General features: G+C 36.5%; 2 protein-coding genes across 2 annotated transcripts; both read right to left on the bottom strand.

Annotated features, from left to right (window-relative positions):
* Window positions 1-25,599: 25,599 nt before the first annotated feature.
* OTOGL (otogelin like) lies at window positions 25,600-114,271 on the bottom strand. The gene is made up of 59 exons (XM_062492510.1): window positions 114,193-114,271; window positions 113,264-113,303; window positions 112,126-112,174; window positions 109,960-110,017; window positions 108,197-108,295; window positions 107,425-107,579; window positions 104,619-104,740; window positions 103,268-103,473; window positions 100,419-100,546; window positions 99,683-99,789; window positions 97,350-97,456; window positions 96,529-96,654; window positions 95,729-95,837; window positions 95,442-95,488; window positions 93,969-94,114; window positions 92,245-92,368; window positions 90,436-90,613; window positions 89,575-89,699; window positions 87,373-87,582; window positions 86,431-86,596; window positions 85,307-85,381; window positions 84,722-84,774; window positions 83,868-84,030; window positions 80,722-80,829; window positions 79,544-79,682; window positions 67,478-67,639; window positions 66,887-67,015; window positions 65,112-65,231; window positions 62,824-62,940; window positions 59,940-60,096; window positions 59,363-59,389; window positions 57,762-57,929; window positions 55,882-56,160; window positions 55,253-55,370; window positions 53,951-54,030; window positions 52,764-53,053; window positions 51,518-51,668; window positions 50,254-51,191; window positions 49,392-49,569; window positions 48,362-48,504; window positions 47,275-47,298; window positions 47,047-47,139; window positions 46,233-46,422; window positions 43,789-44,003; window positions 41,803-41,944; window positions 41,273-41,458; window positions 40,517-40,729; window positions 39,570-39,674; window positions 39,163-39,270; window positions 38,701-38,802; window positions 37,327-37,431; window positions 37,198-37,238; window positions 36,201-36,264; window positions 35,101-35,279; window positions 34,646-34,750; window positions 33,695-33,814; window positions 32,113-32,158; window positions 28,162-28,241; window positions 25,600-25,800 (listed from the first exon to the last, which is right to left on the bottom strand). The coding sequence occupies exons 1-59, from the start codon at window positions 114,269-114,271 to the stop codon at window positions 25,600-25,602; spliced, it is 8,295 nt and encodes a 2,764-aa protein (XP_062348494.1).
* Window positions 114,272-119,464: 5,193 nt separating this feature from the next.
* Window positions 119,465-123,261, bottom strand: RPS16 (ribosomal protein S16). The gene is made up of 6 exons (XM_062491226.1): window positions 123,201-123,261; window positions 123,067-123,122; window positions 122,253-122,354; window positions 121,468-121,564; window positions 119,788-119,835; window positions 119,465-119,659 (listed from the first exon to the last, which is right to left on the bottom strand). Exons 2-6 carry the CDS (start codon window positions 123,112-123,114, stop codon window positions 119,514-119,516), a joined length of 441 nt encoding a protein of 146 aa, XP_062347210.1. The 5' UTR covers window positions 123,115-123,122; window positions 123,201-123,261; the 3' UTR covers window positions 119,465-119,513.
* Between the last annotated feature and the right edge of the window lie 20,918 nt (window positions 123,262-144,179).

Raw genomic sequence — 144,179 nt, 5'->3', positions numbered from 1 at the left:
CTGCAGAGGAGGGCACTGGACAAACACCTCCAACAAACAACACACGTTTCTCAGGCATGGCTCTCCATACCGAGACCAGGCAGGGTTGCAGCTGCCTACACAGTGAGTCCTGTCCTGCCACTAGTCATGTCCTCCAGCAGAAGGGGGATGCTGTTCACATGGCAGTGACCTGAAATCACAGGGGTTAGCTGCTATTCATCTGGGGAGGAATGATCCATTTCCCCTGTGTATATTCTACCAGCACAGTACCTGTTTATACAAAAAAAATCTTGGAAACTGTCACCACCATATTAGAATTACAGCACTGCAAGATGCTAGAAGCAAAGCTATAGATTAAAGATTTACATCTAGTATAAAGAAGTTAAGAAAGTACCTTTTGTGCACTCTTCACTTTACAAACTGCAATATATTGCATAGAAAGTTGGTGAGCAGGGATGATTAATTTTAAATGATTAGTAAAACGATCCCTTTTATGCAGGTGCACCTTACTAAGCAACCAGTCTACGAAGGCCTTTCTCATTAAAGATTAAAAGATAAGCTCATTTATACAGACAAAGCACTGTCTAATGTGGTTGCTTGCTCTAAGAGATGCTGAACAATAACACTGTGACGTAAAGATCAATATTACAGATGACAATTATTTTCCGCAGGGTAGCAAAAATAGCATTATCACATTCAAAAGTGTTTCTCAACTGGTTCAAAACATGAAAAAGATAATTAAATTTGATTTTAAAATTTGTATATATGCTCCAAGCTGCACCAGTAAATAGTATGGGAGGTTAACAGGCTGCTCTTATCCACTGAGATCAGTGCAGTTTTACACTAATGAAGAGAGAATGCCAAGGAAGTATCCTATGGATACTCAGATTTCAGGTTTGGGTAAATATATAATTGAAGCCATGGGAGAGCAGAAGAAAAGGAATTGGGCACTGTAATATTCGGGTAAAAACCACATAGAACATTAAAACAAAGTATTTTGTCTGACAATAGTTCTATGTACCAAAGCATATTCAAGTAAGTTATCTGTGAAAGATTAGACCTAGAAATCCATATTGATTCAAGGCATGTGTTAAAACAGCAGTATTTTAAGTTTTGTTCACCACGTGTCGATACAGTGTTACACAATGCTAAGGATAATACAAGACAGACTGCAAAATCCAGGATATAAAAGAGAGACTGGCTGCATGCCATAGTAAAACATGATCCATGCTATTTAGATGCTATTGTGGAACATTTTGACAGAGAAGTGAAATAATAAATGATGAGAAATTGAAAAAATTGAAATTTATAAAATCACAAAAGATATGGGTATTGTGAACAGGGAGTTACTAGCTATTTCTAATACATCGAGAACCTGAAGAATAACAGTTTTAAAATAAAGAAGCGTGATTTTTTTTAAACAGGGCATAACACAATTTTGAAATATAAATAGCAAAAAGAAATCTGGAATAGCCCCTGTTTTTCTTTATGTATATCCAATTACCCTCAGAAAATCACTAAGCTACTTACTGCCCAAGGCCGGAAGGGTATGGCAGGTATCCAAGGTTTGCAGTTTTGTCAAATAAATGGCTATATTTTAAAAATAACACCATAACTGTTCTGCAATTTTCTAAACAAAACATTAACATTCTTCTGTAAGGAAGGTACTTACTATTTTTCACTTCAGTTAAATTAACTTGCATTAGAAATTTGAAAAGCTAAGAAAAAATATTACATTACTGTTACATTCAATCCTTGACCTGTGATCTTTTTTATTTCACACTAGTTGAAAAATAAGTTTTCGGTAGCTATTAAAAGTATAATTTTAAAATCTTTTCTTTAAATGTTATGTAATGGGAAGTACATATTTATCTGACCTTTTCCAATAGCAGTATTTCCTTCCAATACTTACATGGGTTATAAAAAAAAAAAAAAATTACTACTAGGTTTGAAGCAGGTACAGGATGATAATTGAGTTGAGAAATTACAAAAAGATTTGCACTGGTTTCTTCCTATTCTCATCTCACCTCAAACATATCAAATCCTCCTCTTGGGAGTTTCCAAGAAAAATAGACTGTATTTTCTTCTTGTCCAAACACTTGCAAATCTGATGGTGGATCAGGATCTGAGGATGTAGAATTTAGATTTAAAATAATCTATATTTTTTTAAGGAAATTGACACGTACAGAATATATAGATTTAATTCATTATTTTATAGTTACATCTAGAAAAATATTTCATTTTGTACTTAAAAAGAACTTCAAATAAATGAAAATCACCTCTAATATTAGAAACAGAACCAGAAATAAAGTCAGCCTTTGTCAATCTTTATGGAAAATTCTTATCATCCTAACACTACTGCTGATTTAGTAGTGAGAAAGCCCCACTTAATACAGAGGAAACTTTGCATTTAAAATGCTTTTATATACTTATTCACTTTTGAAGATGTTTAGATTGAAATTAAAAACTTAAAAGGATTCATTCAGTCATTGTTAAGATGCATGGATTTAATAAATAAAAGCTTTTCTTAGAAAACACCTTAGAATTACAAAAACTTCAATTATCTGAAACCATGAAAAGTCATTAATAAACTGAACCTACAGGTGCTAACGTTGAGGACATTAGGGTGACTTCTTTTTAATCCATTGGTTGTCACAATACTGATTAAGAAATCAGTGCCTGGCAGAAGGTGCTCAAATTTGTGCGTTCTACAAAGATTAAAAGAAGAGATTATGTCCTTTGGGATTCTAAAAAAATAATGTATGTTCATATGCAAATTCATTATAGTTTTATGGATATTATTTATACATGATCTGTGTATACATGTTTATATCTTGTGAGTCAAAAAATATTTTGGAACTATAAAGTCTTAAATAATGTGTATTACACTATGGCTCAGAGCAAGTTCCAGTACTAGGAAGTTTTAAAGTACTGAATTAAATATCCAGAGTGGCACACAGGTTCTACTGGTGCTCACCCCAGTGCAGTATTTTGTTTGCTCGTCTTTGCATAAACAGATCATATGAGAATCGTGATTTGATTTAAAAATGCAGTTCTTAAAATACATGGGCATAGTAATGTATCTAAACCATAGTAATATCATCTAAACCATCAAATACATACAACATATAAGTAATGGCGCAGGCTACCTATTTTAAATATCTATGTCAAACAGCTGTTTTGAGTTCATGTCAGTTATTTTTAGAATGTAATCATCATACCTCACACCAGAAGGTAACGTTTTTTTCTCATTGAAGACCTTACTGTTTATTGAAAGAATATATCCATCAAGCATACTTTGGGCTGGTGGCCAGGCAACAGTTATTGATTCAGAGCCTCTGCTACAGTTCAGATATTTGACTGCACTTGGTACTGTGTGACAATAAAACAAAATACATTGATTCAAAAATGCATTTTAAACACATTTCTTTATGACAGGCGTCTCATCACCAGAACGCAATAAAACTCCGCATGAATGATGTCATGTTCTTCCTTATCTCACACAGACTACTACCACTGCAGAAATATGTACAGTGACTTTTGTTATCCAAGAAATCCAGAGCCAAGCTGTTTATTGATCTGCAGTGCTGCTTAGCACAGTTCTGACATCACTGATGTGGAATTCCTCAAAAACGGAACATTTCTCAAGAAAAGAAACGTCAGTATAAGAGATAAAATACTGTGCAGACACCTATGCCCCAACTAGCACAGTATCTTTTATTGAACAGTGGTGAAAAGGACAAGTCTGCAGAAGAAGCAAGAATTGCATAGAGTGATAATTCCTTTCAGCAGCCCCTGAGACTGCAGTTTGCAGCCCAAGGATGTTATGAAACAAATGTGATTTCTATTTCTATGCAGTAAATCTCAGCAGATAATTATTTTATGAATGTCCTTGGTCTCCACTTGAATTATGATCACAGTCATGAGACGAAATACCTGGTGGCAACAAGTTCTGCAATTTATCTACAAATTTAATAAATAATCATCTGCTTTTGCTGCTTCTCTACTTCCTGTTTACTAATTTCAAGTCCTTAGTTCTTGAAAACGAAATGTCAAAGAACCCTGATTTACTTGCTCCATTATTGCCTCTCCGTGATTTGTTCTCTCACAAATGATTTTACAGTGTTCCTGCATCAGTTTTAACTCAGTGGCTCCTTAAATGCAAGACATTACATTATCTGTGATCACATATGCTGAACCTTTTCAATCACATCTACTATGCTTGATTTTTTCACATTAGTGACCTTTTAGAGGAAACTATAACATGCCAGATCTAATAGCCTGAGAGGCTGTGTCAACCAACTAGAAGTACTAGAAGAGAGGAGAACTACAGTCCTGAGACTCAAATGTCCTAACCCAAAGGAAAATTAAATGTAGTAAAGGTCAAATTTACTTGTGATGTGAGGGGACACCAATGAGAATGCATGATAAAACTAACTTAGTTTTGGATATTTAACTGTATTAAAAATCATAGCTGAAAAGAAAAATTAAAGCATTAAAGAGAAGTATAAGAAAACAAATATTTTCTCTAATATTGGTAGCCAGACACTATGCAAATATCAGTTACTGTAAAGCCGTTTGAATCAACATGAAGTTAACATTGGTACCTCATTGTACACAGGAATTGTACTAAGAGTCTCAATGGTCCCTTGAAGTCAAAGAGTAAGAAAGATAACAATGAAAGAGAGCAAGGAGAAAATTACAAAGATGGCTGAATTACTCTGCTTTGTTTGAGAAAAAAATAAAATTTAAGAAAACAAGAGATATGGATGGAATAAAACAAACACTGAATTTGACAACATTGCAGTCTTACCTGTCGCTATTTCTTTTGTCACAAAAATACTGTCTCTGAAACCTTCCTTCTCTGTTCGAATTGCAAAACTGTACAGCTTACCAGGACTAAGGTTGGAAAACGTTGCTGTTTCTTCCTTGACTTTCTGCACCTAGAAAACCAAATACAGCTTTCACAGAACTGCTTACAAAATTCATTGATCGTATATAAAACGCACATCCAACTATTTTAATGGGAAATAAAGCTCTTCATTCAGCCTCTGACTACTTAATGGAAGACTGAAAAACAGCTGCAGTGTATACCCACAGGTAGTGCCCTTCACAGCATACCTTGAAAGCACTTGCACAATTAGCACAGGTAACCTCGTACTGCTCAAAATCTCCATCAGCGCGGTCCCAAGAGACCTGTATTGAAGTGTCAGTGATGTCACCCTCTCGTACATTCAGGGGAGCTGCCAGACCTACAGGTGAACATAAAACACCTCTCTGTTCAATCCCAGGCATTGTTCCATCTAACACTTTCATATATCAAAATTGCTTGTGTTTTGAATCTTAAAACTGCATGAGGCTGAAATTACACTTTTCCCTGAGGACAGAGCTGGCACTCCTAGGTGGGAAAGTTCTCTAGGATGAAGTTAATCCCTCCAATAGCACCACCACAGTGGTCAGAATGCACCTACATTTTGTCAAAAGGTTCAGCAAAACTGTGCAGATCACTCTAGACAAATACACTTTATCCCTTACTAGTATAGTCTTGTTAGGTACAATTCAGATCACATTACAGGAGGATTTCCACTCTTCTCTGTATTTCTTTCTTCTCCATCACAGACATTTCTGCCTGAAATATGCCAAAATTTACACTTTTTCTAAGGGAAGACTGCATCCATATGAGGCATCAGGATTTTTCTTTCTTCCAAATTTTTGAGGTCCCAGAAGAATCAAAACAAGACTATGGTTTGTAAGGCAATTTTCTACTAAATTAAGGAAATGCTGTCAGAAGATGCATGAAACCCCAAGTTTTAATTAAAACTATATTTTAAGGAATATCAGCATTCAAGGCTTGGTTTATTTGGGGACAATGTTTTCTGCCTTGCCCTCATTCTTATTTCTTCCTTACTTCTTTAGATCCTATCTTAACTTTTCTTTTATAGCATTTTTATTCTGAATGAAAATGAGCAGAAAAAGCATTTCAAAATAAAATGATAAAACAGGAAAAGAAAAACTCATGGAAATATAAATATAATAAAAAAATAGGAAAGTAAAACCACAGAATTTCAGCAGGTATTTTCAAATATTTTTAAAGTTTCTATTAAAATTCTGTTTTTAAAGGCCTTGCTAAAAGGTGTCCTATCCACTGCAATTCTCTTAATGTTTTGTGAATGAATTTATTACCTTGGAAAACCTGAACACTTTTATTATTTGCTTAAAGGTGCACCAGGAGGAATAAACTTAATATTTTCAAGGCACAGAAGTAAAGCCATAGATACTCATACACTTGTTTAAAATAAGTGGTCAAAATGTGTCTTGTCTCCCACAAGGACAATAATTTAATACAGCCTAAATTCCTGAAATGCTTGCTAGACATTTTACACACAATATATAAAACACAAATTAGCAAATTTAGAAATTATAAGCAATTCTTATATTTAAAAACCAGCTAGTGTTAGTACAACTCAAATTCTTTACATAAATATATCAAGATTATTTTAATAGCATGTGTTTTTTATTCCACTGATACAAAAATAAAGCTTAAAAGGTTCAAAAATCAAGATTTTATATTGTTCAATTTTATAAGAATACTCACATGTTTTTACACCATTTATATGATAAAAGGAGCTCAATATTTCCCCACTTTTTGTGGAGACACAGAAATCATATTCTCTTCCTGCAGTAAGGTTTTCAATTGTTATTTTACCATCACTTTTTAAAATGAATGTTGCATTAGGTCCTTCTTTACTTGTAACATATATGCCATCAAATACTCCGATATCGGGCATGCGAACAAACAGTACCACAGAATTGCTATAGAGCACATAAGGAACTACAATTTGAACAGGCTTGGGCTCTAGAAGAAAAAAAAATTGCCACATGTTAAAGCAGTTGAAAATAAATTAAGTGAGAACCACACAATGCGTCTGAAGCAACTGCCCTGAGAAATACTCTTGCCGAGTGCAATTCAACAGCTTCCATAGCATGTCATTGCTCAGAAGCAATAAAAAACCTGATCTTTTAACTATTTATTACTGGAATTTCCTTCTCAACCACAACTGCATCAAGGCAGGATAACTGGAAAACTATACAGAAATGTAGATATGGACAGGGAGATAACCATGGAGAATGAGATGCATTTGATTGATACAACATTGACATGTTAAATTTTCTTCCCTTACAGTCGGCTCTGACAGCTGTGAAATATCCCATCTAGAATTTTGCCATCCATGTCATGAATGGAGTGCTAAATCTAATCCTATATAAAAAAAATCTGGAAAAGACTTAAGACTGTTACCCTCCAACATACTGTAATCATTTAGAAAGAAATGACAATGCAGCATTCCATAAATCTATAACCTGACAGCTGCAGCCTTTATATACTATATGTATAAATGAATCCTGCCTACTCCTTTCACATTTGCCAAAAAAAATTATACTGCACCAAAAGCATTTCAACATTTTGGTAAACTAAGAACCTTCAATAAACCTTTCCCTATTGATGGGAAAGATGCTTTGACAAACAATGCAAAACTTTTCAGCTGTGATTACTTCTAATTCTTTCCTAGCAGACTCTCACTAATGGTAGGGCAATTCTTTCCCAGAGGTCCCAGTACAACTATGTATATCCAAAAATCAAAAATCCGTTTCAGCCATTCCAATATTTTCCTATTTCAGTGTAAATCAATGATTCACCCAGCTTCTTCTGCCAGTGGGTACAGGATTTCCAGCTGTGGTCCCCATCACAGTTGTCACTAGTACCAAGATGTTTTCCAAGGCTGTACTGCTTTTGCAAAAATTGTTAACTCTGCTGTTAATAATTAGGATTGGATCTCTACATTTCATATATAAGTTTTGATCCTTGGCTATTTAGCAAATTGACTTGATCTACAAAATGTATTCGGTGGCAGCAACCTAATAAATAGCAATAGTGAAACTGATGTATGTATCTGTAGTTTCTACCATAAATAATGTCTTACTTAAAGTGCATTGAATGGTCTTCAGTTTGCTCATAGTTCCATTTTTCACACTTGCCACTGCTATTTCATAAGTCATTCCAGGAGTTAGGTCATCAATCTTCAATTCTTCTTCATTACTTAATAAAAACTTTTTAGTTTCACCTATGCCTACATTAGGTTTCACTTGAATGTAGGACTTCTGACACTCTTGTGGCAGCTTCCAGTGAAGGATTACACTCTCTTCTTCTACATCCTCTGGGTGAATACAAACAGCTGTGGGTGGACTGACAGCTTGATCAAAGAAAAAGATGTCAGTATAAATCCATACATCAAACTTACTATCACTTTACAACCACTTTCCAGTAATGTCTCTTGGGGTTTTTTCCTTCTAAAATGTCACCATTTTAAACCTACTAGAATTAATTAATTATTTCTTACAAACAATTTGCAGGTGATTGCCTGTTACAGGCAGATTCTATTTTCTGTTTTGTCATAACAAATAAGGACCCCTTTTGCAAGTATATTCCGTTCCACTGGATATACAGAGTAAAAAGATGACAGAGACTGTCCTTGAGAAATCATGGCAATGTTTTAACTTTGCTAAAATTAGAGATACAAACTATAAATCAGAATTTATCAAGGAGAATATCACTTCTTTAGTTCATACTCATACTCTGTAAGTAGTCAAATGAATAAATGAATAAACAAATAAATAAATAAAGGGATTGGTACTTTCACAATTTTGGAAGGTTCTGAAGAGCATCCCAACAGCCACAATCTGACACAGCTTTAAAAATACCTTTGCATCTTGTATTTTCAATTCAAACTCTGTCTAGTGAAATAAAACAACTAGAAAATGGATACATCACCTGTTGTGATTAATATAGGCTTCTCATGGCAGCTTAGAGTTCCTTTCTCTGCTACATTCTGTAAGTATAACTGATACTGATGATAAGGTTTTACATTTGGTATGACTATTGAAGTCTTGCTTTTTTCCACAGGTAACTGTTCCCAGATATTGGTTTCAGTATCCAATATGTTGACCAAGTAGTAATGAAAAGAAACACTGTATGGATGCTGGGGAGGCTTCCATTTTAAATGTATTTCTGAAGATGAAACATACGTAGCCTCCAGCTTCTGGGAGTGCAGGGGCCCTGTTGAATAAGATTAGGAACAGAAATACGATAATAGTTTCTCATGCCTTTCATCCATAACTGTGGGGGGTTTTTGTTGTGTCTTTTTATTTGTTTGTGTGTTTGTTTGTTTTAGAGCCTGAAAACCTAAAAATGCACAGTTACATACAAGTTAAATACCATTAGAGCAAATCTAACAAAGCAGCTTTGATAGTGCATCAGTGACAGTGAATACTGATAAACAGAGAATACAGGAAACAGTGAAATTCAAGGGAAAATATAAAAAAAAAAATGGATATCTGATTATTATTGCTATTTATTTTTGTAACTTACTTGTTTCTACCTTCAGAATTGGACTTAAGCTAGTCTGTGCTCCTTCTGGGCTCCTTGCTGCTAATAAGAAACTATAACGAAGGCCTGGAGACAGCTGCCCAATTTTTGCTTGAGTTGTATTCACAGGCAAGTTCAGAATGTGTGGTTTCCACTGATCAGAATAGTACTTAAGTGTAAGTGCAAAGCCTGACTTAAGCCGCATGTCCATACTGCTCCACACAAATACAGCTTCGGTTGTCTTGACATCATGCACATCAAACATGAAATTTTCTGGAACTAGAGACACTGTAAAAGAACATCAAAAATTTTTAAAAATTGAAAATCATTAAAAATCTTTCCTTTTATATTTTTATCTTTAAATATAAATGCAATCAGAGCAAGTATTTTAAGAATAAATGGAAAAGATTGGAAAAATATAGTTACATTCATATTCACAAATATATGGTAGCTGTACATAGCAGAAAAATCCTGTGAAGAAATAGTCTGGGCCAATGGGATCTCTCTGAAGGGCATAGCAGTCAGTTTGATTTTCTGGTATCATTGACAGAGACGAGATACCATCTTTTAGAAGATAAGGAGATCCGTCTGTCCACAAGAGCTGACCCTCTTCCTAGATTGAAAAAAATAAAAAATAAAATTAAAACCCAGATATTTTTAGATTATATTTACAAATTATTAAGGTTTCCCTCATTGCAAGTGTATGCCTAAATATCCAAAACTTATGTACTTCATTTATGCAATTTAATTATATAGGTCTACTTTTAATAAAGTTTTCAATCTAAAATTCAAGCCCTTCTATTACAAAAAGATTACAAGACAAACATAGTATAATATAATATAAGACATATGAGTATATTTTGTTATTACAAACATGACTTTAAAAATAATCATTAATAAAATAACTTAATAACCTTGTATGGATAAGTTTCTAAAAAGGATATTCACTTAAAATCAGTCAATAATACTCATAAATTAAGTCCAAAAACAAAAATACTTAGCTGATAAAAACTATGGCTAGATTCACAATCAGATAGTGAAATGTTATCTTTCCCCCTCCTCCTGTTTGCTGGTTTCTCAGCTGTTTGGACACTCACTCACACCTCACTCCAGGTTTCTAACCTTTGAGGTACTTTCTGTTTTTCCAGCAGAGTTCTACAAACACTAGGGTGGGACAACGTGACATTTTGGAAGAAAGATGCTTGCAGAATCCACTTACAGCATCTCAAGGCAGAGGCCTCCAGTGGGACACAGGCTTCAATCTGCACTGCACTGACATATTCTAACATCTACAGGGGATTAATAGAAAACCCAGAACATTTAGGCATGGCATTGGGTCACTCTCTGGAGGTAAAAGAGCATAAGTGCTTTCAGACACAGCAAGTCTGTGGTCCTACAGGCTAAGTGAATGCTTTAAGTATTCCAACTGAGAAAAGTAGAATTACCACCATCACTTTAAGACTTCTGCTGTTTATTCTTTTATTAAATATGCTCAGAAGCAGGGAGAGAAAGGAAAAAACTTTTGTTTCATTTCTCTGAGAAAATAATAAATCATGTTGTTGAGAATAAACCTATTTTTTTCAATTAATTTGTTGTGTTGAAAAAATAAAATAAAATATTGTGATATTTTTCACTCCCCAAGACAGCAAAGAACATCTTCAATAGTATGAAAGTCTTGAACTCGTCTTTCAGGAGGACTCGTGCATATAGCCTGCCATTTTAGAAATGCTACACAGATCAATGCCTATCTTTTATTTCTATGCACTGGTCTTTCTAGACAATAGAGTTAATGACAAGCACGGGAAAGAATGGCACAAACCTCTACAATGACAGAAACCTCTGCAGCAAGGCTTGCAAGAGAAAACACAGTAAACAGTCTTTGGCTCCCTTTTGCACTCCCTAACTGAAGAGCTGCACAGAGTGCCAGGACAGACATGAGGGTCTCACCAAAGCACTCCACTCCTTCATGGACTAACCTACATCTCCAGGGTCTCTGTTGCATTCCACAGAGTGATCACCCTCATCTGGAAGGGTTTGAGCTCAGATTCATATCAAAGTAGGGTCAAACAGGGAGAAACTGTGACATATGACAATACATATGCTACAGAACTAATCCTGCTCACAGAGCTGTTGATTTTTATCAGTGTCACAGTGCTTGGCAGTTTTCCTAAAGTTGCTGAAATCTTCTGAGCAGGTTATACCCCAGCCTCTTTTCAGCAAGTACTTCAAGTCCTGGGGTTCTTGGAGAAAAATAAAAATTTTGGAATTTCTTTTTGAAAACAGGGGTTTGACTTCCTATGTTTCAAATACAAAAGAGAAAAGAAAAATAATTGAATCTTCAATTCAAATCTCAGATTTTAAAGAAATCCTGCAACTTGTACTGTATGTCCCATGGTATTTGAACTCATGGGGTAAGTGCAGTTTGGTGCAAGTACAATTTGGAGCTCTCATAAGACAAGAACAGATGACAACAATGTCGTTTCAGATTGAAACATTTTCAGACAGCACTGGAACACACTAATTAAGTACGAATATTTAGGAAAGAAGTTCTTGTAAAACAAGCATTTTATTACTATACTTTGCTATTCTTAAAACATGGTTCCCAACTAGTTAATTTAACTGACTGACTCCCACAAAAATTAAAATGCATTTAATGATTAAACAGTTAAATAAGAGTCAAATTCCAAACTGGCAATCAACTCTTTCCTGTGTAATCAGAGCTTTAAAAAAACAACTTTCTAGTACTCTTTCCAACTTGCAAAAATATAATGCTTCTGACAGCCTCTTACAACTACTACCTTGTTTTTAAAACATCCAGTTGGTTACAAGGAATATCACTACAGTGTAAAACTTACAGCAATTTGAGAAGTGACTTTGGAGTCATATTAACAAAATAATATTACATGTAAAGTGCATATATTCCTGGTGCTTTACTAACCAGGGTGGTTACAATGCTTCTCTATGCTAGACAGATTTGTGTCTTCTCAGTCCGCATGCTATCCCACCCTGACTTGTTTGTGTAGTCTCATTATTTAACAGAGTCTGCTAAAAGGATTTTTTCTATCTCTATGATGTGTGGTGTGACACCACTCCTACTCTTACACATAAAGTGTGCTTTGATTTTGCTATTTTCACAGTAAAATAATTCGAAAATAATTTTGCCAAAAAAAGTACTAAAATTAAATTTCAGGGTGCAGATTTTTTAAAACAAAAACTAATGTCTTTCTCCCAAAATTCTATACTTAGCACAAAATAAGTTTTCACTAAACCAAATCACAGAAGCCTGGGTCCCACATTTCTGGCACAGTGTCTCCATCTTTCCAAGAGCTTTCCCAATACTTTCATCTATGTCTCTAGTTCTTCCCCAACCACACACACCACACTACAATGAATAATTTTGTACCAGCAGATGTGGCATTAAGAATTTCACATCCCAAATACAAGGAACAGGAAATATTTTATAAGAAACACCTTGCTCCATCTATATTGGACAGACTTCACTAAGCTCAACACTCAACATTTCAGACCTGCATCAAAACTGAGAAAGCCAACCCCAGACTTCGATATCCATAGTAACAAGCATGTAGACTGAAATGTGAAATCTGGTAATGCAGCACCACCTACAGACAAAATAATATCCCCGGGAAATAGCATACACACACACACACACAAAAAATTACAGGTTAAGAAACACTACAGGTTTTTTTCCCCAGCTATGGCCTTCTAAATATTTTCAGCATTTCTAAATAGGAAGAAACAACAATTCTTCATCTAATTGCTAATAACTACATAAACAAATGACCAATGTACTGTTTAGTAAGTTTTATTCCAGAGGATTGGCTCCCCTATTTCAAAATCCTCTTGCTTCCATATCTGTAATAAAAAAGATGATAAAATATACTGACCTTTAGGTCATTAAGACCTGTCCATAACATGATTATTCGACTAATTTTCTGGAGATATGATAACACAAACCCATGTTCTTCTTCACTCCCTATGTCAAGAAGATGTGCCCCTTGTGAAGAGGTTTCACAGGTTTGTTGTGCCACCTTCCATGGCTTGCTCTCCTTACCCAGTTGGTAGCAGCTGCTCTGGAATGCCACCCAGCCTTGGGAGCAGGTGCCTGTTGGTGAACAAGGACAGGATTTTAAAGATATACTGTATTATTCATGGAAGTGTTACTCATTTCTTATAATTGCACAGACATTTTGAGGACAATATCATTTAATTAAATCATCATTTCAACCCCCAAAACCTTCAGTGATTATAAACCAACAGTCATTCTGAGTGTTTTAAAAAATCTGATTGATTAAATTAAAAGCTACAACTGCAACCCAGTGAAGAAAAACACACAGAAGTGATCCATAAATATTTTTCATATTCTAGAAAAGAAATTAATTTTTAAGTTTAGTTCCTGATGATTCAATTTTTTTTATTTATAAAAATGAATTTAACATATCATTTGCTTTTAATATATTCTTGAGTCTAGGAAAATAATTATTTCTTTGAATTTGATTGTATACAATACTTTCTTTTGTGTATCTAATTTTAAAGATTCTAAATTGCATTATTAGAGTAGCACATTTAAAGGAATGAGGATACACAACCAAGCCATAATATCCTCAGAATCTTGTCTCCCTCACAGCACTTCCAATAAAACAGCACAGCTAAACTTGTCACTCAAGAATAAAAATCCCATAATTTTGAATGCTTCAGAAAGTGTTCCAAATTCTTACCAAACTAAGGATTTTCTTTGTCTTTTCATTGAAACTACATAGAGAATTCAACCCATACACTCCAATAATTACAAGGTTTAGCTTCATCCTTGTCTTCACTCTATTTTAGACTGCAAAAATGTAGTTAAAATATTTGCACACACAAATTTGTATTCTTGCTCCAAAAATACTAAGAAGTATTAATTAGAAATAATCTTCCTATGCCACTAACATTCAATTTATTTCCTCTTTCTAGAAATAATACCCATACAATTAAAATACATAAAATGGAATATAATACTTTATCATTTACTCTTTATCCTTCTAGAAAATATGCAGTACTCACTTGCATTCACTGTGACTACAAGAAACTCCAATATATACCTGTTTCAGCTTGAATATCCAGTGATTGAGACACATTTACAAAATCGGGATTTAATTGTTCGAACATGAATTTAAATGTATAAATGGTGGCAGGTGTCAGATTTCTCCATATAAAGAATCCACTGGGTCTTTTTATAATCTGAGAAGCACCATCCAGTAAAAGAGAAACTGAAAATTCATTGATCATCATGCTCCAATTAAAAGACACTGTAGTAGCTGTCACAAATGTTTTGATGTCATTTTCTGAAATTCCACCTAGTAGACAATGAAAATAAAATAAATAAAATAATAAATAAATAAATAATAAATACTGCATTTGACACAAAGAAACAATTAACTCAAAGTTTTATTTCATCTTTTTTTTTTTTTTTTTTTGAGAAGGGATGAGGGATAAAGCCAATAGTGAAGGAAATGTAGTCTAACTTAGAAAGTCATGTTTTCCTTTATTTTCATGGTATGTTAGCTTATGTCTGAAGCAAGCAGATATAAATGTGCAGACTTTCAGGAGTGTTTTAACTAGAGAAGTACATACTTTAGTTAACTGATAGATATCAGAAAAGAATATCACTTAACTAATAGCTGTTAAGGGCAGTAACACACTAGCAGCATAACCATTCCCTGTAGCTTGCTGCATGTTCTTTCATCAGTTGATGGCTCCTGCAGTGCTTCCAACTTACTATGATTCTTTTCCCAGCTATGTTGTTTGAATTCAGGTACAAGTCTATACTCCAAAGATACAGAATAGTATGAGCTTGCAATGGGTACAAAGGTAATGCTATAAAATATTTTAATTGACAAAGTTAAATGAGGGAGAAAGCCCCTTCATTCTAGTAACTGGTGAGACTTGTGGTTCCTGAATGTATTTACAGCTATAAACCATTTTTTTATAAATTCAGTGGCTAAACTCATACATTCTTATATGGAAAATCTGTCCCAGTTAGTCACAATGCTAAGATCTTCAAGATCCTTGTTAATCCTTTTTAAGGAAGGACTGTTACAAAGTTGAAACAAGTTGATTTTTTAAATTCATGTAAGACAATGACCCTATGCTATTATGAAATTGAGAGGATTTAAGTAACTTTTTCCATGGTCCTCTTTTATAAATATCTTCTCCTAGAATTACTGTAGTATAGTAAAACCTGTAATATTTAAAAATCTCATGAACTTTTACATCAGTCTCACATTTCAGAATTGTTACACTAACCAAACACATTATATTAAATTATTCTTTTAATACTTCATGGTTGAAAACATACATTAATCAAAGTTTCTAAATACATGAGTAACCTCAGGATCTGAACCCCTACATTTTAATCTTCAGTATTAGACTAACTATAAAGAAACAAAAATATTTTTGTGTTACTTGACTTACGTGTTTTAAATGATTTTACGCTTAAGGTTTGGCCATTTTTCAGGGATTCTATTGTAATGTCATACTTTCTATTTTCCTCAAGCAGAACTGTAATGCTGACCGGTTTCTGCTCAGCTTTGGAAATGTTTCTTACATTCTGCAAGTTAAAAGAATTCCTGAATATAGTGAAAGTAATAAAAATACAGTTTATAAGCTATTTATGAAGTGTTTAGAAGAAGATCTTATACTGCCGCACACCAAAGTTGAGGCTGCAGTTACACTGCAAAATATCCAGTGCATTTGAACCAAAGCCTTATAGAAATCACATTAATAACAAACACCTCCATATTAAAATCCTCGTCTTTAAAGTCCAGGACATCCTGTTCTTAAAAATAAGAACCATGCCTTCCCACTAAGATCTAGGGATAGTCAGTGCATCTCCTGGAAAAGTTAGATTCCTTCATCAAACCACAGTACCTCAAAGAACTTGCATATTCTTAACTTTGAGTGTAAGACTACCCATCCTTATTCAACAAGATACTCAAGGGTCCTTTTGAGTCCCACTGGCTTCAGTAGGACTCTGTAAGAGTACACATAAATGACATGAACAAAAAAATCAATCTATTTTTTCCAAAATTTCCCTTTATTTGCTATTTTACTTTTTTTTTAGGAAAAAAAAAAAGCAACCAAACACACAGTTCTATTAATTACTGCGACCTACAGCTTAAATAACATAGAACAACTTATTGCTTAGATTGATAAAATATACTTTTTGACTAAAAGCATCTGCTTGCTGGTACGTCAGAATATAATAGTCTGGATCCTCTCCTTTGGGCATTTCAGTCCACTCCATCAGAACAATTCTAGCAGGCTTTTTCACTTGGTCACAGTCTACACACTGTGCACCCTGTAACACAAACATACATGAATGCAACTTAGTAGAAAATGCAGCAAACGTATCTCTCACTAAATAATTAAACTCTGTCAATTTTAATAAATTTTACCTAGAGTTTGTCAGCTAGCAATGGTTTTTATATGGACCAATATCACCAGCACTACTGTGTGCCAGCAAGTTCTGCAGGTACAGGTTCCAGTTTTCTTTCTCTCTCCAGAGGATGCAAAAATCATGTCAGCTGACTCAAATATGACAGAAAACTTTCATCATTTTATATTAGAAAGAAGGCCAGAGATTTCACTTGCAATGTTCATGCTGCAACCACAGTTACAGGCAGGAAGGAGACGGAGGTCTCAGTCCTATTCTTACATTACACATTAAAAACTTTAGTGACATCACTTCAAAGTTTTCAATTATTTCAGAATAATAAACAACCACTTTCAAGAGGCAAAGAAAGAATTTATTAAATATCTCCCTAGCAATCTAATTTAGCCATGGCAATGCAAATTTCATTCAGCACTTCAGCTTCTTGCAGAAAGAAGAAGTTCTTAGACAAAAGTCTAAGAACTCATTCTTAGACAAAAGCCTTCTGCATTTTTGACACTACCCTTTTGACAATTTTACCTGCTTTTGAAGGACTTTGGCTTAACACTTCAGAGAAGCAACTTCCTTCACTGAATTTCATTTTGAACAAGAAACCTAAGGGCTGCTTTGATTTAATTTAAGATAAACCTGAATCACATCTAACATTCAGAAGAATTCAGTGCATATGATGTCCATCCCTATCAAAAAATATTTATGAGATACTGCAGTTCTGTCTTTTGTGGTCCATTTTTGCTTTCTTAATGAATTGAGATCACAAATAAATTCCATCTTGGTAATTAACTTAAAATCTAGCTCAAAAAACCAAATCAAAATAAAAATAAAAATCAAACCCCTAGGACACCAAAACAAAAGTTAGGAGTTTTATTATTATATTACTTTGTGTTGACCTGCAAAGCAATCTACCCTGCACAAAAAAAATCCCAAACAAAAACCATAAAAAGCAAAAAACCTCAGTTGTCTATTTTTATTAAGTATAACTTCCTCTGGAATTCAGCATGGCTTGGCTTAACATAATTTCCTTTAACTAATAAATAACTAACATAACTATAAATCAATCAATATCTGTGTTCAGACTTTAGATTATAGATTCTGAAGCATAAACTTTATAAAACTTATAAAGCCTTTAAACTCTATTAATCATTTACAAGAGGGTATATACCACCGCTGGAATAAACTGACACAATGGACTGATAATATTGATGGCATACACAAAAGTGTATAAGGAACATTTTTCCAGGAAAATTTGCAGCTTGTAAATTCGATATAGTGGGTGAATAGCTGGCTTGCATTCCCCAAAAACACAATCTGTCTAGCTCAGACAATTCAAAGGGTAGGAAAATCTGATTTTAAAGGTAAATATGTATATATATCTGGCAATAATTGAATTCATAATTTTTAATCCTTTTCCACCAGCAGCAATTGTGTTTAATTTTACTGTACATAAAAATATCCTGTTTAGACCTAAAAAACAAGAAAGTGTACACCAAAATAGTCACATTCCTATACCTAATGAGAGGGATTTATAATGTTCCTTTTTGTTGCCAGCACCTTTCCATCACTTTTTAGGCCCTTACCTAAAAACTGAAGCAATTTAAAAAGTAAAAACAAAGCTGCTAATTTGACCAAAAAGACCTAAAGTTCAAATCTATCTTCAAGGTAGCTACACAGGAGCCAGGAGGCCTAAACAACAAACAACTTATTGACTTTTGCTATCAACTGTGTCTCAACATAAGACTCAAGAGGCTTCTGAAAAAGAGGTACTTGAGGAGAAATGCAGCAGAGATCGATAAAATTTTAAGTAGCCAAAAGTGTGCAGAGATTGATTTTCATTTTCTCATTAAGTTCAAGCACTGTGATGGACCAAACACAGGTGGTATGCTCCAGATTTAAAGAAGAGGGAAGAAAAGACAGATGCTCACCAAATAAGTAGTTTATCTGACAAGGCTTAAAATGAGTACTAGAAGTTTCAAGGGGCGTCAGAGGAGACCTGTTCATGTTTGCAGAAGTTCAAGTTCATAGAAGAGAATTACAGTGAAGATCACAAATAGCACTGCAAATTCACCCAGTCTCAGGATGTCCTTAAGCTGCAAATGGTGGGAAACTGCCAGTATAGGTGATTTTCTTATGCTATGCTTACAGTCCTTCCCAAGGGTATGCTTTTTGCTGCTGTCAGAGGTATGACAATAAACTCATTAAAACTTTTAATTCATACCTGTCTAAGAGGTGATTTGAAGATGCTGGGATCTCTTACTTCTTCTAGGAAACAACATTAAACCCAAAGCAGCAGGCAATAAAGCAGATTAAAGATCTCAAAAGGGTTTCCAACTATTTAGGTAGAAAGAAAACTGGGAATGTTCAGTACCACTAAATGACAGCTCCCTGAGAACAGGGAGCTAGAACAAAGAGGTATAAAAACAGTCCAAACCACAAACCATCAATTTTCAATATTCACTTTGATTATTTATCCACCCCCAAAATCCATTTTCCTTACCTTAAATAAATATATTAATAAAAGCAGAAGAAGAATTAGTTGATCCATTAGTTGATCTATAGGGAAATAAATGTTATAGTCCAAGTATCTCTTAAGTGCTTGTGTCACCACAGCTTCAAAGCAAGATCACATCAGAATATCCTAAGAAGGGGAAAAAAAACTACTACACACATTTATACTTCACATGGATACAGAGGCAGCCAATGGTACACCCAAGATGTGTGTCTTTGCTCTGGCCCTGCCTCTTCCCCAGTCTGATATCAAGTTTCCTGCGATCCTTTAATTTCAGTGAACTGTGGATGTGCCTGTTTTTCACTAGTCATTTAAAAAACCATCAGTGTGAAAAAAATATATTTAATTTTTATGTGATTACCAGATCAAAATTCATTGCAATCATTTTCTCTTTTCTAGCCAGATGTTCTGTGGTCAGTGTACAAAATAAGCCTGAAAATGTTTTCCTGCAGAAGTACTAAGCATAGCTGCAGAATCATTGGTATGTCTTATGACCTTACAGAGGTTCCACACAAAGTCATCAGTATAAGAAACTATAAATAAAGAACAGACAAGAATTCATAGCAGTAGGACCACTGATCTCTTTCCCAAAGGCTGCTGAACAAGAACTTGGCTCAGAAAAAATATAGTGGGTGACATTTATCTTTGGCCAGATCTGAACCAGTAATTTCAGAGTTGAACTTAGTTCAATTCCCATTCCCCTAACTTTTCCCCAGATAAGATTTTTAGTAAAAAATTAGTTTTCCACTGTGTTCTTTGAAATTAAATCAGTTTAATAAGCTGATAAAATTGTTTACCGATTATAAAATAAATAAAAATCAATGCCATGGTATAGGTGCAATAAAAAAAGAGCAATAAACATATTATATACTTGTATTTTCTCAGGTGCTATCACCACATCATACTTCTGTCTTGTTTTTCAATGGGTTGCTCCTAATTTTTTACTAAAACTTGAGTCCCACTGAACAATTTCACTGAATCGTGAAATAAGGAATAAATTTTTCAACTAAAGCTTTATTTAGAACTTGTAGTAAACGATGCAGGCTTACTCTTACCAGGAAAATACCATTTTTGAGCTTTTATGTCATCCAGACTCAAAGACATTTGTAGTAAAAGAAAAGCTGCTTCAGTGAAACCCATGATCTCAAAACACTGAGTCAATCCCCCTGTCAGAGCAGCAGAGCACATGGCTGTAATCACCTGAATGTTATTTTAGCTATCAATGAAAAAAGTACACTACTTTCTATTCAGTTGTTTTGCAAAGAAGATATGCTCAATTTCTTTTCCAGAGCAATTTGTAATCATCAGGCACAAAGGGAGACTTTATTAACAAAGTGATTTCAAGACACCAGCAGGAGCCCTCTCTGTGTTGACCCCAATAAATTAAGTGTGCATGGTACATTCCATCTTAATCAAAAGAACACTCCCCAAAGCATAAACACATTCCTTTTATTCAGCATTTCTCATGATTGTGACACCACTCACTACTGGTTTTCTCCAGAGTGTGACATCAGTCCAGAAGCAGCTCTTCAAGCTCCCCCATACAAAAACTACTTGTAAAACTAGAAACTACACATATAAGACATTTTTTCAGACTATCTCTTTGAAGCAAAATTCTCAAATCTCTGATCTTACAGAATCGTTTACCACCGATTCCAGTAGATATAGGACCACCTAATTAGTCTATATATAGAATTATTTTTCCAAAGAGGCAAAGATTACAGTTCTTAAATGATCAGTATATGGCTGCCAAGATCTAGTCAATGTGACTTAGTTGCCACAGTCCATTGTCCTTCAGCTCTGAATGTGTCTTTCCCCCCTAAAATCTGGTGACCTGTTAATGGAGAGATATTTATTTAAGTTTCCTTATTCTATAGGCATCTTGTACATTCCACTTGGCATTTAAAGAAAGTTTAAACAAAATTCACTCCACAGTGTTATCCATAAACCATCTTCACCATAACCTTTTTTCAATAAAACCCTTTTTTTCTCTTACATTATTGTGATGAAGTCTACCCCTCAAGATTTTTTATTTACGTGTTGCGAATGTTTTTTGAAAATATATTCCAGAGAATAGTTAGGAGTGTGTAACTGTACAAACTTTCTGTTAATGTTCTGACCTTCATACTTTGTCCTCCATGATGGTTATATTTCTATGGTCACATGTGACACCTCAGTTACTCATTTATGTTTTGTCCCCTAGAACACACTCCTATGGGGTTTTTCCTTTGGACATATACAGGATTACAGCAGCAGCAGCATCTCAAGTTTCTGAAAAAGGTTTCGATGAGACAGAACTTGAAAAAATTAGTTCAAGTTAATGTTTTCCATTGCCACAGCATTCCTGAGTGGTATCCACATGTATATTTGGCAAAAAGTTATTGCACATAGATGAATCTCTATAGCATATGGAAATTGGATTTTCCCTTTAAATTCTTGTAAAAGGCAAGATGGAAGAAAAAGAAATGTAAAGAATTATACTGAATGGATGAATAATAATAAAATAATTATAACAAATAATTGCAGTTGGTGTAAGCTGTGTTTATCAGCAGGGCAGAAATTCAAGAGAAAGAAAAAAAAATACTGTCAGGAAAGATGGATTGTGAAAGAAGAGGGAAAAGGAGCCACATCTGAAACAGAATTTTGTGACTGCTGAAGCACTGTGTACATAGTGACCATTTGTTATCCCAGAGTGGGTTCTGTAAATGCCTCTGCCTCTCAGTATATTATGTAGCCTGTAACTATGTTCAAGCACCAAAACTGAGAGCTGATCCTGCCCTAAAATTTCACCAATATACAGGTGCATGTATTTGGGAAGAGCCTGCCTGCAACGTGGAAATAAATCATGATATGAATTATGTTTTTATTTTTAGTATACAGATTTGGCTAGATAAAAAATGGGAATATTAGCTGCCTGCATAGCTGTAGTCTCAGATTTTATTAATGAAAACACACAGTAAGTGGCCTATACCTAATATTAAAAGCTGTGCTTCAAATTCTAATTGCATACTGGGGCTAGAGTTGGTCTTAACAAATTACCCAGTAAAAAGGCAAAGGAATTATAAGAGCCAAAAATGAATAATATGGCAAAGACTTACCATTTTTTAGAAGCACATTCAGGTACAATCTAATTCTAAGTGTAGACATATTTTTATGTTAGTCCCTAAAATATATGTATAGTTTTATGGCTAAGCCTTTATATTGTGTGAATTCTTTTCAACCACAGGTAGGTGGACAGAACAGTGGAAATGTAGGAAAGAAGGGCCACTGGAAGCAACTACAAATGGGAGAAATGACAAGGCGTGGTGGGACTGCTGCACAAGGTCTCTACTCCATCATGCACAGTTCCTTGCATTTTTCAATGACAGTGTGGGAGTTTCAGGAGCATGCCTTCCCAGCCTTCCTTTTAGGGGAGTAGAAATTATGCAAGCCTTCATTTCAGAGTGGGTAAAAGGGAGGGAACTCTGTGGGTGTTAAAGCTCTTTTGGTCAATAATAAACAGAGTAATTAATTTTGGTATTTAATGAAATAAGGTTTGAGCTGGATCAGCTTTCCAAAGCAGCTCACAAGACACCTGTGCAGACAGAGTAACACAAAATTTGAGGATAGGGCTTGAGGCAGGAATGCAGAGTTGAAGAGACATGAGAAAGCCAAGACAGAACCATAAACTGCATATGTGGTTACATGTAGGTTGCAGACAGAAGAAATGTGTGGAGCAGAACAGTCCTGCCACACTGGAGGCTCATTCAAACCTTCTCTCCACTGGTACAAGGGCCAGTTCATGCTATATAAAACACATCACATTCTGTCAGTGTCACCTTCCTGGAGGCGAAGGGGCTGGGTGGGCTGCCCAGGAAATGGTTCATGGGTTTTAATGGAAGTTTGCTTTCTGGCAAGGCCAAAGCAGCCCAATTGTAAAATGAAAAAGAATCTTAGAGCCACCCTATTCAGCTCCACTGAAGATGTGAGATTTTGCTGTAGGATGACACAGTTCCTACTGATTGTTGCATTTTCAAAAGCAAACTATGTGGGAAAAAATACTTTAATATAATTTATCTTATTGAAGGTTTTCATGAAGTTCATTTTAAACATAACTGATTTATCACTCTGCAAAATAATGTTTATTAAATTATTTTGAATTACAAACACAGTTCTAAATCTTAGAAAAGCAAATGGCTTACATGGCTTATGAAAGGCCACAGCTGTTCAATGAAATGTTGATGATTACACTGAAAAACGCTGTATTTTGAGAGCTTCCTCTTTAAAAAATATTAAATTCATTAAGTACATTTGGGCCAAACTCTCCTAATGCAAGTATAGGATACCTATCTACCTAAAAAAAATCACAAGTATGGTGGGTTCATTTAGAAATTGTCCTTTAATTTGCTGTAAGAGTACACCAACATTACATCTATGACTATGATTTAACTTCTATTTCTTGCCTGCATGAAAAGCTTCTGTGCACAAATTCTAACAGCAGTATCAGAGAATATTTTGGTTCTAGGCCCTGGTATATAACACAACTTGAAATATCTGCCTTACAAATTATAAAAACATGCAGATGAAGCATAGGCTTTCTCAAAGTGTCACTTTATTTTGGTCACTAGTTGATCATTATTTTTTTATAATGGTTAAATATTTTGCTGATATTTTACAATGGATTGCTATTTAATTTTTAAACCAAGTCACTATTCTTAATTATATGGATGAGTAGATGATAAAATGTTCTTGTTAACAATGACAGACTTCTCTATATAAGCTATTTTTCTTTATGAGCCATCAAACTGAATGTACCAAACAATTAAAGATTTGTCACACAAAGTAGAAAAATAGTCTTGGATTTTAAGGCAGTTTTAATTGCTTATGTTTCATTGCAATAACCCATGTGATAAACTGACCTTTTCATAATTAAATTATGACAGCTTGAAATCAAAACTGTCAGAAGATTTTCAAATTTTAGACAAGAATTTCAATTCTGACACAGTTAAAAGGAAAATTGATAAGGAAAATACTGTATAATTTCATTCAGCGAGTTTATAAGCAATCTTCTAAAGAAATCTTCTAAAGACAAGTTTAAGTATGTATCCTTTATTTTTAAAAGCAGGTTATGCAGTATGTTGACTAAAAGGGAAATGATATTCACCTTAAAGTGCTGTATCATGGATATTTACAGCTTGATTTGGCATGAATAACTCACCCAACCCCTACAAAACATTTATTTTACCTGACTATTTTTCCTGGACTCAAAAATTATGATTCAAATAATTCAATAGTCTAAATACCTGTTATTAAAAAAAATTAAAATACGTTGAACAAAATTCTTCAAACTATAAAACAAAGACAAAACCCATTATGAATATTTAAAATGTGCAGTATTTTGGGGTTTTAAAATAAATATATACACATTTAATCTTATTCTATATTAGCAAACAGCCAATTTCTTTCCTGTGTAGAGTGAAAAAATGGATATAAAACGGAAACCTTCATAGCAGAAATGACTTTCAGATATTTTTAAGGCACAACAGTTATAACTCTTCAGCCTTTGCCTAGTCATGCTTCATATTTATAATATACATAAAAATTAAATACATGTCTAAGGTTTCAAGATATTGTGGTTCTGCTATATCCTCTGGAGATTTCCTACAAGTACTTACAGATCATAGTTGTGTTGTTTCTCAGTGATTTACAGAATAAGCAGAATCCAATCATTGACAACAGCTTAATAGACAAGAAGATGGAATTTTGAGCAAGGTAAAAATTGTTATAGTTGAGCCCACTATTTCTAAAATAAATTAATTCTGTCATTTTCAAAATCCTAATATCCTTCTTTCCCATTGAAACATGGGACCGGTGGTGGTTTTCAACAGGATGCCTCTAAGTAAATGAACCACTGAGAAATGGTTTGAGAAATTCTTGAGTTTCATAGGTAGCCATGATCCAAAATTTTAAGACACTGGAAATACTAACCATATTAACTATCTTGTTTCACCACCTCATCAAAAAGCCACTGAGTAGAAAAAAATGATGGATAAACAACACCTTGTTCCAAAGGATTTATGTTTTTCTTTCCATTCCTGCCAATACTTTCAAAGACAATTCGAAGAACAACAAACATCTTTGCTAAATTTGGGAAAAGCTACATTATAATGCATAACTGATGCCTTTTTTAATTTCCCTGCAGAATACTATACCCAACCATGACCAAAAACCTGTCTGGTGAAGGCTAAGTCACGTCCACAGTAATGGTCAGTTCCATTGGCATGAGCAGTCTATAGGCTCTTGAATGACATACATAATTTCAGTGCCATTTCCTGAACAGCGCAAAGGTACGGTCAGGACTCGTGTTCCAATTTCTCGACAACATTTACAGAATCTTAGATGGCTATCAATATTGACATTGAAAATTGTTGCAGACGGGCATTTTCCATCACAAGAAGCCACATTTATCTATGAATAAAATAAAAGAAAATAAGAATAAAGATATCACAATTTTTTTTTATAAAAATATTACATTTCAAAATTCTTTGTGGTTAAAACCTATTTTTAACTTTGAAAAGGACTCTAGTATTAAAAATGATTTTATCTTCTAAAATTAATTCTAAGTTTAGCCACATTTAAAATACTTTTTAAGTAAACTTTTCTTTATTGTTTAATCATGTGTTTTGTTTCAACCTTGTGCCATGGATACCAAAATTGAATCCCCATTTACAAATTAATAACTTTGGAACAGCACAGCTGAATCCATGTCCTTTTCGTGTTCACTGATAAAAAGTTAAATTCTTCTAAATAAAATGAAAAGAAGTTTATCTTTCTTCTTGAAAGAGGAAAAGCATATCCGTTCAAAAGCTTTTCTCTTTTTTATTTATACTGTTTGTGACTGAGGGCTATGTTATCACTCAAAGAAATGTATCCAAAAAGTTGATGCAGTAACAAACCAGCTAGGGAACATACTAACTAGAAACTTGTATGTGCTCTGGGTTTCAGCAGAGCAAAACTTTGTCTCACTGTTACATTATGTGAAAAATTTTCTTAGCTGATATGTTGACAGAAAAAAAAATTCAACTTTTTAATTAAATGTAAGCAAAGTTGAAATGCTGTGAAATCAAGCATGCCTATACTAGGTCTAGTTATCTTTGTCACAGACTTAAATCTGATTTCTTCTGCAGGTGGGCCATATGAGGCTACTCCCTTCCAAGTCTGTGATGAAATGTGCCATACCAACACAAATTAGACTAAAAGATTACTCTTAAAACTTTGAAGTTTCCTGAGATTTGAGAGGAGTAAAGAAAAAGACTTTGTCCTAAGCACCAGAAATCACAGTTATTAATTAATTAAATGTAATCATGTTCAACCTAATCCAAAATTTGACAGCAGTAATCTGGCCAAGAACACATAGGTAGTTCCCAGATAGTCACAACAGATACCACCATTTGATGGGCCAAAATCACATGATGGAAAAAGAGTGCCAGTGGGGGAGCTGGAGAGGAAAGGGAGGGGAGTTCAGGGTATGAGGACATGAAAATCTGGAGGTACTTCTGTGTGAGGAGTAAGGGAATGTGGACTGTGTGCAGGCACCAAGGAAATTTGGAACATGGAGATACTGGGAAAAGGAGGCTCTAATACAGAGAGAGGTGGGATGGTGGTAGGTCTTTGGAAGGTGAGTAGAGAGGGAAGAAAAGATAAAGAGTTTACAACAGAAAGATGAAAAAGAAGGCTTCATTTGTTGTGCCATTCAAGACATGACCTGGCCAACACTCTTGTTGCTCCTCTCTGAACGCTTTAGCTCTGCAGCAATGTAGAAGGACCACAGATGAACAGAGCCCTCTCTCATACTGATGAGAGTATGAATGATTCATGAAAGAAACCAGAATTACTTTGTTTCCTAACCATTGTCTATCCATTTGCCTAAATGTCATAGCTCTTAGCCTTTTGGTCTGCATGAGAGCAGAGACCATCAGAGAACTGGATGAAAGTGCAAGGATCTTTTCACTTGGCTCAAAAAACATATGAGGTTTGACTAAATCTTTCATTTTAATATTCTTTATTTAGTCAATACCATGCTTTATTTTGTTGTATTGGTGTCTCTTACCCTAGATTGTTGAAGTAACTCTGAAGCTCTCCAGACTTATCTCTAACTATGGCAAATTACTCTAACTTCATCTATATAATTATACTACCACATTATCACTCCATCTAAAACTAAATAAATATTTCATGCACTCCTACAATTAAAATTTAAACATGTCATTATTGACCTTCTGTCAGGATGGCTTTTAACTTGTGATGACATTTTGCCTCTTCCCTAATGACTGCTTAGGTTCTCCAACAGAATCTTGCCATAGGCCTTTTGGAAGCCTTGAGATACTTTGTCGATTACTTCCCTTTCAAGTGCTACCAGAAGTACATTTGCTGCTCAGAAATTTCCTGCAGACTACACCAAAACTGAGAAATAAGATGTCTTAAGCAGACCCATAAATAAATGGGATCATGAATTTATGATATGGAAACTCATCCTATGTGTGAGAAAAGACAGCATAAAGGTCTTCAAAGAGGAATACAGCAGTGCTCCATCACATTTTAAGTTGAAATATTTCTGCTTCTCTTTTAGAGCAGGATATTATTTCACATTAAAGAGTTTGGTGCCTTCATTAGTTAAAATAATTATAGTAAGTATTTTTTCATTTGAAGACAGATGTTTCTCCAGGTAAGAGGGCTTAGTCTTTCTGTAATATAAATAACTGGTTTTACTCCACTTCTTAATGCTTGGCTTGGCATGACATAGGTCCAGCATTGAAATTCTATGCTTACCGGGCTTTGACTTATACAGTCATTTTTTCTTATGGTTGTCCTGATTGTCATTTTCTGGCAAATCCTTTCTTCCTTTTTGCCTGATAAAATAGAAAAAACCCATGCTGAATCAATACATCTTCTGTAATGTATTTGCTTCTTTAAAAAATAAAATATTAACATAATTTAAATAGTTATACTTCATTTTCATTAATGCACACACGGAAACTATTACTTACATAATTTTCTTTTTAAATCTAGTATATTAATATATAGTTCCTGTAAATGCCCCAAATAAGCTATATCATTTTTTAAAATATTAAACCATGAATATGTTTTTAAATTGCACATATGGAAAGGAAAATATAAGCAATTAGAAAAAAAATTGAGCAGTTTAAAATATTTTGAACAGAATTAGAATTAATTCTATTTTATTGGGAATGTTGTATGTAAATAGGATTTTGATCTTGCCTTTTACAAAATTCTCAGAACTTAACATTTGAGAAGGTGAAGGTGTGAATGTGATTACAATCTTCATGCTATTTTGCATGCTTAAAAATGAAATATAATTACATTATTTCAATATATTTTTGAGAAATATGTTCTTCAAGGAAACCTTGAAAGAGAAACATGCATTTATTTGCTAAATATGGTGCACTTTTTATCACCAGATCTGAAGCATGTTGCACATGCTGTCAGCATACAGACCTAGGATGAGGGAAATACTGAAGTTTTGTTCAGTTTTGGAGATATTGATAGGACAGCTTGGGGTTTTTTTATTTGAAAAAAATAAAGCTGTATGGTGAAAAGCCATTTTTAACATAGTGAAAATCATAATATAATACTGAAATAATTAAACATATAATTTTTCATGCTTCACTATCTATCAGACCATTATTATTATCTGTGTAATAGCAGTTATTTAGGTCTCCTGCTTGACTACTCATCAAAATGATCTATTAGTTTTGCTGTGTAACCATACTGGACACACACCATATAAAATAATAAGCACTATTCAGTAGTTTCTTGACCTTCCTTCAAGGTTGGGTGTACAGAAAAACAACTCTCCTGTTCCCCAGAAACTTGAGAGCACTTTTATAAGATAAATGATCTCTGAGTAACAAAGATATCCTACAACCACAGTTCCATTAAGTACTGAAAAATTAGGCTGGCTGCAGAGTGCAGCTAGATTTTAGCCTGTGCATTGAAGAATCAAACAGAATTCTGCTACTGAATTAGCAGATCACCGTATGAGCAAAGTTGTTAGACTATAACATCTGGCTTTTCCTTCCTTAGAAACACTTAAAAATTTTCTGTGATGTTTCAATCTGAAAATATTTGCCAGCTTGAGTATGTGTAGACAGTGCAATCTTTGTACTGCTACAAGTCATATAGAGATGTATATCTAACATTTCATCATATGCTGATGTCTTATGAAAGCTCTGCTGCTACACTTCCCTCTCTTCAACCTTCAACTGTAAAGGAGATCTGAATTTCAGTATCAGATGTGCTTTGTTTACTCCTTATTTGAGGAGTTTCTGTGACCTGCCTATCCTAAAAAGCAAATAATTATGAGTGCAACAGTTCTGTAACATTCTGTAATTTCTGGTATAAAAAGTGTATATTGCCACGGGGTTGTGATTGTATATCTTATGTCCCTCTCCCCACCCCTACCCTCAATATTTTTGTAACTGTGTAAAACATATTATTTGTGACAAAGAAGAAATACAGCATAAATCCATATCATCCATAGCAAAGGTGAGACCAGAGAGTAACACACACTCTTGCTCTATTTTAGGGCAAAAAAGATTTTCCATCATTAACTTTAGAGATCTGGGACCAGATTTAGAATTCTTGGTAACAGTATTCAGAATTATGCTTTTTTAAAGTAACATTTCTTATTAAAACTACCCTATACAGTAAGTTCGTGTGATAAAACCAATTTCAACAATGAGCAGCAGGAACAACCATCAGCAGCATATACCAGAAATGGATGAACCTAATTCTGACAGGTGCTGAGCAATGAATCTTAAACATGCTTTAGAAAAACACTGATTTGGGAAACCAGCAGAGGATCAGCATCTCTCAGTATCAGGCCCAGAACCACTAACTGCATGGTAACATCCAATGATCATGACAGTTATGACACATATATCAAGCAGTGCTTATATTATCAAAAAAAAAAAGAAAAAGAAAAATACATTATTAAAAATAATACCTGGTTCACAATTACTACTACCAGTAGGCACTACTGGACTAATGGCAAAGGGTAATAGACCCAATCCAGAACCTGGCAGAATCATTAGGAATAGAAGATTCTCATGAAATAAAAACATTTCTGTATAAATGACACTTCATTAATTCTTACACTGCCAACTGCAATTTTACTTTTAGCAAAATGTGATGAGCTTTCCTGTTAGTCTTCTACAATTTAGAAACTCTGCAGCTGCTTCAAGTCTCACTATAGATGGCCTATACTTCATTACCCTCCTGGTTAACACGAAACTGGAATGCTTACTTTTAAACCAAACTTTTGGAATTAGTCTGTCTATGGCAAGGTAAGAATTAAATGTAGGCACTCACTTTGCATGCATTAAATCAAGCGCTTTCAGAAAAATTATTTGTTCCCATTAAAATCCCAATGTGTTGCAAGCTCTATTTATAAGTATTCATCTTAACTGCTTCACCACAGGGCACATGCTTTTAGTTAAAAATAAAATAAAAATAAAATAGCATATAATTGTATGACCAGTATCTGGGGGTTTTAGCAGCCACCTCAGCAAGTATTTCTGAAGTATAACAATGCCTTTCCTGAGGCCACAGAATATGGCCAAAATTATAAATCATCCTGGTCAACAGAGAACCAGCAGTCAATAATTTTTATGACTAATTTTTTAAACAATGCCAGCCTAATTTTTTTTGGGGGGGGGTGGGTGGGGAGGAAGACTTTTTTTCTCACATAGTTTATCTCATGAGAGAAAGATTATTGATTAGTAAGATCTTAGTACAGTTCTGATGTGCTATTTCTCTGTGGTGATTCTTGATAAAAAAAAACATATTCTTTTGTATTAAAATACCTTTTGTTTTTCATATTTTGGTTGCAATGGAACAATAAATTTTTGCACTTCCCTTTCTAAGAGTCATGTAGCTTGGAAACTTGGTATTGTTCTGCATTTTATAAATACCACTACTTCCCCTTACTTCTCCAAATCATATTCAATACATTGCACTTCAGTTATAAATAAAAACTGTGCAATATATGTTTACAAGTCTGCAACCTGCTATTCAATAATATTAAGTAAAGTTTTGTAAAAAATTCCAAAGATTAATTTGCTTTTACTCTAATTTTGAACATAAAAAAGGCCAAAAATGAGGGTTAAGATTTTCTGGAATGTTGAATATGTCCTTGGTCACACAAACATGATTAGTTTTACAAAACAATGTTATATATATATATACACACATATATCTATCATACTCTACTTTCTCCTCGTTTGGGATTTAAGAAAAAAACATTCCAGTATTTTGGACCTAGAAAATACGTATTAGGGATACAGAATAAATTGATAAGTTTGAAGATGTACTGCAAAATGACATTAACTCAGGAATCACTTTTAAGAGGAAAAATTATTGTCTTTTAAGGTGAAGATCATATAGGGACTATTTGAGAGCCAACTTAATGATAAAGAGAATGTTTTAATTGTTTTAATCAAGACAGTTTTAATCTTCCATCGGTTATATTTGGAGAGATTTGGTTATACTCCAGAACAATAATGTTAAAAATCACCAAGTCAGCAGCCAAATTAAGCAAGATCTTTCAATAAGAGTAGTTAGATAACTACAAGAGTTTTATGTGATCTGTAGGGAGAACTGCATGCTTTTTCCCTCTTTATGTCCCAGCAACTGAGGTTAAAAAATAAGCCCTCCAAAACCAAAGCCAAACTAGCACATATTGCAGGCTTCATCACTTACAGGTCTTGCAGCAGCCATCATTATACGTCTGCACAATTCCTCCATTCTAGGAAAATAAAAGAAGAATATAGCAAAAAAGTCTGGGCCCAATGCAAAGGGAAATTGTATCTTAAGACATTCCACGTTTTAAAGATGTCAAACAAATAAAAATTAGTTCCACTGAAATCAACAGATTTACACAGATATGTATCAGCTGAAGGTTTGTTTTAAAACTTTTTACAGCCTTTGAAACTGGACATGAACTCATCACTGTTAAGTTCGGTCATGTTCAGTTGACATCTGATCTAGTTTCCTCTGAAAAAGTCACTTAATTTCTATAAGCATTTTATATAATCTACTACCATCTATTTCCCCACCATGGAGATTTATTAGGATAGTTTCAAACTATCCAGATCTGCATACCAAGGATACTAGAGAATACAACTCTTAGGATAACAACAGACAGACAAACGACAGGAATTTTCCAGCTTCTATCTTTTAATGCGAGCATGTATTTTTTACCATTGAATACATTGTACCAGAACTTCTTAAAAGAGCACTTAAACTCAGATATTCCTGAATTATCCTGAACTGCCTGTGAGAAAAGCTTTCTTCTCAGCTACTGGGTCAAGACTATGCTCAGCATCCCTCAAAAACAGGTCGGACTGATTCAAAGTTAATTTTAAGGCTCCATGCTTTATATACTCAGCCTAATTGATGGTGTCAAAATGGTTCCAAGCAAGAAATTCAAGCATTAACTCAAAGTAGTACAGGCGTTATATTTAAATAAAATACCTTCTTCAGGACTGGAAGAAATAGGAACTTCTTTAAAAAAATGGAAGAGATAAGTAGGACTGGTACTAAATGTATAATCTGTAGTCAAGGCTGCAGTGGTACTTACCCTTTTTACATATATATTTATTAGTATTTGTAACTCACATTAAATATAGGATACACTGCAAATGAAAAATTGTACAAGTATTATAAAGTTAGAGAATTATTAAATTTGAAATTAAACTGTAAACAAATATGCAATCTTTGTGAAGGATATATGTTCTCCAAATAAGTTTATATGGATATGCCACATTTATATTTTTAAATATATGATATAAGTAGATACCTTGGATATTTTTTATGTTACACGAATTTTAGTTTAAGACATAAGAAAATTTAAGTATACTGCCATCTCCCTAATCTTTGCACAGCTTAAGGAATTTTTAATACAGCTGCTTTTATATGGACCTTTTGATTTATTGATTGGATTTATTTATTGTGTATGTCCTATGAACTTGGCAAAGTACTATTCCAAGATAAAGTAAGACATAGTGATTAGCACTTTATATAGTGGTATGTCAAGCATGATTCCAATTCCACAGTATTTAAAAGCAGTCATCAACAAGACCCAAGCCGAACTTTTACACTCCTCACAGACTCTTTGTCAGTTGGAAAGAAAACAGGAGTATAGGAAATGACTGGAAAATTTCTCATTTACATGTTTTTACTTACCACTTTTGTAATTTAAAGAAAGTGCATGAAGTTTGCTTGCAAGTGTAAGCCAAACTCCAGAGCAATTATTGTCACTTACCTTACCCAAAGTACAAACCTTTGTACACTCAGTGTCATTAAATGGGGGGCAGACAACACTTGACCCCAGTATGATAGCCCCTGCAGCAGTTTTTACACATTTGTAGTTGGTACAGTTGGAGGTCCAGGTGCTTCCTTCCTGAGTATATAAAACAAAGCAATTGTTAGGAAAGCTAAAACACTTCAGCCTTATCTCCAACCTGAAATGTCTATAGAAGTAGTGCCCTCATGCTGTAGCATCTACTGGAGTGGAAAGTCTGCTGCTGACCACCCATAGGTGGCAAGAGGGAAAGACCATCTTCAAAGAACCAGAGGCTACTCCTCCCTGGTCCCATGGCTTTACTCTCCAGCATGCTGTTGAGAATGAGTGTACTCAGATTCTACTGCAGAATGAAAGGACTCAGTGCCAGTTCAATCATTTCTTTTGCTCTGAAATCAATAAGAAGTTTGAACCAAGTCATGGCCACATCTAAATTTCTGTATATGTAGATGCTGGATCACACTATCAAGATCCTGAACCCAAGTGCCTCAATTTGCACTTTTCCCTTCTGTAGTAACCAGCATGAAGAGTGGCCCGGAGAAGAGAGGGACATAGAAGTCCTGATGTAGCTCCTGATGTAAGCTCTCAACACATCTGGATCACAGTACATAATTTAGAGTTACAATTTGAACTCTGCTCTGCAGTTACAACATATCCAGCAAAAATGTAAATGATGACATTTTCATATCTTTGCAGAAAATATTACAAGCAATAAGATATTTATATGTGTGAAATGGCAGGTCTATAGATAAACACACTCATTTCCAATCATACATCATAAATAGTCTCTAAGCATGTAACCGGCACTAAGGAGGTATGAAGCAAGAATGACAGCATGAGTTTACTAAGAAATGCCTGTCAGACTCCTGTCTTTTGTATTATTATAATATTAGTTATAGTTATTTCCTATCTATCTTCAGAGGCACTTACCTCATACACAATCTGTGTTCCATTCTCTGCATGAAAAGAGCAGGACACATTTTGACATGTACCACAACAGGTATGATGACTGAAGGAAGGAATATATACTTGATGCTGGGAAGAAAGGAAAAAGACAAACTAGTACTTTTTAAACCTATATTATATGGAAATTCTTTGATTTCTGAAATTAAAAACACCAAGGAAAACAATAGATGGATGGGTGGGTGGGTGGATGGATGGATGGAGTGATGGATGGATGGACAATTAGACAAATATGTTTCCATAGGCTGCTAGAAATTGTCCCTCAAAATAATTGTGTAGACACAAGATACACATCATCACTGCTAAGTTCTCAAGTTCTTGCTGAGTAAACAGGACTAGCAAAACTCTTCACTAAAACTTTAATCCTAGTTGTGCAGTTGCACTCACAAGTTGCATCATTCTTGTATTTTAAGAGTACTTACAGCTTCACATTGCTGGGAACAGTTCATCATTGTGAAATGCATGGCATTGTAGCCTGTGTTCTGATCTTTTTCTTCTAAACACTGTACAGTGTAACAAAGGTCTCCATCCAAGTACTGAATCACTGACTGTCCAGGATTCAGTACTGTGACCTCTTGGAAGATGCACACATCATCCTTCTCTATACCCAAAAGGAATAAATGTTACCAGAGGGGGGAAAAAAAATCATAGTACAAATTAACAGAACCACTGGTAAGACAAAAGTAGTAGTAGTAGTATTCACTGCAAAAGTTTCTATCTTTTAGACTTGATGTTTGTGGTTTTAATTGCCAAACACGAGTGGGAGGAATGATAATTCAGTTGTAGATATTGCTACAAAATGCAAAACTGCCTAAAACTGATAGTGTTCCTACTATGGAAGTAAAAAAAGCCTGATGTTCTTATTTTAAAGATGTTCTAATATTTAACATTCTGCTATTCTGCACATCACAAAATCTAGCCTCTCTGTCAATTAAACTACAAATATCTGTGATCCAGTAATCTGCTCAGGCTGTTCTGTAAATCCGTGCTTGGTTCTTGGAGGCAGTTTAACCTGGGCTGCTGCCAGGGCTGCAGTGCCCCCATGCACAGTGCAGCTGAAATCTACTCTACATGGGTGGCTGAGCAAGGGAAGGGAGGAGAGCTCTGATCTTATGACTGGCTACCTCTTCCTGTGCTTGCTGAACACCTCTGTTGCTCTGTGTGAGATGTCTCCTTTTGGAAGTGGACTAGGAGCATCTGCCCTGCTCACACTCAGCTACTGTTCACAGCCTGGGTACTACTTGCCTCTCACCAGAGTGACTGTACCTGACTCTGAAAGCATGGGCTACCTGCTTTCTACAGCACTCCCACCCTCTGCCAGAACAGACATGAAGTGTCTTTGTCTATTTGGGTCAGCAGGCAAAGCACCATATTCAGAAAAGCGAGAATCATTGCAAACTGGATAGACACACATCAAATTAAGATAAAAGAGCGTTTACATTTAAGAATTTATAACTGTTTTCTTTGCACAAACTTTTAGCTAAAACCTAAAACACAACAATGAGGAATATGAAAAAGTTACCACAAATGTAGTGAGTGCATCCACAAGCACTGGAAACACTGCTATCTATTTTTTTAACTTCTCCCTGAGTACAGAAAGATAAAAGTTTGCAAATCCATGTTCAATTAAATGTAGTGCAACACAGACAATTTTTCTCTAAAAATGTAAAATATTACTTTCATCACTTCCACCCCTGGTTTCATATAGGGGAAAATTTCAGTATACTCAAGAAACAGTAGTACATTCAGAGTTATTCAGTGTATTTATCTCTTAAAACAGAAAACAGCACTTCATTTTCTGTAGGGGTTCATAAAATAGCAGAGTCAATAAATAGCATTTTTTCCTGAGATACAAAATTATTTCAATAATAAACGTATTAGCAAAAGATTGTCTCCTAGGAATTTTCTTCCAAAAGATAGGTGAAAGCTATTTAATAGAATTTATGTTATGCTATCTTCCCAAAAGGAAAAATGGATAAGGAAAATATGGTCACTAGGGTATTAATGGGAACATTATTGAACATTCACTCACAATTATTTTCTAGAGCACAGTCCCGATTATGACAAACTATATGAGAAGCAAAATATTTATGACTTCTCACATCAGCTAAATTAAATTTAAATAATTTTAATTAAAAGCATAAATGATTAACAAAACAACACATTTCTTCAGATGACACACATAATCATAAAGCTCATACCCCATTAAATATTTTTTTAATGTGTATTATTTGTGTGGAAAGCCTTACTAGCATATTGTTTCATGTAAACACTGAACAGGATTAAATTACAGTTGCTTTTTTTCTTTTTCCACCTTACAACACACAAAGTGAAATTTCTCCAAGGAATGGTTAACAACACTATGAAGACACTTGGAATTACATTCTTGAGCTTGGACTGGAAGGTGATCCCACCCTGTCCCTCTTCACACTTTACAACTAACTGAAACAAAAATTGTAAATGGGAGGTATAAGAGAGTTCAACACCATTACTAACAATATTTAAATGACACCACTTACCAATTTACAGGTCAGCATGGTAGCATTTTCACAACTACATTCTGAGGAGATAAAGAAAACTGTGTTAATCAGTTAGCTAACTGATAGTTTTGGTTAGCAGCTGTGACTAAGGAATAAAGCAGTAATTACCACAGTGCCATTCCGGACAACATTGCCCAAGTATTTTTTCCTTCACAGGTGTCATGCCATCTGTGCAAATCATAGGAGGCTCAGAACAAAGATTTTCATCACAAACTAAATGAGGGGAAAATACATATGAGAATTTACTCAACCTTCCTTCATGTTTCCCAGCCTACATTACTATTGATAAACTATTTTTTAAATGAAACTATTTTATATAAATGTTATTGTGTTTTTTAAGCATCTGAATTATACTTGAAATAAAAAACTAAACAAAGATTTTCAAAAGTGATTTTAGTTGTCTTAGAGCATACTTAAATTTTCAAAGAACATCAAACAGGACTCATTTCATATTCTTCCTACTTCAGAGTTACTAAAGATTATAAACAGTACCAAAGACAACTAAAACCATAATCTTTGGGAAACAGGGACTAGAAATGTACTGTAAAGTGCACTTCTCTAAGATAACAGTGAGCAACTGCCCTCCAGGTATGATGCTAATAAGAAAAGACTGCCTCTCTTATCAGAAGTGGCTCACTGGGATTGTGAAAGAAGGCCACACACTAAGATCTAACTTTCTCCTTGCCAGAATTGGGGGGAAAAAAATACCAAAGGCCTTTGCAGAAAATTTCACCTGGGTAAAAGTAAAAAGAAGGAAAAGAAGGGACCAAAATACAGAAATAACTGAAGTAAAAAATGCTAAACTCCAAAATTAGTGGAAATCAATTTAATTATTTGAAATTATCATGAAAGACTGCAATAGGATGCAAGTTAATCTAAATTAAGCAGTTATACTTGTAGATGTTACTTAAGAACGTATAGCACAGTTTATGTGTTTTATGAATCTATGAAAAGGACTAAGTTACACTGCAATTATTTTTCTTCTGCTTCCTCATTGTTTGAATAGTAGTCAACCCAGCCATATTTGAAACCCTTAGTCTATTTCTTCCCCTAAGAGGTATAAGTGCAAAGAAACTGCCTAAACATTAGTGAATGGTACAACAGAGGAAAAACAACATGGAAGCTGTTTTATTAAATGTGTTTTAATATACAAACAATTGTATATTTATACTCCAAGAATGGGATTCAGTGCCACATTAATATACTGGTATTTAGATCACTGTGAAGAAAACCATATTCTGTCTGGTGAACCAAATAACCTCTCCAGACTCCACTGACTAGGTTTGTTAGACCACCTCTGGGCATACCAAGGGCTTGAATCTATGTTAAATTTGGTACCTCTACACCCTCATTTGAACCTCTTAGTCTATACTTGAAGCCCACCCTAACTGCCAAATCTAAAGAAATCCCTGCACATCCACACACTGTCTGTCGTTTTTACTGAATTTGGTGACATATCAGACTCACAACAGTTACACTCACCACAGTAGTAATGAGGACAGCAGTAGTGTATGGTATTAAGGTCTACAGTGAGAATTTCCCCTTCACTACACAAGGGAACAGGTTCAATACAGGATTCACAAACTAAATTAGAAAAGAAAAAAAAAAAAAAGAAGACGTGTACAAAGTTTTAAATACTAAAATAAGCACATGTGAATTCCATCTAATAGACTATATAACAAGCAATACTATGTTTATCATTCAGATAACAGAACTTTTAAGATTATATGGATATAAAAGCTAAACACAGTTCAAATATTATGTTCAAAATTATGTTGGAAAGATACCTAAACCCAAGAAAATTTATGTTCCAGTCAGCCAGATCTGTGTGAAATCTCACTCCAAGAAACCCTGCCTTGAATTATTTATTTTAAAATTATAGTCTGTTTCTCTAAATACTTGACAATTCCTTAGCTCTCCATAAAAATCTTAGAGGCTTCTTACCACAGAGATGAGAGAAACAACAGGGATCTTCCTGTTTTGCTTCAACAATAAATTGGTCTTCTCTGCAGCTAGGCTGGGAGGCATTAAAGCAAACTGAAGGATCGCATTCTGTAGGATGTGAAACAAGCACTGTTTTAAAAGGAGTCATTGAAACAATATGAAAAAGATAAAGAAAATATATTCTTCATATACTAAGTAAAATAAAATATCCCAAATTGGCTTAAAATCAGAAGTGACACAAAACAAAAGCACAAAAACTATTGGAGAAAACATATATCAATGCCTGGTGCTATTTACAGTGTCCCATTCTGTTAACAATCAAAACAACTTGCAATGCAAATTTTCTTCCAACATATAATACAAGTATGGAAAACTTCCCACTGACTGTGGTTTTGTATTTCCCTTACCACATCGGTACTGTGGACAGCAGGACAAAGGGTGGTAGCCTACCACTAATTTCTCATTGGGTTTGCATGTCGGAATAATGGCATCACACAATGACATGTTACATTCTGTGGGATAAAAAACAATTTTGATGTCTTTAAACAGATGCAAGTGCAAGTCCTACAGTTCAGGCTATTTATACCATTTAATACAGAGGTCCACAAAACAAGAGCAGCCCAAGCCAGCTTAAAGTTCGCTCCATAATATCATGTAGGCCTTTGAGCTCAACCAAAGCAAGAAGTTATATCCCTCTTAAAGCTGGTATTTACTTGCTCTGCTCCCTATGCATGAAGCCATGCACTGATATTCCTTGAGCAAATTGACAATACAGCATTGGCTACAGGCATCTAATAAGCAAAAGCACCTTATCAGCTGGACCATATGTTCTCATTTTCCTTGAAGATGTTATGAAGAACTTAGTATACTTAGCTTAATGTTTTAGGAGCAGTAAGCTTATTATTTTTCTTAACAACCATGGCTAGGCAGAATAGAATATTATTATTCAGTGATCAGCCCCCAAAAACCAGCTTCTGGGAAACAGCAGTATATCAGATGATACTGGTCATCACACCAAAGCACTAGAAAGAAAACCAGGCAATCTCTGATGATGTCCTCAAATATCAAGGTAGTTCTATCACGGAATATATATAAATTTATTATTAAATTCCATGCAAGAGTTAAAAAAAACTAACAGAAGTCTTGTTTAGCTGGTGGACTTCTAAGAAAAAAAAATATTTCCATTAATAATTCTCATAAAGAATAGAAGCCTCAATTGCTGGCCCAACCAGCCACAAATACTTGAAAAAATTTCTAAAAAATGTTACCTCGAATCTAAAGTTTGTCAGTTGCCTGTGAGTGTGAAACAGTTGTTTTTATACTTCTTTTACAGAAAAAAAAGTGTGGTACATACCACAAACTTTCTTGGGACAGCAAGCTCTCTCTTCAATGACATGCAGCAGAACTTCCCCTTCTCTTTCACAGACTGGTGGTGGATCCTCATTGCATTCAGGTTCTACAGCAATAATGCTTCCATTTTCTAAACAGTTGTACATGCAGCACCCTCTCATGGACCCATTCCAGATCTCCCCAGCAGAGCGGGGTTGTCCTTTACTATCTGTACATGCTGGAAGAAAAACCAAAAACATTCTATTCCTTCAACAAGCAGACAGCTCCCATTTCCTGCAAGCAACTATGACTTTCATAAAATTATTGCATAAAATAATATGGCTGCAGAGCATTATGATAAAAGAATGCAAGAAAGGATGATGACCTTAAAAGCCCCTTAAAAGAAGCAAAAAAAAAAAAGCGTCCTTAAAAGGAGCAAAATTTTTTCTATAGGTGAAAATGGGTGATGGCAAGGGAAAGAACCTGCCTATGTTATTCCTTCCTAAGTTCTCAAGGGAGGAAAGCCTGGGAGCTATAGAAGAATGACAATCACTTTTCCACCAACAGAGGAACATCAACACTAGTTCTTAAAGCCAAGTTAACTGAAAGCACAAACTGCTGTAGCTTGAGAAAAAGGTAGGCTCAGTTGAAGGGACCTTTACCAGATTCACATTTCCTGAGGACTGACATAGAGCTTCAGCTTATCTCTTACCATGAATTGTTAATATAACTGTGGTTAATATTATATAACTGCAAAACTACTCTGTCCCACTGAACTTACTACATTTTTCTTCTGATATGCAGAGGTCAGAGTCTGTTCTATGCAGAATGGTGCCTTTTTTACACACACAGTCTTCCCTTAAATAGGAACAGGGAGAATCTTCATAGAACCATTTATTCAAGCATGTCTTTGCTTCACAGGGCTGCACACAAGGCTGGTATTCCTTGCCCTCAGGACAGCTCAATGCTGCAAGGAATAAAAATGAACATTGAGTGCTTCTGTATTCTTTCAGCATTGCATTGACTAAATAGGTGGTAATAACAAGTGAGTTAGCACAGAAAGCACACATTTATATTTTTAACAGTACTTTAAGTAAGCAGCTAATTCAATGGAGATTAAAATTCATTCATGACTACATGGTGTATTCTCATCTTGAGGACTTGTACCCTGATATAGCAATGCTGTGATAAAATGAGATGTTACTTAGAAGAATAATAGAAAGAAATATATTTTAACTTATCACTAAACAATTACTAAAAATCTTCATTGCTAAAGCCACATATGGGTACAGAATATGGCTATCTGCTTACAACAGTAATCAGGTGTCCTCCATTTAATGCAGATGTTGTGCTTGTTGCATAAAGCCACATATGCAGAAAGTGCATCACACTGATAATTCCAAAAATTAGTACTGTTGATCCACATCTTCTCACAAAATTCCTGTGGAGACACCTAGGAACATATTGAAATTGGGAAGTAACAAGTATAAGGACTTCCTATAACTAAAATAAATCAATAATTAAGAGAAATAATACAGCCACAAGGGGAAAAAACACTAGCAGTGTCTAAATTTAAAAATATCTTTTTTTTGTCAGAACACTCACTCTGCAAAACTTAAACTGCCAGAATATTTCATGCTGATCAGTAGACAGAGAATGCAGTCCTAACGAGATTGTCACACTACTTTAAATAACTTTTCAGTACAGCCCTGTCAACTAAAACTGAACAATCTCAGCTAAATATGGTGGCTATATCTTACATACAATCCTGCTGTGAATGAATTACTTACTACTCTGTTTGTGTGTCTGTAGGACCTGATAGCTTATTTTACTGAGCCTAAATGCAGGTGGTGCAACCTATGTTATTTCTGTTGGGGTTGTTTGAATAAATTTGTTACAAGATGTGAAAGTCAGATTTTATTTCATTCTGCCTCTTCACTACAATGCTGCAGCTGAGTTCTCCCTGTGGTTTCAGCAAATCCTCAAGCAGTCTCTCACTTCTGCCAAGAAGTTCATCACACTTATGACTCTGATACCTATCCTTGACCAGCTGCTTCATGCCAGCAAGTGCACTCCATGCTCCATCCACTCTGGCTCTGCCATCATGATGTATATGAAAAAAAACAAATTTCATAATGGATGAACCAATCGCTTGAAGGTCTTGATGATATGTCAGTTTTTGCTATAAACCAGGAAAAGATGCACTATCAGAGTACTCCTGGGAACATATATGCAGTAGGTATTGTCACTACTTAGATTTGCTTAAATTATTATAAAATATGCCAAAACAATTATGCAAAGCATCCTACTACTCACTGGTGCTACTCTATCTTCCTGATTCCAAACTTCTTACCACTGCTCCCTCCCACTAAGTTTCTGTGGCAAATATCTATTAATTTTTGTATATAAAGAAACTGTTTTAGTTCCTTTCTTTCAGAAGAGCTCCCTGCATTTTTTTCAGGAAAGTGAGGAGAGGTCTTAGGAATTTGAAACAAGATCTCAGCTGCGTGCAATGCTTTTAACAACATTTGTCTGTGATGAAAATCAAAGTGTAACACAAAGAGTGGAAAAGCAGAGCAAGAAGAAGTGAATCAGGAATCTGAAAACATCTATCTCTCAGAAAGAAAGGGCCACTTGAGCAATTAATCCTTTTTAATTTTAGTTAAGTCGGGAAAGTTAGACCTCAGAGATTTGGGGATTCCTCATTTCTGTTCTGGAAAGCAGCTGTGCTGCACTACCCACCTCTAGTGGCCTGTAGAGGTCTACTCACCTTTACAGCTGCAGCTACCACTAGATCTCCTTTAGAAAGTACAATTTGTAGAAATTAATTATAATGATTTCTGTAAGAAGTGCTACAAAATTGTCAATGTAATGTTGACGATGTCAAAAAGTTTTAACCGCAAATTTCTTTAGTCCAATAGGTCTGCAACTGCATGAATCACTGTTGTGTTCAGCAAGATCATGAGGCTTTCTGTTCTGGTGATCCATGTCAAGCATTTAATAAAAATAACATCTCTGGAATGTGTTTATCTTGACATGATGATCCAGTGTCTCTTCTTTGAGAAATGCCCATTAAGTAATTTCAAAAAACAGCATAATAGCACAGGGATAAATATGGATATGTGTTTACAGTGGACAACATGACGGGAGTATTAAAGCCACCCATTCCATTGTCAAATATTATTGTCAAAAAATAAGCAAAAACATGAAAAATGTGCATGTATCAGTCACTCTTTTCTTAATTATAAAACTATTATTTTACTTGGTCCTGCAATTTTTTTTGATCCTCATACTCACTTTCTTGTGACAAGGGATGAAAATGCTTCTGTTTAACAGCTCCATACAGTATATGCAGTTGTCTTCAGCACAGTTTCTTACTGGCCTCCTGGTTGTGACATCAAGTGATTTCTCAATTTCCCAACTCTTAATGAACATTTCAATTTCCTCCATATTTGTAATTATGGTCATGTTTTGCATTTTCAGGTCATCACTAGGATCTCCATTACACACCCCTGGAGACAGAGAATCATATTCAAGGTACAAACTAATATGCTATAAACGTTCATTTGGGAAAGAAAAGCACACTTGGTAAGTTGTGATTAACACTGCATCAGGCTGACCTGTGAAACTTACTCGCCTGGGTTTACAAATTAAATCAGCTGTATGTCCACTGGAGTTCCAATTTCTTGCTTGTTATTTTAGTTCTCAGATCAATGGCTTAGTAAAATAAGTAGATCATACAATACAACTCATTGTACCTTTCACAGTTAACTTTGGAGAAAAGATGCCACCAAAATGTGCTGATGAGTGTATCGAATTCACTGACATGGTAATAGATTCTGATCTCATTCTAATGAATGGGAGTAATAGTAGATGGTTTTGAAATTAATTGCTCATCACCAATGATTTCACACTGTACTGAGATTTAACTGAACATTCTAAGTGTGAGAAGTTATGAAAATAAAATTTTTGATGAACAAATTTCTTTATCTAGAGAATATATTGTCCTTACTCCAGTTATTAATACAAAACCACTATAAAAAACAACCTTCCCAGACCCCCAAAATTCACTGTCAACCTGAATTCCTTATCCTATTGGTTCATCTATTAAAACACATGATCTCTTTAAGCACATTAGAAGTGAGTAATACCAAAAGGCTTTAATCTTCATACTAGTTTTACATCTCAGGAACTGATCAGGAAATATTCCTCTCTTGCTCTCACTTTCCATCTGCATTGTTAAGCACACCCTAAGTCCTTGCCCTTGTGTTTTCAGCCCCGGAGTCTGATGCTCTCCAGGGTTCTTTGTTAGAACTGGACTAGCTTGATGTGGCAGATTATAATTCTTTCAGACAGTATGGAGAAATACAGAAGATGGCATTTAAATAAGAAGCATTTTACAGCAGCACCACTTTCCAGTATTCTTAACTCTTCAGCTTCTTGTTGCAGATAACAAACTTCTGGCATCAAAATTTGTAAGGCCATGCTAAGAACTGCAGAATCAACACAGCATTAAAAATAAAGCAAATTTGCCACATAGTCCTACAACTTTTTCTAGTATGAGAGGAAGAGGATTGCAGAATCCCAGACAGGAACAAACAGCTGAAGACAGGAAAGAAGCACTGACGAAAAGTTCAGACTTTACTGCAAAATATCAGTTACTGCAACATTTAAAACTACTTTTGAGTTTGTCTGCATACTCTTCCCCTTTTTATCTTCTCATGACACAAAGAGGAACTACTCTATAATTCTTTCTACATTTGACCTCATCTTGTCCCACTCATTCAGCACGAATAGGGAAGATGGCATGATATTGGGAAAAGATGCAGGGCCAGCCTCTATCTTCTCTCACTAGATTTAGGAGAACTCTCCTTTTGTTCAAGCAGAAGACAGCAATTAATTTTAAAGTCTTGATTTGTTTATACTTAAAAGCATATCAGAATTGCTTTGTTTTCTTTTAAAACTAAAAGTAGTTTAAAAGATTATAAGAAGTTCATTTTCCCTTTCAATATGAAGTAGATTATGTAAAATAAAAAAACACCAGGAAATGAGCATTTATGATAAAATTATAGCAATTTTTAATCACCTGCTTACACATTTCGATATCATCCATACTGGCAAAGTTATAAAAAGTCTTCATGGAAGCTTGAAATATACTACATTTACTATCATTGTAATTCAAGACTGAGATACCTCAGCACAGTTTTTGACCGTAGACCCAGCCTAAAGAGGTCTGAATTCAGATTCTTAATTCACTGTCCTCACAAGACTTGGACCCTTTCCAAGATACAACTTTTGTCAGCATTTTCACAGCAATAAGCTGCCACAGCTAACATTGGACAGTTATTCTTGTCCCCATAATCACTGAAATATACTATCACCATCTGAACTTTTTTAGCAGCCACTTCTTCACTAAAAATTTTCTTTTTCTTTACTTGGCTTCAGCAAAACTCTTAAAACAGGCAGAAATAAGTAATTTTTAAAAAGTTATTTAGATGCAATGTGCTGATCACTATTTGTTCTGCAATGTACTTTACTAGCACACAGTGCTTTCAAACAGAACTATTAATTTATTATTAATTAATTGATAGTATTTCACAGGCCCTCACATAGGATTGTCAGCACAGGTAATGAGGGTCACAACGAGAGTTCTAAGGACAGCTGGTCACAGACACAAAAGGGAGTTGCAAATTCCAATTGGGAAGTTATTCAATAAGAAAAAATTGCCACCATAGCCTCACCACAAAGTCCTTCTGTCTTCCTCGTTGTGTTAGAGTGTAATCCATACTGTATATCTATGATGCCAGTAACATGAGCCCACTTGATGCTAATGCCAGCTGGGGTATTAACAACATACATTGCACCAGTATCCTGAATACTCAGTCCTTCTTTTGAAAATGGTAACGTTTGAATTACAGAATCCATGACTACCTAAAATAAGCCAGACACATTTTAGAGATAAAGCCAGATTGCAATGATGCATTTTATATGTATTTCTATTTTATAACAAAAGACTTTTTTCACAGCCTCTGCCACATATAACAGACACAGTGCTTAAATTAGAGAGCTTCCCACCCATTCCACTTCCAAAAAACTGCAAATGAAGTAGGCATGAGGAAAAAAATTTCTAATTAGGGAAAGAACAAATCTGATTTATCACATATAATATGATGAAACAAAACCTCATTCCAATTACTTAAAGTCATCTGTTCTGACTTGTTACTGACTAGCAAGAAAAGTATCTTAATTATTTATCACTTCTAGGGTTCTAGGGTTTCTGGAAGCATAGTCTCAGGCTTAACTGCTTTTGCGTCTTCATTAATATCTCAAAAGAATTTTGAAGCATCATTTAGGAAAAATGACATTTAAGTGAAGCGTGGTACCTGAAATGTAAATTATTTTGCCTCTAGTATAGCATGAATTATTGGGAAACTGATTTGCACAAGTAATCCCAATCCCATAATCTCTTATTTTAAATCTGATTTATCACATTCTACTACAGAATAGCTCTCCAGCTATTTTTTAAGAGTACGCACACCATTGATATATACTTACTTTTCTTGCTAAACGATTGATAAGTATTTGACAAGTGTGTGTTGTGACATTTAATTTCTTAAAACAGAGCCCTGAAGTGTTTGCAGGTGGCACCTTGAAAGAAAAGTGACAAAAAAATTTAGTTACTATTGTTTTTCTAATTCTGTGCCAGTGGTATTGGAATTTTTGTATTAATTATATTTTTAATATTAATGCATTTTAAAGTCAGCAAAATAAGCAAGTACTTACTAGTTTTCTTATTGAATTTCCACTCTGGAAAACATTAAAAATAAATTAGAAGTGCAATAATAACCAGCAGCATTTTTATTCAGCAAAAATCAGTTACTATTTCCTTTGTCTTTAATGTTCTTCTACAATCTGCTAAATAATTAAACTAATTGAATATATTTATTATAAATAATATAAAATACACACTTTCCAGCTAATATAGTGTATATGCTGAAGGGTCCTTTCATACTATATTTCTTAAAGAACTAAAACTACAGACCTCTAAAGCCCATCAGTGTATGTGTTCTGCACTCCCACCTCTAGACAGCAACCAGGAAATGAGAGAGCAATTTAATAGAAAACATCTAAAACAATGCAGGACTTTTGCCTTTAACAGTCTTAAAGTTTAAGTGTACAGTTGCCCTATGAGAATAAACAAGAGATGGGAAGGAAAGAAGCCTGTTGAAGCCCCTCATCCCTGACTGGTTTATCCACAAATTGAAGATGGACTCAATCCAGTTGCTCAAGGCCTGCATAAACTAGGATTATGGACAATGCAAAGGAAATGCATGTACAGACTCTAAGGATGAGACTGACCTGACCTGAACTGGCAATCTAAAAATAAAGTGGTTGGATCCCCTCTGTAGACAATGCAGAGAGTTAGACAACTACAAAGGACGACTCATCATAAAGTCATTAAAACTTTCCTAAAATAACTACAAAATATATATTTTGTGACTTTTAAAAATATTTTGTTATTTTGATCATATTATAAAGTATAAATTCAAGGTTACAAGAATGTTTCTGTGTGGAGCGCCTGAAAGGAAACATGCATATTAAGAAGTTATGTCATCTCTGACAATTTAAACAGAACCTACATTTTAATTTCCTTATAACACAACAATTAATACTGTTACTACTATAAAATTCCTTTATCTAAACAGCATTATTAAGCATGCTTCTTGAAAATTAAATTACTTGGCCTTTTTGACTGAGTGTGGCTTTTATGTATAAGTTTTAATTGACATATTTTTGCATAATTTCAAACCTATAACACAAAAATATTCAAGGAACAATTGTAATTATTGCATAAATGCAAGAACCTTACCTGATTAGCAGGACATTTTTCAATATGAGCAACAATAATTTCTCCTGGTAGCTTGACTAAAACATAGGAAGCCATATTACAGAGGGCTATGTTATTTCCATCAAACGTAATAACACTCAGTTCAGACAGTACAGAACACTGACCTAAAAAAGAACTGCCATTTAATGAGGTTACCACAAAACTGAACACAGGGCATTTCTAAAAACTTTCAGTTCTAGCATTATTTGCTTTTGCATATATACTCATAGATAGATAGATAGATAGATAGATAGATAGATAGATAGATAGATAGATAGATAGATAGATAGACCTTGTTCTCCAGAGACTATATTGAACCACGAGCTGAACTAAGTGTTTAGGTTACTCAGCAGAAATACCTTAACCTGATTCTGTGTGCCCAGGGAAGGGGAGAATGTTTAAATTAAGGTTTTGCAGGCAGTGAATCTGCACAATATATGCATAAATATATACATATATTTGAGATACTGAGAAGGGACATTAGTGTCTTATCTTGAAAAAAAGACAAAGTGCAATATTGGTTTCATTGATGCTGCAAGGTTTTAAGTATGACCTCTCTTTAGCCTTTTTGTTCCCTTGGCAGGCTCATCCGCCAGTTTCTGCGGTTTCTAAGCATGAATAAAAACTGTAATTAGAGCTAAATGAAATATGAGGGTTCTGCCATTCAGAATAGTTAGTATTTAATTTATTTTTATTCATAAAATGTTGAAATCTTAACATTTCTACTGATAAAAATTCTGAAAAGCCTCAGCTAAAAAATATTGGTGTTCATGCTGCAGATGTAATTTCAATGTTTTCATTCAAAAAATACTTTTTTTTTATTCTCCAGGATGTCAATTCAAAGGTACCAAAATATTTAGTACATTTAATTCGTCTTAGCTGATGAATAGCTCTTTTTAATTCATTCCAGTATTTAACCTCATATTCCCATTGTAATAACCCTTTTAATTTATTACTTGATATTTACAGATAAAGGCTCCATATTTTATTTAAAAATAAAAGAGTGACTTACAGGGACATTCCCATTCTGGACAACAGCTATCAGTGTTAACTTGAACAGGCATTCCTCTAAAACCACAGTCAGGCTTCTGCACATCCTTGGGGCAGTTCCTTGAAAGATTGTATAACATCCAACTCGTATTAACACACACATACTGGCTGCATTTGTCAACAGGTTCAAGGTATCTTGGCTGTCACATAGGGAAAAAACAACCAGAGTCAACTTTAACTTCATTGACTTTATGAAGTCCAAGTGACTACTTGTTCATCTCCCAGCTCTGAGAGAGAATCAGCACATCTACCTGCCCCTCATCAGTTATTTCAGAATGACTTCCATTTGTGTTGTTGCAACCAGTGACAATGATGCATGTCCACTCACCTACACCCTTCCTGTTTTATTCAGTTTTGATGGAATACCCTATGTAAAGCATTATGCATGGAGGATGCATGTTATAATTAGTTGTAATCCAAAACATTTTAAGAAACACAAAATAATGCGTTTCCATTTTAAACCCTATGACACAGAAACAAATGTAAAAAGGAAAAGCCAGGGTTGGATTATGCAGTAACATCAAAATTCCAAGGATTATGGATTTTTCTGCACCTCAGAAATATATTTAGATATCTAGAAAACTCACATAGATTTAAAGCTTTTTTTTTTTCAGAGCAATACATCCAAGTGGCAGAATAAACCAGGGCAGTGTAACAGCAGCAACAAAATTATCCTCTAAAAATAACTGAGAATTTTAAAACAAGTAAATTAAATAGAAAATAGGAACAATTTTAAATCTCTGATATTAAGTAAGAAGAGTAACAGGATGGATTGAAAAGTAACATATATTTTAACATACAGGAGAAGGTAAGACTGATCATACCACACACTCAGAAGATGCAGATATCAGTGCATGCATCATCGTGCCAAAGTAAGCCTTGTCAGCTACAGCCGTCGTTCCTGAAGAGGAAGACAGAGCCATTTCACCACTAGAATGAGATAAATCTATTACAGCTCTGCTTTGCTCTGTGCCCTCTGTTACACCAAAATAAGGTGTAATGGATTTCTGTGTTGGGATTTTGGACCTATCTGATGTTGTTACATCCAGTACTCCAGAAATAGAGATATTTTTGACTGAGGTTGTATTTCTTAAAAATAGCAGACTCTGAACTGCAGTTACTGGCAAATAAGGTGGGGAAGATTTGTCAGTTGTGGTTGTCTCTGTCTTGGTAGCATTTTTTTGCTCATGTGAAGTCCGACCATCTTCTGAAATATCCAGAGTTTTTTCAAATAAAGTTGTGGTTTTAACTTCTGATCCTATATATGAGGTACTCTTAATCTGTGATAATAGACTTGTAGTACCAGTTGTTTTCATTATATTAATCTTTGGAGTTTCTCTAGTGCTCTGTGAAACTTGAGTTACTGCAGTTGTAAATAAAGATTTGTGTGTTTCTGTGGTGGTAGGAACTGAAGCTGAAGCTACATAAAAATCCAAACTGACAACAAAGGAATCAGCGGTTTTTGTAGTAATCCTAGAGGCTAGGGTAGTGCCTGAAGTAACTAATAAACTGGCCGAAGAACTAGGTAGCATTTTTGCAAAAATATAAGGTGCTTTGAAGGATGTAGCATTCACTGTTGTGTTCGTGATCACTGGTGTAGTGGATTGAGTGATGATTCCAGCTGGTATGTCTGATATTGTTCCATCTTCTTCTGAAGAACTTACCGAAGAACTCTGTTTTCCTAGAGAAACATTAGAGATATGAGTGATCTGAGGCGGAGGTGAAGGCATAGAGGGCTGGCTTTTTAAAGTGATTTCAGAGGCTGTAAGCATTAGTGAAGAAGGCATTACAATGGATGTTTTTAGTGCTGCTGAAAAGTTAGTAGAGAGATTAATTTTTAAAGTGAATTTTAAAAAATTCACAGAAGTTGCAGGGTCCATAATTGGAATTTTTGAAGTTCCTTGTGTATCTGAAGATGAAACTGATGCTTGGTAGCACTTACATTTTATATCAGTGATGATATGCTTTCGACTATGGGAATCAATGAAGAACATGTAGTCTGAGATGTCACATAAGATGGTACTGATGTTAATAGTAAGGTTGTAAATAATGACCTTGTAAAAGAAGGATCTTTGGAAATGAAAGTACCTGAACTTTGAGCCACAGGGTCAATTTTCAGTTCTGTATCTGAACTTTTTGGGTACTCTGTAAGTTCTGAAGTGGTTATTGATGTAGCATTTAGAGGTAATGCCAACGTCCTGAGAGGGAAGGCTGTAGACATAATGGATTTCATTGGCATCTTAGAAATGGATAACAATGAAAAGAAATCAGTGTGCATTATATGCTTATTTTCTGTTGAGGCTTTACTTACTGCAGACCTTTCAAAGATTGCTGAATTTACTAGAGTGGAAGCACCAGAAGGTACTGTATAAAGACTTTTGGAGGCAGCAATGGCACCTGCCATAGCTTTGGGCTTCAGGGAGTGAAACAGAGAATGCACTGGTGTAGGTACTCTGCATGCTGCAGAAGGACTTGAAGAAGTGTTTTTAGGGATTTGAGAAAATACTTGAGGTGAAGATACAGTAATTATTGGCAGAGCAGCAGAAATACTGCCCTTTTTAATGGAGATGTATGCTCAGGAACAGTAATTAACATTTACACTGAAGATGAAAATGGCTTTGGAGAAAAACTGGTTGAAGAACTAGCACTTAATGGCATCAAAGAAGTTTTAGACAATGTTTTTGCTGTTTTGAAATATGAAACTGATTAATTGAGGAACACTTGTCTCAGAACTAGAAAATCTAGTAGTTATAGGAATTTGAGGAGCAGTTGAAATAAGTGCAGAAATGAGAGCTGGGTAACCTAATGGCAGTTTGACTAATGCCAGACCTAGTTCTAGCAGACAAAGTAGATATAGAAGAAGTAGATGTGCTTAGTGTCAATCATGGACCAAGAAGAAATACAGGTCTTGTGAAAGTTTCTCTGTCAGCCCACAAAGCAGACAAAGACACTTCAGAGTGTATTTCTTCTCCCTTAGAATGACTGTCTGAAGGACTCTTACTCTTCCCAATCCCTGCAGGCAGCTCAGAAGAGGCAAAAGATACCCTGGAGGATAAAGTTGTTAGTGCTGAGGAAAGTCAAACTGTTCCTAGCTGAGATGTTTTGAGTGAAAAGGGAACTACCACTAGGGAAATGGGTGTTAATAATGCAGAATTTGTTGGAATAGGACTTGCACTGAGCAGGGTTGTTGGAGTTGTTATTGCAATGAGTAAATTAAAGATGCATTAGAGAAGGCAGCACGTTATGTGACTGATGAGGCTTGAAGAAGATGTGGAAAATCTGTTGAAGGGACGGGTTTGGAAAGGACAGTAGGGCTGACTGTGCTGTGAAGTACATCAGAAGGCTCCACTGTACTTGGTAATGAAAATGTTGAATAGGTGGCTTCACTAGATGCTTCCAATGAATAAAAGTCTGTAATGGACTGTAACGACACATTCATTCCCCTTGAAGCTGTGTTTGCATTCATGGTTATTTCGTCTGTCACACTGATGAAAGTTGATTTATTCCCTGAAGTAACAAATACAGGAGGTGTCTGAGGAAATCTCTCCGTGGTAGGACCCATGTGAGAGATTAATAGTGAAGGTTTCAGTCCAGTTTCTGGTTCTGTGGGTGTCACAGGTATGCCTAAAAGGAAAAATGTGTGTTTAACTGTCTTTTAAGAGTTATGAGTAAAGAAAAATAGCAAATCTATCTCTAATCAAATCCCATTTAAATATTAGCAAATTAGTTCTTGCCAATAGCTCCAGGTCATCTGATGACTTTGAGGAACTCAGCAGACTCAAAATGATTTCTAATTTTCTCTGTAAATGAAGTAGTTAGTTTTTTTATTATTGGTGAAAACCTTTATTTTTCAGGGCAATTTTGAAGTAACAAAGCAATTCCATAGAAAATTCAGTAAATACAAAATAGTAAAATATTTTAAATAAGTACAATACATCCTTGGAAGATGGTATACTAGATAACTTTGTACTAGCAAATATCAAGCATAATTCATTTAATTCAAAATTTGTACAATAAAATAAGATGTATTAAAATTAAATTTTAATGTTAAAACAATACTTTATCCCACAAAATAAGCAAATAATGTGATATCTTTACACACCAGAAATTACAAAATAAATTAAAAGAATTCGTTAGTGCTGTGTCATCCTCTGAAAAGACTGAACTTTTTTGCCCCAGCTATATTTCTTTCATTTGCGATCTCTCCCCCTTACAGATGTGTGATACACCAGCATTATATATCAAATATAGTTACTCTGAGTATAGCATAGCCACAAAAGATTATATGTATAACCCAGTATTAGAGAAATATGAGAATTCAACTCAAAATACAACTTGCTTGAATGCAGAACCTATATTTTGGATGACTGGGAATGGAGTTTATGTCTCATAGAGACAATCTTCAACAAAAAGTTGTTCTAAGAAAGCATTTAATTTTAAAAAATTTACATTTGATTAATCCTTTCCTGACATCTCTGGAGTAATTTATAAGAGTAGATCAACATAATAAAGAATACTTACAGTCTTCTGGATAAACACATCTCAGTGTGACCTCATCAAGGATCATGTTTTTGGGACAGTATGGCATGCATCCTTCAACCCTTTAAAATATTGCATAGTCAATTCTAGAGCCGCAATAGAAGTATATGTTAATTTTAAATTATTTTACGTTGTCTAAACAAACCATTAGAATGACTTATCAGAGTTCTAAGAACTTTCCAATGAAGTTATGATCATACCATTTTGAGGCATTTCAAGGTCAAAAAGTTATTGAGCAGCTTAATTCTATTTCTAAACTATTAGTAATTATTTGCATAGACTGATGAACGTAATAGCTTTGGAACATTCTGCTTCCACAACCAGGTGGAAGTTTAGATCCCTAAGCAGAAAGGTTTTTCACAGAATGATGAACTTGTCTACATGACTTTTGTTTTATCCAGATATGTTCATTTGAGATAGTAAAATATTCAGATTGACTCCATAAAGCCTTTTCTTGTGTTTTTTCAACACAGAAGAATGCAGACAAATCACTATATTCCCACGTTTTTTTCATTCCGGGAGGACTTGTCAATAAGAAAATTATGACATTAACAACCAGTGCTCCCATAAGGAAAAAGCTAAGAGTACCAACAGAGAAAAGTAGTCATCAGTATTACTAATCATAAATTGCATATGTCTAGGGAGTCTGAAATCCAAAATATCCTTCCTTTTACACTACACTGTGCCTTAAGCTTTTAGGCATTTTTCTTTTTAGTTTACTGTGGTTTCATAGAGACCAGGAGAGAACCACGGAGACAGGCAATCTGTTTATTAAATTCCAAGCTAACATCACCCCTCTGAAATCCCTCCCTTCACGCCAATGGGCATCTCCCAGTATAAAGTTCCCTCTTCTTACAGGAGAGGGCGTATTCCTCCCTTACTATTCCTATCATTTTTGATCTCTCTGACATAAACACCAGAAAGATGCAGTTGTTTTAGCATCATGGTGTGCTTGTTTAGGATGTAACTACAAATCCATAGAAGGAAATAGTCTTCATTTAAATAGCTTTCTACTTAACCACTACCAGAAGCTAATCCTCTGGGCTAAATACAAACCCTCTTATTCTTGTGTTGGAAAGTGAATATAAATGGGAATACAAACTGTGGGAAATGAGAGGCTTGGTACAAATGTTTTCATATGACTTGCTTTTCATAAGAATGATATTGAAATCTGGATAGTAAAACTAAATGGATATTGCAGCAGCAGTAATTTTCAGAAAGTATGTGGTATTCTTATTACAAAAAAAACCAATACAGTAGAAAAATTAGATAAATTTTACTTACAGAGGAAGAAATTTACATGCTATTCCTTCAGGATCACTACATGTCTTAAAACAAGGATTAGCACAAGATTCATATCGCCATTCACACATCCTTCTGTAAGGCACAGAAGCACTGAGTTCTGAGAAAGAAAGAAAGAAAGAAAGAAAGAAAGAAAGAAAGAAAGAAAGAAAGAAAGAAAGAAAGAAAGAAAGAAAGAGTTTTTATTGATTCTATAGTCAATAAACAATAAATTTACAGCTATTTATTTTTACAATATATTCTGTTTCAAAACCTAAAATATCAATTAAACATAGGGAAGATATTGTTGGTTGCAGATGCAGTACAATTACCCAATTTGTTTAAAATAATAAATATCTGTAGATTACTAATGAGATAATAACACACATTGTTTTGTGACATGTGACTTTCATTTTGAAAGAGGAAGCCAATGAAAATGTAGTTCAAAGATTATGTCACCATTTTATCTGTAAAAGTTAGAAAATAATAGCATTTTGAGATGGAATAGAAGAAAAAGAAATTAAAAATGGAATAAAATATTTGTTACTATCCCTGATGAAATACAAGAAAGAAAGTGCTCTGAAGGCAAGCAGAAAAAGAATGTATATCCTTGGAGATTATGCAAAAGGTACCTTCAATCCTAAAGCTGCTGAAATGTTTGAATTCTTCTGAATCATCATACTTTTCCAATTTAACACTGGATGAGGTGAGAATGATGAAGAAGCCTTTTTTACTATGCAGCTCAAAGGCACTGAGCCCTGGACTCCAGAGACCCTGGTGGTGGAAGAAGGTGGCTCTTCTCTGAAAGGAGGCACTTGCCTGCCACTGCTCCAACCCAACGGTTTCATTGTCATGTACATACAGAAAGTAGTTGGGTCTTTCAGCAGATTCAAGTGAAACAAGAGACAGAGCTTCCACAGAAGAAAAAAAATTAAATGGTGAGATTTGCACAGAAAACAACTTATAATTGAGATTAAATCCTACATGTTGGCTGTTAAGTATCTCCTTTTAAAAACCTGCTTTTCACAAAAAAAAAAAAAAAAAAAAAAAAAAAAAAGTTTTATGTTGCACATAAAAGAGTTAGAAATGCAGTGCAGGGACTAAAAGAGACTTCAAATGACCATATAATCCAGAACCACCAGGAAACTTATCAGTTAGACCAAAATTGCATTCAGCCTACTGCTACTAACCTTCAAAAATTATTCCTAGGCAGTCTCAGACTGGAACTTGCATATCTTGGGAGTTTTTCTCAAGTTTATACAACTGTTCAGCTTAGCAGTGCCAAAATTTCACTAGTAATTAATATCACACTGCAAGAGCATTGAGGTCAGGCTTTTTTTATATGCAGTCATGACCAAAAATACAGTAAGAAAATCTATGGCCAAATAAGAGACTTGACCTCTACTTGCCCATGCCAGAAATCAAAAGTGAAAAAATTCTCAGAAAATGGAAGAATTTATAGGAAGACTGACTTCATTCTTGATTTTCAACTTGAATACAGTCTTGAATTTCTTTCATTTAGAGGAATACTATCTCATCCCTCATTTCCATTTGGAAGTCATCTGTGTACTGCACAGATAAAATGAATTATTTACTTCCACTTTACATGGGGATTTGACAAGATTGAATTAATTCTTCTGTTGTATGTATTTTTTGTTTCAAAATCACATATAAAAACCTAATTTTCCCATGGTAAAAAGTATTCAAATGTTTGTAAACATAGTTTGAATTTTTTCTGTGGACAAAGCCCTTCTTTAAGTTGATTTTTGAGGGTTTGTGATTTTTTTCAATGAATTAAATTATTTGAGAAAGCAATGAAAAAATCTTTCTTGATTTAATTGGCACAATTTTCACATAGGTGAAGAAAGAAAAAAGATACAGAAGGAGAAATACTTAAGCGTTTATTTTTGTTTTAGAGTTTGGGTAAGTCTCTGATAAGTAAAACATAGACCTCAGGATTAGCTGTTCCCTAAGAAACTACCTTCTACATTGCTCAGAGATGCTGCTTATTGACAATGCAGAAATAGGCTGATCATTCTGAGTTGCACATTTTCTAGGTCAGGAAAAACAACAAATAAGGTGAAAACATAAAGTAGACCAAATTTTACTGGAGATAAAAATATCCTGCATTGACCTTCAGTGTTGATATTTGCTAGATGCTTGTGTAAGATTCACCAGCCATTCCAGTTATACAAGCTAATTGGATTTTTTTTCACAGAGTTCTGTTGACTTGCATTTTGTAATATTTCTAAAAGATATTTTATATTATTATATTATTATTATATATTAAATATATAATTTTTGAAAAGTCAACTTTAAAGCTGGAAGTGAGGTTTTCTAGTATTAAAAAAAAAAAAAAAATTTAATCCCTCCTTCACTTTGAAATTGGCCACTTATTCCAATAACTAAAAATTTCTAGACTATTACAGAAGATTTAGAAGATGCAGCAAAAATCATTCATGTAATTTGAGATATATATCTCACCATTAGCAAAACTGCTGAGAACACTTACATAAATCTTTATCTTTGAAAAGACCTGGAGTTATCATGAAACTGAAAATCACATTTCCATGTGCTCCAGTTCTAGGCAGGGGAAATATCCTTCTGCTGGATACATTAGCCCCTATAATCATGTCATTCACTCCAAAACTTGCCAAAATATAGGGTCCTTCACCAAGACCTAAGTGAAGAAAAATCAAATAGAACAAGAAAAAAATTCATCACATAATATACAAAAGTTTTAATTTTCCACTTGGTTCCACTTGGAATTGGAAACATGCATAACACTGTCCTTGACTTTAACCTTGGCAGGCAGCTAAGCACCATGCACCTGGTCACTCACGCCACTCCTCACAAAAGAATAAGAGGGGAAGAACTGAAAAAAACTCATGGGTGGAGATAAAGGCAGTATGGTTTGGTTTGAGTTTCTTTTATAGAGAAATAAGGAAAAATAAAAGGAAAGCAAAGAAAACAATTGCAAGAAAAGTGATGAAAAAGCCAAAATTCTTTGCTATCAGCTGACCAACATCGAGATGAACCCTAAGCAGTGTCACTCCTAGAAAACTTCCCCTCCAATTTCTATTGCTGAACTCAATATCGCATGTTCTCCAACATCCCTTTTGTCAGCTGGGGTCAGCTGTCCCAACTCTGTCCCCTTTAATTTCCCGTGCAGCCCCAGCTTGCTTACTGGTGGATGAGTATGGAACTGGGAAAGGCTTTGATCTGTGTAAGCAGTAGCTAAAACACTACTGTCATCACAGATACAAAATATATTATTAAAGGAATGTTAACTGTATGAAGAAAATAAGCCAAAACCAGTAACCAGTACTCCTTCCTACTTTTTCATAGAATCATAGAATAATTAATGTAAAAAAATACCTTTAAGACCACTGTCATGATATTCAATATTAAAGCCATGTCCTCAAACCTTTCTGAGTAAAACAAAATTCCCTATTACAAAGTAGTCAGCTATACCTAGCAAGATCTACAGACTACCATAGTAGGCCAGACAGGTGGAGGAGAAAAAAAATCATCTCTGTAATGATCCTCATTATAGGATGCACATCATCTTAGTCATCAAAAAGATACATTATAAGTCAGATTCATATCATTACAACTAGTCAAGCTTCCCTTTTCAGTATCTATTTCTCCCTATAAAGCGTGTATACAGTATCCAAATATAAGAAGGGATGACACAGGAATCCTTTCTGTTAAATGAATACCACTCTCATCCTAAGATACTGTTCTTTTTACAGCACAGTATTGTGAGACTTGTGTATAAAATCCCACAGCCTATCACATCATAGTCCAAATGTTGTAGGTCTCAGCTCTGATATTTATAGTACAAACACAAGGAAGTATCCTTCTAGAGCTTCTCCCTGACTGCTACTGTACACTGTAGGATGATGGATCAATCCACATCCCCCTCCCCCCCAAAGCATTATGAAGTTATTAATGGAGGCATTAAGGATTACTAGGGTCACTCAACACAGCTGGGCCACTAACCTTCATTCATTAAAAATAAAAACAATGTTAAAATTACATATATCAAGTCAAAGAAAAAGCCCATAAATTAACCATGGTTTTATAATGAGAATAGCAAATAGTACATACCTTGGTTGTAATGTTCACAGTCATAAGCTAAAAGAAAAAGAAAACAAGCATACTATTATTGTTGTTATTTTTATTATTGTTGTTGTTGTTGTTATTATTGTTACTATTACTACAAAGTAACAAAATAATCCATTCATATCTTCATACTTAAAATGTAAAGCTTGCTTTCAGGAGAGGAAATTTAATGTCCCACAAGGTATTTCAGTCAGCAATTTTATTTTCTTAGATTTTTGTTCAGTGACAGCAGACCTGACGCAGGAGAATTGTTCTACAGCTCAGAACCCTTCTTGCTGTCAACAAAGGTAATATACTGGGTCTCTTTGCAGCCCTACACAGAAAATTGGACATTCACCAGTGCCTTTCCCACAGTCTCTGCACTAACACACCCTGAGCATAGCCAGCCCTTTTCAGCAAGACCTTGGATTTGGGGGTATAAGGATGACACAGCTAACACAGAGACAGCCTGGGAGATGTGAACTATGTTTATTATCCACCTGCTTCTGTCATATTTGTATAATTGGGCAGAAAAAAGTCAGACATGCCTGTGAGAGGAGCTCTGACCAGCCCAGGTACATACCACAGAGTGAAGGAGATCGCCAGTGAATCGCTGCTCCTTGCTGGCAGCACTTGTGGGCATAAGCTGCAATACTGGTACACAAACAGTCACAGTCCCCACCAAGATTGCAGTTGCATGTGTCTGTGTGACAATTTCTGATAAAAGAAGTCACATCAATCTGGGGTGGGAAATAAGAAAACATGGTGACTTAATTGTATGAACTGTACAAATTCCAGTTGCAGCAGAAGTTTTACTTCTGGTCTGACTGAAACAATGAAACACAAAAATAATATTTTTCAAATTTTGGGCATATCCTACAAAAATGTACACTTCAAATGGTTAGCTTATAATTAAGTTAAAGGCGAAAAGAAAAATGCAAACAGTGATTACCAACATGCTTGTCCACACGCTGCTCATCGATTTTAAAGAGTTATTGAAGCTGGCAATTCTGCTTTTATAAGGCAAATACTGCCATCTGTAGTCATCCTGTCAGTTTTGCATGAACAACAAAATCAGAGCTCTGATTTTAATACCAAGTTATTAAAGTAATAATTTGTAGAGGGGGGTTTTCCCAGGACAAGAAAGCTTAAGACCACTGGTGAAAATATATTTCTACACTTATTAAGATTTTAATATAATTTGCCCACAAAACTTCATTAGATAAGAAACACACATTCTATAAAATCCTATCACAATATTTCATGGTTTCACATGATACACTATTTCTTGAGTTTAAATATTTTTATTTTTTTTTCTGGTAATTTTTAGCAACATTTCCAAAACAGTGTTCTTACTCAAAACATGAAATGTTTAAAGCAATGCTTCTCTTCAGTTTAGTCTCTGGTCTAGCTCAGTTTTAAAGCACTCAAATGGCACATGTCAAATTACAGAAACACCACCACAGTAACAAAGCAGTACTTATCTAACATGAAGACAGCTTCTCAGCTGGCAGTCGCTAGAAGCTGGCTGGGGCTGGATCAAGGGCAAAGAGATGTTATTGTGCTTTCAGTCTTTTTCTTGTTTTGAAAACAGGGATAACACTGGGGACATGGGGGACACGTGGGGGGACATGAGAACTAGCTCTATTGAAAGTGGCAGTAGTAGCTTTGTAGGAATCATCAAACAGGAAACTGGGTCCAGAAATCTCAACCTGTCTCTCCTGACTGCAGAACAGCATCTCTCCATGGGTCAGCTGCATCCTGCTCTTGTGATAAACTGGGAGCCTTGGGCCAAAGTTCCTGCAGAGTTCAGGAATTAAGAGGAGGAACCTTTTTTCTCCAAGTGTTCAGACCCTGTTGAATTCAGTGCTTATCCAGGCAATTGCAATCCATCAGCTGCGGCCAGCCAGAGACACAAGATTTTGTCTCCCTGCAAACTGTATTGCAGCCTGAGTTGAACTGCAATGCCACCTGTCCAACAGACAGGAGCTTGCCTGCTTGCACTGCAGGATCTTCCACCCACATAGCAGGAGCAACAACAAGCACATCTGAAACTCCCATCTATGTTTTCTGTTCTTTCCATGCCTCCAATGTCAGTGTCTGCTCAGGCTTTTTTTTCTTGGCACCCTGTTCCCCACTCAGCTGCACACGTCCTTGACAGGTCACTTTACTTTTGCAGGAGCTGTACTTTCACATGCTGGTTAATAGGCTCTAAAAACCCATGAAAGATGTTTGCTTTACAGACTCTCCCATACAGAATAGATACATAGGTGTGGAAATAATTGACTACTAATTAAATTACATGTTTTGCACCTGGCACAGATTTTTTTAACATAATTGTGCTAAGGTTTTGGCATAATATTTGCAAATTCTAATCACAATATGGATAAGATATAGAAAATGAATGCTCAAGAGAAAAGATCTAAGTTGTTATTTAATACAGTTGCTTAAAAACTCTCAAAGTTCCATTTTTATTTATTATTTGCCACTTTGAAAATACACTCATCACTATGTTCTCAGGCACATGCTCAAAAAATTCTTTACATAGTAACTTAAGTCAACATTAATAAATCTCTAGGATTAAGCTACTGAAACCTCCTTCACAGGCAAATTCCTAACCATGTTGATATTCAGTTCCAGTCCGGATAGTCAGGAGGTTCTGCTGAGACAGCTAACGCTATCATTTACTACTAATAATCATGAAGAAATTAAAAGACAGATGAAATGTAGTGATTCTTGCTTGCTCAGGTGTAAAGAAGCACCTAAATACCATTGGGAAGCTAAAATTAGAAATAGGGAAAAATGTATAAAGCATGTCTTGCAATGATAATGGGTGGATTAAAATGGAATAAAAGATTATCACATAAAATAGTGTTGTCCCCATCTCATCTAGACTGAACTTAAGGACATTCTTCTAACTCAGGTCTCAGGCTCAGCCAGGTATTGGGAAAGGATACAAAACTTCAGAGTTTTGATAAAACCAGATGATAAGCTGTCAAACAACTAAAAATACTGATAGCTCTGAAGCTGAAATCTTGCTGCCTCATATTTCTTTCTATATAGAGCAGGAACATATTTCTTTCTATATAGAACAGTTAACAAAATAAAACCATTTGAACTAAGCCATAGGTGCATTACACATACACTTATTTTAGAATCCCTCAATTTATACAAATTTACAGTTTATAAAATTTAGCTACCTATATAGATAAAAGGTATAAATAAAACCTAAAGAGAATAGAAACCTGATTTTCAGTCGACTAACTCACATCTACCACTTTTATGTTTAGATTCCAGTCTTGAAAATAACAAGAAGCTCTGCATAAATATAGCCCACCCACACAGAGATATTAGCAGGGCTTTACTCTGTATCCTCACATTCAGACTGAGGGTATTGGCAAGAAGACATTAATTACTGGAAATTTATTATTTTCATGACAGCAATCTTGGATATTTAATAAACTTACCACATTGCGACAAGGTGCAAAAAGATCACTGTATAAAATGGAACATTCCTTTTTGGCATAAGGGAACTTGCTCTGATGTACTTCACATGGTCTCAGTGTTTCATTTGGGCTCTTGCACTTGAAAGCAAGCAAAAAACCCACAAATATTTAATAGGTAGGTGTGTTTATCACAGACTCAGGTACACCATAATATCATTCATATATACTTAATATTTGCATAATCAGAAAATAAAAAATTTAAATGCTATCTTCTTCATCTTCTTTCCTTGATTTGTTTTTATAAGTGAAAACATTTGCACAAAAAAAGAATCTTTTTGTTTTGTTCTAAAGCACTAAAATGTTCCTGCTGTCTCTGCTCAGTGCATAAAGGCCAAAATGTTTTCTTTGTGACACATTATAATCATTACCAGAGCAACCAACTGTAACATCACAAACAAATACGTGGTCCAAATCCATCCTGGGTGGTTTTCACTGACTTTAAATGGAGTCATACTACAGATGGCTTTAGCCCTGTAAGTTCAAATAAAGAAGCAGTGGTAGGAAGGGAGCAACTCATTAAAAAATAGAGTCAAAGATCATCATGATAACTCAAAAGTGCATGAGGTACAAGTACATCACTTATAGGATCTTGTCAAAAAGAAAATTAAAAAAAAAAACCAAAGAAATATAGGAAAGGGACACTCAGCTCAGAGAACATGAGCTCACCTGAAACCATGCTGTCTTGGTGCAGCAGGGAAGGTGGGTGTAATGCACCGGGAGGGTGTGACAATGAATGCATGGACATCATCAGGGTGTCTCACAGCAGCTTCAGCTGCAGTGCAGTCACCCACGCATGCTGCCCTCCTGTGCAGGTGCTCAGACACTGCTGCGAGGATACAGGCTGACACTTCCAGGAAGGAGAAGCCCTGGAAGCATCTCACACTTCACAGTGCTAATACAAGCACGTTTCCCAGTAGCAGAGCTGGGTTCTTGGCCTCCAGCTACCAAATACTCCCTTACAGTCTTTAGATTTTTCAGAATTGTTGACCAGGATACATCTGAAAAAATCCCCAAGGCCTACAGCAGGGGCAGATGAAGTGTCCAGTCCGTCTGAGCACAGACAACCAGCAAAACCAAGGCTGAACTTAGATGCTGAGCACTCTGGCAGACATAGAGATCAGGAGATTACATGAGATTTTACAGATACAGTATCTCCACGAAAAAGTAAGGTGCAAGTCTGAGATGCATAACCAGAAATTATAATATCTCACAGGTCAATGTGCTATGTATATATTACACCTTCTTAAGAGAGCCACTGGATCAATAAATTGAAAAAGAAAAATCCACAAACTTCATACAAACACAATTGTTTATGTACAACCTTCTAGATGAGCAGTAGAACTCTAAACATTTTCCTTGCTTGCTTATGAAATCTAAATATTTTATGTAGAATAAAATATATTCAAAGGGAGATATTGAGGCAGAGAAGCCTCCAAATCTTTATTCCAAAACATACTTCCATGAGGTGAGACATATTTAACCAATCTCCTGCTGTGTCCAGGAGAGAACAGATTAAAAACTGGTCCTGACTGACATCCAAAGGGAGTGCGTTACAAATCATGATTTTTCAGTAGGTCCACAAGGCTATAAAACTTTACATCTTCTCAGCACAAATGAATGAAATACCTATTCTTGTATGTTATAAACCAGAGGTGCAGTCATCCACTCCCTATAGCATCCTCCTACCTTCCCCTCAGAAACCAAGGTTCCACACTTGGTTCTGCCTGTTGCTGTTCTGAGCTTTTTCTGCCCATCCCTTCACCATCTCTGCTTTGTCAGTTTACTCTGTTTACAAAGTGCCACTGAAATAAATCTTAATTTTATTTTCAGTGTTCAGAAAGAAACTCTTCCAGGGCTCTTTTTTCCAGCATTCTGTTTACTTCCAGTGTCCTGATACCTCCAGCCCCAAAGAAATTACAATTATTTTTAAAATTGGGATGGATTAAATATACCAGAAACAGTGTACCTACCTTTGTAGAACACTGAAATGCAGACAGCTATAATTGTCATACACAGGGGAAAACCTATCCTTCCCTAAAGAGATTGTCTGGTTTCATTTAAATTTGATATCTGTTTGCCATGACGTAAGACATTATTAGCACATTTCACATATACAGACAAAAAAATTTAAGTGCATTCCTATAGAGTGACTTTAGAAAATACCTGTACATCATGTGCTTACTATATGTTCATTTAAAAATTAAAATTATAATTTTTTTCTCTATATTTTTATTGGACATGGGACTTACCTGTCCTAATACCCAGCTGTCTCCAAACACCTGTGCATTTCTCACCTCCATGTTGTTTGATGTAGTCAGATCATTTGAAGTATATTTGTCAAAATTTCCACACAAGCCTGCCAGCTTGCCCTGAAAGAGAAAAAAATATTTTTCATAAATTCACAGTTGATAATTGGCACAAATGACATACAAGGCATAAAAAAATTTACAGGTGAAGGTAAATCTGACTTATCCTTTGAAAATATCTGACACTCTGCTATGCCTGCAGTTCCATATTGTAAATATCTTTTAACAGAAATCAATGGTTTTCTTCTTATTTTCCAGAACTTCTTCTTACTGCCTGCCTGTGAAAACGGACTGGAATCTAGTAATATATTCTTCTGAAAGTTCAGTAGTTATTCCAGTCCAAAAGTAAAATGTTCAGGTGAATTACCACATGATTGTGAAGCCTGACTAGCTGTTGTCATTAAAACTTGCTGCCTCTAATTTTAGTTCACAATAACTAGAACATTTGTAATAGCAATTATAAAAGAGACAGCTGCCACTTTCTTTTCGTGAGCATATGCTGAAGATGGGAATAATTGTTTACACTCATACATATATAAATATATAGGAAAATAGGCATTCCTGCCCAACAATAAAAAGTAGAGTTGGATTTTTAGGGTGTTGTGGTTCACACTAATGAGTTCTTTATTCTTAAGATCTGCTGCAGACATCTTACTGAACTGGAGCCTCCGGAAGAAACAGTTATTGGAAACAGAAAGAACTGGAAGTATTTTTGTTCCCAAATGCCACCTGTAGAACTCAGGTCCCTGCTAGCTTACTCAAAAACAGAAGAATTTTTTTTTCTCTTTGTGTATTAATGGCTGATAAATAAATTTGCAGGTGAATTAAGTATTTTACAGATATTTGAACAGAAGCCTACAATAATTTTGCTTCAAAACTACATTAGATGGTCATTATAGCTTTGACTTACACTTGAAAAAATCTGATACTGTATTCTACACTAGAATGCTTTCTTTTCTTTTGCTGAATGAGCCTCATCTTAATACATGTGTTCATGTTTGAAATAAAGAGAAATGGAATTCTGAGTTGTACTGATATGGTTACTCTGCCAGCACCCAAAGACTGAGTTGCAGAGCCACCAGGGTAGATAATGATATAGGAATGGAAAAGAGAAAAGCAACTGGCAAAAGAAGGGAGCCTTGAATTCTTGCCTGCATCATGACTGAATCCTGTCACGATATATGCATTAGGTTTAAATGTAACTTTTTGTCCAGATCTTTTTCTGTATTTTGTCATTTTAAATTAAACCCAAGATGTGACTCCATCTGTTCTTCTCAGAAACCTCAGCCAGGTTGCAGTTCCATCATCAGTCTAATGCAATCTGTACTACAAACTTGCCATCTTCCATGTCATTGGGCATTGAAGCTTGTTTTCCATTGGCTTTAGACAATGAAAACATGAAGTGAACCAGGTAACTCAATAACTACCCCTTCTTTCCAGCCCCCAAAGTGTCTTTGAGTCAGAGCTGAATCACTGCATATCTCCAAGGCTGCAATGTATCGAGCAACAGAGTAAGCATACATGTAGAAACCATTGGTTCTCTTCAGAAGTTACATCTCTTTTTACCTGGGAAATGCTAGCAGCTGAACACCACAACAAACAACTATATCACTGGGAAAGCCAGTCTTGAAGAAAAGACTATCATCATTATTCAATAAAAGATCACATTAGCAATATAGAGAATCTACACAAAATCTCAGGTTTATATTTCAGCTCACCTTCCATCGAGGTCCAACTTTAACATGCATCATTGTCTTCTTATCCCAGAGAATTGTAATGTCCTGTTCTGGAAAGTGTATCACAGTATAATATCCAGCCTTCCAGAGCTGATAGTTAGATTTGTTTTCCTGTGCCCCTAGGGTCTTCTGACACAAATGAATATTTATTAAGATCTACTAAAGTAAAGCTACCAAGGTATACAGCCAGATAACAGCAAAGAGTACATTGAAGAGTATTTTAGCATATAGCTGAATCAATAATATTGGTAGAACTGATGTTTAATACTTTGATATTTTGTCTTTTCGGTCTTTCAAGTTTGCTTCATACTTTAGCTTCTCTTTCAAAACCAACTGGGAACAAACTCATAAATCCCAATATGTTTCAACTCCTGGAGATTTTTGGGCAATCTTATTTGTATGACAAATGGAACTTGAAAAAAAAAACAATGGGGGGATAAAACATTTATCTTGGGACCTGCTGCTTTATACAGGCCTAAACACTTGTACTATATTAACCCAGACTGAGAGATGTTTTCCAAAAACACACTCCTTTAGAGCTGTAAATTTGCAGAGCTTATCTTAAAGGGCAACCCAAAAAAAAGAAAGAGAAGAACTAACCTGCTTCTCAGAAGGTTCACTAAAATAAATCTCAGTGTCTCCAACAGTGATGAAAACATTCTTTGAGCAAACAATATCATTGTCAAAGCACTTTCTGTTCTGAGCAATTATAGATATATTTGAGTTATCTGTGCTCTGCAACATTAAGAAGAAATCATTTTACTTATATATTCAATTGCATTTCACTCCTGCAGATTTATTCTATGGTTACCATCAGAAAAAAAATAAAAATTGGATACTTTAGAATTTACACACATTTGAAATTAAATTTAAGCAAGCTACCAAATCAGGAAATGCATTTTTAAATTCAAAGCCGAACCTACAAACTTTGGAGTTAAAACATGAAGAGCCATTATGTTCAGCTGTGACTCTTTTTTGCAGAAGACTTCACAAACTCAGAGGATCAGGCTGCCCCTAAAACAAGGGCTTGGTTTAGACTTTTAAAATAGGCTTATACTTGGAATCCAATATTTATGGCACAGTGTGGTTGTCGAAATTGAGACATGCTATAAAAAGAGCTATATTTTTAAAACCAAGGTACACAAGATCAAGCTGTTTTTTTATTTTTAAAACCAAGAAACCTACCATCTGTCAGTAGTAGATAGAACAGTTTCTGTGCCACCACATATCAAAATTCACAAAACCATGAGTCATATTCAATGTTATTACAGGGGGTAAAGATTTCTGCCAGCATTTTTGTTTGTAGGGTGGTGTTATTCTAACATTTAGAAGATTTGAATACTTTGTTGTCCTGATTTAGTGGTGTTTTAGTATTTTAAACTCAAATGTACTGCCTTTCCAATCACACACCTTTTTGCTCTACAGTCCATTCATTAATTTTGCATTCTTGGCACAGAAAATTAGCTTTTCACAGAAAATCAACATGTCTGTTTATTCACCTAGAGCTTCTGTGGTTCTTCTGTATCCTGAGGGAAACACATGCACCTTGTAATTCCCCATATTAAGATTTTTACTCTAACAAAGGAGGCGAACTGTCTTTTCAGAGTTGCTAACACTACCACAAACAAAACCAAAATGTTGAGTTATTCCTATTATTTCCTATTTTAATTTGTTTTCCTGTTCATTTCTGTACTTTGCAAATCAACAAGCAGCCATAACTATAGAAATTAGTTGAGAAATTTCATAACATTAATGTAAGCTAATAATACTGTTTCTGAATCGGGTTCAATTTTTGATCAAATTCAGTCCTGCAGTCATCAGAAAAGTGAGACAGACATGAAATAAAAATCTCAAAAGTGGCAAGCAGCACTCACTGACTAATTTAGTCTTACATGGTACATTTGGGTAGTGCTGGGAACAATAAGTTTCTCTTTTTGCTCCCACCCTCTTTTGAGCATAGACTCTGAGATTATGAATTGATGAAACTAATTGCAGGTGCTAATGGGCATGGTGTGCAAGATGGAAATGGTGGTTCTCAGCATCTCCCCAGTCCTGGGAATTACTCTTGGGTCCCAGCAATGCTTTTGAAGAGCTCCACTTGGCCAAAACAGGGGGCATCCCTCACCTCATTTTCTGCCCACAGCATGTCTCCCCAGAGCTTCATTCTTTCCTGTGGCCAATGTACCAGTGCCTTTGTCAGTCTACCCCCAAAAGTTGCTGGCTACTTACTTGCCTGTCTCACATTTGCACCCTTATTTATTCTGTGCTCATTAGAATTCAAGAATTAAAAAAATTAAAAAATAAAAAACAAACAAACAAAAAAAGAAAAAAACAGTATTTTTTCCTCATCACTGAGAAATACTGCATGCAGAAAACATAGGTGCTATAGGAAACCATTTCTGTAATTTATCTTAATAAAAGTCTGACTGACCAAACTCTTTAAAGAACACTTTCAGTCTAAAATCAAAAACAAGCCCAACCCCAGATGATGGAAAGCATAGAGGTATTTTATTTGCCACACAGAGGAGGTGCTACCATTTTGCTTCCCTCAGTCTAGCATGGCTCACAAGCCAGAGGATGCTACTACCTGGCATAGAAAACATTCTACAGCAAGCGAGTGCTTGTGAATGCAATGAACACAGAAGCTGTGGGAGACTGCTTGCAAGCTCTGTGTTACCCTAATGCCAGGGCTTAGGAAACAGATGGTATTTGACAGCAGTTAGCTTGGAAGGCAACAGTTACAGTGGGAAAAGTTATTCACTAACTTCTTAGTGGCAAGGGGGGTAGGAAATCAGATCTCCTTGATTTAGCAAGGGAACTCAGTTTAAAAGTATCAAAAGCTTCAAGGTAAAGCAAAGTTCATATATTCCATTCTTCTGTAAAGTTGTTTTAGTTTGCACTCAAAATAAAATTGGTCATTACCTTATTGGGAAATACACTACGTTTTAATTAAACCAGGCCTGCTGCTGGAGTGAGTACAATTATTCCCCTCCAAGTCAGATAACAGCTCAGAGCATTTTTTGATTTATTGGATGTGGTGTGGTAAATGAAAAAGTAGACAATCTCATTAGTTTGGTAGATAGGACACAAGCTGATGCATTCTGTGCTGGCCAACTGAAAAGTGAGAAAGGGAGTTACCTCCCCACCACGGCTGAGTGCAGAGAAGGACTTTGCTTGCAGTCTCTGGGTCTATTTGATGCCTAGGACATTGTGGGCTCTTTTCATTGCACGGTTCATTCCTCTTCAGTTAGCTTAGTCTCAGCAAAAAGGGACACTCTGAGTTAATAGGGAAGCAATGTCTTCCCTGTAAGAAAAGAAATTAAGACCTTGATTTCAAATAAGGATAGTTAAATCAGGCTAATTATCCTGCAGTAAAAATACACCTTTTTTGGCAATGAAGACAAGTCCTTGAGGCAGCAGTGGGTAGCTATATTAGCTATGCTGATTGAAGCTGCTGCCTGTGCCTTCTGACAGTCCAGGCCAATCCCTTCAGCTGAACATCATCAACATACTCAAGTCAGAAGTTTTTGGGTATGGCTGGGATTTGAGCCAAGGGCACAAACTGAGTTATATTTCAAGTTCACTCTGCAGTACAGAGAAGCCTGGAGCCAGGAAGTGTTTTGCTGACCAAAGCCAGAACAGGGAGTCCTGAAGACATGTGAAGTACTTCCCTACTTGTAGGACTGAATGATGGGGTTAAATTACTAGAAGCTATGCAGGATGGATATGCAGAAAGATATGCTGTGGTAATAGCTCAGCAGAGTTATGAGTAAACCAGACATTTAAGAAAAAGGACTTTGCATTAAATCCTGAATCTTCTGTACTTTATTTTTCTAATTAAATCTTAGAACTAAACCAAATCATAAAAATATTGTTATGAATCATGTCTCTTATGGCTCTAAGATTTCACAAAATTATTTGCTTTACATACATACTCTTGCCATTCTCTCCATATAGCTCAATAGACACCTTTCCAAGCCCTACAATACTAGACAAATTCAAACTTGAATGACAGTTCTATCACAGTCTTCAAATTATTCTGTAGCTGCTGCACATGCAGCAATCAATCTTTCAATAAAGAAGAAATAAAGCACAATTGAAATTTAGCACTTAACTATTGCCAATGCAAAAGAAAAAACTATTAAGATAAAGTGAGGATCATCTTCTGATGTTTATATAAGACAGGGAGGTCTTAGGCAAATCTCAAGAGTTCTTAGGGAATGTGATGGTGTAAATGATAATGATCAAGTTCAGTCTCTCCAATCTGCACTGAATCCACACAAATATGAAAACAAACTTTTTTCACTACCACTAGAAGAAATGTCTGAGTAGACATTAGGAGCAGGTCTAATGAATAACAAGGTGGGGTGTTTTTTTTTTTGTTGTTTTGCTTTTTTTTTCTGCACAGCCTCTTTCCAAGGCAGAGTCACTCTTTACCTTTTTAGGTAAAATGCACCCAGCAGGGGATGTACTACAGTTCATCATGTGAAACCTACTTAGGCTGACAGAAACTAGAAATAAAATGGTTTTCCCACTGCAAGAGTATCTTCCCACGTAAATTACCATATCCAGCCTGTTCCAACTTAATATCAGTTTCTTTGTGATAACATGGAGTTGCCAAGCAACAGAAAAGACAGAGTCACAGCTCTGGGCAATCAGTCAAAAGCTCATTGTCAGTCCCTCTTCTCAGGACATTCTTATTCTAGACTTTACTGCACTTTTTTTCCATATTTCTTCCTAGTCAAAAAAGCAAAGCACTGCTTTCCTTTTTCTGGTTGTGTGTTAGTTTTGGGGGGTTTTTTTTAGCAGTTCTTAGGAATGCTAGAGCTTATTTTTGTTCAAAACTTTCTATTTCAATATCCTGTTAGAAATTTTCTGTCCCTTTTAACCAATAACAATGCTGTGTAGTGCTCTTACATCGTCAAAATGCAGCCTAGGAGAAGACAATTTAATTGGCTGTATTCATTTATTTGAAAGTTTCATTAAAATCTCTCTAACTGTTCAGTGTAAAGAATCATTCTTTTACATTCTCAGTACCTTCATTTACCCATTACTTTTGGTTTGTTCCATACAAAATTGCAAACTAGGGTGGTCATAAAGGCATCTAAGGATATCCTGGAATTGGAATAGAGATATATTACGCCTATCTTCCTTTTGCTTTAATTATGTTTCAGATGTTTTCATATATAGCCACAAAAAGAAACACAAAAACCTCTAAAAATACTGGAAAAAATACACAATAGTTCAAAAAGTAGAAATTGCTTTCTCCTTCCTATGTATTTTCAGAGAGATTCCTTAGTTCTGTTTAGATCTAATATTTCAGGAGATTATATGGAAAGTCAGAACTAGCTTGGTTGTGGTTTATTGGCTCTGAGTTTCTTCTGAAGGAACTTAACATTTGAAACTATTAATTCTAGTGAGCTTGATCTAGGAGAAGTAAAACATCTTAGCCCAGGTTTAGTGGCCATTTGGGCATAAATGTATAAGTTATTTTGGAGAGCAGACAAATGCCTTAGCATCTAATTTGTTCTTGCTCTGTTAGTTTCCTGTCCCATTTTACTACGGACTTGACCTCCAGATAATCAGTGAAAACACATTAATTATGCAAAAGTCATTTTAATTTACACTAAGAAGCATCTCTTACTGAAAGGCTTCCTTTGTTTTGGTGTTGCACAGTCCATGTAACTTTATTTGATCCCTGTTTTTGCATCCTCTACTAATTTATATCAGGAAATGTTCTTCCCCACAGCTCTTAAAACAATTGAGCAATATTGCTTGGAGTCAACAGATGGCACTGAAACACGCTGTCTCAATTTGCTAAGAAATCCACATGCAAGTTGGGAAAAAATATGGGAAAGATTGTGGGTGATCCTCTTATATGAGAGAGAAAAGGAGAGGAAAGGAATAGTAACTTAGCACTTTTTTTTTTCCCACCAATGTTATGTACTTTTATACAATTATTTAAAAAATAAGCAAAAAACCCATTTAGGAACTAAAAACCTGAGAGCCAAAGGCTTATGCAAATGCATATTAATTTTCCTTTCCTTCACATCGTTTACATGGCTGCAGATTATTTTTACTCAAAGTATGGCAAAGAAGCTTGCAGTACACTTGTATGATAAAAGATATTTCTAGCTTTGAATCACAGTTGAGTAGAAATGGAGGAGAGCAACACGACTGAGCAAATTCACTGACGATAATTCAAGAAGAGTGAGATTATTCCAGCTACTGAGTTATCCTTAAACAACTTCCAGATGTTTGCTAATGCATCCATGATAATTCCTTCCTATTTCTTTAATAGTGATTTCTGAAAAGGATACATCTCGGGCAGAATAAATTCTCAAAAACTCAAAAAATATGTACAAAAAGTATGTATATATCTGTGTGTATATATATACAAGCAACAGGAAAAAACATATAATTGTATAATTTTTTTTTATACATAAGGCTTTTTTCTAGCAGACTTTACTGCAATATAGATCTGTTAGGTGCTCTGACAGTTTGTCAACAATAAATTCCAAATATTTTTTTTAAGTCTAATAATAATGAAAATACATAACAGTGAATGTTTCACTTTATCTACTCTAAATAGAACCTTGTTCTTATTCAATGTTTCTTAATTTTAGAAACACTAGAGAGAAATCACTATTTTTTTTTGTATTTTAAGAAGATTTTGTATATTAAAAAGTTTGAGAAAAAATAATTTAAAGCAGATTTCCTTTTGTTTCATTTACTTAACTTTGCCTGCTTGTGTACCAGATTTAGCTTTTGCATAGGTCATATTACTGCAATCCCTTCCTAATGAAAAATGAGACCTTCTGAAGACTGAAGACTTGGGAACATTTGAATATTTGTTTTCAAGTGACACATTCTGTAATATGAATTATTCTGAATTGCAAATCAGCAGCACAGTTGGTGGTGTAAATTTTAATATCTAAGCATTTATTTATATGCATTTACATGAGACCTGTTAGCATTGTTTTCTTAATAAGTGCATGATAAATGTTAATATTTTATTGTTGGTTGTAATGATAAAGTGCAACAGGAAAATAAAGGACAAGAGCCCCAGCAAATTGTTGCAGAAGCTGGAAAGCTGAGACTTGCATAAAGTTTTTATGTTTTGCAATATAAGAAATTGAAAGTGTGTTCATTTGCACTGCTGAAGTTTATTTTTTATATATTCACAGAAGAAAAAAACTAAAAAACCAAAACTCATATCCTGACCTAAATCAGAGTAAATTTAATTCACAGTTCTCATAATTCACAAATACCCAGAGTCTGAGGCCATGAACTAAGCAGCACCTGCAGGTGACTGGCCCAAGCAACCCACCCTGAAATTCAAGCACAGAGAAGGGCTGCTGCTACTGCTGCACAAACAGCTCTGAAACAGCAGCACATCCTGCTGGGTTTTGCTCATCTTCTACTGCACTGTATCATCACCAGTCCACAAAGCTGTACCCACCAGAGGCCCTCAAACTCAGGCAGCCATTCTTACAATGAACTGCCTTTTCAGGCAACGTAAAACATTCTGGAGTCCGTATAGCCTAAGGGCTTTTGGATGATGAACATTAACCCTAAATCAGAAATTCAAGGCAAAAGGTCACTAAACACCAAAGTCCTCAGAAAGGGTATGCAACTTCTGAATCACACTATGCACACACCACCTCCAAATTGCCATTCTCATCATAAGAAACTTTCCCGCACGCCTCTCCTGGAAGCCCTCCATGCTAATCTGTATGAATTGAAAGAAATCTTTCCTTTGTTGGAAAATAAAAGTGATTCATTCACTGCATAATTTAATGGTCTGGAGAATCAGGTGGTGGAGGCAGAAAGGCATGTAGAGGTAATTGAGTCTGAAATCATTGATCTGAAGAAAATTGAACCAGAGCATAAATCCATTGCCAACTGTAATCATATCTTCTGCTCACAGAAGGAATAGAACAAATAGAAAAACTGGTACAGCTGAAGACAGGATGGAACAGGATGTCCCCCAGAGGGAGCTTGCTATTGACCCTTACAGGACCTCCAGAGACCCAGAAAAAAGAGGGCATCCAGAAAGATTTCCTCTGAAATCATGGGACTGATGAAAAGCAAATTCCTGGTATTCTTTGCAACGAGAGCAGGGCAAATTAATCACTGTAAATAGTTTTTTTTCACTGAAATGTAGTCTCTTTCTTTTTTGGACATAAATTTTCATACAACACATCATTATTTCTACATGATTACTGCTGCTATAAATTATTTGACAAGTGGTTTAGGTGGAAATATTTTGGTACATCATTTACTCATGAAACTACATGCTGGAATGTGGCTTGAGGATTAGATATGTTAATAAAAAATTTGAAGGCACTCTGATTGAAACCCCATGTACAGTTTTATTCTCTGAAAAAAATGAAAATTACTTTTAAAGTCTGGTGTCCAATATTTCAAACATTTTTAATTTTAAATTCAACATTATTTACTTTCCCATTAAAATCTCCAGAATCTATTAGAAGAAACTATCTGTCTTAACTATGAATAGTCAGCTTGACAATGTTGATTAACCATGAACCTGCAGCTTTAATCCTCTATAGGGTGACAGCAAGAAGAATGTATTTATTTTACAAATAGGCTATGAGAGAGACCATGACAAATACTTAATTCTACAGATTTGTCAATTTCATGGATCTACAGTCTGGCTACATGGCACAAATGATGTTGAAAAAGAGTTGCACAAAAAATTACAGATATTCAATAAGGGAGAATAGGATAAATTCTACTTCTGATGCCTCAGATGTGTCAAACAAGTAATTGGAAAATCGTTGCTTTCTGTGTGATTGCTCCAGCTGATGACCAGTCATCATCTAAAAAATTTACCACACAAATATATTAGCAAATAATGGTTAAAAGATTATCAGTGCATCAAACAGCCTATGTATTAAGCACTCTAATAGAAGTATAATTTACTAACAGCTCTGAACTTGCTTCAAGTTACAAAAGATGGGGAATGCAACAAAAGCGTCCCCTGGCTGTATTCCCCAAAGCAGTGCAGCTATCTAGCTCTGGGGACTGCTCATCCATAGGAGAATCATTTGGGCAACTATAGTGGTGGTTCCTGAGATGACGTTATGTTTTGTTAAGTGAACTTAATGAATGGGCTCTTATGTAATGTCTGCTGACCCAAAAGAGCTACATCTGCGCTTCTAATTGTCATAATGATTTGATTGTACGATCAAATGACTCAAAATGGTGGTTGCTTTCATAATCCTCCAACTTTGGCTTTAAAAGAGTTTTCATAATTGCACAAAAAAAGCCTAAAAAGGTGACTTTAAAATGCTCATATCCCCAATGGCAGGTGAAAAGAAGTGTTAATAATGCTACCACATACTTTGAACTTAAGACTAATATATTAAATAGGAATACTTGAAGATGTCTTAGTTATGCTGACCTTAATCTTTCAGGATATAGGAACAAAACCAGTCCATCCCTTTCTGTGCTTTAGGACCTTCTTGACAACCGAGGGTTAGTGGAAATACTTCAGTGGGGGTTTTGGGGTGTGTTTTAAAAGGCAGATAAGCACTGCAACAGAGCTCCCTCTCATCTGAGAATATTCTGATGGGTACTTTATCCCTCTGAACTCCTGCTTGAAATCTGCCCCAAAGCAGAGAAAATATTTTTTTCTGAGAAATGCTACAAATAACTTTTTGGGGAATACTTTTTTCTTAGAAAAAATTCTCCTCTGTTTCAAAGAAGAGAACATGTCTAAGGGGCTCCAAGTGCACTGACCCTACAAGCCTTAATAAAACTGCTGAGCTGCAGGACTGAAAACAATCACAGAAATAAAAAAGCTCAACACTTTCCATAGAAAGACATCCATTTTACCATGAGAGCAGAAATCTATGAAACAGGTAAGTGGAAGAAACAGACTGTAACTAGTAAAAAGTTTGCCAGAAAAATAACCCCATGTTTTTGGAGAAAGAATGTAGCATCATCAAAGACAGTAAAATAAGACTAGCAAGAAAGTGGAAAAAAATAGATATTTAAATATTTTCAAGTGAGAAACTGTTTGACTTTAAGTTTATCATTCATATTTAAATTAGCAACGTGTTTACATGTTCTACACTGATAAATGAGTTGGTCTGCTAGTATTTCCTTTTTTAACCTTTGAAATGACAGATTTTAAAATGTTAAAAATAAATATTGATATCTTCTCTGTGAATGTCATTTATCTATACAGGGACTTCCTAAAAGTCAAGTTATCATTTCATGAGACCTTACTGCCTTAATATTCTTAATTACTGATCTAAATACTTTCTGTCATTTTCTGCCCAATGGACAAATCTGTTGAACTAGTTATAAAGGGCTTTTTCATGCACTTACAGTCACCTTAAACAAAAAGGCCTGACAGGAGACACTGATGTTGAAAACAAGGAAGTTTCATAATTGGCTGAAAGCTTATACCTGATGTTTCTCCCAGAAGAGCACAAGAGCTCGTTATTAAAAACATAATAATGGTAAGGATGAGTTCTTTGTTTGGTACAGTGGAATATGATGACAAATTAAAGAGTTGTTCAAACAGATCAGATTTAGGAAGGCCAACAGCCAAATCAAACAGTGAGGGCTGGTAACATCGATGGGAACAGCACATTATCCTGCCTCTGGGAATGATGGATTCAGATTATACTTCTTGGACTTAGTTCTATATCTCAGAAGAGCTCATATGCCAACAAATTGATTGCAACTGTAACTTCCCTTATTGCCCTGCTACAGTACCTTTAGGGTACTTCTTATAGTAGTCAAACAAAGCAGTCCATTGCTTACAGGAAAAAGATTAAAGGATAAAAGATAAAAAATAAAAGAGAAAGGACTAACTTATTACAGTTTTGTATATACAATACTACAACCAGTTTAGCTGCTTTAATTTCAGTAGTCTGATGAGCGTTTCATGTTATCCATAAAAAACAGCCTTGCAACAGCGCTGCAAACTAGCAGTATTTGGTTATCCTAGCATCTTCCATTCCTCTGATTCCAGGGTTGCACATCACATAGTTCATCAGTTCTGTATTTTAGTTCCCTCAAACTCCAGGGCATCTGCCATTCAATCCCATCCTTTATTTTCATTTTCTTTTCTTTTTTTCCCTTAAAATTCTCTAAATATTTCCCAGTCAGAAATCAGCCCACAGTTACATCTTCTGTGCCAGACAAGATTATGCAGTGCCTAATATGTACTAAAGAGTCCTTTAATATAGGTCATGAAAGCTTTTCTTAAAGAAAGAAAAATTGTGAACAAATTAGGCTGTACTTTCTCACATTAGCTAGTGTTTGGGGAAAAAAAATATATTTGAAAAGCTGAAAAAACTCTGAGAAGCCTGAAAAGCAGATTTGTGCAGTCAACATTTTCATTATTTGTGTCATATTGACCTGAACAAGGACCCATTGGCAGTGTGCCATGTGTCTTAATTATCTGGCTGCCAACTTTATTCTTGGATGCCAAATGTTCCCCATGGTTTGATTCCAGATGGGTTCTTTCTTACATAGTAGAGTGACAGGTGATATTTGATTGTAAATGCCAAACATTCCAGTAGCATACTGAAGTTTGAAAAAGGAGCATAGATTTGTCATACAAACCTATCTGAATGAATGGCACAAGAATTAAGAAATTACAACCTACCTTTCCACATCATCATACAGGCAAGATGATTTTACAGGTAAAGTAACCCCTAATTCTTGCATCTTAAAGGAGGAAGGCTTGCAAAAAGGTTCAAATATCTCTAAGAGCTCTTTTATCATATATGATACGTGCCAGGAATTTGGTATGAGGTATTACTGTATTTTTCAAATCTCTCTTTTTTCTTTTTAAGTGCACACAAAAAATCTGGAACTAATGTATGTTATTTCACAGCTGTGAACACTCTACTAAAGCACACTTGAAATAAACTATTTGCAGTAGTCTTTGTTGAGAAACAGCTTTATTCTTAAGATTAGACAGTCAGGAAAATTAGTATTCTTCTAAACATATTACTGTAACTGAGAACACAGAGACTTAATCTTAAAATAGCAGTAATTGTAATAAACAATAGTGGTTTTAGAAAGAGACTATATTTTTAAATGTCAGTAATGGTATTTTTAAACAAAAAGCTAGCAACCTACTCTAAATATGTGGTATGAGGAACGTTAGCATGTAGCTGCCAGACAATCTCAATGAATTATTTCACTGTTGAATTATGAAATCATTGTGTTTGATATTATTACATGCATACAATCCAGATCTGATGCAGATCATGTTCAAGAATTCCAAGCAGCCTGAGCTCAACACTAACCCTAGGCCAAGCAGGGTTTACAGATAATTGTTAAATAAATCTATGGATTATGCCTAGCTTTAACAGTTTCTATAGTGTTATTCTTTGCTCATTGTGACAAAAGCATGGTTAAGGTAGAACAGAAAACATTGATTTTTCTTCTTCTCTAAACCATAGTGATATGCAAGAGCACACCCACATACCATTTTCATAGAGATGAGCACAAGATGTCATGTACAGGTTCTTGTTACACATCGGGTCTACAACTACTCACCTAATGTTTGTTTCTATAGATCAACTCCAGACATTCAAAATACTTGTTTTCTTAGGACACAAGAAAACATATGACCAACTTACTTACCTTTAGCAGGTAAGTTTGGCAGTCACTGACATAATCATACTCCAGTCCATCAAAGGTGTAATAATGTCGGTCTCCATAAATGGTGCACACAGCAGGGCAGGGGTAACTGGTGCAGTTGAAAACGCCTCTCCGACAAACACTGCAAGGAAAACCAACCACCAGTATCTCCTCATAATGGCAGTCACTTGCTGTATATTTTCAATAAAATGCTTTCTTGTGTTCTTTATTTCAAATCATAGAGAAATTCATGAATGGAATAAAATTCTCATACCTTGAATCAGAGAGCTATACTGTGAATTGCTTCTGAAGATATTGGTGATGCCATGGCAAGAAAGTATTGAATATTTTGCCATTAGCCCATATGTACAAGAAAAATGCATTAAAAATAAATGCAAAATCTCAATTTTGCAGGGTTTATGCAAATATTTTGATCACTGCCTCCAGTACAGATAAGTCACAATGTCACAACATGCTCATTCTTAAGACATTAGTAGTCTATTTTTTCTAAATTTTCATAAGGTTTGCAAATTTTCAAAGGAAAATACCCTCAGCTGCTACCTGTGTGATTTCAGGGTATCAGACAAATATGGAATGAGTTTAAGAAATTTATTCTGATATTTTGCAAGATTACTTTTCCTGTGAGCTACATTCAGTGGCTTACACAGATTTGTATAAAATTAGTACCAGCATCCTCTATTTTTTGCTTGTGTAAGTGTAAATCTTCAGTTGATTTCCCAGTGTGTCTTTTAACTGATTAAAAGCTGCCATGTCATTTTTTTAATCATTAAATATACACTTAATTGAATATAGATATTTTGGCTAGAAAATTAGCATATCTCTCTTTTTCTCCTTTGTTGTCTTTCTATTATATTCTGTTCTGCAAGATGCCACATGTATTCATTTCAGAGACTAGCAAATATGTGTGGAATTAAACATTGTTCTTCACTATTTTTTAACATGGATATCTTCAGCTTCCTTTTCAGATCTGAAAAGGCAGTCACCTCTAAGTCTTCCTGTTTATTCAAGTCTATCAGTAAGCCTAATAAAAGATATATCCTGTAACTATCTATAAACAAGCATATATATTTTTGATTTTCAAAGTACTCAACACATTTTCTGCATCAGTTTCATTTTGGGTCTAGATTCAGATAACTTGAAAGTATGCAAAATGAACTCACCAGGTGTAACATGGAGTAGCTATCACTTCTCCTGACAGAAATTCTCTGTCTTTCCAGGTGCATGGACAACTGTCAGGAATATAACATTTCCCCCTGTGCTCAGCCATCCTTCAAAATAAAAGAATTATTAAGATGAAAGAATAAATCTAAAAGAAGATCAGTGCAGCAGAATGTGCAGTGTATTGTGGAAACTCCAAGGGCAGCCAGTCTTCCATCCAGCCAAGTTTCATGAGCAAAAGCTGTCCAAATCAAACAATCTCCACTGTGCACAGCTGAAGACCTCACCAAGCTCACAGCTGCAGCTCTCCTTCTGTCTAGAAAGGGGTATGTTGGTGTGGGCTGCAGTTCCCATGCAGGAGCGTAGGTAGTGTAAACATTCCTCTCTGAAAACTCCAGAGCATCTGGGTACCATGCGAGGGGCTGAGGCTGCGGCCAGACTGCCCTTCCCTCTCAGCTGCTCTCTTGTCCTGCTGGGAAAGCAGCTGGACTGGATTGTCAGCTCCTCTGCACAGACAGCACCTGTCCTGTTCTGAGTGCAGAGCAGTGAACTGCCCTATGGCACCTGCTGCACAGTTTATGAAGAGCAGTGGTGGAGGTTACTTGCCTACACAAGGAAAGCTGAAACATCTAACGAGATTAAGACAAAACAGGTATTTAATGCAAAAAGTGTCAAATCTGATTAGATCAATAAGCAACCCAGATGTATGGTCAACCATGTTTGAGATCTCATTTACACCTATTTAGTAATTTAAACTTTGTTAACAAAAATGTTACTGATATTCACAGGGCTGTTCTTTAGGAGAGAAATTCCTGGAGTTGTAGTGCAACACGTGGCTTGAAGTACAATCTAGAGATTGTTTCACTGGAAGTGAAACTGGAAGTGAAAGGAATACAGTTTTGTTTTCTTCACCCCATTACTAGTTCATTAAACAGTAATCAGGTCTAAGTAAAATAGTCAAGTGTTCAGAAAATTTCTTAAGGACAGGAGAATGCCAGAACAAATGGCTTGGAAAAGTACTTAGTCTCCGTCAATAGAAGCTAAGTGACACCCAAGAATAACATCGGTATTGCTGGTGCTGCCTAGGGGCAGATTAATTTAGCCCCATGAAGTCCCTTTCCACACTACTTGATGTTTCTGCAACTCAGTTAACCTCAAATCTCCAGCTCAGTGTAAGGGTGACTTTCAGTCTGTCTTTGGGTATCTTTGAATTTACTGTCATCCTCAGCTCATTTCCTCATGAAAATTTGGGCTCTCACATTATTCAACTTCTAAAATATATCAGACTTCCAGCATTTCTAATTCTTCATCACCTCTTCAACTACTGACTGAAAGAACAATAAGCTGTTGTGCAAGAGCTTTAACAGAAAATGTAAACCATTTTTACTTTAGGAAGACCATTTCTTTGCATAATGGAGTCCATAATTTCATGGTTTTCCACAGGAAAGGGTTTCAATACCATGCACAAGCTGCTCTACTTTACAAGCACCATAAATACCCAGGATTCTTGAATAAGGTTCCGGTCTCCACGGGAATTCAGGATTCCACCCCAAAAGCTCAGGTCATTCAGTCAAACAAAGGGTAGTGGTAGAAATAAGGTTGGAAAGGAGATCCAGAAAGAAGAATGGCAACTTAAGGGAATTTTTAAAAACTACATTACAGTAAAATGTCTCACAACAAGTTTTTAATAACTTCTCCATTTAATAGCAGGAGATATATGTTTAACATTTTCTTGCATTAAAAAGAGACCTTTTGAAACCAAGTTTTAGGATAATACAGCTGTCCCCTTCCTACTTAAAAGTCATACTTGCTTTTTGGAACCATGAGGTTCAAAGGGAAAATTAAGTACAAATTAACAACGAGGGCACTACTAAATGCACTAAGTGTTATACACTTACTTTTCAACTTAATTGAAAAAAGAGTGTTTATTCTCTTATGTAATAAAAATAATTCATGTTTTACTCTATTATTTGATAGAAACTTAGTGTTTTGCTTCTCTGTACTCCTGTTATATTTCAGAAAATAATCAAGTAATACTCAATTTGAAAATGTATGACTGTGAGAGCAAGGCTTTAGCTCTGAAAATTTCTTCTAATTTTCAAATGAACTTTCAAGTCAATACTGGTAGTTTAATTTCATGCAAGTATCATGGTGATGTTAGTCTATTACTAATTTATTACTTTCACAGATTCATGCACTTTTTGTGCTAAAAATAATGGTTTATTCCCAGAAAACTAATGGTCCTGAAAGCTAAATTCTCAGTTGAGGAAGAGTTTTAGGGGACTACAGAATACCAGGCAAGAACTAGTGAAATCTTAAATAGCCAAGCCTGAAATCTATACCTTCCCCTTACTCATCTGTAAAAATCATAGGGTGCTGGAAGGGAAATGGTTACAGTCTCATTTATACTCTGATCTGTGCACAACTGATTCACTGTCAGGAGACCACTGGCTGCACACACAGTGAAATAAAATGGAAAGTTGAGAAAAAAAGGGAGCACTCCACCTGAGATGAGCAGCAATTACAGCAATTTGCACAGCATTTTTGACACCTCAATCTGAAAGTGCACACAGGAAACATCAGGGGAGGGAATGGAAACAAATGGAGGGAGTGTGATTGATCCTGACACAAACTATAATAGAAGTTTTTAGATTTTATACTTGGATTTGACCCCTGCCAAGCTCAGCAGACTATTTCTGGGCACCAAATCCAAATACATGAGCTAAGAAAACAAAAAAAGGACAAAGAAAATGAAGGGAAATAGGGCAGAAACCAGTCCATACACCTGCCCTCCCAGCCCCAGACTGGACATTGACATTGTAACCTGAGCAATAAGCAGGAGCACAATGGTTTACATCAAAATCTTTGTCATGTTTGCTTTTACATTGAAATAAACTATACTGTGCAAGTGGTGGAAGCCATCTCCTATCCAGACAGTCCCAAATACCAGCCAATGGGAATGGTAGTAAGCTGGATATCTGATGGCCTTTTAGCTGTTACTGCGCATCTGCAACAATTTTCAGAACAATGGTTTCAAAATTAGAAGTGTGATACCACTGGAATTCAAAAAGAAAAAAAATATTTGCAGAGTTGAACCGTGGAAAATATGCATTTGGCTTGTGCTCCAGGTTGTTCCATCAAAGCTTACCCAGGGGGGCAAATGCAGCCACTTGCACAGGGTGGTGAGGGGACACAGGAGAAGTTCATGGCAAGGTTTGCACAAGAGATCCCACAATTCACACCTGCTGCTGGTAACCCAGGCACAGGAAATCTGCAGTCATAGTAGATTTTTCCTTCAGGGCATATGTGAACTTCAAATACAAAATGAAGGGTAAGTAAGATCAACTGTTCTTTTACATTAAAGGTTTTCTATTGGTTTTTGTTTACAATCCACTTACATGGATAAAAAGGGAGGTTACATCACAGTTCATATAAGAATGTAACAAGAATAACAGTCTATAACATAATCTATATTACATATAAAATTATTATTACATCCCAATGTAAAAAACCAATAATTTTAAGCATTGGGATGTATGCATCCTGGATCTCACACACAGTCCATTCTTAATGATGGAGCCATTATACCTTAGGCAGAAAAAACCCTTAGAAATGGAATACATTTCAAGGTACTTCTAAATGCATTTAAAATGCATTAAAAATTTACTTTATAGAAATCAAGATCTTAAAGCTTCCTAAACATGGAGAGGGAGCCTTATTATAGGTATTCCCATGAGAACATATTGACCTAGATTTCACATGCAATTATTTATTTCTTTTAATTTCCCAAGTGACTGAGCAGTACAATTTGTGCTACAGAAAGAGAAGGAAAAAACCCGAAGAAAATTTGTGCTCCTAATCTCCTATTTTTGGAGGATAAATATGGTGTGATATAAAGTATCTTGTAATTTAAATTCATATGAGGAGAAAACCAAATTACTATTCATTATCAAATTCTCATTGTGCAACTTATTTTTTATATGGGAAAAGACTGTAAAATACCTATGTTTTCTGTAGTGGCTTCAATACATTTCACTGTTCCATTCAAACATTGACTAGAAAAGAAAGGAAACCCATGTTTATTCAGGGGAAAATGTTTTGTAGCCACCATGTTAAAAAACATTAGACAATTCAACCTAATTTAAACAACAGAAATTAAGAGGAGAAAGAGGATTAAAATCCAAAAGCATTCATTCTGCTCAATATTTTGTTGGTATTTTCTAATTCCTGATCTGTAGAGAGGACCTAAATTCATGGTTAACATACTATTTAATTTCCCAACTTCCACTGAAATAAAAAAGAGCAGAGTATGTCAACCCCTGTGAGAATGGAGAGCCAGGTTATTTAGGATGCATGTGGTATAACACAAAACCATATCCACTATGGCGTGCAGAATTTTCCAGGTATTTTGTTAAAATAAAAAGGCACATAATCCAATTTATACTAGGCTCCCTTTTACTAAGTGTGCAAAAAAAGAGAATCTTGATACAATAAACTTTTCAATCTACATGAGAAAAATTCTCAAAACACTTAAAGTAGTGTCCAAACTGTGATACACAAAGATAAAACTTTTTCACTCAAACATACCAGGAGCCTGTTGGCGTAGAAAGGATTTCTCCAGGCTGGAGGGCTTTGCCTTTGTAATGACAATGACAGCCAGATCTGTTAAAAAATATTCATGCATTTAGGTAGAAAAGCAAGATGAAATGGAATTTAAGGCACTCTATTTATCAAGCTATTAGGATACGCAGGACTTGTCATAACATTAACTTAATTCATTGACTCAATCCTTATATGTACAATACTCTTTGAAAGACAAAAACTTAAAGATGGCACTCAGACTGTATTGAATTCAGTGGCTAAATTCTTATCATCTTCAACAAAGCCAGGATTTTCCTCAATCTCTATTTTTTGTTTGCTGTTTCTGTGCATTATCCTAATAGAAACGACCTTTTCTTCTCAGTTATGGGAGTAGAATGAAGACCTGCAGTTCCCTTTCAAAGTATTATTAAAATCTTTGATAGAGTAATTATCATAGCAAAATCCATTAAGTCTGTGATAAGAGCCAGATGGGCTAGAAGTAGCAGCAGCAGAATTACCTAGAAACCATGAAAAAAATATGTGAATAAGAAGTTAGTTCACAGTCTTGAGTAGTTTAAAACAGTCTTTATCCCTACAGTATGAACTTCACTGATCTTTTCAAAATATATGTTGCAATGAACAGAAATAAACTCTGTAACTACCCATGGTGGTAAGCTGTAAAATTTTGGGTATGCAATATACAAAATCTATTTCTTCTTATTGACAATTTCCTCCCATTTAATTGAAGAGGCCTGCATTGAGACAGAAAAAAAGACACTTCTAGCCACTCTTCCTTCGTTTATGGATTGTTGCTTTATAGATTCCTTCTCACTTCTTTTTAAGTGCTAAAAACAAGGTATTCACATGAACATGCTATCCCACGAATTTAAAAAGTTTCACTACCCTTTTCTAAAGCAGTTTGACACATCTGTAAAATGAAGCAGATGTATGTACACACAGTTAGAGATAAGACCTCCCTATTCATTAGTAAGGAAGAATATTAAATTTTCATATATTGTTTGTTATCTTCTCTAGGCAGTCTACATCTTGAGGGAAACAGTAGAAAAGCTTCTTTAAATCTTACTGGAAAGAGGAAAATGTACCCATACATATATTTTTTTATTACTTACATTGATACACAAAAGTTGACTGACTCTTCAAAATATTTCCCATCAGGACAATTACATCCTTCTGCACAGTCATCAGCACAGATATTTGCCATAGAAAGTGAAGCACAGGAATGTTTACAAAAAGAAGAGCACTGATGATAAAGCATACCACTGTGACACATCACAGCTGGAGGAAAGAGAAGGAGAAAGAAGGGAGAACAGCATACTCTTAAAATGTGGAAAATAGAAAACAAAGCAGTGTATCATGGAGGCTCAAAAAATCAAAGCAGCCTCCTTTTGCACTGGGTTTAGTTGAAAGGCATGAGAAAAACATGTTTTATCAAATTCTTAAGTTAGAAATATTTAGATTAAGGTGGGCTTGTGTTAAAATAAGTCTTTGACTGTAATCATCTGTTTCGTAAACAGTAGCTTCTTTCTATTCTGTCTATATGTTAAATTGGGCATCTATCTAGTAATTCAGGCTTCCAAGAGAGGAGGAATGGTCCAGCTAAGGCTGAGGCATTGCTATGTGGCTTTGAAACAGAAATACAGGAGTTGGACTTCAATAATCCTTGTGGTTCCCTTCAAATTCACAATACTCTAAGATTCTGTGAAATTCTTTGTTTTAAATCCCTGGCTACTTTATCCAAATAAAGTACCAGCTATGGGCTTCCATATGACTTAGGGCTTCCTAAGTCATTCCATTTCTCTCTGTGGAGAGAGAATTCCATTTCTTTCTGTGACCAGTAGAAAGGACAGACACTCCCTGCGAGGTAGCTCAGCGACCCCAGCTCAGATGCCTAATGCAAAGGCTGTTATCATTCTCCTCAGTACATCATTACACCATGGCGCAATTCTAGGTTCCAGGAAAAACACGTCAACCCCTGTATTTTGTGGAGTGAATGAAATTTGTGAAGTCTTACACATTTCAAAAAGATATTCCATTATGGTAATGTTACTCACCACAATAAGAAACATGAGATCTGAAGTCAATTATGACACCGTGCTTGCCACAGACATAAGCATAGTGTGCCAAAGCATTGCACAAGCAGCTGCTTCCACATTTGCACGCATCGAAGCGGCAGAGCTGGTAGTACAACCCTGGACTGATGTAGGCATGGCAGGGAGCAAAAACGTCTTGGTTGATGATATCACAGTGAGATGCATACCCAGCTAAGAGAAGGTGACATTGTTTTACCCAGATCCATTTTAATATAACAGTTAGTCAAATGAATAGCATGGAATATTAAAACCAAACATAGGCAGCTGTGCAAAAACACTTGGCTACAATGTCTTTCTGTAACATTCTATGGTTTAAAATTGATACTACAAGCAACTCTCTCAACAGCAAATTCCTCTTAAGATAAAAATAACTGTACTAAAACAGTTATGCCTTCCTCTTATAGCACAGGAAATTTAAATTTCAAAATAATACATTTTAAAATAATAGTTAAAAGAGTTCCCCAAAGCTTGGAATATAGTTTTCCTACTTGACATTCCTTTAGCTTTAACATTGACAATGGCCATGTACTTCCTGGCATGTGGCCTCAGGAAGTATCACAAAACAGAGCTTGAGGGCATGCAAATCCCAAGCTGCTATACAACTTCCAGCAGGAACAAACCCTCCTCTGGCCCTCCGGCCACTGAAGCAGACTACCACTACTTGTGGTGGAATAGCTAAGGAACAATAATCCACATCCACTATGTGACATGGATTGTATTTAAGCCACTTTTGCTGCTAAAAGAATGCACCCGCCTTCAACCTCCGTGTTCATTTCCACATACACACATTGACAGAAGAATTTTACATTTTATGGATTCTCTCAATAAATTAGATTCAAGGACTGAACTTGACTCAGTTGAAATTTAACCTGACAAAATAAGTAACCAAAAAAAAAATCTTTTATTTCATTTTTAGTTTAACCAGGTCAATATCATCTCAGACCTGGAAAAGATACCTGTGCTTGTAACATGGTGTGTATCACTTCACTGACCACTGCTTTTTCACAGTGATTATTTGAGGATCATAGGAAAATTTGGGATGGAAAGGACCCTGAGGAATTCATGCAGTCCACCCTCCTGCTCTAAGAAGCTCACATTTATGTCATATTCCACCTTCACTGAGCTAGCATGGAACTGAGGGTGAGGCATGAAGACTCTGAGATGATCTGGCTGTCTTTAGAAGACAGACAACAATGAAGACATTAAAACTCCTAGAATGCCCCACATTGTTAGAGATTTATTGTTATTCTAGCTTGCTTCAACAGGCTTTAAATATGGATAAATCCCACATTCTAAGTGAGTTCTGATATCTGAAATACTAAAAATATTAGACTACATTCTGTCAGAATTGGCAAATACAGTCTACCCATTGTCTTCATTAATTGAAAAGAACAGCAATGCAAGAAGGAGACAGGGAAAGTTCAACATAAACCATAGGCATGCTAACCAGCCAAAACTAAATCTTTGCTCAGGAATTTGAACAAATTCAAGGCTCCCAGATTGTCTACATCAGTTTTTGCCAGTGAACATAGATAGAGGATAAAGAAATTTTTAATGCAATAAGCATGGAGAAGCCAGAGACAGGACTTCTGATCTCAATGCTGTCTCCTGTATTTTCTTTAACAATCTACAAACATGCATCAACTCTTTCCTCTCAACTGGCATAATTTACAGGACCACAGATAGCTAAAAATCTGCATGTATAGTAGACAGCAGAATTTAGTACTCAGAGCCAGTACACCCAGCACTAAACGACCAACTAGCTTTTATTTATCAAGTACTTACTTCATTTTACATATTAAATGTATGGGAGAATGAAGAAGAAGAAGAAGGAGAATGGAGAAGGGAGAAGGAGAAAGAAGAAGGGAGAAGGGAGAAGGGAGAAGGGAGAAGGGAGAAGGGAGAAGGGAGAAGGGAGAAGGCAGAAGGGAGAAGGGAGAAGGAGAAGGAGAAGGGAGAAGGAGAAGGAGAAGGAGAAGGAGAAGGAGAAGGAGAAGGAGAAGGAGAAGGAGAAGGAGAAGGAGAAGGAGAAGGAGAAGGAGACGAAAGGTGCATATCAAAACCTACAGCTGAAATGTATGTGCAACTTTTTCACAGAGAAAAGAAAAACTGTCCAATAGTAGTAAGATACAGCTAAGTCCAGACTCCCATGTGAGAACATACCATTTTGCTGATTCACATTGCAGGGATCAACCACAGGAATATTGATGGGCATGGAGCAAGCTGAGGAAACCTTCCATGCATTGGCATGAAGTTGTGGGGTCCCTTCTATCATCCCTGCTGGAGATCTGAAAAGAAAAAAATATCAATACTGCAAGCATCCTGCTGACCTTAGGGTCTACATGGGTGAAGATGCAAGGTCATTAAAAGGCTAAGATGTATATTCACTTTGAACAGTCAACGTGCCAGAAGAATTTTAATCTCTGCGATATAAAAGAAGAAAGAGCATATGAAACTTTTTCCTCAATATTTAATTCATGTGAAAATGTTCCTACACTCCAAGTCGGCTGTGCAGACAAGTTTTGTGACATTATAGGTTGAGGAATTTTGGAGGAAATAAGGTTAAAAATAAGGAAAGTGTGCCCTTCTAATTAAAACATTCCTGTGGTTAAGAATTACATTTTTTTACATCAAAACTTGATGTGGAGAGGAAAATCAAGTAGTAGTGTCAACCATGTGAGGATGATACAAGTAGTATCACTCACTCTTTTTCTCAGTACTCATATATTTGCACTGAAAATAAGGGAGCAAAAAGAAAGGGGAAAGTGCATTCAAATAATTTCATCATCTAGTAACTTCTACAAATAATATGGTAGCTTTCTATAAATACTTATCTAAACAACTTAGAATGCCTAAGTTTTTGACTTTCATATTTCTAAAAGCGACTACCATTTAAATTAAGACATATTGGTTAGTTCAATTAAGTTTGAGCATGTTAATGAAATTAAATAATCAGATTATTATGTTCAACAAAACTTTTCACTTGTTATTAAACATTTTATAAATGTAAAATATGCAACTTACAGAAAATCATCTCTTAAATTTCCATTGTATGTTCCACATAGTCCTAATGTTCTTCTCTTCCATCTGACATCAACTTGAACATAAATCCTCTCTCCATCTTTAGCAAATAGTATCTTCAAACCAAAACTAGTTTTCAGTTGAACAAAGAAAGAAGATATATTCTGAATTTCAATAGCCCCTGAACATAGCAAAAGAAGAATAAAAACAAAGTCACTGAAATCCAACTTCCAGGTTGTACTGGTTAATGAATTAAACAAGAAAAAAATGTGAAAACTCAGAAATAAAACAAAAACTATGCATGACTTCACCATCAGCCAAATATCCTCACCTATTCTCCATCTGAGCTTATTTCCAGTAACAACACAAATCAGGAATTCCAGCTACTGTCAATAGTAAAAAAATCTCACTCCTTTCTGCACCTGTGAGTTATCTAGAAACCATCCTCGCATCTCTCTTTATTTTTTTTTTTATTTTTATTTTAGAAGAAAGCAATGCCACTGCAAGCCACTGGCAATGATGCCAGACAAGAAACTTGTTGTTTCTTAGTTTCCAATGATATTATAAGACTAAGCAACAGCTGTCTGTAAAGTGTATTGAATCTTTATATAGAAGGTTCTCTCTTACCACTATTGACATGACATCAGTACAGCTCCTTCCTTGGACTGTACGTGAACTGAGTCCCTATCAAATTCCCAGCTTTCCTTCCCAGCAAATCCATTATGTGAGGAAATGGAAATTTCACAGTCACAGAATTCATTTGCTACACATTGTTGTGCTACTTGGAACTGAAGGACTAAAGTAGATCTACCTTCATAAGGAGTCTCTACACAAGCACACATACACAGACTCAGGTGCATAAACCAAGAGAGGAAGATAAAATCCTTAAAGATGTCCTTAAGGGATCAGACTTACTAGATACACACAATTATGAAGAATGTGACACCAAAATATTTTTCATAGATTATATTTGATGCAGACTGTGAAAAGAGACAAGTGAATAGGGACTAACTCAAAAGAAATAAAATTAATCAAATTATGAAGCAGACCTGTCAACACAGAGTATAACTGAGCTAGGAAACTCATCACCATAAGAAGTTGCAAAATCCAAAAGTAGTACTGTGACTGGACAAATTCAATGAAGAAAAGACATAACTGCAATCATGAGCACAGAACTCCCTAAACTCGGTTTTGCTGAAGGCTGGGTAAGAACTTTACTCTTACTTTACTCTTTTAGAAAGAGACTAAAATTCCAGTAACTGGTTACTGTAAATTTCAAATTTAAATTTTAAATTTAGCAATATAATTTCTACCTTCTGTGCTTAATTTCATAACATACTTTTAAGGCTGGTTTATTTTATTATCCTTTCCAAATACGTGAAGTAACCTGTCTGAAATCACAACATAAGTCAGCAGTGAAATCAATATAGATCCCATGGGGCACATGGATTCTATTCCATTCTATTTAGTCTAAAAAGCTTCAAACAAGCTAGACCTTAGCATCAGTGTCTCTTCACCTCCTTTCTTTCTCTTACCTCTCTCCCCCTAAACACAAACAAAATGAGTGGAATTTCTAGGTACTCTGTAAGATAAGAAATGCAAAGAAATAAGGGCATAATGAAGAACTGTTTCACAGATTATAAAAGTAAATTTCTATAATTATTTCTAATGTTCTAACAAGTGATTGCATGCTTTTTATAAGTTATGTTTAAATAAATTTCTTTTTCATAGACTAATATTATTTAAAAGTGTTGGAGGATATAAGAGACAGCATATCAACTCTGATAATATTCTTCTCCATGCACCTCTTACCATTGAGATTAAAAACTTGGTTAGGGACAGTTTGGACTTGACCATATCTTGTGAGAGTTACTTGTTTCCTCACATCATCTTCAAGAACTAGTGTTACAGACTCAATGCAGGCATGGTCAAAGTTCTAAGTGGAAACAAGTTTTACCATCAGAAACAAGAAATTACATTAAAATTACCATGAAAAACAGACTCAAAGAAAGAGGGGGGTGTGGGGGGAAGCATATAGAAAAGAAATATCAAACCTGTCATCAGGTAAATCAATTGTAAACTATTGCTCAAAGCATTAAACTAAGCACTCAAAATAGTGTTTACAATATAATAAAATACTGCTTATGCATAGTCTCCATATCCTAACAGAATGCATTTTAGCTATTATGGCAGTCTTATACTAAGTGCACAGAGGTCCCCAGGTACTGATACTGGCTTCAAACTTCCACATTTGAATGGCCACTCTGGGTACTGCTCGCTGTTGGGTTAACCATTGGTAGAGCAAGAGTCTGACCCTATCTAAATCAAGCTGCTGCAACCAGAGCACAAATGCAGCAATGCAGGAAAAAGAAACTTTGGCACACATGAAATGTAGTGAGGATATCTGATTACAGACAAAAATGACATAAATTCTCCAGTATTATATTACAATAATTTATAAATATTTGACTATTGAAAAATTGTGACCTATAAACTATGTCACACACATCATTTTAGTGTGCAATTCAGGCAGACTTTATGAACCCAATTACAGGACAAAAGCCAACACAGAACTAGCTCAAACCAAGCATCTTATGCTCCCCAGGGACCCCTCTGTTTTCATCCAGAAACTTTTCAAGGTTCCTAGAGTTGTACAAAGGGTTATTACCAGTGGCAACCTTGTTTCTCAGTGGCTACTTAACCAACCAATTCATGCATGAGGCTACCTGAAATGCAGAAACAGCTGTCTCAATGCCTATACAGAAGGAGGTGCTTACAAGAAAGGCTGAGAGGCCCCAGCTCATAATCAAGCTTTTGAAGGGAGGATATGAGACAGTCCCAGAGTAGTGCATTGCTCCCTTATGAGGTGTTCAAACATCCCAGTCCTCAGCACATGGTCAGCTGTGAGTCAGTCTCAAAGCTCCTTTCTCCTGAGAACTTAGCATCTTTAAATCCACTCTCACAGGTAAGTACTCTCTATAAGCACCTTTATTCCTAAAGCCTGTTGTTGAATGTCTACCAAAATATTTTCAAACAAGTATGTGTGATGCCTAGAGTTATAAATGATTTTCTAAAAGGCATTGTTCCAGCAAATTAAATATGTTATAACACAACAAATAAAAATCTAAAGCTACAAAAAAAACCCCAAAACAAAACAAAATAAAAACAACAAAAAAACTCCCCCAAAACTCCCCATTGCCTAAATAGTGATGTATTAAACCTACAGTGCTGCCAACAACAGCTTTTCCAAAGCCTAACATCTGTTGGTAGCATAACTAAAGGTATTTATACAACTTTTATGTGCATAAATGAATAACTCTTTAGACTTGATCCCTCTAAACTTGCAATAACTTTCACAAACGGCAATACAACATGTAGCAACACAAACAATTACCAAAAAAAACCCCTGTAAGATGGTTTCAGTTTATGTTTTCTATTTCACATAACCAAGTAGTTATAAAAAATCAGAAATCAGAAGATTTCCTGAAATATGGATAGACCTGACCGTTTCAACATTTAAAAAAAATGTGGCTTACCTGTTCACAAGGTGCTTTTTGTAAAGTGATTGTGAATTTGCTTTTTCCAGTGCCTTTTACCAAAATGTACTGGCAAATCCCAAGAAAGGTAAAATGACGTCCATCAAATGTTGTGAAATGAGAGCTGCCTATGATGGAGCACTCAGCTTGAGAGAAAAAGTATAAAGAATGTTCACTTGCCTAAGAATGCATCATTACTCTGCAAATTATTTAAGAGAGGAAAAAAAAGAAACTTTCTTCTGATTTCTAGGTATATAACCCAGGGTAACTTTAATTTATCTAACAATAATGGCATTTAGAAACAAATAATGGTAGAAACATCTATTTCCAACAAACATCATCTCATAAAAAACATATCCATGTTCAGTATATTTTGGTTCTAACTAGGTGAGATGCCTATGACTAAAATATAAAAGAATTTTCTCTTTATTACAATTCAGAAGTATCCTAGAATTTTTTTAACCTTTTTTGCATTACTCACTATGAAAGAGGACAAGCCTCTTTCTCCATCTTTCGAGGTATTATGGAATTTCTTGTTACCACAGGTATGAAGGGGATGCAGGTGTCATCAGGGCACATATTTTTTGGGTTTCTTCCAGTTCAAATCACGAATGCGCTGCTGAATCAAGACTCCAGCTCATCCCCACTTACTGCACTTTTATTGGGGTAACATCAGAGCACATGAACTAGATTCATTTTGGCTGAAGGAGGTGCTCTGTGGGAGCACATCTAACCTGCTCCCACTACTAACAGCAATTCAGTCCCTAGGACCAGACCAAAGTAGTCATAATGAACCCCCCATATGCACACACAACACCCACAAGACATAGAGAGCGGTTCTCGATGGCAATTGTTTTACAGTACAGATCCACGCTGTCAAGCCTTGCTTAGCAACTGTTAAACCTTATTATCTCATTCAAAGAGGGCTCCTTAATTTGTTAAAAAATATCTCTTTCACAAGATTCATTATGTAATCTTGTCTGAGGTACAGAACTATCAAAGGAATTTCACCACCTGCCTGTTGACTGTTCCTCTGTGTAACTCATTACAGAGACATGCTATCTTTAAAGATAAAGATCATTATTCAAACATGAACTGCTATTGCAAGAGAGAAAATCCAGCCCACAGCATCTGAATGATGGTTTTCTTATTACTTACAATAAAGTTGCACCTATAAGTGAGGAGATCCTTATACCTGGCCTAGGTACTCCACAGGCAGTAAAAATATGCCATCTGTGGCAAATAACACTGAGCATAAGCAAGAGGTAGAGGAAGCAAGTGGGAAAAGGCAGTATGATCAGGCAAATAAGAGCTTCATTCCAGCTGTCCCACAGCTACTGTCAATATCCACCTGCTTAATCTTTCTTTCTAAATTGGTGGCCAAAAGCCTTGGATCATACATGGTTCTGTTGTCTTCAGAAAAGTTTATCATTTTTGTTATGAAGTGAGGGAAGAGTAATGAAATATAATTACCTGGACAATCATGATCAGTGCAGTTCCAAATGCCACCAACACAAACACTAAAAAGAAAAATCACAAAACAGAGAAATAGTGTCCTGATCTTTAGCAAAAGAAGTAGCTTTGACTTAATTAATATGCCTTGAATTCACACAGAATAGCCTATATATTTTAATGATACATAGGCCTCAGACTGTAAGACATAGACACTAACTATTATTTAAAATTTAATTGTGATTATGATGTTAAACTAACTATGGAGAGTAGTCCTAGAGAGATTAAACATGCAGGCTTTCTCATACCAGTTGCTACATTCTTGTTCAATTTTTGAGCCTACGGGGAAAGCAGTTCCATGATAAATACAAGGACAATTTGACAAAGAGATACAAGTTCCATTTTCCATAATGAGACCTATTGGGAAAGAAATAAATGAGATATAAAACAAATTAATGAATCCCAGATCAGTGCTGTTCCTCCATCTGACTCAAATATTCCAAACTGCCAGAAGGTGATGTCATCAGTCTTAAACAAGGACCAGCAAAAACAGTTGCCCAGTGAGTGCAGAGAGCTCAGAGCTCAGCTCCCTAACCAGACACTGTCACTCTGAATTGTCACTTTATCGAAAGTGTCTGCCTTAAGCATGTAAAGACTCAAAAATCAAAATATTCTGAAATCTCATTATGTTACTCTGTCTAGAACTAGGACGGTTCATAGTACAGTCAATAATTTGTGTCCAGTACAGGTCTCAGAAACTTTGGTTTCTTGTACAGAGCATGACACATTCTGTTTAAGCAAAATTTCTATAGATTTGTGAACAATTAGAATGAAGTGGACTAAATCTGTGCAATATCTTATTGTAGGAAGCACTAGTAACAGCTCCAGGTTTTAACTGATACTGCATGCTGAGACAACTTTGTATTCTAGATAAATGTTTATCACACAATAAAGGGCAGAATCACTATGATAATAACAACAGCTAGGGCAGAATTTACAATATGCATCATTTTCAGGCTTTAACTTTAACCACAGTCTATTTAGACATCATTATGATGTTGGATATTAGCTTTACACATATTTTTGAAATAACATTGACAATATTTACCATCTGGACAGTAACAGCCATCTAAACAGTGAAGATTACTACCAAGACAATCTTTTTCAAATGTGCAAGTTGGTGGACAACAACTGATACAGTCACGGTGAACAAAGGTGTCTTCACATTTCTCAGCTAAAAAAAAAAACAAAACCATGGTATATTGAATATAAGTGCAATTTCTCTTTCCATGCTAGAAAACCCATTTCTGTCAGATAAACATTGTGTAGCTCTCCTAGTATAGATAGATAATCAGATCAAGTAAAATGGATGTTTTGGAGGAGTTTTAACTGATGAACTATGGTGAAGCTCTTGTCAAAAATTTAAGTTTTTCTTTAGGAAATCCTTATATTATCTCTCCAAAATAAGTTATAACTTCTGTGGCAGGGAAATGTGTGTCATATAAGTAGTTCTAAGCCTTGTGCATGAGAATGAGCTGCAATTGATGGGTGGTTGTGATAATAAGGATGACTTGGATTAATTGTGTTTACAGGGCCAGTAGAGGCTGAAAGATCTCCTGGGACAAAGAGCAACAACAGATCTCCATAGATGTTTGCTCTTTGTCCTAGAATATGATCAGCACACATGATGTTTTAAGAAATCCACAGAAACATGAATTTTGTATGGATCTAAATCATAGCACAGTGGAATTAAAATATTCCTCTAGCAAGTCATTGACTTCATTGCTTGTCAGCAAGAATGAAACTGGCAGATCAGCTTGAGTATCAGGTTTGAGTTCTACAACGAAAAATGTTGTCAAGATGTAATATTTGAACTGATACATGGGTTATCTCAAAGGTCACATAGTATGCTTTATTATAGAGTCTTACTACAGGCAGGAAAGTCATCCCTCCAGTCCCGCACTGGGGACCCAGCGTGAGAGCATGCTCTAGCGTACTCTGTCACTGCCCTGCAGTATGTTTCATCATCGTCCACTCTGAAATGATAAAACAAGACAATAATCAAGGAATACAAATCCCATATAAAAATTTCTGCCCTGTGACACAGCACAGGATATTTCACACATAGCTGACGCCACTCAATCATGAAGGCACAAAGGGAAAATACAAAAAGGAATGACTTATACTGAATAAACTGTTGTGGTTTTATCATTCGATCTCACAAAAAGTTATTTCATTTTAATATTACAACAGTGAATAAAACCACTAATCTATTATTTTTAAAAAGAGCTGCTTGAAATGAAAGAGAAACAGGTCCTTTTATTGAAGGCAACGGACAACTCAACAGTCTCAAGATTCCCATCTCAGGCCTCTCCCTTCTACATGATGTAGAAACTCTAACCTACACTGATAAAAGACACTCTGGTTCAAATGAGAACTTCAAGTCTTCACTTGCCTTGAACTTAGGTGAGAAGAACCTTATTAATGGACATCTGACCTGCTGAAGTTCTGAGAGACAGAAGTATTATTCACTGAATACCGTGGACAGGCTCAGGGATTTATAGCACAGCCTTGGGCAAAGACAAGGTTTCTGCCTTAGCGTATACAGAAGCAGCTAAAAAAATACAGTGTATTTTTACCAGAATCCACTAAAAAAGACATTCATTAATGTTTAGGCAAGTTCAAATTTTATTCATATATAAATCACATACAGTGAAATATCACCAAACTTTTGTTACTATGAAAGTTGAACAACTCACAACATTCACTGTGGAATATTTGATGCCAAAATAAACTAATCATAACATGACATTTCTATTATAAGCATGTTTATGACAGATCAACTGAGTTTGCCTCTCAGCACATAGGATCATGCTTCTGAAATTAATCGTCTTAAGAATATGTTATATTATTTTTGTATTCTGCTTTCAACACATCTATTATCAAATCAAACACCACTATACTCTTTGTTACAGTGATCAGAGTCTCTCCAACTCTCCCTATCTAATCCAATTAAATGGGTCTTAATAGAAAGAATACTTGGCCTATACTATGGCCACACAAAAATCCTTCATAAACTGACACTAAGCCACAAGAAGAGAGGTCTCTTTTATAAACAAAATAAGCCTAAATTAATGAATTTCTGAGATACAGAAGTTTCCAGGTTTTTAGCAATCACAAAATTCACATCAACACACATCAGATTGTTCACAAAAAATGCAACCCTCCTTAACATCACAGCACTGATTCAATATCCTACTTGAAAAAAATGGTTTTCATTATTCTTCAAAAGTGACAGTAAATTCCTGAGTTACACAGAGACCATACAGAAGCAACTCATCTCTTTTCTGAGCAACACCACTGTTTGCCTGCAAACACAAATTCTTCCATCTTGACTCTGTAGTAAATCAGAAAAATAAATATTCAACAAAAATTGAACTAACAAGCTGTAATGGATTATACTGAGTGATCCTTATGCTTAGTCGTGATCCTTTCTGTGTGTTTTTGATTAAACTGATGATGGTCTGAGAATTATATACTCTGGAAAAAACCCTCCTATTTCTGATAATTGCTTCTTAATTTGAAAACCTTACTAAAAAGAAAGTGTTACATTGCTCAATTATCTCTTCAGTTACTGGAGTACAAGTTTAACTTGAATGACTAGAACTATTCAGGAGTCTAGAGAGCTAAGAGAAGAATACCAGGTTGCCTACAATGCCAAGCAGTTGAGGGGGGTCTGATTCACACCAAAGCAAATGAGTTGAATTCCTTTTGGCAGCTCTGAATTTATGCAAATGGCACCGCTTTGTAAAAATTTTACTAATTTGAATTACAGTGCTTACTCGTAAGAAACCAGCTGTGTCTGACAAATGGCCCAGCTCCTCCAGTATTGCTGAGATTTCTTTCTAGCATCATCTCCATGTAGTTCTGTTTCAGGGCCTCCAGACACAAGTTTAATGGGTTTTTTTGTGATTAGCAACTCATATTTTGTAATGAGTGATTCTCCGTTAATTTATCTTCCACTTATTTGTCTAGTGTTTCCTTGAATCTATGTAAGCCCTTACCAAAAGAAATATCCCTCATCAGGCTGGTTCTGTGCCCCTTGTCCCCACTCAAATCACCCCCTGAGAAACTCTGTCTCTTTCATTTTGAACTTGGTTCTTCCCAACTTCCCTCAATGTTTTTTCGTTCTGGTCCCACAAAAAAGACTGAGCATTCATTTCATGTGTCAAGTTCTAATAGTCAAGAATTCCAGTACTTACCTGCAAAGATCATTCATACAGCTTGAAATATAAGAATATGGATCTATACTTTCATGACAGCTGAGAAAAGGAAACTGAAGGAATATTTGGCACTTGAAGAATATGTCCTGTGCATTAAAGAGAATCAGTAAATGGAAGTTAGCCAATACTTTCTGAACAGGCATCATTCTCTTTAGCTTTGTTTCCCTAGTCTAAGGTCCTTTGTATCCCCATTAAAATTTGAGCATGGTGCTGTCTTAATTTACTATTATATCTCTCTCATTATTCTTCCTAAAATTTGTCCTCTGTGCCTAGGCCTGCTTGACCACATGCTGATCCTAAACCACCTGGGATGAAAAAGTGTGAAATGACAAAGTATTTTGTGTCAATGCAGTAGTCGACCTGCAACTATTTCTGCAGTATTTCACAATCACTAAAATAATGAGGTGTAAGATGCCAGCTGGAAACTGAACTCAAGTTTAATGCAGTAATGAAGAGCTCTGCCAACAGACTGGTGCCACTTGGCACATCTAAGCTGAGCCTTTGTACTTTTAAGCTAAACCTATGAAGAACTTCAGGCACTCCCTAGCAACAGCCCTGATCTGAATCTTTCCCAAAGCATCAATGTATTTAAGGCCTTTTCAACACTGTGTGTACTGTTAGATTCTTGTACCATCAGTAGGCAGTGAAGATTAAGAAAAAAACATACATACATATGCATGTATCTATGCTTATACATAAAATATAATTAATTTACCTCAGTGGATTCTGCATTGGCTGAGCAAGGACTGGAAAAATCTGAGGCAGTAGGGATACAAGCTATATCACCTGGGGCTTGCAGAGCCCAGCTATTTGCAAATTCAGCAATGTCTTCTGTATATTCACCTACTGCATAAAAACATTGGGAGGGCAACAATAGAAGAAATTGTCAACACGAACACATAACACAGCTTTGAAAATTTTAGTCATTTTTCAATGTGTGCATGACCTCAACTACAGATGATTTCAGAGTACGAATCATAAAGAAGATCCTTTAATTTAAGTTGTATTTTATACTACATTTAAATAAAAATATTGAAAAAATACATGAGAAGGTGTTGGCTTGGGTTATTTTAAGCGCAATCACTGATCATCTTATAACAAATATACAAATAATGACAAATGTAAGGCATTGAATACTGAAGAAAAAAATACATTTCTTTGAAGCAATTTAAGTCTTTCATCATGTTTCTCAAAGGTCAGTTAGTGCTATTATCTCCCTCCTTTTTCCTTATTGCAGAAAAGCCCTACAATACACACTCACAAGATGCACTCACAGCTCTCGTCACAGCATGAGCATGGGAGAATTAATGAACGAGATGCCTGACTGGAAGTCATGGCAACAGGCTTAGATACACGAACATACAGGAATGTTGGCAGTAAGAAACAGACACAAGATTCCCATATACTTGCAGAAAGAACTAAATATTGCATTTTCTCTACATTCTTAATTAGGTTTAAAAGGGTATATTGCCTCCACTTAAAAAAAGTGATGGTAATTGTCCATGCTGTGGTTATCTATATCTACACATGGCTAGGAGATGTGATATTGAAATGAAATCAGCTAGAGAGTTGTTGTGTTTGTTTTTTTTTTTCACAGAGCTGTACTATAGAAAACTTAATCTAATTTCTAGCACAAGAGGTACAAAGTTGAATACTGCAACGTGGAAAGCCACAAAGCACACTAATGAGATTTATATACTTGGATGTCCAAAAAAATGATTGTAAGAGCCTAAGCATCAGTCTGTTTTACTTAAGAGTGATGGAGACTTAAAACATTTCTTCCTCTCTGACAGAATAGTTCTTTATGCAGAAAACTCTTATGAAACATAAAAGGCTGGGGCTTGATCTAGAGGTGAACCTGTTGATACAATTCTGCTTCACAAAAACATTAAAAATACTTTATGTACATTTTGACATGGCTTCAAAAAGCCTTCTAAGTTTTTAAAAATACCACAAAATAAAATCATGGTCCTTGAAACAGTTCTGTACACAGATACAGTCTTGCATATTAAAGCAATACAAAGATGGCATTAAAGGTAAAGATAAGGAAACAGAAAATGAGTTTGTTTTTAAACTACTTTGAAATGGAATATTATATGCCTCTCAGTAGCTTATTTATTTAAGCATTACAAATAATGAGCATTTGGACTCTGGAAGACTCAACATAGATGTAAGAGCTACCTTTAAGTGCTTTAAGAGGTACTCAGGGAAGTAGCTTAGCTGGGAGAGAGAAATCATTAGATCAAAAGATTGATAAGATTTAGAAATTCTTAGACAAATGTTGCAGCTTGGAAAGGATCTGAATTAGCAATCCATTCTTGTGAAGACCTCAGAATTTCATGCTTTGTATTTGCAGAGTCAAGGCACCATGTTATACAACTGGTTTAAGATTAAAGTGATTAATTTGGCTCTCAGCTGCACTGCAATGCTGCTATCATTTCTGATAAAGAAAAATGCTAGATTAAATGATCATGGTGAAAAAATTTAGCTCCAAAAATGAAGAGAGGTAGGAGCTGGAAATCTTTCATAACAGATAATACATCTAAAGATACTGAAATAACTGAATTTTAGAAATCACATGAATTCATTATTTCCTCCAAATATTATTTTTTCACTATTATTACACATCAGCAGACTAAATTGGTTATTAAACATACTGTACTCTGGTATGCAGAAGTTACTGCACAAAACTTACTGGTCTCATGGCAAAAAAGCTATGAAAAATTTATACTCAAGCAGATTTTTAAAGACTCTGCAAAGATAGGTACAGTGAGTACTCATTCCCTAAGAAAGATTAAAAGTTCCATGACCAACTGTAAAAAGCAGGGAAAAAAGTTACTGTGGGATACCTTTTGTGACTTAAGAACATGCAGAGCCATGGAACTAGATTCTCTCAGCAGTTAATGGTAACAGTAAGATAGTATTATTTTGTTTGTATAAGGGGGAGAGAAAAATCATCTTATTTTCAAACTTGTTCACGTCCTTTTTTTTTTCACGTTAGTTGTAAGTAGAACAAATGTCTCCATGGAGTATTCCCTACCTAGGCTACAGAATACAAGTTTAAAAACTCATCTCTGCCTCAGACACAGCACAAAGAAACTCCTCATGCTAGAGGGTAGTCAGAGACCTGGAGTCCACCATACCAACAAGGAGATACAAGGAACTCCCAGGAAACAGCTTGAAAATTTACCTATTTCAACTAGGATTTTTATGATGTTGCTATAAAAGAATGACTCAAGATGGTGCTCTTCCCTCCATCTTTAAACACAGAGAAAAACATAAACATTTGTATATGTATTTATTGTCCAAAGGTATTTTCATCAGCTTGGATAAACATACCCCTACTGCCCTGCGGAACAAGAGGCTGAAATGCACAAATAAATACTTTCTTGAACTTTTCCTGTTGCATCTTTAATGATGAGAAGTAAAAATAGAGCAGATATACTGTTTTTTTGAAATGACTGAAACAGGACTGACTTTTTACAGCATTATATTTATACAGCATTGTATTTAAAGTGAACATGGAAACTGTTCACACAAAGTAAGGGTAAGCTATTTACTTACTATTCTGAAGTATCAAGTCATCATATTTATTCCCATTAAAATTTCCACAAAGGCCACAAGGTTTCCCCTTATGATCTTCTGTCAGCTTAATATAAATACCAGAGTTTCCATCCCAAGCAAGAGAAAAGCCAAAGGTCGTCTTCACCAGAATATAGTCAGCCAGTCTCTCAATGAAAGCATTTCCAACTGTCTGAGGCAATATTAATCTGAAAAAAATAAAGTCTACATCAAATATCTCAGATGAGATCAGGTTCATGCTAGAGAAATACCACATAAAACATCACCTCCTAAATCAACACTTTTTCCTGGGTGTACACAGTCATTCCATTCAATTCTTCATCATGTTTCTACTATCTTATGTTTACTTCTATATATCAACCATCAAAAATGAGTGTTTTCTGTTGTGTGCACCTATCAGTTGTACCAATTACAGGCTTGAAAGAATAATGCATCTTTACTTTCAAAGCTTGACACATCGCATTGAGGAATACTTGAGTTCATGAGCAGGCTGCATTGGGTAAGGAGCTGTGTGGTGCTATGATCACCAGGGCACTGGGTCATCATTGGGTTCAACATCTTCAAACGGAGGAACTTGCAGTACAGAAAACACCACTGACAAAAAAGTTGTAACTCTTCCTCCTTTGGTGAAAGACCACTGGACAAAAATAAGCATATATCTAATCCTAGTCTTCCAAAGATGCTTCTGTTGGATTGAACGGTATCGCTGTAGCTACCATTATCAGATACTAAAGGCATTATAAAGGGGATGGCAAAAGCACCTCAACAACGTCCTTAAAATTTTGACCAGTAAAATATATCAGTAAAATATATTTATGATAACTTTGGGTGCATCTTTTTACTTACAAAAAGAAAGGTAAATTTGGAGGTTTGATATTTTGTGGAGTTTTTGCCCCAAAGGGTCTTAAGATCTTTGTTTTAACCAACTCAGACTCATCTAGAAGGAGATCATGTCTTGTATTAGCTATAGCTACCAAGAATAAATAATGAATGCCTTGTTCAAAATGCTATCAGGATGCACCAGGGACTAGCAGGGACTGCCTGACACAGACTTTGTCTGTAAAAAGAAGGAATGAATAATTGTTAGGTTATAACTGAGAAGTTGAACACAATAAATGCAGGGAGTGTATTCTATCCCCACTCAGATACTATATAAGTACTGTTACAGCTGCTCACACTAGAGCACTATAAGCCCCAATACATAACAGCCAGGGATGAATAAAGGTACAGGTCAAATAAGAACAAATTAATTTATCTGGATTGTGTAAGAAGCATCAGTTTCCATATTATATTTTTGCAATAAAATATTAAAACTCACCATTGGAATACTTACCTGATTCCATTTTTTCTTACTTCATGTCCTGAAATAATTATTTCCTCCTGGTTTGAAAAAAATAAGCTGATGGACCGATGACAAGTATATACTGAACCATAACAGTGAGGACTGTTATGAACCTTTGAGGGGAAAAATAGACACACAGGAAGAATAAATGCTTGTCCTCAATATTTCTGCACCATTTTCATTAAATTCATATATGATATTTTACGTATCTATGCTCTAGTTCCTGAGGGTGCTTTGCAAATAAATACCTAGAATATTGCAAAGTCACAATTACAATGATATGCAAAACTCAAAGTTCATGCTATAAATACTACTGAGAAATGCAGCAATTGTTTCATAGTGCACAGCATCACAGGCCAGTGGTCTAAATACTGGGTGAAAGAGTCAGGTATTTTATGTTGACAAACTTCAGAGACACTGTAGTGAGCTAGCTCATAGAGGCCAAACTGGGAACTTGTTACTTGCACTGAAGAAACACCCCTATTTCTCTGTTTCTAGAGATCAGATCTATAAAACAGGATTACAAACCAATGCAGAACCTCAGTGTAACAGCAGCGTTCTCCCTGCCGGCTGAGACTGGTACTAGCTGAACCACAGCGTGCCCTCCTGAGCCACTCAGGATTTCTTGAGATTTTGAAGTGCTCCCACAGATTACAGCAGGAATCTAAGTTACACGGATATGTTAAAATCAATTTTTCACTGGCTTTCCAGCCCTGCTAATGGAGAAGGGGAGATTTTCTGAAGTGTGCTTTTTCTCCATTATATATATAATAATATTATATATAGCATAATGAGCCAGGGTGTTGGCTTAGTTGTATATCAACTTGAATATTACCTTGCTTGATTACGGCACTCTCAGGACTAGAAACTGTGGGTTTGTGCTTGAGCAAAACTTACAGTTTTCATTAATCTTGGAGGGAATGAGCCACCGAAACCTGTAGGATGCCCTATAGTGCTCCAAAAGTCTATGAGCTCATTTTAGACACCACTGAAGAGAGAGGGGAATGTGGTTTGAATCTTAGATGCCTATCATTACACAGATTAAAATATAGACAGAGTTTAGATAACTCTAATATCACTTACGTTACTGTGTGTGCCATCATTCTATGAGAAGGATGGGAACTTCATTACCAGTTTAATTGACAGTGCTATGAAGGTAAATAAACTTGAAATTGGGAACATTTTACCAACACAGTGATGGATGCTGTAAATGTAACTGTTTTGAAGAAAATATCTGTGAGTAAACATATACACTGCTCATGAATACTTGAATTAATCTTCCTTGACTGACACTAAATCTGTAAGCAAAAACCATTTACTGTTTCTTTGGGTGAAATAAACTAGACCAGGAAAACCATTAGGAGTTTTTTAATGTATAAAGATAATAATAATTAAAGACAGCATAAAAGTTATTTGTTCTGGCAGGTGGCTTCTACATAAACCCGCCCCAAGGCAGAAACACAATAAAGGAAAATCAAAATAATTCTTATGTGTTCTTCTCCTTTTGAGGGGTAGATTATTAAAGCCAGAAGGACCATAAGGTTAGGATTTGGCAAGGTTTTTTGTCTCTCCATTGCCCAGACTGTCTACAGTCTCACATTACTTATGACTTTGCTGAGTAAGCATTTTCAGTTTTTAGTAAAACATGTCATTTGTTCCAGCAATTGAATAGAACCTTCTCTCTTTCCAGAGCCACTGGAATCCACTGACATATTCATTCCAGATTTTACTATAATCCCGGACTTCACTACAGCACTTTTTGAAAACCTTTAAGAGGTCACAGCTACATGTAGAATCCAAATAATTAAAATGAAATTGCAAAAGGCAGATATGACAGTGTTTCTCTGTAACTTGATTAGGTAGAAATAGCAGTTTTAATGGTAGATTTATCTTCACTGAGTACTGTTATCTGAGGGAAGGTCACCTGTTTATAAATGAAAGAGTCCTCAGAGCAGAAATCAGCATCTAGATCTGCCCTCATGCCTACGACCACTGTATGCACATGGACTCAAAATGAGTACCCCTCTTGTCCCTTCTTCCCTGACTAATCAACACAAAATCCCAACCACTGTGAATAGGTGAGATAATGATCTTGTATCCTCTCTTCACACTAACCACCATCCTGACAAATAGAGCATCTCTCATCAAAGACAGTATAGGTTTGAATTATCCCTGACCCACAGTCATTAACCATGGATATTTACCAATTCGAAGAAATTACTAAAAAGAGTGCCTTCCATACATAGGTCAAGATGAAAGCTTTTGAGCTGTTAATCTTCTGTGCATGACACAGAGATAATCCGAAATTAGAATGCAAATCCTTAGAGGGGACAAGATGGGGACCAAATGCCATTGGCCAGGGAGGCAGATCCTCAGAGCGTGCCAATAGCTGTGAATTAGGTCCTAGCACATTTGTGTTCCTCACTGTTAGACACTTTACTGAGCAACGCAATATTTTTTTACAACCTGATACCTGAAGTTTATTAAAGTTTCTGGGGTCTGGTTTAAGACCCACTTTTGCTCCCAGAAGGGAGAGAGCAGAAATCCCATTTAGGATTGGAGGAGTACAAAATACTATTTTTAATATACTGACTCTTTTGATTATAATTTCATCAGTATTTTGAGTTACTGCACATAGGTTTAGGCTTTTCCAGAAGTTTTCCACATTTCCACAGTTTTATATTTAAGTAATTAATGCCCAGTTTGGTATATTTATTGTCTCTATACTTATTTTACTTACTTATTTACTTTTATATTTACTTACATACTTATTTCTAGTGTACGTTAACATACTTACCCAAACAGTATACTGGGGTTCCGGAGTACTGCAATCTTTTGCAAATATATAGGAGCAATTTCCTGGGAAGTAGTAGTAGATGCCATCAAATGTTTCAAAATTATACTGTCCCCATGATTTGCAAATCCCATCTCGGTCCTTACCAGTATTAGGTACTGAAGAGAACACACTGAGTTTACAAGAAGCATTGTCATCAGAAATTAGCAAGTATAAAAGATAAACTTATGTCTTCAACTTTAAATAAAATCAGCACTCTTTTAATCTTAAGTCTGCAGTTTCAGCCATATGCAATCATCATTAAGTTTTTATTTGCTTCAGTGGAGACATTCTAATTACAAGTAGAGGCAAGGGATTTAGATATTCTGCACATCCTGGAAGACAATTGATCCCTACACACAGCAGATTCCAGAAGCTAGCGTATTTAAATAGTGGGTAATTTAATTTGCAATAAGCCACTGCTTGCTAAAAGAAATACAGTGGGATTTTGGTTATTCAGCTAACTTAAAAAAAAAAAATGCCTGGCTACTGATTTACTAGACAATGGTCTATCTGTTATGGTATCTATACGTCATTACAGCCCAAGTGCTAAAATGTAGGCATTTCTGACATTGTTTTCTAATGCATATAATTTTAAACCTGCTAGCTACTGGCCAAATGAGAGTACTGCTACAGAATAATCACAAATATGCCAGTAATAGCATTTTTTTTCAAAATCTGTATCCTAAATCTCCCTGAAAGTTGACAATAAACTATTTTGGCCCAAAAAACTTACCAATTTGACACCTGCTTCCTTGAGCCTGAAATAACTGACAGTCACAATCACCTGCCTCTGTGCAGGCTGCTCCATTAAGGCACTCCTGAGGACATGAACCTGTAAGCAAGCATTCCAGCCCTTTAAAATATAGAGTATTTTGCAAACAGGCTGAGAGATCCCAGTTAAATCTTTTTATTGTTAAATCATGAGCTGCTGTATTATCTGAGAAAATTAACCAACATCTATCTCCATTTTTAACATTTGCTTAATTTTATCCTTCACGTTCCTTGGTTAAAAGAGAAGCAAGGTTCTCGTTTGGTTTGAGACTTAAAAACTAACAAAGGAGCAAAAGGTCAACCTCCTCCAAGCAAACAAAAGGTCAAGTTCCCATGTAAAGCAATCAAATTCCAGTCTTGCTGCTCTCAAAATATACATGACACAGATCATTCTAACTCACTAAATTCAGCATAATTTATATATATATATTCAGCTTCTTCCACCTAAAAATTACTGCAAAGGGTGCATTCAGTTTATGAACAGGCCAGAATACATATTTTAGAGAGTATAAACCAGTCCTAAATAGCCTTCTCCACATGCTAACAAAAAGTCAGCTAAAAGGTTTTCTGCTTCAGAGGTGACTGGAGTCAGAGACTTTAGATTCCATGGGAATGGCTTGTTTTATGCTATAATTAGTATTTTTTTTCCAAAAGCAGTTACATTAAATGGTTTTATAGTCTGTTTGAAAGCTAAGACCTCCTTGTCATTTACTAATCAGTCACTGAGGTGGGTCTAAATCATCATTCCCCAAAACTTCACGGTTTTTGCAGATAGTTGCTTGCCTTCTTGGAATAGGATTAAAACTCTGCATCCATACAAAATCTCCCAACATTGCTGATGGAGATTAAAAAAACATTGCAAAAGGCAGGAAGTAAATTAAATAAACAGGCCCTTCCATTCCCAATGAGGCACAGCAAAGCTGCTAGTGACATTAAATAGTAAAAAAAAAAAAAAAAGGGACCTTCACAGTAAAGCTACACAGAAGCTACCAGTGGTTAGGAATATCATCTGTCATTGTGAAAATTCCTTTCCATGCTTAGTTTGAATTTTTTCCATTTAAGAACTGCTTTCCAAATATACACAGATACACTGAAAATACCAGCAAAGCAAAAACTATTGTTTCTATAACAGCACTAAAGAGGAAATCTCTTGCTGCTTTTAGAATTTTGAGTAGTAAAATAGTATATATTCATTTACATTGAAAAATGCAAAAGAAGGCAGCTGCCCAGGCATTTTCCAAGAAGGATACCAAAATTCCAACTGAAGTTCCATACAGTGAACTTTTCTGTAAAACAATTTCTGTAACTTGACCCTGCTTTACATCTTTGTCCAATGCTTAAATCCCTACAGAAGTAGCTTCATGTTCATTGCCTTTCCCTTTGCACAATCAGTTATAAGCTTCTCTGACATATTTACATCCTCTGACAAAGCCAGAAAAAAAAGTGGCAGAAACGAAAAATTGTAGTAGAACTAAACTTTTAAAAAAAACCTCAAAAAATTGGCTTCATTAGCTGTTCAGACTTGATTGTAGGGCCTTGTTTCGAAAGCACAATTTCAACAGGTTATTTTTTCCGTATTTAACATGGATAAAATGAGAAAATGAGAAGGACAGAATTTTGTCGGGGCCTTGAAGAAGAGGGCTTCCACAGCCCATGGTAACACAGAGGAGGGAGGCAGCATTTTCAGGGGTCTCTCCTCCTGCAGGTGAGGAACACAGGACTGACCTCCTGGGGTACTCCACATCAGGGCCCCATGATGGTGCAACTGAGAGGCAGATTGAACCTGACAGAGAAACATAAAACAAAATCAGGGTGTTTGTGGTTTACAGATTAATTGATAGAAACCTGAGGTCTTGCATTCAAACACTGGGTTCGGACTTTCAATACAGAAGAGTAATTTGCATCTCAGCCAGTGCATGGCACAGTCATGGGTGCAGCTGGAGAGATCAGCAGCCTGGGAAGGAGAAGCACAGTGACTTTTGAGGAGACTGGGGAAAGACACAGCAGCTATGTAAGATCACTACTGGCTTCTCATCCATGCCCTCCAGGTCTGGTGAATCCAAGATTCCACAAGGGAAATTTTGCATTTACATTTGGAAGAAAAAGGAAGGGGAGGAAGTCCAATCTGCCCTTTTCCCTTCATTCAAATACCCATAGCTGAAGAGCTCCCTCGATTGCTTCCACTCCCCTGACTCATGCTCCATGCTGCACCTCCATCATCCCACTAATGGCCAGCCTAGCTGCGATGGATTCTGTGTTCTCCTTGAAATCCTTCAGAATTGCATTTTGGTTCATCCCAAACAAAAGAGAAAGCAGATCTGCCTGACCTGCTTCCCATTTAGGAACAGGGAGTCCCACACTATGAGGAAGCCCTGCATCTGGCCCAGCACTCTGATACTGCAGCTTGCCACATCGCATTTTCCCTTCCAAGAACTGATCTCATTCCAGACTGAATGTACTCTGGGGCCTTTGCCCTCACCAGTCTGACTGGAAAGTTTACCAGGATGAAGTGCTGAGTACTTAAATATTTCCCACTTACATTTATTCATGGCCAGTTTAAATCCCTTCCTTTATAAATCTGGTCCTTTTTGCTTAAATAGCTCTTCTTCCCTTTTATTTTTTTTTTAATTTATTTCTTATCTGATGTTCTATGAAAAAAGTTACCTTTCTGTAGCCCCCACAGACTTAAATGCCAGCCTTCAGGTGCACAACCAAGTGAAGAAATTTCTTTAGACTTTGCTTGTAAGCTAATTTAATCCCTTCTGACTCCTCTCACTCTCCACATCTCGAGTTTGAACTGATGATCTCAAATTAACAACAATGTGCAATGAACATTTTAGGGTTAATCTTGCCAATGCCTCTTACAGTTCCCTTTTCCAAACAGAAATATGTTGTGGGATGCTTCCAAGTAGTACAATCTGTTTAAAATCAACCTGAAATAGATTTCATTGGATCACCACCTGGAAGGCCCCCCTGCACCAAAATTATTCCTGGTGCCCATGGTGCATTGCAAACTGCAGAGGGTCCCTTCCTTCCCTGCACAACAAGACCCATTTCCACATTTCCTGATAGCAGCTCCAAGCCATCCGCCTCAGAAAAGCGCTTTTGGCCTTTGTGCCATTTCACTGAGCGTCCTTGGCGCAACAGCACTTCCCTGCTGAGGGCCCTCCAAGGACACCTCTGGCCCTGCTTCTCTCAGAGGCCTGATTCCCCTCAGAGCAGTGCTTCACACCGGCTGCCTTCAGTAGCTGAGGCACACAGATCTCAAAGGGTCTTGGTGAAAATCACCCCTGGTTTGGCTGCAGGCCCCCTGAAACACCCTGAGGTGGGACCACCTCTGGCTTCTTGCCAACCCCTTCCAAGGGGTTATAACCCTTGGATGGGCTCCACAGCCCAAGTGTGTAAAAGCAGGGGAGCAAGATTCCTCCATTTAGGATTGAATTTCAGCACAACGTTGCTGGGACGCTGCACTGAGGCAGTGTGGGCCCAGGGCGATGGGAACCAGGGCTGGGTCAGAGCCGCCAGGGCACCATGTCCAGGAGGGAGCCTTGCCAGTGGTGCCACCATCGTGCCTCTCACAAACACAAACGGCTTTCCAGGCTCCACTCACCCCCGCAAAAGACAGAGACGCCCCGGGTTAAATTCCCTTGGTGTGTGTCAGTCGGCTCGGCAGGGTAGGTCACCCACTGGGTGCTTTGCTGAGGGAGAACGAAGGTGTTAGGCCACGGATCGGATGGGGTGAGTAGGTGGGGAGTAGCTGCTCCTCCTCACTGTCCTCCTGTTACTGCAGCCCATCTCCCCACAAAGGGTCATTTGTAAGGATGGCAAAGGCCCAGAGAAGAAAAGGGAGGAGGGTTTCCCCACCCTCCTGCTTTAGGAGGTATAACCTACCTCGAGTGTTACAAGATCTCTTTTCTGTCGAGTTGCATTAGAGTCATTTCTGGAAGAAAACAAAAAGGATGTTGTATTATCAAAGGTCCCTGGAGCAACCTGAATAAGCAAATCCCCAGAGAGAAGTGTTTCTCTCTGATTACCATCACTTTATCAAAGAGGTCTTTCTTGGGTTAACATTTAAAAAGGTGATTCATTCTTCCTTTTTTTTTTTTGCCAGTGTCTCATTTTACAGAACTGGGCGGCACTCCAGTCTCTGCTTGGACAGGGAGGTACCTGAATCTTCTGGGAGACATAAAAAGGCAAAACAGACTTACACAACAGGATACAAAATTGTAAACCAGCTTCACATTTACTTCATGCTGCGCGTCAGTGGCTACAAGTTCCCCAGAGTGTTGCTTGAATATACTCTGATGGTACTTTTGATAGCAAGAGATGACTCTCCAGCTGGACCCAACTTCAATTTGTGATTAAGTTTAGAAACAAGGCCATCAAACTATAAAACACACTAAATTCTATCAACACTCCATGATGGCATGTCATTTGACATGCCTGTGTGTCCACTAGATGTATTAGAAGTCTTAAGACACACAAAGCTACATCCAACTTGATGCTTCCATTGAAATTGATGGCATAGATCCCATTTAATTCAATGGGATCAGGAACATTGCCTAGTTTGGATTTTGTTTGGATTTCAGCTTCTATGTGAAAATTTGTATTGAAAATGTTTATTTTGAGGCTGTGTAGCACTTACATCTCTGTGCTTCAAATAGCAGCTAGGATTTTATCATGCAGTTAAAACTGTAGATGGATACTCATTTAATGTATTTTTCCAGTCACGAAATCATGATCTCATGCTGTTTTCATTCCATTATTCCTCTAAGCTTTCTTGAGACCATACAAGTATCATTTTTCATAAGGATCTCCATTTTTCAAACAGAGGACCCATGTCCATTATGTAAATACTTGGAAAAGAGCTGTAAACACTCTGAAAGTGTGTTCTACATCCAATCTACATGTAGATGACGCTTTACACATTTAATTCAATGCTGCATTTTACTTTCTAATTTGCACTGCATTGCACTTACTCGTTCTTGTTCTCTTTGTAGCATTTGACAAATAAGGAATAAAACCTTACCTCAAAGTTCTTCTCAAAAGAGGAAGCTTGCAATAAGATCCTGTAGATTTAAAAAGTCAAAAAAAGTCATGAAGTTAAACATTTTTTTTCTACACCATCACTCTGCCCTTGGCAAGCAATGTCAAGTTTAAAACAACACTGTTGAATTTTAGGGTTTAACAATACTAAGTTTTCCAGGGCACCTTTGTACAAACTCTGTATCCAAAGAATGGAGCACCATATGCACTCCTTCCTAAGAATTTGATTCTCTCACACAGTTTTCACATGCAGGCTTTCATGGTTGTAGTTTCTGGTACATGCTACCATGAAGAAGTGAAAAGTGCTTTAGAGGCTCAGAACGAAATAATAGAACAGGTAAAATAGAACAGGTACTCAAGAGCTTTCCAGAACCAAACCTCCAGGGTTATAGTACTTTTCTGACTGTTGCTTGTAAGACTCAATTGTAAATAATTTTAAACTAGTCCATTCTTAAAACAAGCCAGCAAATAAAACCAAACAAAACCACAAAAAACTTTTTATATTACATTAAAAATCTTTATCATTGAAGCAAGGAAACTGTCTGTAAGTTCCATTTACATTACATAGAAAATAAGATAATTTCTATAACTAGAAGAGCAATTATTTACTATAGCAATCTAAAAATGTTTAAACAAACTGCAGGTGCACTCTGTTGAAACCAAAACTTGCCTTGCTGAAAATAATTAAATGCTACTCATCTGACAATAATAGCAAGAAAGGCAAAAAACATATATTTTAATTTCTATACCTGTGAGAAAGAATGGTGATCTATACTGTTTAAATTGCATTTACAAATTCCAACAAGGCCAAAAAATATAATGATAGAAAAAGAACTAGCTGTAACATTAAAATATTTAGAAAAATACTTATAAAAATTAGTATTACTACAAAAAATGTAATAAATTTCTTACCTTGAAAAGTGGATAGCAGTGAATGAAGCAAGAATATACTCCATGGTATCATTAAACTGAGCTTTCCTACAATATTCATTTCAGTGTAAGTTATAAAAAGGAAAATTATCCAAATTAATGGCTTTGATTATATGGCATCTTACAACTATGTATTTCTACAGTGTGCTTAAATCCTTTAGAGTTTAGATAATTGGACTCATCACTTAGAATAATGCAATGCAAAAGAGGAAAAGAGCAGGAGACATCAAGCTTGGTAGCTACACACAGCTTCAGGAGTTTTGCGAGTGTTACATACACCTTCCTGGCTGCATGTCCCTCATTAGCAATGCATGGGAGCTCCTCAGCACAGTCTGTATTGGTTACACTTCCACCAGACCTGTGACTATTACTCCCCTGTTGAATTGAATCGGCCCTTTATAACATAGCAGACAATGACAGAAATGCTGCCATGTCATGGTGGTTTGAGAGATCCTTCTGTCGTCACACACCTTTGTGTGCTTTGAGGCTTGAGCTGAGGGCTATTCTCTGCTCCTTAGTACAGCAAAATATTTTTGCAACACCCTGAAATAATACCACTGTATAAATTATAACGACATGGCTTTACATATTAACATATTAATGATTTTTCTCTGTTCTGAAAGGAGAGAGATTAACTCCTATTAAGTAATATATCTGACTTTTTAGGAATATTCTGGATGCCTTTCTGGGTATAGTTTGCCTATAGCACAAAAGAAGGCTTCTGAGAGGATAATTATATTTTGGTTTTAATAAATCATGTTATGAAAACTTCATGTTAAGAAAAAAAGGAGAAAGAAGTCAACAGGGCCAAAGGATTTAATTTCTAACGTTCATTAAAATAAAAAACCATAATTTTACCAAAATTAAAAATTATCATGTTTTAAAATAAAAGTCTCTTATCTGCTTTGCCATAATGTAAACAGAATAATTGAAAAGGACAGCTATAAAGACACATATAATGCTATTTGAAATTGCTGCTGCTCATTTCATTTTGCAAAGCCTATCTTTTGCCTACCCTCTATTCTTCCTAGGAGGTGCTTTGTGATAACCTCTGAGCATGTGACAGAAGGTATAGTTGGACCCAAACAAAAATTTAGAAGTTGATGGCCTCACTTGGGTAAAAAGTTCTCCCATCCTTTGTTCTAGCCCTTTCTCTTTCCTGCTCCCCAGATGGACAAGAGAAAGCAAATGAAAACTCAGCCTCTCCAAGCATGGACAAGGACGAAACCCTAGGTCCACACAACAGCCAACAGCACTGGTGAAGGTTTGGGAACACTCATGGCACAAGGGTACTTATTACAAACTGATGCATAACACGACACTCTGTGTAGAGCATTTAAAAACTATTTTTATTACTGTTGAATCTGAGAAGCTGACATTCCCGTAGCTGCATTTCAAGAGAGTTTTCTGCTTTGTTCTTACCTCTGACTTGCGATGGGCTGCTCCCCCCTGGATTGGCTGTTTGTCTGCAGATGGACTGCATCTCTCAGCTCAGTTGCACCTGCAATATATGATCCAAAACTACTCCACACCACAAACAGAAGCAAAAGAAGTGAATTCCTAGGCCATATGGGCACATTGATATAGTCATGCACAGACTTTTAACTCTTATGTGAGAACTTACAGAAAATAGATTTTCGCTATCTCATAAACCTACTCTCAAGACTGCTCTTGAGATGAAACCAAGCATTACATCTTCCAAATTCCATCACCAGTCTCTCTGTTACCCTACTGTCAAGATAAGCCTGTTTTAGAAACTGTTGGAAACTCAAGCTCCTTTGAGAAATCTGTTCTGGGATTCCTCCCTTTCTAAAGACTGTATTTCTCATCATGCTTCACATGCAGTTACACGACTAAATTAATGTAATATTAATAGAAATGAACTCTTTTGGTTTAACAGTTTTTTTAAAAAGCTATACAGAATAGCTTTTTTATGAGTTTTGTTTTGTTTTAAGTTTTTTTAAAATAATTTTTCGATAGCGGAATTGGTATATGTAGTATTTCACAGTTGTTTAACTTCTAATATTTGAAAATAGGCCAAACCTTATTAGATGCAAAGGAAATTTGTAAGAGTTGAAGCAATAGGTTTCATAAAGTTTAGACATCTCAGCCCAAGGCAAGGTAGGAAACAGCAAATTCCCAAGCAGATTATGGAGTCAGCTAAGGAAAAAGAATTATTCAGCCAAGTACTCTGAGTTGTAACTTAGAGGACTATGTTAACAGAGAGATTTAAAAAATCAATCCAAATTCTATCATGGTAACAACACATATTATCTACACAAGTGTTAGAATACTCCCAGACTGGCACCTCTGAAAAACATGCACTAGAAAAATAATTGCTTTTGTAAGAAAACACTTGTCCACACTTTAAAAATGTCAGTGTTACATTTAAAAGTTACAGATTTTTCTTCAAAAACAAAATTTAAACATTTCAGTGGTAATATATTTGTACACTGAAGTAAAAATAAATTTTCTCCAAATTTTTCTCAGTTTGAGAAGACTTGAATTTATATACAGGTCACAATGTTCATCAGGATTATAAACAATGGATAAGGAAATAACTGTCTTCCATGCCATGGGCACACGCTTACCCTGGTTTGAAAGTGTATCCATTGTCATTGTTAACAAAACATGGTGTTTTTAATGAAGAATTCAAGTGAGGCCACATTTTTTTTGTGCACAGATGATCTTCCTGAGGATTAGCATTGGTGAAACTAATGACAGAGCTGGATGATGTGAGGTTAGGGGCATTTCCTCTTTTCTGAGAACCATCTCCCCAGCTGCTCAAGACCCTTCCTAACGGTTTAAAGATCAAACTCTTACTATTTCTCTGAGGATGTGCTTCTCAGGCCAGAGTGAATGCTCAATGACAAGCACTTGATTGCCATCCCTGCGGAATCAGGACATGAGGAAAGGAGACATTTTTATAAACGCTTTCAAACCCTACAGTGTTTTCCGTTTCCCAATGAAGTTAAGCCCTCTAGTGGGTGATCAGTAAGCAACCTCTCAGAATAAAAATCTTCAGCCAACCAGGCAGACAGCAGCCCAATTATACAAACATTTCTCTTTCAGAAAGCATGTGGGAGTAACCTCACTCTGCAGGATTAACGGGGCATTTTTATAGGACCAGAGTTCAGTTCAGAAAGCATTTTTATTGTGTTAAGAGTCTTCTGGTTAAAGAAATGACTGCAGATATCATCTCTGAATGATAGTAGCAATGCAAGTTTTATTTTCAGCCTTTCCACAAAAGAAGAGCAAAACAATAATCCCCAATTGCTACAAGCTGATATGTGAACAGAAAAACATCAATCAGGCTTCCTCATAACTGTGAAATCCACCCCTAAGGTTACTGACATCAGGTATTCCATCTCCCCCTGCCTCATTAAGTTTCACACAACTTTGCATCATCTCTTTTCCCCTCCATCCCACAGAGCTAACAGCCAGACAAGAATCAGTTCTGGACAAGTCACAGCATAGGATATGCATGTGCCAACTGGCAGGCCAGGAAGCATTTCCTAAGCAATGAGTGTGCCATTGCTTTTAAGTCACACAGCCAAAATAGAGACTTTCTTTTCCTTCAGCTGAAGCTAATTAACAGAAGACACATGTTTTCATGAAACTCATAGAAATTCAAACAGTCAAACTCAAAGTTAGGTCTGCATAGCATCTTTTCCTTGGAAAACCAAGTCAGGAGGCTGAGCACAGCAGTTTTCAGCAGCCCAAGAGCTTGGAGTGCAGGACAAGAGAACTGAGGAAAGCACACCATGCATCCTGTCAGAGACAGGAGTCTAGGGTGGAGCACTCCATTGGCCTCGTGTAGAACCAAATAATCCTGGTATGTAAATTAGTGATAGAACATACAACAGTCCACTTTGCTTCAACAGCAGCATGCGAGTTTGAATATGAGCATTGCACTTCAAATCATGGAATGCAGTTATTTTGTGGCAGAAACTGATTGCTAAAATGGGGAGATGGATGCAGAATTCCTTTTTTAGAAGGAATTTGTTTGCTACACATTTAACTCTTGAGTGAGTATAACTTTAATACTCTTCTACTGAAAAATCAGAGACCTCATGACACATGCTTAACATCAATAAAAACCTGCAAGCACGTTTTATTAGAGCAAAAGGGTGGATTTTAGTATTCGTTCCAATTCCCCAACACACAAGGGAACCTGGTTTAACTTTGTTTTGACTGAGAACACTGAAAAACATCTCCCATTAAGCAAGTAACATGCTAAGAGAAAGCTCTTACAAACAAAATCCTCAAGCACCAAGGTGCTATGACAATTCCAGTACTGCCATACAAGCATACCAAGACATTAAAACACCAGGCTTTGAGAGCAATAGAGCAGTAGCTAGGCTCTCAGTGTCTTTGTTTCCAGCATTTCTTCCAGTTCCACTCCAAACTGGTTTATGAACACAGCAAACAGCTCAGGGCTGCACTCACACCAGTTGGATCAGCTCTTATCCACAGCCCCACTCCATTACTTGCATCTCTTCCAAAGGACAGAATCAGTCTTTGTAATACTCTTGTTGGCCCGTCTCACGTTTACTCAGAATTTACTTTATGTACCTGGGTAAATGGACAGGAACTGAAACTTTTCATACATCTAACATGCACATCCTGTGGCCAAATTTTTGAACGCTACTTTTCAACTCACTTTTTTCACCCTTTCTTCCTCCAAGGCTTTCAAATTGTCTAACCTAGCTCATAACATAAGCACTTACTTCTCTGGGTTTCTACTGTGTGAACAAGTGGTTAAAGGACTAATCACTCAGACCTCATGTTAAAACACAAAATCTTTGATTTATTTTTACAAAATACTGTATTTAAGTATTTAAAGTTTCCTACATTTAGATGTACTAGTCCAGGACACTGTCTCTGCTGGTAATGCAAGAATTCAACACACCCCCTTTTCCCCTGCTCCTGTAATTACTTTGGTGTTGATGTTAACTACCAGAAAGGTAAAGATTGAAATTGTCCACAAACCACTGTGTTGTTGCACGTGCCTGCAAAATTCAGTATGTGAACCTTCTTTATGTTTGGATAACCAGACATTCCTCAACAGAAGAAAGCTTTTCTTTCCTCCTAAAATCTTACCCACCTACCCAGAATTACTATGAAAGGATAAAAAAAGAACTGCCATTAACCCTCAGATTCTACTGCAATACAAATCCCTTTGTGTATCAATCTCAACACACAGTGAAAAAAATCAATTTACCCACCCAAGAAAAGGCAATTTAGAAACATGAAAATTATCAAATTCTGTTTATTGACTGTCACATGACTAGAGATCAATTTTAACGGTAAGACTTCTGGTAGCGTGCACGAGCACCAGGCCCTCCAAATTTCTTGGATTCGCAACGGCGAGGATCTGCAACAAGCAGAGTCCTATCATACTGGATGAGAATATCCTTGATCTCTTTCTTGGAAGCTTCATCAACATCTGTTTAAAAAAAAAATATTCATTTAAGCAGTTTCACATGGAACAAATCTGTATTAATATTTTTTGCAATACAACAACCAAAAGCCATACTTTCATTTAAAGCTAATAAAACACTCAAAGTTACTTACATTTTTGATAGTAAGCCACCAAAGCTTTGGAAATAGCTTGACGGATAGCTGTTAAAAAAAAGATAAAATATCAGTAGGGATTGCAAATCTATTTAAAATTTAAACATAAAGGGCCAGTTATCTGAGAAATGTGGTACTCTGTTTGCTGCCAAATTGTCCTTTCTCTCCTTAACAACCCCTCCCACATACTCCATGTGACCCTTACTTTGGCAAATCTTAAGAAACCTGTGCCAAGAGGCCACCCACAGCTCATTTGTCGATTTGACAGCTGCCAGCTAGCCAAGAAAGGGCTGTCTGATCACCTTCTCTCCCAAGTACTAATGTAGGTTCATCTTCTATCTACAAGCAGTCAACTTGCAAAATCTTTAGAAACACAGCTCTCTGAAATGTCTGTACTTTGAGAACTACAAAGACAAACTAGATTGTGCGTTGAAAGACTAAGGAGGCAAAAGGGACAACAGGATGGCTGGAGTGCTAGAACATGGCAATACAAAAAAAACAGCACAGTAACAGTAATCAGAACTCACACCGGGAGAATGGGAAAAACAGGGTGTTGGCTCTTTCAAGGTGTTACACTTATCTATGGAGATACTAACATCAGGATTTTGATGAAAATATGAATGTGGTGAAATACAAATGGTATTGAGTTTGGGCCTGAAATTTGCCTCTGCTTTTTATGCAGCCTCAACTCCACTAACTACATTCAAATTAAGATTAGAATAAATCTATCTTTTGTAAAGATGAACTCATTTCAACAGCTAATGCAAATATATTCCCAGCCTTCTCTGCAAGGGCAAAACTGCCTAGCTTTGCTCATGCCAGAAAGATGCTTCTGAACAACGTGGAAACATGGAAATATACAACTAAGGATGCAATTTCTATTTCTAAACCCCTCCTAAAATACTTGTGCTCAGCTGCATTTGAACTATCCTGTAACTACACAATGTAAAGGTAGTTCCCGTGCAGTTCGTCAAAACTTCATTTTGCTTCACTCAGCTTATTCTGTTACAGCTTTGCACATAAAATGTTATCAATATGCTCTTATGAAAAACTACATTTGCACAGTGGAGAAAGAACACTTTGGCAAGTCACTATTCCAAACTTAAGCCTCTTAAATACAGGGCTGCATTGGGTCTGGCTGAGGCGATTTTCTTGCGACAGTTCTCCATCTAGTTTGTGCAGTGGATAAGCAGTACATGCACAGCATCAAGGAAGGCTGTGCCTACAACGCATCTCCATTACATCTCCATCCTACAACGCATCTACAACCACCATTAGGCTGGAAGTTGGCAAGATTTTGGAGGAAGCTTAGCCAGGACAGCTGATAACCAAATCGACCAGAGGAGGTATTCCATACCAGAGGATGTCTGCTCAGCAGCAAAAGCAAAGAGCAACTTCTATAGAGGCTCCACTTCCTGGGAAGTGGCTGAACATTGCCTGCTGGTGGAAGCCTTTTGATATTCTTTGCTTCAGTGCACAGGCTTTGCTTTTGCTTTATTAATCTGCAGTCATCTTGACCCACAAAGTTTTTCCACCTTATTTTTTCCCTCTCCCCATAAAGATTGGGAGAGGAGTGATATAGCAGCTTGGTGGGCACTGGGCAGCTAGACAGTGTGAACTCACCACAGTGGCTTTACCCATTCCAGCCCACACCAGAAATCCCACCAAAAATTTCCTTACCATAGATTTGTGCTACGTGGCCACCACCCTTCACACGGACTCTGATGTCAACACCAGCAAACCGTTCCTTCCCCAGGAGGAGGACAGGTTCAAGCAGCTAGGAAATGAAACACAAAGAAAATCCATTTGTAATGAGGGCCAGAGCTTGTAGTAGCTTTATCAAATGTGATGCCATTGAATCTTCCAAAAAATGGAGCCTTGACTTTAAAAGCACACACCCAGGTCAAGTACACCTCCTGCAAAGTTCTTTGACATCTACTGGTGCTGTCACAAGACACATTTACTGAAGCTTCAAATACCTTAACAGCAAAGCACACATACATGGGAATTAAGAACAAGATAACAGTTTAACTAGAATGCCATAGTTACATACAAAAAATAAGTCAAGTTCATTAAAACTGAGGACCTGAAGTAATTTGTAGGTAGTTTTCCACACTATTTATTATACCTTAGAGTTATCTAGACAATTTCAGATTCTGACAGCATTGTTCAGCAGCTGTTGTATAAAGTTCTAAATAACCTTTTTAAAATGAGGGCTTTAAGTCACCTATTCCTGGGTTTAGAAAGTGTATAGGAAGTGCAGAAAATACTTCATATTAAATGAAATCTGTTAAGCAAAACCCCCCATCACAGAAGTGCAGTATACTGAATTTTTATAACAGCACCTGCATTTTAGGTTAGCAACCAAAAATTTCGTGCTTGCAGTAGGACAAACCACTTGTCTCCAGTGCGAAGCAATTACATGTAGAAAGGGAAAGCAGGGCAGAGGCCAGGTGGATACTTACTTTATACTGCAGAGTTCTGGGCTCAATCATTTCCAGAGGTCTTCCATTAACTTTAATGAGGCCATTCCCTCTCTTGCAGTGGGCAACAGCCGTTGCAGTTTTCTAAACATCCAAATGTGTATTAACATAGCGTTTCATTTTTACACAAGCAGCAGGAACTTGAATTACATTTTAACAATCGAGCAGCCTTAGTCTTATGCCCCAGACTAACATAGTGCACTGAACAAAATAACTCCCTCTATACCTCCAGGTATAACCACAGCATTAAAACATAATCTAAATAGAAGTTTCAGTGCTCGATTTACAGTTACAATATTGAGTTCTACACAAGGGAAAGACCCCTCCGTTCTACAATACCGTAGTTTTGTGGCTAGTTTTCTTTTTACAGATTGGCATCGTGAATTATTCCAGACGCTGCATTCCATCCAACAGTACAAACTTTACCTTCCCACCACCAGCTCACAATGGCCTTCGGATATCGGTAGTGCTAAGTCAGGCCGCTGCGGACTGGGGCGATAGCGGCGGCCACTCCCGAAAATTCCGGTGAGAGGCCACCCCGACCCACTCCAGAGGGGAGCAAACCCTTCCCCACATCTCCACAGCGCCCCAGGCACACGGCGTGCTTCAGCAGCCACGGAGCGAACACGTGGCTGCCCGGCGGGGCTCACCCCGCCGGCCCTCCCGCGGCCAAGTCCCGCCGCACGGCCCCGGCGAGAAGCTGCGGCCGAGACACTTCGAGCGCGAACGGCCCAAAGGCGCGGCCCAGCCCGGCATGGAGGAGCAGATGGTGCAAGCCGCCATGCCCGCGCCTCACCTTTCGTCCGAAGACCTGGACGCTCTGCAGGGGACCCTTTGCCGGCATGGCTGTTCCTGCAAGAGAGAGGGAGCGGCGTGAGCGCGGGCGAGCGGGGGGGCGGGCGGGCGCGGCCGGAGGGCCTCGAAACTCACCCGGCGGTGGCGGCGGCTCCGCGAAAAGGCCGTATGGGGCTTCCTGGCCTCGGATCAGGGGCGCCGCGCCGCAAAGCACAACGCCACCACTTCCGGCAGCGCGACAGAGAGCACGGCCGCCTCCGCCGCGCCTGGCGCGCTTTGCGGCAGCGCGGGCCGCGCCGCCGGCCCCGCCTCGAGCAGAGCCCGGCCCGAGCCCGGGCAGGGCTGCGGGAAGGGCTGGGGGGCGGCGCGGGGCCTGGGCGACCTGCCCGGGGCTGCTGCTGCCACTGCCGGCACCGCTGCGCCCTTTGTGGGGTCCCAGTCACAGAGCAGAACCTAGGTGCGCCTCTGCTGTAAAGAGAACAAAATGATGCCGTGCCCGAAACACTGACGGTCGCTCTTTGAACCTCCTTGAGATGCAACAATGCAAACTCTATAGCTTTTATAATTTTAAACTCTGGTACGCTGGAGAAGATGAAGCATTAAACCCTATATTCGCTTCTAGCGCTGTACACTGACACATTGAGGCAATGCCTTACACCCGCTCAAGTGCTCAGTGATGTTTATATTTAAGATCAACTCGAGTTTTCTTTAGATTTAGTGCCCTCGGGGAACCCCCATCAAATTTATCTTCTGTCCTCGTTTTCTTTCTTGTTTAATATCTGTCATAAAGCATGGAATTTAAACAACTTTCAGACTGAAAATATTTTACTTCTAATGCAGTAGTATTTAGTATGCAAAATTTTCTAGGAGGACAAAGGGAGAATCTGTTGATGAAGTGAGGTCACGCTTCTTAGATATTTGAAATTATAGAGATTTAAATAGCTGTGATGAATTAGAAAGTTGACTGCTCAAATGAAACAATCAGTTCCTTTGTCTTTGTACAGGATTTTAAATACTGAACATTAGTCATCAGTCATGTGAGGATTTAAACAAGCACTTAGCTTTATGCAATTTGAGTGATTAGTTCTGTTCAAGTGAATAGGACTGTGCAGAACGTGTAAGATTTAGCACATCTCAAACCCTCAATTGTACAAAGCTTTAACATGTGATCCAAAAAGTGGTTTATTTTTTTTAATGCTGTTTCCTAAGCAGCAGTGTGTAGGCAGTCAGACGTGTCTATCATCCAGTCTTTCCCTGTCATCAGAGGAAGGGGAATGGTCACCTTGTTCACCAGTTTCAGTTAGCTCTTGAAGATGAGTGGAGATTCCAGAACCGATTTGGGTTTTACATATTTGGTGAAAATAGGTGGTTCAGCATGAGATCTTTGACTTGCGCAATGAAAATACCTGCAGAAGCTGAAATACTAAGATATTATGAAACCTTTATTTAGGTGAAAAAGAAAAAATGTAATACCCAATTAACCCAGATAGACAAAAAGGTTCGGCTAAGTCTTAGGATCAACCCAAAGGTGAGCCGTTAGTAATTCAGTTTTGTTGGGTGACCAGGGAACTTTTAAAGAAGAAGAAAGCAACTCTAAATCTGTTTCCTGTGTGGGCATTATCTAAGGTCTGCTACTGGAGACCTGTGTTTTAATATAAAGTATACCATTGAATAGGTATTTTTAAAATGTATAAAACCTACATTTTAGGAGTATGCTTTCTTAGGTCTTTTAAAGTTCATCCTCATTTGGGTGTTCATCTGCTGCTTGCTCTTCCTGGAACTCAAAACAATCATTCTAGAGGAGCTTGTGTGAAAACCAAGGATTATGCATACATACATGTATCTTTCTGCCTTCTATTAGCAAAAGAAGACAATAACCAACATACGTTGGTTACCAAAATACATGTTTGCCTGGAAGATAAGGTTGAAGGCTTTGTCCTGCTTGTTCCCTTTGCTTTCTAGTACAAAAACATGAATAAGTGCTAAGAGGTTGTAGGCTGTAGCATTGTAAAAGTTAATTGGAACATGAATAGCACAAAAAACAAGCAAAACAAGAAAAGGGGAACAAAAAACCACCAAACCTCCCCCCCCTCCAAAAATAAAAAAAGCCAGAATGGAAAATAAACCCCTCAGGTAAGATGCTATGCTATATTTTTTTTGTAAAAGTCCCAGCACTAACAATATCCCTATTTATTTTTAGTGAACACAGAGTACTTTAAAATATTAATGTATCTCAGATTTCAAAAGGAACACATGGTAAGAATCTCCAAGCGCCACCTACAAACTCTGGTGTTCACTTCCTTTTTGTTTGTGAAATAATTGCACCTGTGAAATGTAAGGCATTTGTTTGGTGCCCTTTTTTTTTTTATTAACCTGATTTTGCACCAAAGAAATGAGGACTTCTTTAGAGAATAATCAGGCCCAGAAAAATTAAGGCATGTTTGCTAGTAAAGCTTACTGAGCAGAATGAGCATCTCATTAAAAAGCTGACATGTTTGTACTCATCTATATATAAGGCATTTATTAGATATATATTAGATATAGGGCATTATTTTACAGTCATTCTGCATTCTACTAACAGATGATGTGTTGTGTATCCTTGTAGGAACAAGATTCTCACAACTACTACATCTTCTGCATGGGCATTTAGTGAGGCTTTAAGGGATTGAGAGTCTCACTACCTGACTCCTCCACTGGGGCTGCGCTGACCTCATTGCAGGCTGTGATATAAGGTGATGCTGTGACCTGCTCACTTCCCACAGACCAGCCACATGCAGTGCTGCTCTCTCAGTTTTCTGGAAACAGCGAGGGTATGGCAGCAGGATGTAGCACTGTAAGGAATGTCTCTGACAACATCTCCAGTTGTTTATTCACTTTGTGACAGAAGGACAAACCTTGTGTATATAACATGGCTCCACAGGGAGGAGGGCTGGAAGGGAATGGCAGGAGGTGGACAAAGGTGAGCTGAGCAGAGCCAGTCAGTTGGGCTAAGGAGAGCAACACTGAATTCTTCTTTGGAAATTTGCCGATGTGGAGCCTATGGAAGACTGCAGTACAAAACCTGTGTGTCAGACCACTGCCCAGCAAGACTGTCAGGCTGATGCAGTGCAATAAATTTTAAATTTATGCATATTTGCTACTTGAACGCTCACAATTTATTTGGCAACACAGGAGTCAAATATATTGAAGATTTTTGTGACTTACGTGCTTGCTTGGGTTTGGTTTTTTTTCTGGGATTTTATGTATTTTGGAATTTAAAACAGCAAGTAACTGGACTTCCATGTGAAATCATGATGTTAGTTCTCCACTCAGATCTTGTCATGTTTGAAATCAAATTCACGTGTAAGTTCAGCAGGTAAACATTCAAAGAGGACAGCATTTTAGCTTCTGCTTAGTATGGAATTATGTAGCTGCCAAGAGTGTAAGGCAACAGAGAGTCAAGGTCAACATGTTAAAAAGGACAGCTGTAATGTGACTAAATTTCCTCCTGTTTAAAAAGAAGAGAAAATGCTCTCAGTGAAAAATCATGGGAGAAATAGTGAGATAATACATCTTCCTCATGTATTATCTGAAACATTAATAGAAAGGTAAGAGCTATGGCAGAATACAATCAATTACTTCTACATATATTTTCATAGGAAATAAAATTACTGTGAAAGTAAAGGAACATTCAGGGGAAAAACAAAGAAACATTCTTATATACAGTCCATAATCAAAATTCACTTTCAAAAAGATCCACACCTACCAAAATGTCCCAATCAGCAACTGATTGTACTTTGTAGGATTTTGTGTGTTTTTTTAGCAGAGTGGATAATTTTAACCAGGGAACAGATTTTTTCAGATTCCAGCATGACAAACAAAGCAAATTCGCTGAAGTTTTTTTTGTGTTGTTTTACTTCAGACAGCAAAATTGTCTCTTCAGAAGGCAATGTTGGTTTTGTACAGTTTTGTACCTTTTGAAAATTAGTGATTCCTTCACAAGGAAGTATGAAGTATTTCAGGAAAGAAGATACTGACATTCCTTTCTGATGGCAGATTTTATAATCTGAAAGGTCTGGGATACCAGAATATAGTTCTCATATTACAGTTTGCAACTGATGCATGTTTGCTGATAAAGTGTAATTAGCTAATGGATCCCATTATTTGTGAGGCTTGCTTTTCACAGATCGTATTCATCCAGGCAGCAGCTGAAGAGTTTTCTAAACTCAATTAGTGCAAGAATGCTGTGGCAAATGGAAAAATGTTTGATGCGTGCCAGAAAACAAATCTTCCCAGCTCTTGGAAATATGCTCTGAAAACAAATATGGATCACACAAGATTTTCATAGTAATAAATACTATTTCCTAAAAATATATTTAAAATCTAAAGCAAAAATTTTGGTTTAATTATCCTTCTCAAATGATGCTCTCTAGCATAAGCTCGGGAACATAAGGTTATGGGTTATCCTGATTGGTGTGAATACTAACTTTCATTTGCAGGTTTAACATGTTAATGTCACATTGAGACAGAAAACATGAGGCAGTTTGTAATGTAGAAACTGACACAGTGATGGGCTCATTCATGCTGAAATTCAATGCATGTAAATAATTAGCAATGCAATAGTTTATTTAGAACCAGGCTTAGCTTTGCTACTTGGAAAAAATCACAATTGATGATTGTCTTGACTTTCATTTTGAATGAATAGGCTAGCTTTTTCAGGACAATAAACAAGAGAAATACAAAGCCCATCTTGTATCTAAACATAGAGACAAAGATTAAAGGCTCATTGTTTCAGCTCTGTTACCTGGATTGTTGCTGAAATATGGAAAAAGTTGTGACTTAAATTTGCAACATGCATCCTATTTACAATGGCTGAAAGTTTGTATAATCAGTTAACATGCTAACTTTCCAGATAGAAAGTTATGACTCATTTTAGAATCTTTCTGTATATTAAAGGCTAAAATTTAGTGATCTAGGTTTTAGACTTGGAATATACGGTCAATCCCTCTTGCACCATACAAGGCTTTAGTGAAATCTATTGATAGCAAATTAGAATTACTTAAAACTCTTCTCTGCATTCACAGAAGTTTCTTTTAAGTATGTGTGCGTGAGCTCACACACCAACACTTTTATTTGTCAACAGGAATCAAAGCTGCAAGAAGCTGACCTGGCAACAACCCAGAACCCCCAAGCTACACTAATAAGCAAAGAAGTAAATAGAATCATGTACATGAAACAATTTGGTTTTTTTAGAACAGAACGGCATCTCCAAGCTTCCTGCTGTATTTTGCTGCCCCTGGAGGCTGCTTCTCAGTTTAGTTCCCATTTTTAGAAACTAAACACAGCAGGGTCCAGTGGGATCCAGCTGCCCTCTCTCAACTCTTCTGCAGAAAGAGAAGTCCTGGGTCTTAACTTCTGCAGGGCTATTTGGATCCTTTCTACTTTCTTATATTAAAGAAGTATGAGAAGAGTGGCTGTGTAAATGGACACCTATTTCACACTTAAAATACCAGCTTTTTGCTCCAGTTGGCTTAAATACATTCTGATTGATAATACAGTTTTGCGCTCCATGATCCAAAGGTCTACACTTCTCTTTAAATCACACATTTGATGTATCACATACAGAAAATTGATGACTTCTAGTAGATAAGAAGGTGCAATCATTGTTATTGGCTGCAGAAAAAGACTTAAATATGCACACACTTACTTTGCTGAAACATCAGTCATGGTTTAAAGCAGAGAGAGATAGGCTTCTGTGAAGTTATATTAATATCTACTGAGGTAATTTCTATTTCTGATTTTGAATGTTTGTTTTTTCAAGTGAAACATTTTCCATTGCCTGTGGTAAGAGAGCAGATTAGGCAGAAGTATCAGAGCTCGTGAACTGCTGTGTACTTAGTGACCTACCAGAGAACTGAGACATTTTCTTCAGAAACTGGAGCAGTTGAACTCTAAAGGAGAATGAACCCTTTTGGCAAGGCTTTGTAAGGGCTCTGGATGGAAAATCCTGTGTTTATGAAACAGAGAGAGCAAACAACTGTTCAGCTTGTAGAATTAAGAGAAAATAATAACACATTTTATTCACACAGTGCTGAGCACAGCTATGTCATCTGGACCCTGCATGCTGTCAGGAATCATGGAATTGTCAAACACAGCAGAGTACCTGTCTGGTGTGGGATTGACAAAGTGATTGTTACTTATTTCTAGCTGTCACTTTTGTGACAATGCGTTGTTACATGTTAATAGTTGATGCATTTTAAAGTAATCTATCCACCTTCACCTAGCCCTTTGTTCAGGGGCCGCACAGAAGAAGCCGTTGAGTCTGGTATCTCCAAATTACTCTTCTGTAGTTCATTCCTCCACTGTTCCCAAGAGAACATAGCCCATAATATCTACACACTAGGAGATCTGCACAGTTCACAGAAACACAAACACATGCAGTATTACAACACACGTATTAAAGTGACTTTTTTTACAAGATCAAAAACAGATAGAAAAAATGAAGGGCTGTGGGAAAGCTTTTTCTGAATAAAAATGTCTGTGGAGGCTTGATCGTATGTGGGCCTGTGAATAACACTCAGGAGACTATAAACTTTAGACAAACCAGATGGTTAGACAGCAAACCAGATGCTTTTATTTATGAAGACAAAGTTCACATTTTGTAAGGTGCTTTGTTCTGCTAGAGAAGGTTTCACACACAAAGTAAAATAATTATATATGTGCCGTATGATGATGGACTGGAACATTCATACAAAGTCTCATCCAGTAGTCCATTGTTCTTTCAGTACCTGAAGGAACAACCTGAAGTTGTGTCAAGGGAGGTTTAGGTTGGATATTAGGAGAAGGTTTTTCACCCCGAGGGTGGTTGGGCACTGGAACAGGTTGTCCAGGGCAGTGGCAAAGTCAACTATCCCTGGAGGTATTTAGAAGAGGTGTAGATGTCATACTTGGGAAGTGTTTTAGTGTTGGATTTGGCAGTATTGGGTTTATAGTTGGACCCGATGATCTTAAAGGTCCTTTCTGATATAAATGATTCTGTGATTTTATGGTTGGTGCCTCTGGTTTTACACGTGAAGGACACTGTTAATGCAAGCTTGCAAAGTCTTGTCAAATGAAGGAGTTTGGAGAGTAAGGTTAGTATAGAAATACAAACTTTGGTGATTTTATACCACACAAAAATAAGTGGTTTGATTTGAAATGAATGCCAGATTGCAAAAATGTTTAAAATGAACATGAGATTTAGATGCCTAAATCTCAGAGGAATACAAAACCTCTGTGTTTAGCTAACTAAGGAGCCTGAGTTCTGTTTGCAGAATGACATGGATTCATAGTTTATATCTAACTGAAAGTTAGTTAGATTAAGCTTTTAAAAGTACCTCTACCTATTGTAATTAGGACTTCTGATTATTATAATATGAAATCTTTGGAACATTTATTTTCCATCTAGCATGCTATCTAGTCTCTATCAAGGGGAATAAACCTTTCTATTCTACCACTTCCATTATTTTGAGGGGTTTGAAAGGAAACAGGTTGAGTATCTCACAGACACACCAAGGTTGTGCTTGGGATAAATACATCAGGGTATTAAGGGTTTAAAAAATATATTCAATTGGATTTAAAGATGCTCTGAACTGTTATTCTTAGTTAAGCACTTTTCCTTTTTTTTTGCTTTTTAAAGACTGGGGTTAAAAGCTCTTCAAGTCTGTTTATTATGCATTCTGGACTCAGTTGCTAGTTGTTTATTTTAAGATTTAAAGTATTTTGGAAAAAAGATCCCATATAATCTCTACTATGTAATTCCATTTCATGGTCAGCAGCATTTTAGATAGGTAAACCACAAACGTGGCTTCACAATCTTCTGTCATCCCAAAATCTGTTAAATGGTAATTGTATTTTTTGCCTCTTCATATTGAGCTGATAGAAATACTTTTTTTATCCATAGACAGCATCCAGTTTCAAATCTGTTGATACTCAATTTGAAAGTACTTGGTGTTTATACCATTTTTACTAAAATAATAGAAAACTTGAAATTTTCTGTATTGTATTAATTTTTGAAATGTCATTCATACAGTTCATATGTAACAGAAATAATAGTAATAGTGTTTTAATAAAATACTAAAATGCGATACAGCAATTTGTCATTTTGAATAAAATATTCTGCAGTTATTTGTATGTCATGATCTTGATAGATATTTGCCTTTCAACAGCACAGAATTCAAACCATCATTTGTGCAAAAAGAAAAAGAGACCCATCTCTGTGGGATCTCAGGCTGTGCATTGCTGCAATTTTCTCTATGCAGTGATCAAATCCTCTGAATACAAAGACTTAAACAAACTAACCTATAGTTGTGACTGATCATGCAGAGTCCTTGCCTTCAGCATCAGGAGCTGCAGTTTTAATTTAACAATTTCATTCAGTGCCTTTATTGATTGCTCACAATGAGGCCATTTGGAAACCGTAGCAACAGCAATCTTGCTTTATATAGAGCAGTGTCAGTGCAGACTTGCCTGCTTAGGGCTTGAAATGCACATTTTTTCTAAATTCTTCATATTGCTGTTAATTTCTGCAAGTTTGGATTTCAAATTTGTTGGCATATATCCCTGAGTAATGGTGTGACAACTGTTCAATAGGCAGCTCTGGTCCAAACCAACATAACACTACTCTAAAGAATGTATGCAGTTATTCTTTCCCAAACATCCAAACCACTTCATGGGATGTTCTGTAAAATTAATCTCAAAATGCATTTTCTTTCATCTATTCCTGCATTAACTCTCCAGAGGAAAGGCTGGGCAGAAGGTTTCACTCAAGCTACACTATAAGAACCAATTGATGATTTCACATGTGACCCTTGCATAACAATCTAGTGATCAGACCTCCAGTTGCTCTAATCTGGTCTAGATTTGAAATCTGTTCACTTAAAGTGACATTTGCAGCTTCTGTAATCTCTTTGGAGTTCTGTAGAATGCTTTCTACTGAAGGCTTCCTCAAACACAACTGAAAACCATAGTCGATCTATTCAAATGTTTTCCACTCCAAATATGTATTCCTTCCATCTCTTCTATCCTTGCTACTTCTCTCCTTACCCTTTATCCTTTTGCCTCTCTTTGCTTTGTCAGAGGGTTGTGACAAGCAGCCTGGAACAGACTCTGCTGATGTAAATGTGTGTGGGTGACAGGAGATGGGGAGGGCAAAGCTGGCTAGAGTACAGCCCAACGTAGCTGCGAGTGTCCTTGTAGTATGGAGAGCGGGAACAGACCAGGTTGGCATTAATGCCAGCTGCCATGGGGGTGAATGCTAATGTACCCATAGCTTATCCATCAACCCCAAGCAAGCACCACCAAGCAAGACCTGCACCTCAAACATAGTGGACAAGCTATAGTGAAGTGTGTTTGCACTAACTCAAATTGTCACTACTTACCTATACTAAAGAACAATTAGAAATCAGATGATTTGTATTACTGTCATCGACTCAAAAATAATTCTTGAAAAAAAATATTGCTATAAACTTAGACATGGATCCCAAAACCAATGCTTTTCAATGTGAGTTTGTCAGGGAGCAGGAGGACTGGGGTATCTCCTTGAGGTGGGAAGAGTCAGCAGCTGACTCACCAAATGGGGCACCATCCGATGGGGTCTGAGCTGGGGGCTGGTGTTATTGTCTATTTCACAATTTTATATTATTTTGGTTTTCCAAGCATGGTTTACATTTTGATTTGTTTATTTCTGAAAATCCTGCAAGCCCTGCACAACACCCACTTACCAAAAGAAATACTTACTGGCTTGAACTGTTGACAATTTAATTCAAAAATATTGTGGGTTGATTAACTCCTTTTGAGCTACAGCCCCTTTGAACTGTTCCATGGTTCCTTCAGCAGCTGTAGTTGTTTGAGCAGCACTGCTCTAGCCAATAGTTTATATTGTCAGCAAACTGCTTTGTTAATTAAAAAAAAAAATTATTAACCTGGAAGTAAGCAGGATCTTTCTTGAACATTAAACCACTTTTACTGAGATGCCTTCTGGCATTAAGATAACCAAAGAATTTATTTGTGGAGAAACTGTCTCTAGAGGCCTCCACCACCCCGAAGTGTTTGCTGTCCTTCTCTCCTTAGGCACATGCATCCGGTGTCACCCACAACCAAGAGGCTTGAAAAGAAACAGGAACCCACCACTGGTGGGTGGGGAGAAAAGCTGTGGGGCTGCCAAAGGGAGCTGGTAAAGGACAAGTAGATGATAAGAACCGGTCTGAGCCCTCACCTACAGCTGCCTTCACTGAATTCCACTCCCCAAGACAGTTTAGAGTCCTCCATTTGTAAACTGTCATGGACACTTATGTGCTTTATTTTCCTTTTCCTGTGCTTGTCCACAGGTTGTTTCTGCTGTCCCAGGAGAGTGGAAGGAAGCCCCAGCTGCTGTGTTTCCCCTCCATCTTGCAGCCCCAACAGAACCCTGGCTGTGCCAGCTTGACTTGCACACTGGGGGCTCCCTCTGCCATCCTGTAAAGAGGTCGGGGTGGGGGCAGGATTAGGGTTCTTGCTTGTAACTTGCTCTACAACACTGAAACATGTGCCTTCCTGTACGTGTTTTTAGGATACTTTGTATCCTACATGTTTTAGGATACTTTAGCCCATGTATTGAATGTTTTTCTCACAGACACACACAGATATGTGTGTCTTGGTTTTGACACAGTAATTATCCAGCTTCACTAGTTTGCTCAATCTGCTTTGTGGCACTCCAGGAACACAGAACAACCGTAAAGCCTGCTTAATTGAGCAATTAAACTTTATGACCACTCTGCATCCCTGAAGCAGTAAAAGGCAGAGTCCACTGGGAAATCTTGCTTATCATTTGGAAAAACTGAGGAAGCACAAACCTCCTCAAACCAGCCCTTACCCCATGCAGAGGCACTGAGCATCACCTCTGGTCCAGCAGGGCTGCATTGACAGCAGGGTGTCCAGAGGACAGGCGTGTGCAGAGGTTAGGCAGAGTTTACCTCTGCAAAAATGCAGGCATTGTCCTTTCTTTAAAATGTGCTTTTCCTTGTCTATAATGGAAGTCCACTGAAGATAGTGGTGCGTCTTGAGATGTAAAAATTTCACCTTGGTCTCATTAAACCCTTGGACTATGAATGAGCAGAAGACCTGAAATTTGTGATGGTGTTTATAGGATCAAATCTTACTTTTCAGGAGCACCGCTGATGAAAAATTTTGTCTTTAATTCTAGAGACCCATCTGGAAGAGTAAATACTGCTAGCGGTCTCATCACCATTCTAATAGTCTTTCTTGGAGAGTGTTGCAGTCATTCTTTTCTATACAGAAACAACAGAAGTAGTCCAAGCACAGGAGGCAGGACCAGGAGCATTGCTGATCCCGGTATGTGCTCTGAGTCTATTCCTGACATGCTGGTTGACCTTGAATCAAAGTCCCAGATCTGAGCACTACCTCCTTTGGGAGAGCTCAGGTCTGGGTCTGAAGCTTGCATTTTAGACCTAATTCTTCAAATGCTTTCTCTAACTATTTAGTTGAAACAGTTCTTCCAGAAGCAGGTTGTTAAATATTCCAGGAAGGGGTTAAGTGGGTCTGGCTGTTTGTTTCCCTCAGGAAATGGGAGCTATGTTCTACAGAAGGAAGGAACGTGGGCTGTGCATGGTTCTGAACTTCTCACACAAAGTCTCAAGATTAAATACACAGAGATTGTAACTGGAATATGAAGTAATTGCTAATATGTTTGTCAGCAAAAAACATATCTAGGATGAAGAGCTTCTTATTCTTATGCAGGAAGATTTAGTTTAAGATTATGTAAGTAAAGCACCCACACAAAACCTGCTATTTGTTTTTCTCATTCCATTCACATTAAAAAATATACTTGTTATATTATAAAAGACTTGCTTTGCACTTACTCTTAGGAGTGCAAGTAGCTGGAATTGTCCCTTTTAAATTTTGTGGCTGCTTAGTTACCACAGCTTCTTGCTATCCAAAAAGACTCACTCTGTCAGGGCTGCAAGATGGGGAGAGATAAACACAAGGAGCAATTGTGGCTTCCTGCCACCAGCCCTGCTCAGAAAGCAAGAAAGCAGTAGCAGATGAACTGTTGCTGCGGCAGCGGTGGGAAGCTGTGGCCTCAAAGGAATAGGGGAGAGAAAACCCAACCAAATATCCTGAGAGCAGGATAAATAATGTCAAATAATGTACTCTCTTCTAGTCCTAATTTGCTTAGTCAATAGTTTTATGGCAACTGTTAGTCAGCCAGGAAATAGTCCTTGTAGATATGCTTAGAAAGTATCAGGTTTGAGATAGTGCAGTGGGATATTTTATATGCAAGACTTACAACAAATTTGGTGCAGCCAAATTAAAAATTGTGTGATACGGTAATTTGTGAGCAGCAATTGTTGCATGAGTTTTGCATAAATGTTACTGTCAGGTGTTGAGTTTTGTTACCTGACCATGTATTTTCCTTGTTTGTTCAGTTATGGAAACTGTGAGTAGAAAGGAACAAAGAAAATTAGCTGATGGGAGAGAAAACAAGAGAAGTGTGAAAAAAATCCTAAATAAAGTTGAAGGTCAAGAGCTCCAAAAAATAGGCAAGATCCAAAACAGATCTCATCCATGAAGAGATCTCAAGCAAACCAGACTTTTCATTCCCTCTAGTGGGATGCGGAGCGGGCAGTTTTCCTAGCACAAACTGCAGGACTCGTTTCTGCTGTCGTAGGGCTTTGTAACAGGAGTTTAATCAGACACACTTTTGCAGAGGGAGGGAAAGAACAGCATTTGTTTGTTGTTTCTTTAACTTTCAGCAAGGTTGCATGGGGTGCAGCTAAGGAGCTGAGCAGCAGGAGCTGAGCCCAGCCGTGTTTCACACCAAAGGCAGGTTACACAATGCTGTGGGTGGCAGACTATTTCTGGGAGCCCCGCTCCACTACAGACTTTGCTTGCATCACTTCCTGAAATAGAGATTGACTGATGCGATATATTCTTACTTTTATTTGTTGATTTTGTGGTTATTTTTTCCTCAAGTCACACTTTATGCTTGCGTGCTGTTTGCAGAGTTGCATTTTGAAGAGAAGATCATAAAGGCTCAAATCAAGGTGCACTGTATTTTAACATGAGTTGTCCCTGATTCCTCGTTTGTTTTTTTTTTTTCTGTTCTTCTGGCATCTCAGAATGGAAACTCTGCCAAAGCACTGAATAAAAAGGGAGCTATATTCTCTGTCACATTAGTCATAATTTTAATTCACTTTACTTTGGGCTGTCCTCAATTGTGCTTTCTTAATGTGCTACAGATTTTGGAGTTGACAGTGGGTAAATGTGAGGAGCCAAGAGCTGGTCAGCATGCAGCTAGGGTTTCAACTCTCAGGAAAGTGTAGGAGGTAGTTTAGAAGTTAAGTTGTTTTGTTGGTTTTTTTTTTTTTTTTTTTTTTTTTGTTTTGTTTTGTTTTTTCCATGGGAAAAAAGATACCTCTTCTCTGTCCCTTGTGCATGGGAGAAATGTGAAAGAAGGGAGGTCTGGAGATTTCCTGCTTTCATACTTAGCAAACCCATGACAGCCACTGTCAGTGTCCTACCCTTTAGCCTACTATTTACTAGTCTCTGTGTATTTTTGATGAAATTATTAACGGAAGGGAATCTAAATATAGTATATTGCACACTCAAATTCAGTATCTACCAGGACTAGAGAGGAATGCAACTCTAGGATATAGTGTTTTATTATGTTTGGTGTTTCTGCATAACATTATTTAATCAAAAGCCATTTGTTTAATCAAATTAGTCTTGATTATGTTTTTCACTATTAATGTGGACTAGGCAACAAGTTCAGCTTTGAGAATTAGAGAATTATTCTTTCTTGTGCTACAGCAAGGAAGGGTATGGGATGACTAAGTAGACATGGTTCACTCAAAACAGCTCATCAGCTGCGTGGTATCAGTGCTCTTAAGTGTTATGAAAATACAAATGTGCTCTTTCTGTAGTGGTTTCAATCAATATATTTAACTCCTTATTTTCAAATCATGTATAGCTAATGAAGCATCTCAGAATACTATTTCCAACAATAGGAAACAAAAAATAGAAATTAACTCTTCCTCCCATATAAACTGCACTTGGATTATCCTGTTTAATAGGCAGCTTTGGACCTACACTCTGTGATTTTATCCCACCTGTTTTTCTTTGCTCTTTTGAACTTTTAAGTCCAAAGTCTGCAGCTGATTAATTCTGCATTAAAAAAAGGAATTAATCTATTTGTTCCCAGTTTTCTCTCTACTAATTTCATTTAATTCATCGACTTTATTGTAAGAAATAATTCTATTCACCTTTTTGATCTCAACTGAGGTTTTCTTGTAGGTCCCCAGCATATCTTTTTCACATGCATCTTTCAAATTTGAAAAATTTGATGTATATCAAATGTTACCACACAGGTGCTGGCTAGTATCTGTTGCTTACTTCTAGGATATTCCTACCACTGTTCACAGTACTCACATTTGGATTGTGGTGGCAGAGTCATAAATTTTTATTTAATTTGGCTTTTGATCATTTCAGTCATTTCTAGCTGAATATCTGCTAGATATTTTTTAGATTACCTTTAGAGATACATGCATCTCCTTGTGTCCTAAATTGGACAGCTGTCTTACAGAAATAGATTTGTATTGCACACTGATGACCAGGTCCCAAATCTTAAAATTCCTGCCCTGAAATGAGTATGCATTCAGAGGATGGAATAGTGACCTTCAGTGTAGGAGACAGTGGATCATTAATAGTCTTTCCGGCAGCAAAAACCCCATTGTACAAAGTTAACCTGCTCTGAGTTTTGTGCTCCTCTGCTTAATAATGTGCCATTTTCACAAAGGCTATGAGACATCGTAAAACATAGCTGGCAGGCTATGATATGTATTAAGTATAACTTTAAAATTACTTATTATCGCCTCTTAAACTGCCTTTGAGGCATAATATTTAAATGCTTAGCTTAACATAGTGAAAATTCCAGGTCTATAACAGTCATACTAATCTGCATTCTGTTTTATAATGCTTGTGGTCCTCATTGTCCCCTACTGGACTTACTGCCTATAAAATGAAACTCTAAATGAGCAGCACCTGGGAAGGTCAAAGAATGACTCTTTGAAAACCCTTGTTCAAATATACCAAGAAGCAGGGAGAAGCTGCTGTAGCACTAGCAGAGGAATTTGTAAGAGGTAAGGAAGACTGGCTACAGCCATATTAGGGCTGTGGAAAAGGCATGATTTTGCTTTTTCAGTATATTTTGTATCTGAAAGGTCTTGATTCTATGTTTTATATTCTTCTGCAGATTAGATACCTATTTAGACTGAAAAGGGGTTTTGTTCCTACCTTAGCTCTTTGTCTATAGTGCACAATAATGGCTGCTAAAGAAAAACAGATTTCTTGCTGCTCTGCTCTGTAATTGTTGATGAAATCTTTCTTATTCCAATTAAAATGAAAAATCATGGGGCCATGGCAAATTTCCCATGTTTTAATAGAGCCTTGCTGAGACAGTTGTGTTTGGTTTGTTGTGTTGTGCGGGGGTTTGTTACTCAATACCTCTCAGTTTAAGTGAAAGCTCCTTTTGTCCCGGAACAGGAGCTGGAATGCCAACACACAGCACTGTTGTGTCCCACAGGAATAGGTGCTGGGCTGCTCAGCCCCCAGCTTCCCTCTGCTTTAAATCAACACCTGTTGAAATAAGCACACCTCTCTGACATGCTTCATCATTCTGCAATTTCTGAATAACTCCCTTATCAACCTGTCACTTCGCCTTTTAAAAATGCCATGTCTTTTTCCAATAATAGAAGAATCATTTTGTACAGCATGCCAGGACCATAGTCTTCCTTATCTTTGCTGAGAATGGTGCAAGTTTCATCTGCAAAGTGCTGCCAAAAATAAACAAACAAAAGTCTGAAAATATTTACAGCACATCCTGCCACGGCACATCCACAGATGCAAACAGTTTATGGCATATTAGAAATAACTTTTGCTTCCACTCAGTGTTGAGATGTCAAGTATCTTCCTTTCATGAAAATACTGATGTAGTCTCATTTTCATCCAATTAGTCATTATGAAAGATGTGCTTTTGCACTTAAAAATATTCACCCAAATTTTGCTTGCTTCTGGAGATGTTAGTTCATGTTTTGATTGTAATTCCTTTTCAGCCAAGAAAACAAAGAGCAGAAGACAAAATTACTACTCTGTCTTCTCTTTTAAATGTCTTTTGTGGTTTTCTGCCTTGCCCATGAACTGAGAAAAATAAATTAGACATACTATCCACTACTTCCTGGATTGTGTTTCATCTTTCCCTCGATCTGAACTATGCTTGTACAGGTTTGTTTACAACAATAGTTCAGTATTTAGTTGATTATAATAATTTTTAATTTGTTCATTAAGCTTTTAAAGCAGTGGAAAGACAGTGAAGCTAAATAAAGCTAATGCTAAAACACTATTATTTGTGGTTAAGGGGAATATTTTAGATAGTCTGCATTTTGCAAAATACCTGCATGTGATCATTAATAATGGGGATTTTAAGAACACTCTCTGCTTCTTACAAAACAAATAAAATAAAACATGGGAATCTTAAGCATAATAATATTATGGTTATAAACAATAAAAATATTCCTCCTGATTTTGGTTATTGAGATTTAACCTAAAACGTTGAACATCACATTTTGCTCCATACTTGCAGTTGTAGCTAAACTCCTCCAATGAGTACAAGAATTTCTCTTGGTTACATTGCAATATGGATGAGATCCTTTAGAACTAAATTATTCTGCAGTTTTGGAGAATCAAATGAAACTATAAACAACTTCTTTAAAAGCTGTCTACATTTTTCATGTTTCAAACAGATTGCTCAATTACACTGCAAGACCTGAGAGGTGTGTTTATCTTCATTTGAGTATATTTTATCAGAGGAGACTTTTTTTTTAAATAAAAGAAATTTTTTCTGACCTCTTCATATGCTAACATATCCAAGAGGATCAGTTTTAGCACAAAAAACAAGAGATGTGAAGGGTTTTTTATTTCTGGATGGTTTTACATTTCTGCATTCAAAGTACAGGAGTGGTAATGAAGTACTTTAACTGCTTGGGAAAATAATAAATGAGAATTAACTCTTCAATGATTTTAGAGGTCATGATGGGGACAGCGTGGGCTATTCCTGAAGTTTTGGAGTTCCCTATTTTCTGTAAAGAGAAAGAGTGTAAGGCTATAGATACTCAAAGTAAGCAGATTTCACCAGCCTCAGAGGGTGATGGGTAAAGTCAGAGGGAAACAAACAAGTTGGGAGACCAGAGGATGGGAGTGCAAGCTACTCTTGTAGAAGGCTCTGTTACCCACCTGGGTTCAGGAGAACACTGAAAACATGAGCAGGGCTGCAACAGCAAGAGAGAAAAAGCACTGTTAAGGAGGGAGCAGCAGAAAGGCTGTGCCTGCAAGGAGTAACAGGAAATCCTTCTGTAATTGCACTAATGGCAAGAGGAAGGCTGAGAAAGCTTTGGTCTGCTGCACTGAGGGGAGGAAAGACCTAAACAGATGATGCTGAAAAGGCTAAAGTGTTTAATGCCTTTTTGCTGGAGAACCCTCTGCAGAGGACATCTGCTACCAGATGCCTGGCACAAATTAACCAAATGACAGAGGACTAGGGTAAAACAAATACGAGCACTTAAGAAAGTTTAAGATTTCCAAATCAGCTAGTGAGAATGTTTCCCAATAAATTCCATCCTGAACCTTTAGGCACAATAAGCCTAGATCTGCTATGGGGGATTACCTCATTTAAATGTACCAAATAAAAACTTGGCACCCATTTTTAACAACTTCTTTATTTTAGGTGTCCCTGGCCCCTTCCCAGGGCTCCCTCCGTGCTGCCCACAAGCCAGTATGCCATTTCAACCCCCTGGGACTACCAGTTCCTGCTCCAGTGACACTGCAGCCAGTCTCCTGTTCCTCACAGCCCTGCCCTGCAGGAATACTTAAGATTAAAAACGTATTAACATGTGGTCTCACTCTCTTTTCACTGAATATGTGTAAATAAGGAAGGGAAATGTCCACTGACCCCTGTAACAATGCAGATTTAATCTGTTCTCTTGCATGCTCCTTTCCAAAATATCTGTATCTGCCACGTGTTCCCTCTACATCCTGACTTCCATGCAAAATGACTTTGTTTTTCTAGCATGTCACTTCAATAAAGATATTTGCTCTGCACATATCTGCAATGCTTGTTCTTCTCTTAGAAACTGGAAGTATTCTGCACCTGACAAGTTGCATAATGTGGCTTGGTGAAAGAGAAATATGGTCTCTAAGTGCTTAGTGTAACCCTTTCTTCTTACCAGCAACTTTTCTCTCTGCAGTTTCCTTTTACAGGGTGAGTTGGAAGTTCCTTTTGAGTAGTGTACGTTTTATCTGTGGTTGGACATGAAATAACTTCACACACTGTACTGGAGGGAACATATTGTTCTAATATCACAGGCACAGCTGCTTGGGCAGAGGAGACTATTAACAATGAGGCACCCTGATAAAATAAGTAGATACCTGCAAAAAAATGTTGCTACCTCATTAGAGATACCCTATCTTGCAGCACAGCTCTGTTTGAGAACCCGTTTGGCTAGTGAAATATGAAATGAAAGGACAAACACGCAGGTGATCCTTTTTAATCAGTTTAATTAAAAAGGAAGGTTAGTACTTTTACTTCCTTTCCTTTTAATCAAGCAAAAATTATAATGTAATATTTGTACCACAGGTCGCCAAAATAGTAGGAAAAGCCCTCTGCACAGTTTTATCAGCTTAATCTTTTTTCTTCTGAATGTCATTTGGCATTTGTGCTCAGAACTCATATGGACAAAAATCCTTAGAAAAATATCCACTGCCAGATCAGCTGGCTGTGTCCTAAACTCTCTTTCCACTTTTAGCTTTGTATTGCCAATGAAAGATACCCAAACAAGACTGTTCACTGGGGGAAAGCTTGATTACAGGAGTGCCATTTGCTGTGACAGTGAAGAGGGAACTGTGATTTGTTTGGGTTTTTTAATGGAAAAGTACTGATCCCTCATTAAATGCTGTTCTTGTTTAGCAGAGGTGACTACAGTGGCGACTGTAGAAGAACCACTGCGATCTCAGTTTTCTGTTACCCCCGAGGCAGGGAAGAAGCCACTAGTACCAGTTCAGCTGCTTCCCAAATTCTCTGAGTCTGAAGCTGAGTAAGAAGCACAAGCTGGAAGGATCATGGATATTTATATTTCTTTAGCTGTTCTGAAAGGACTTTTCTTGCTTCCTTAGCACGCTTGTTTCATATGAATTTTGAATGGCAGTCTTTCCTGATGCAGATTGTTGCTGCTCAAAATGTGTCTTTTCTAAACCCTCCTGCCCTCAAAAGAACTCAAAACAGTTAGCATTTTACTAACTTCTTCAAGTGTTCTTAAAAGTTATTTAATACAGACAGACCTTCTAATTTAGGTAAATTTGAATCCCAAATGAAAATTAATGTGACAATCTATTTGCCTTTGAAACTGTCCCCTGCACAATGAATAGACAGCTCTGAGAGAGGGAGAGAGAATGAGTGAGAAAATGTGGCTACCTCACATCTTCATTTACTAAGGGAAAAAAGAGAAACTTGGAAATTACTAAAAAGAGAACTATGCTATCCATAAGAAAATGGAATGGAACTGGAAGAAACCCCCATGTGCAGCTGTGGTACTGGTGTAGTTGCCCTTCCAGGGCTGGTGGAGGGACAAGGCCAGTAGAGATAAGGTCCTTCCAGGCAAAACATGTGGGAACCAAAAGATGGAGATGACGTGGGGGAACACCTCTGTGCAGCAAATAGTGGGTGGCAGCCTTTTAGGGGTAAGAGCAGCAAAGAGCAGGGCCAAACCAGATGACATCAAATTGCCCTAATTTTTATGCAATTAATTATATATTGAGGTGCTTTTTTCATGGGTCCAGAAATTATATGTATTTCTATGAACTAAAAATTGTGCATGTTTAATGAAGTCTCAGTGTGGCTTGCATAGCACCTTAGAAGAACAAAGCCTGTGTACAAAAGTATACTCAGAGAGCCAAGGTGTAAGGCCCATGAGGAAAAAGGAGCTTTGCCTGCTACATTACTTAAATACTGAATCATTTCCAGTATCATGTGCCAGATAATCATTCCAGTGCATGTAAGCTCTACCAGTATGATCTGATACATCAAGAGGCAAGAAGGTTACATCACTTGTCTTGATCTTATCAGACCACAAAACCCAAGTCTCTTTTCTGTTGTGCTCAGTACATAATTTCCCAAACTGCTTTTCTTGTGTTCCCTTCCCAGATGAATTTTTCAATTCATTGCCTACTAAATCCTTGATGCAATCTGCACATCCCAGCATAGTTCCTTTAGTTCACTATCTGCTGCCTGAGCATAAACCTAGAATTTGTGTAGTTGTTGTTCTAGTAGCCTGAAGGCTATTTCAGTCACGGAGAGAGCATTTCAGTTGCTTAACTGGGGAGCTTGAGAAGCTCTGGAGTATCTAAGCCACTCATGAGAGCTGCTAACACAAAATCTGTGGGAGACCTACATTGTTTCCAAGTGGCAGGTAGAGAGATGCAGGACCTTTAGTTTGTGTGAAGTGATGTTTGGGTAACTGGGTACATCCTAAATAGCTGATCATAAATATATTATTGTGCTATGGAAGGTTCAGCTTGAATAGAAGCCAATATTCTCATGCCTGTTAACTTATCCTGGTGCTGTACATCTCTTCTTGCAGTCTGTTCTCTGAAAAGCAATTAACAAGTAATTATGCTCTATCTCATCTCAAGCTCATGTAAAGGGAACTCAAATACAGGAAGCTAGAATAATGTTCAGAATTACACTATTACACTGATATTTAGACTTTAATTCACTTGCCAAGTTAGACATATGCATCATGCAGTTTCTAAGCTTGGTTTTCGGTAGCCATAGAAACTTGAGAAGAGTGAAAATGGCATGACTTATTTCTTCTTTAATTTACTGATCTTAGAAGAATTTCTGAATCTGCAGTGCTGTATTATATTTAATCACAATTTTGTCCAATTCAGTTTTATCTCAAGAACAGTATCTAACTTAAAAACATTATCAGGAACCTCATATTTTAGCATCTGGTATTGAAACTGCAGGAAAGGTTCAGTGTGGTTCAATTA

Source organism: Cinclus cinclus, chromosome 4, assembly GCF_963662255.1.
Source record: "Cinclus cinclus chromosome 4, bCinCin1.1, whole genome shotgun sequence".
In the NCBI taxonomy this organism is placed as follows: Eukaryota; Metazoa; Chordata; class Aves; order Passeriformes; family Cinclidae; genus Cinclus; species Cinclus cinclus.
Note: the sequence above shows the minus strand (reverse complement) of the source record. Positions and strands in the feature narration are given on the sequence as shown.

Bases quoted from the DNA above. Each gene is read 5' to 3' on its own strand.
- OTOGL (XM_062492510.1), bottom strand. From the start codon at position 114,271: ATGAATATTGTAGGAAAGCTCAGTTTAATGATACCATGGAGTATATTC. The intron at 103,474-104,618 runs GTAAGTATTCCA...TATTTTTTTCAG, and splicing joins GTAAGAAAAAATGGAATCAG to ATTAATATTGCCTCAGACAG. The intron at 97,457-99,682 runs GTAAGTACTGGA...TTATCATTTCAG, and splicing joins TGTATGAATGATCTTTGCAG to AGTGGACGATGATGAAACAT.
- RPS16 (XM_062491226.1), bottom strand. From the start codon at position 123,114: ATGCCGGCAAAGGGTCCCCTGCAGAGCGTCCAGGTCTTCGGACGAAAG. The intron at 121,565-122,252 runs GTAAGTATCCAC...TTCATTTCCTAG, and splicing joins CCAGAACTCTGCAGTATAAA to CTGCTTGAACCTGTCCTCCT. The intron at 119,836-121,467 runs GTAAGGAAATTT...TTTTTTTAACAG, and splicing joins CCACGTAGCACAAATCTATG to CTATCCGTCAAGCTATTTCC.